Here is a 138,162-nt window from a genome sequence, read left to right as displayed (position 1 = left end):
AACATCTCTGTTAACTTGGAAGGCACACGGCTGGCATCTTCTGGGGTCTTTGGCTTCTTGTTTCAAACACCTCCTCTGGGGGAGTTTTCTTTCTTCATCTCCAATGTCTCTGCCTATGTCAGCTCTGTTGGCTCTGAAACTTTCAAAATGATTCCCTCTTAAAGGACTCCAGTAAGCAACCTCACCTTAAATGGGTGGAGACATATCTCCATAGAAACCACCTAATCAAAGTTCCCACCCACATTTGGGTGGGTCACGTCTCCATGGAAACAACTTAATCAAAAGATCCCACCCAACAATATTGGCCAGCATTAAAGAACATGGCTTTCCTGGGGTAAAGAATAGTCTCAAACTGGCACAAAATCTTACTTGAGCTTTATATAACTTCTGCCCCCTTACCCTAGTATAATGACATGCTAATATTTCTAAATTCTCATCTACCCTGTGTGGCCTCTCATTTAAAGCATCTTTCAACTCCACTTGGCCTACCCACATATCCCTTTCTAACTTAAGTTTTGCTTTCAGGAGACAAACTGCTGTTTTGGCCATCAAGGCCTCTTCCATTGCTTATTGCATGACCTCCAAAAGAGGCCATGCTACAACTGCAAAGGCCTGGTGGCTTTCCTTTTTCTTATGACATTGCAACTCTCCAGCTGGGGAGTCATAAGCATCTCCATATTCCCTCGGTGTTCCCTATTTGTCTAGAAGGATAGCCACCCCTCCCAACATGGACATTGCAGGCCATCCCAGGACTCCCCCCACGATGTTCCCCTTCCCTATACACATGCCTTTTATAGCCAACAGCTATTTGCTCTCCTGGCTGGCTTGCCAGATTTTCTAGCCAGCTCAACCCCAAGACCAAAGAACACACCAGGCAAAAAGTTCGTCATGAGTTTAATTTGGGACTTACTATCAGGAGGAAAATTTTCCAGTGACAGCAATTAGGGACATGAAGGTCAGCACTCCACACAAAAAGGAAAGGGACATGTCAAGAGGACAGCTTATAAAGTTTAACAGCCTCATAAGATTTAGTTACAGTGGGATTTCAGCAGACTCTCATGAGATTTGGTTAGCAACAGTGAGAGGTAGGTAAAGCTTTACATTCCTTAACCCTTAAAGTCTGTCCCCAGTCATGTAGGCAGCTGTGTGCAGTGATTTGTTCTCAAAATGGAGGAGGGGGCGGGTCTCAGAGCCTCAGTCCTTACAGGTCCACACACATTCAGTTTGGACACACCTTATCCAATGACATCTTCAAAGGCCCTATTTATGAATGGGTTCACACATAAAAGGACTAGGGGTTGGGACATGAGCATGACTTTTGTGGAGGACATGATTCAACCCCCAAGAATATGTTAATCCAATAAAAAACCATAAAAGGAAGAAAGAAAGAGAATTGCCTCTAATTTTTTTTTAAGCAAGAAAAAAAGCATTTACTAGGTCAATTACTGCTTACCAGGTGCCAAGGGCCATGTTAATATGTATTAAAATACAATATCTGGGATCACAGCTAAAATTGCAATAATCCACATTCATTATCCAAGACTTACTTTCCTACTACTGAAACAGGTGATTTAAATAGTGATATAGTAGGAATCAACGCCCTTGCATTTTTCAAGTGTTCAATGGCACTATTCTCTGTAATCTGCCTAGGATGTGGGTAGGGGATGGGAGCTAGTTTTCCAGACTTTCACTTGGCTTTTCCTTGCCATAGTAGTTTTTACTTTATAGGTCAGGTAGCCAATGTGGATATTCTGCAACTTAAGTTTGTTTGTTCTAACTAAGCATTCACAGTTTTGGTCTGCTTGCTCACTATATTTACTTATTATGGACCTGGGCTAAGATTTTATCATCTGACCTCCATAATTCCCTGCTCTGACTTATGGACCATGGTAGTGTTTGGAGGTCCTAGAGATTCACATCATTGCAATGATGCACTTTTCTACGAAAACTTCTGCAACTTCCAGCAGCAAATGCAAATACTGCAGTAATTTCAATCACCAGCTACAATTCAATTCAATTCTGACTCTACCTGGAAATAAGCCAGACTCCACAGGTTAAGGGAAAGCCTGAACAAGATTTCTTTTCAGGATCAGTTGCAAGTTTGGGGACCCAGGTTCCCTAACTTCTGACCAAGCTACAAATTCAACCATAATTGAAGCAGGCTAGAATAGGGAGCTGTGAGGGTAGAGAAGTCCTTGAGCAAGGACAGTTAATCAAGGTCAAGAGGGCCCATGTCCCCACAGACACCTGCCTGGGGGGCTACTCACTTACAGGGAAACACCAGTTGGCACCGACCCATCTGGAACCAAAGGACCTGCATCTGAGTGAGTCATCTATGGAGAAGGGTGGAACTAACCAACCCACCCAATTGCACTATCTACCACCAGATAACCCCCTGGAGCGAAAAGAGGGTAGGAGAATAAAAACCCTGAACAGGAAGAGGGAGGGGAACTAAGTAAAGCTAATCTATAAGAGCAAATGGCCCCACATTGCCAGGGCCTCTAGCCATTCACCCCTCTTTTATTGTGAGAGTGCCTACATGTTCTCTCACATGCATATCCAATAAAATTTATCTGCTGACTTTATGCTGTGCTGTGCCCTTAAGTTCTTTCTTGCAGCATGGCCAAGAACCTGGAAGCCAAAATTCTGCAAAACTCCCACTTCCTGGAGTTCAGTAATTCGCTGAAACTACTCAAAAAATTCACTTAAAGTGCTATACTTCTTACTATAGTTTTATTAGAGTAAAAGGATAAAAAGAAGCCAAAAGGGGTGGGCAACAGTGGCTCAGTGGCAGAGTTCTCACCTGCCATGCTAGAGACCCAGGTTTGATTTCTGGTGCCTGCCCATGTAAAAAAAAAAACCCAAAAGAAGAAATGCATAGAGTGAGGACTGGGAAGGTCTCAAAAGAAAGCTTCTATGTCCATTCTAGGTGGAATCAAAATGCATCACCCTCTAGGCACAGCAATGAATCTTATCAATTGTCATAGCACACTGGAGCCAGTGTCCAAATTTACATGAGATTTCATTATGCAGGCATGGCTGGTGGAATCACTGCCCATGTGGTTGAATTCAATCTCCAGCCCCTCTCCCCTCCCAGGCATGATGTGGCTCTGATCCTGAACCTTATCGTCACGTGATTTGTCTTTCTGGTGTGACCAGCCTGTATCTGCACCAAAAAACTTACCGATTTGGTTGGCTGTACCCTATTATCATTATCATATGAATTATCAAGCCTGTTCTGGAGGACTCACCATGACTAACCAAAGATACTCCTGAAATCACAGGAAATTCCAAAGGATTTAGATGTTATCTCCCAGGAGTTGGAACAAAGGTCAGACCTCCTTTTGGAGGCCAAAGTCATTACTATACCATTTAAAAATTTCTGTTCCTCTCCTTTCCACCCCCCTCCCCTTCTCCCCCTCTACCTGCAGCAAAGCATAAGACCGGGACTTGGGTGTAAGTAATATATTGGGAGGTGATCTCAGAAAGCAAAGTGAGGCAGCAGAGATGATGAGAAAGGGAAGGAAGAAGAGCCAGTAAAAAGAATATTGTTGAGCTGGTTACCACTGTGGACAACTGGGGCTTTAATCCACCTGTGCATCCTAATAGAGAATGCTCTTTAGGATCGTCACACTATAGGAAAAGAAGCTAAAACATTCATCCACTGATTCTTACATTCCATTGGTTGAAGTTTGCTGCAGAAGATGTCAACACCATTCCTTTCCCCACTTCTGAGCAGGCTTCTATATGCAGACTAAGTAAATTAAGTTTCTACAGCTTTGACAAAAGCACTGGTGTTACCTACTATCATTGTTCATGGGAACTGTCCACTGTTGCTATGGCTGAAATTAGAGCTGGATCTGGGGGATGTAGCCTATGGCAACAACAGCTCCTCTACCGTCAAGCAGAATGTGGATGTTTTCCTAGCTCTAGTGCACAGTCACCTGGTAAAGGACCACATTCCTCAGAGCCAGTTCTGATCTGGATGCTTGCAAAAAGGTTTATAATGTACAATTGTGACCACATTGCATGGAATTTCCTCAAAGGGCCCCTGATGCCCGTCAAAAAGGGACTGCAGGTCTGTGAGCAGTCTTAGGCCTCGGAATAGGGCAAAGGGATCTTGCAACTCCACTATGTCAATTTAAGCCAGGTTTCTGCCCACCAGACCTAGAAGTTTTTCTTATTAAGGTAACATGTTATTAGGTTTCCCATGTATTTTATTTCAAGGGACCCCATGATTGATTAGCCACCACAGAGATCCCTGTGGGTCAAAACACTTTGATTGCCTCTCTGTCCCTGTGGTCTATCATATAAATTATCAAGTGTGTCTTTGAAGATGAAGTATTCCTCCTCTGGGATCCCATTATTTCAATTCAAAGCAGGGAGTCCAATTCAGTGTGTCATTTTCCTTTCTTCCTCTCTATCCCTGAGAGGACAACCTCCACACAACTTTTCAAGTATGCTTATGTTCTTTTGAACAATGCATTTCTGATCTTTTTTTTACTTTTTTATTATAGAAAATTTTGAACATGTATGAAACCTAAGTGATTAATGTAACAAACTTCCACGTACCTATCATTAATTCAGCTTCAACTCTTATCAACTCATGGCCAATCTTATCTCATCTCTATTCCCATCACTTTATCTCCTGTACCTCATATCCTTGCAGAATTATTTTGAGGCAAATTCCATTATTAGTATATCCATAAGTATTTTGGAATGTATCTCTTAAGATAAGGACTCTTTAAAAAAAATAACTATGCATTATCACACCTAAAATGATTAACACTAATTCCTTAATATCATCAAATATTCTGTCAGTGTTCAAATTTGGCAACTTCCTTTATAGTTAATTTATTGAAATCAGGATCCACACCAGGCCCACATCTTATATTTGGTTGCTATGTCTCAATTCTTTTAAGTCTGCTTTGGGTGAGTAGGTTCTTTAATCCCAGAAGCTTGAGTTTACCCATCTCTACTAAAACAGACTGGACTCCAAATTAGCTTTCAAGTTCAGTTCTCAGGAGCCCTAATGCCTAAAGGATGTGTCACAGGGACAAAGGTGATTTTGAGGAGGATAGAGCCAAAAAAAAAAACACCTCACTTTCAATAAGAGCATCTTGGCTTTTACCTGCTCCACATTGGAGTACAATATAATACACTCCATATATCCAGCTATATTATAATACAATAAAATGTAAAATCTTATTTTCAAAATAACTGTATTTTCCTAGATAATCCTTTGGGTTAGCCATCCCAGATTCAAAATCTACAGTCCCAGAACATGGCCCCATCAGCATCAAGCTTTCACCAACCATGCTAACTGGCAGGAACCTCTGCCCTGTTGATGATTGTGGAGTAGCAATTTTTAGATTACCAATTAGGATAGGATTTTCCTGCAGAACCGAAGACCTAACCATAACCAGAAGGCATAGAAACAGACTCAGCAGACAGTGAAAAAAAAAACACATGCCACAGCAACCAGTGGTTGTTCTTCTGAATTGATTTGAAGAGGAGCAATGGACAAATTAAAACCAGAAGGAAAATAAACATTTGTCAGTGTCATGGATTCCATAGACAATATTTTAAAATTTTGCCCCCACCAAGATTTAGTCCACACACAGGGAAATGGTGGTTAGAACTTTCATCTAGTACTGTATTTCTCAACATGTAACACATGCCTCCTTCTATTAAAAATAAAACTCTCATATCTCCTTCTGTCTTCCAATTTCACCCTGAATATCTGCACCATTTCCCCTTCTCATGAAATGAGTGAATTCCTGACTCTTGAGCCAAAGAAAGAAGTTGGACCTGCAGCTAATGTTCTGGTCTTATCTTTATCTCTTTTAACCTTATTCGGTCTTCTCACTGTATCACTAAGACTCCCAAGACTTGAATCCTAAAAAGTATCATACTGCATGCTTACTGACTTTCTTAGTTTCAGCTCCAAATAATCCCTTTCTCTTATAGCTCTTCCAGAAGGAAACAGGGTATGTGTACATTCTTTGAGGAATATGGACAATGACTAATGCTCATTTTAATAAAAAATGAAATGAAACAATGAGAACTGATCAAGTCCTCATATTCCACCCATGAGACTCGTGAAATTTCTTCAACGTTAAGCTCAGTCATTCAGAAAGAGAATCTATTGATTGGTATAGCTAAGTAAATGCTGCATATAGTTTGAATCTATTCACATATATATATAATCTACAGAAATATACATAAAAACTTTGACAAATTAAATTTTGAGGCATTCAGGTTCAGATTCCTCAAGGTCAAAAGGACTAATATATTTTCCTCTAACACCAGCATTGTAAAAATGCATTTTTCACAGGGAAAACATTTGAGGCTTCCATATTTCCTTTATAATTTGGGGTATTTCATCCAGAAAAACTAATCTATGTAAATGAAAGCGATGGCATTACTATTTAGAACATGGCATCTCAAACTTTAAATTCCAAATGCCTAATGTTCTTTCTACTAGCTTTATATTGAAACTAATTGTAAAAGGAAAGAAATGCCTTGATTCAAGGCCAAAGACATTTTGCGCATAAAATGTGTAGTGTTTGTATAGTCAGGGCTCTCCTAACTTTTAAAAACTTTAATGAAAATATTGTATAGGAATTAATTTTTCTAAAACAACTATTGATGCAATTTCCTTCTCAAGGAAACAGAACTGTATTAGTTTGCAAAGCTGCCAGAATGCAATATACCAGGAATGAATCAGCTTTTATAAACAGGATTTATTCAGTTGCAGTTTTACAGTTCTAAAACCAGAAATATGTCCTAACCAAGGCATCCAGAGAAAAATACCTTGGTTCAAGGAAGGGTGATCTGGGAAGGCACATGGCTGGCATATGCTGGTCCTTGTTCCCAGTTCTGTTGCTTCCAACTTCTGATGGCAGTAGTTTCTTCTCTAAGTGTGTATGGGCATTCACTTAGCTGCTCCAGGATGAAACTCTGGGCTTCATCTCTTAGCTAAGCATCTGCTGGGTCTGAAAATTTCTTCTCTTTAGGTTCTGACTATTTCTGTGAGTCCTTGCTTAGCACCCAGGCTATTTCTGCCTTGATCTCCAAACATCTACATCAGCTCTCTCTGTCAGCTCTGAAATTTCCTCCAAGATGTTTCCTTTTTTAAAGGATTCCAGTAAACTAATCAAGACCCACCTTGAATGGGTGGAGTCACATCTCATCTAATTAAAAGGTCACACCCACAATTGGGCATGCCACTTCTCCGTGGAAATAATCTAATAAAAATTTTCTGCCCTGCAATATTGAATCAGTATTAAAACAAACAGCTGTCCCCACAAGATTGAAACAGAATTAAAACACGGCTTTTCTGGGGTACATAATACTTTCAAACCACCACAAGAACCAACAGGAAATGTATATGTAATATAAATATTACAAGATTTATTATAGGAATTGTCTCATGCAACTGCAGGGATGAGCAGACCACAAGCTGGAAATGAGGAAGATTTTTGATGAATTCTTCAGAAGAAGTTGACTGGCTGAAGTACAGATGGAAATTCTCTCTTTTGACTGCTGAAATCATCAGTTCTTCTTTAAAAGCCTTCACCTGATTGGATGAAACATCTCTGATTGTAGAAGGCAATCTCCTCAGTTGATTGTAGATGTAATAAGCCATAGCTGCAATCAACTTATTGATCCACAAAGTGTCCTCACAGTAACAAACAGGCCGGTGCCTGCTTGACCAAACAACTTGACCAAACACCGTTACCTGGCCAAGTTGGCACATTGACTTAACCATCACAATGTGATTTGGTCAGAAATCAGGGCAAATATATTTGAAAATAACTTTTTAAAACTTTAATGAAAATATTGTATAGAAGTTAATTTTTCTGAAACAACTACTAGTGCAATTTCCTTCTCAGTAATCAAGTTATCTTATTCCCTTTCCACTCTTAAGTCTAGGTCATGTGGTTTATTGCCACTAGGGAATTGGGGCAGGTTAGAACAAGAAATCCCACAGAGTATGAGAGAAAGAGGATAAGACAGAAGAGAAGTTTCCACCAGATGGAAAAATGAAATAAAAGCTATTCTGGTAGGCAGAGAAACGTTTAGGAGGAAAAAGATTAATATGCAAATGCTTCCTGAATCCCTCAGAAACTTAACACCCATCTCCAGAACCTCAACCAAGGGCTGAGATGGAGACTTCAGCAAGACAGACACCTAGATGAATTGATGGAGAAGCTGAAAGTGGAGGCTTTGTTTGGTCCATGTGGAAATACCACACAGTATTGAAACAGAACAGTAAGAATGGCTGGGTAAGGACACTAGACGGTTGGACTAAAAGGAGCTTCAGCCTCACACACACTAGTATGCATTGGAAAAGCATCAGAGCATCCCAAATAAGTGTGGGCATTCTAAGAGAACTTGTGGACTGGAATAAATCTGGTCACAACAACAAGGATTCCACAGAAGATGGAAGGAAGCCTTGTGATTGGAAACTCTAATAGGGAACATGGACTTCAGCAGGAGTTACTGGCACAAGATGCCCAAAGATGATAACAGATTGGTCACGATGGAAAAGAAGCCCCTTTCCCAAAGCATGAGACTATAAGTAAAAAAAAAAAAAGCAACTCCATACATAAAAAAAAAAAGATCCTTCGTATAAGAGGATATCCAAATGGCCAATAACCATATGACACAGTCTTCAACCTCATTAATCACCAAACAAATGTAAATAAAAACCACAATAAGATCCCACTACTCATCCACCAGAAAGACTAAAATGAAAAACATTAACAATACACTGTTGGTGGAAATGTAAAATAGTGCAGCCATTTTGAAAGCTGTTTGGCAGCATCTAACGAAACTGAATATACACATACCCCACAGCCCAGCAATTCCACTGCCAGATATATATACAACAGAAATGCATACATATATTCACCAAATGGCATATAGGGAAATGTTTATAGTAGCACTATTCATAATAATGTGAAACTAAAAACTGCCTAATGCCCATCAGTAGTAACATGGATAAACAAACTGTGGTACATTTACACAATGGAGTACTAACAGCAATAAGGATGAAGGGACTACAATTGCACAACAATAGGGATGAATCTTATAGACATAATTTGGAGCAAAAGAAGCCATACACAAAATGCCACCTAATGTAAGATTCCATTTATATAAATGCAATTACAGGAAAACAATTCTATGATGCTAGAAATCTAGAAAGTTAATTACCTGCTAACTAGGGAACAGGGACTAGAAAAAGGGTGGGCAAGGAGTTTCTGAAATGTTAGTAATGTTCTATTTCTTGCTGGTTACACAGATGCCTTCGCGCGTGTGTGTGTATATTATACTTCATATATATTATGTTTTGTATAATATACATTACACTTTAATCAAAACTTCAAAAATAATAAAAGTAGTTCAGAATCTGCCAATCAAGAATTATCTCTTTCAGATTAATTACCCATACTAGCAAAAACTACATTCAGCAGAATGGGAATTTATCAGTAGAATTTTTATTAATAAAGATATTAATATTTCATCCTCTTAGCAATATCAAATTTAACTCCCCTCAATAGGTTATAATAATAGCTTTTGGAAATCATTTTTCAACTATGGTATGTGAACCAAGAATGCTATTGACTGCAAGTGACAGAATGCCTGATGAGCAGTGATTTAAAAATGAGATCACCTCATATGACAAGAAGACTGAGAATGGGTAGTCTGGGGTTAAAGCAGTAGTTTAGTAATATAAGGGTTCAGTTCTTTCATCCTTTGCAGGTTGGCTTGCCATCTCATGGATGCAAGTTGGCTGCTGCATCTTCAAGCATCACATCCATTCACATAAAAAAAAAAAAGGAGAATAGGGTGAGAAAAGAGGGCAACACGCTGCTTGGCTTTACCTGTACCCTCCTTTTTTAAAATTGGGAATGCAAAGTTTGCCCAGAACCCCTCCTCAGTAGATTTCCTTTGCAAGAATTTTGCAAGAATTCCTTTCCTGGCTATTACATGGCCAGTGGTAGCCACAAAAGTTAAGAGATGTATTTTGCTTTCCGGTCATACAAGTTGAGAAAGGCAAAGACAAAGGGGATTGGGTACGACATTTGAGTGAGCCAACGTACAATGATTGCCACTGTTTGAATGTGTTTTTTCCTGCTCTTCTTTTCTTCATACAACACTATATTATAAATCTTTCTCTCTTTTACTATACCCTACCACATACCATCTTTAAGGCCCTCAAAATGCAAAACTTCAAAAAGTGGTCCTGGCAATCTGAACTCTGGAGACAGCATTCCCAGTTCACAGCTTATCAAAGAAGTATTGCCATTTGAATTTCACAGGCATGGAATCCATCATGTAGATAAGCCAAATGGCATCTTTCCCCAAAACTGAAAATGAAATGTTAAGATTCATAAACTTTACATATGCACTTCCACCCATAGTCTGTGCTCAATAGATAATTATTGTGTCTTTTGCTTAGTAACCAGGAGCAAATGTCTTATTGGAAATCTCCATTGGCTGCTGCTGCTTTTGTCTTCATTGTCTTGGTTTCCCAGCTCTCTGTTCCTAATTAAGCTTTATGTGCTGAAGTCATTTTCTCATCAATCAATGTATTAAGCCTGAGCTTACTGAGTTCAAAATATTCATTATTGCAAACTACAGCAGTTTTTAGAAATTTAAAGCTATTTGCCTGAAACTAGTTTGTGTTACATCACATTATAGTCAGCATCATGGTAGCATCAAAGATTTTTAAAGTAAAATAAAAGTAAAAATAGATCTTTCTGTAAAAAGCATTTATTTTGAGACTCATACTGCCATTATAAGTAAAAATTCTTGTTTTAAGAATTTTCTTTAGATCACAAAACTTCTCCCTTTGAGTGGCCCTTCCCCTTGATATGTAAAACTCCCTTTTAAAAAATTTATTTGAAGCCTTTTATGATTAAATGAATATGTTTATGAAAACCATTTCCTAGTATTTTATTCAGATTTTGTGTGTTCCAGTAGCTTTAATGAGAGACTAAGAATTAAGAGGACTTGGTTCTCGATTTGCCAGATTGCTAAGCAAACTTGTGTGGGTGGGGGCGGGTGGGAGGCAGGGGGTCACATAAGGTGTTATGCCTCAGTGATATCTATAAAGCACCCCTAGTATGCTAAATGGTTAAAAGTTTTAAGAAAAAAATGATTAATCATTCTTACCCTGTGATATAATTAAGGATAGTTGTGCTTCTTTGCATTTTTTTTTCTTCCAAAAATGAAAACGGGGCAGCAGCAGCCTGACTCTTCTATCCCATCTTGTCATCATGGGAGTTACCTGTCCCACTATGACATCCATAGCCTCATTTTAGGAGAGAAGTAGCAATCTTTGGGCCACTTCTTCGTTTATAAACTTTGATTGCATTTCAGCCATCAGACAGTTGTTAGGGCAACCAGATCTCAGTTTGCTAAGTCCTTAACAATTTCCCAGAATGCCAGATTTTCAGGCTAAACCCAGGATAGTTCTGGGCAAACCAGGAATGTTGGTCCCCCTAGAGTTTATGCTCAATAATCATAACCTACACTTCAGGCCATATTTTCCCAACTCTCCCAAGCAAGACAAAAAGAGAGGTTTAGCTGTTGGAGAAGACATGCTAAATTTGGACACCTGGTAAAGTTTAGCTCATGTGGGGCAATGGAAGACAGGTGAATACCGAAGGTGCACAGATGAGGAGACAGGAAGGAAGAAAGCTGAAACTCAGGGGGCATACATAATGATGGGCAAAGAAGTTGACAACCCCAATCTGGGAAAATCCAGAGATATCACACCTGCCACTAAAGAGGCTGTCTTATTTCCACATTTTACTCTGAAAAGTTTTCAAGCCTCCAGAAAAGTTAAAATAATAGAATGAAAATGTATATATTATAACTAGATTCACCAATTGTTAACATTTTGCTACATTGTCTTTTTCTCACCCATGTGTGTCAGAGATATATATACATTCTTCTACACACCCACCCACACAGACACACTTCTCACTTGTCACCAAAGATGTGGTAAGACAGCTGCATTGGCAAGACATTGCAGGATATAGTACATAAATTAAAAATTAGCATAACTGTTGTGCTAATAGCAAATTATGACATGAAAAGGTGCTCAACCTCACCAGCATATAGAGAAATGCAATCTAAACTTTTAAAAATCTTTTTCAGTTTTTTAGTTTAATGGGGAAAAATAGTATAACATTCAAAGCTGATGAAAGTGAGGGGGAAATAGGCTATCTTATACACTGCTGATGGTAATGAAAATTGTTAGTGGAAATATAATTTAATTTAGGGAAGCAGCTAGCAGAATCAGCTAAAATTAAAAAATGTATAATACATTATTCAAAAATCCTTCTTGAAATGCTACCTTACAGAAAAAAAACCACTTGTTATTTTTGCAGTACAAAGGTATTTATTGCAGTGATGTTTGTGGTGGCAAAAAACCTCAAGATATCCCTATTGGAGGACATCCAGGTTCAATTAATTGTGTACAGTCACAATACAGAATATTACTACAACTTTTAAAAAGTTACATATATCTATACTGTCTTGGAGGAGGCCATAATATATGTAAAACAGGTTGTATAATTGCAGTTTTTAAATAAAAGGGGACACAAATCTTTGTGTTTGTGTTTTATATGTCTTTATAAACAGTGAAAAAGGTATAGAAGATATACCAATTTTTTCCCACAAGAGGAAGCCTCAGAAATTTGGGGTGGGATGAGATGGTTTTTGTCCTCCATTGTAGATAGTGAGTAGAGGAAAAAGAAAGGCGGATGCCTGTCTATACAAAAGATGCTGAAAGATTCAAAACCTCTCTTAACCCTATGGCAAAATGAGAAGGTAGGCTTGCAATACAGATTTGAAGAATTAGATGCTCTCTCCAGTAACTTTGAGTCTGGAGGAAAAAGTGCAAGTATGGAATAGTTGGAACTTATTTAGCCCAGTGGTAATGCTCAGATACTGCTAGAATGCTAGCAGAACCTGTCATATAGAACATTTTTCTCACCTATCTGGAGCTGTCTTTATTTCTACGCATTTTCATGCTTGCATCTCTAGACTTCCATTACTTTTATGGGTAGATCCTACTGCAGATATATTACAATAATATCTGGCTCACATCACATTTCCATATTATGAATTGTTCATTGTGATCACTCAGGAATCCAGGCTAATAGGGATCCACCTCAACATGTACCTCTGTGATCATAGAGGCAGGGGTAAGAGAACATGGCAAACCATGCACTGGCTCTTCAAACATATTCTCCAGAAGTGACACACATCAACTACTCTCAGTTTTCATTTGCCAAAGAAAATCAAATGGCTATGCTTGAGTTCAGTAGAGTGGAGATGTCTGATCATTCCACAGGGCAGGACCCCGGATCTGGAGAAACTAATAGAGCCAACCACAATAGGCAACCCATACAGTCTTACCTGACTTGTATAACAACTATGAAATCTTTTCTGGTGAATAATGGCTTATTTTGAGTTAACACAATAGTCATGGTTTCTTGTCTAATTCCCAGATATTAGCGAATTTGCAGGCCCAGGACCCCCTAAATAAAGAAGCAGCTGGGTGTACTAAAAGAAAGACTCCATTTTAATAACACAGAGATGACTGTGACCCCTCCCCCTAGTCTTCCTCCAAAGAAAACTTCGAATATTTATCAGAGTAATTTTGTACTGGAAAACACTTCAGGGGATTGGAGGATACTACTTCTGAGTGAACACTAATTTCTGGGGGCTCTAGGAACCAACAATGGTCCATTAGTCAGAGTCAAGCCATATGGGGTCAGATGATAAGTAGGGTTTAGTACAGAATCTACCTCAAATTAGACCCCATTGGGACCCTCAATCCATTCAATCCTTATTTTTCCAAACCCTGATTGGTTAGTTTGAGAATCCCCATATTAACTCACTGAATAATTGGCTTGAGGCTATTAATTAGGCAGAATCAAAGAACAGGTCTGAAGCACACTTGCTCTATTTAAATAGTAAATTAAAAGTGGTTTTACATCCTTTGGAGAGTCACAGATTTTAGTGTCTTCATCAAAGTCTATTTTCAATAATGCACATACTCATACTTTTATAAGTGAACTTTTAAAGTAAATTTTAACATATCTAAAGAAAAGTACACATCATAAGTGAAATATTTGGTGAATTTCCATGTGACATCACCCAGATCATAAAATATAATATTACCAGCACTCCAGAAATTACCATCACACCCCCTCCCAGTGTCTATACCCCTAAAAGAAACCACCATCATGACTTCTAACAGCAAAGATTAATTTTGTGTCTGACTTCTTCATTTAACATTATGTTTGTGAAATTCATTCATGCTGTTACATATAGCAGCATGTTATATGTTATATGTCACTATTATCATTATATAATATTCTGTGGAACATATTCATACTATCTATTCTATAATTGGTGGACATTTGCATTATTTCCAGAATACTGCTTTATTAAAATTCTTGTACAAGTCTTTTTGTGGAATACATGTACATTTCTGTTGGACATATGACTAGGAGTGGAATTGTTTGGTCATAGGGCATGCATATGTTACACTCCAGTTGTTACTGGCAAATAGTGTATTATTGACACTGTCTCCAGCAGATTATGAGAGTTCCAGTTCCCCCATTGTTCACGAGCACTAGGTATTATGTTTCATTTTAATTTAAGTTAAAGTGGGTATATAGTGTGATGACTTCTGGCTTTAATTTGTATTTTCTTGATGACTAATGGGATTTAGCACCTTTTCCTTTGCTTATTTGACATTTGAAGACTTTCATTTGTGAAATGCCTGCTCAAGTCCTTTTCCATTTTTCTAGAGAGTTGTCTGTCTTTTTCTTATTGATCTTTAGGAGTTCTTTATATATCCTGGATACAAATACTATGCTAATTGTTTGTATTAGAAATATATTCTCCCACTAAGTTACTTGCCTTTTCATTCTCCTAAGCCATTTCTCTTTATAAACAGAAGTTCTTAAATTTAACATAGTCTAAGTTGCCTATCTTTGTTGTCATGGTTAATGATTTTTATGACTTCTTAAGAAATCCTTATCAGGCCTAATATCATGAAGATAACCCCTTATGTTGTATTCTAGGAACTTTATAATTTTAGTTTTAATGTTTAGATCCAGAGTTCACTTGGAATTAACTTTTATTTATGGTGAGAGGTAGAGGTCAAGGCTTGTTGTAGTAGTTAGGTTCAGGTGCCAACTTGGCCAGGTCATGGTGCACAGTTGTTCTGTGGCTGTGGACTTAAATCATCAGCATGTGAAATTCATCCATGACTGATTACATTTGCTGTCAGCTAGGGGGAATGCCTTTTACAATGAGTGACATTTTAATTTGATCAGGTGGAGGCTTAAAAAGAAGAGTCAGAAGAGAGAGAAGGAGTTCAACATAGCCCAGCCCAGCCCAACTCAGAGCTGACACAGACCCAAACATTTGGAGATGCAGAAAGGAATTGCTCTGGGGAAAGCCCTTTGAAACCAGAAGCCAGGAGTAAAGGCCAGCAGATGTTGCCTTGTGGCTTCCCATATGACAGAGGAACCCAGATAAAATGTAGCAAATAAATCCCCTTCATAAAAGCCAACCCATTTCTGGTGTGTTGCATTCCAGCAGCTTTAGCAAACTAAAACACCTGTGTTTTTCCATATTAATATAAAATTGACCTAACGTCATTTATGAAAAGACCGTGCTTTGCCCAATGAGCAACAATGTCATCTTTGTCACAAATCAAGTGACTTTGTGTATTAGTCAATTTTGGGACTCTCTACTTTCCCATTGATTTATTGTCTATCCTTTTGATAATACCACATTGCTTTAATAACTATGACTTCATAATATGTCAGTATCTAATAGTGTTAGCCCTGCAGCATTGTTCTTCTTCAAGATTCTCATGGTTATTTTAACCCCTTGCATTTTCATGTAAATTTTAATATGAGTTAGTCAACTCCCCCTGCCCCCAAAAAATTCTGCTGAAGTTTGTATTGGGAATGAACTGACTCTTGAGACAAATTTGTGGACAATTGACATCTTAACAATAGTGAGTCTTCCAACACGTGTATAGTATATTGTATATATCTAGAGGTCTTTCTTTAGATTTATTTGTATGCATTTAATGTGTTTTTTTTGTTTAATTTCAAGTTATTTACTGCTGTCATATGGATATACAGTAGATGTATTATATGATCTCATATCCAGTGAACTTGAAAAATTCTGTGGGTGTGAGCCCATTGTAAGTAGGACCCTTTGATGAGGTTACCTCAGTTAAGGTGTGACCCACCTCATTCAGGATGGGTCTTAATTCTGCAACTGTAGTCCTTTATAAAGAAAATGAACACACACACACACACACACACACACACACACACACACAGAGAGAGAGAGAGAGAGAGAGAGAGAGAGAAAACCATGGAAGCCAGAAGCTATAATAAAAAAAACTCAGAAGACAAGGGAGAGACCAGCAGATGCTGCCATGTGCCTCACCACGTGCCAAGGATTGCTGGCAGTTGATCTTTGGGAAGAAAGCATTGCTTTGATGAATGCCTTAATTTGGATTTTCTTTTAGCCTCAAAACAGTTAGCTAATAAATTCCCATAATTTAAATAAACCCATTTCGTGGTATTTGTTTTGAGCAGTTTAAGAAACTAAAACATTGCAAATGCAGGTGAGTCATTGGCAAACATTCTTGTTTGTCCACTACTCATCATGTTCCTTGAAGAGCCTCTATTATTTTGTATCAAGTTTCCAAAGATATTTTTGCCTTATTTTTTCCAGTAGACCATCTGCTGCTGCCTTACAGATAACTTGTATAGTCTCCATTTTATAACTCCATCTTTCTATCTGGAATGCAGGGTACTTCTTAGTACCTCCATGCCCTATGATTAAAGTCAATGGAAAACTATAACAACTCAAGACTGGCCAAGGTGCTTGTTGAAGACAAAGTTAAACATGGGTGAGTAGTGGGTAAGCCAGAATTTTTTGCCAATGACAATGAGTATTTTTTTAAATTATTGCATAATATAACATGTATACAAAGCAAAGAAAGAAAAAGCAATACTTTTCAAAGACTCTTCAATAAGTAGCTACAGGAAAGATCCCAGAGTTTGTCATGGGCTACCATACCATCATCTCAGATTTTTTTCTAGCTGCTCTAGAATATTGAAGGTTAGAAGGAGTGTATATATTTTTTATCATCACTTGTTTCTTTTTTGTGTGTGAAAAATAACATATATACAAAAAAGCAATAAATTTCAAAGCACATTGCAACAATTAGTTGTAGGACCGATTTCAGAGTTTTGTATGGGTTACAATTCCACAATTTTAGATTTTACTTGTAGCTGCTCTAAGATAATGGAGACTGTTCTAGTTTGCTAGCTGCCAGAATGCAATATACCAGAAACGGAATGGCTTTTAACAAGGGGAATTTAATGAGTTGCTAGTTTATAGTTCTAAGGCCAAGAAAATGTCCCAATTAAAACAAGTCTAAAGAAATGTCCAATCAGAGGCATCTAGGGAAAGATACCTTGGTTCAAGAAGGCCGATGAAGTTCAGGGTTTCTCTCTCAAGTGAGAAGGCACATGGTGAACACAGTCAGGGCTTCTTTCTCAGCTAGAAGGGCACATGGCGAACACGGCATCATCTGCTAGCTTTCTCTCCTGTCTTCCTATTTCATGAAGCTCCCCGGGAGGTGTCTTCCTTCTTCATCTCCAAAGGTCACTGGCTGGTGGATTCTCTGCTTTGTAGTGTTGCTCTCTCTGAATCTCTCTGAATCTCTCATTCTCCAAAATGTTTCCTCTTTTATAGGACTTCAGAAACTAATCAAGACCCACTCAAATGGGTGGAGACATGTCATCCCCTAATCCAGTTTAACAACCATTCTTAACTAAATCACATCAACCAGGGAGATGATCTCATTACAGTTTCAAATATACAGTATTGAATAGAGATTATTCTACCTTTAAGAAATGGGATTTATATTAAAACATGGCTTTTCTTAGGGGCCATACTTCCTTTCAAACCAGCACAGAGACTAAAAGAAATATCAATATCATGATTCAGCAATCATACTCATTTGTTAAACCCTACATTCTCTGTATAATTCCATCATCACCTTTGATCTTTCTACCACTCTTTGGGGTTATTTGGACTATGACCATTCTAACTTTTTCATGTTGGAAAGGTGTAGGGGTAGGAAGATGGAACTAGCTGATGATCTGCAAAGGTTGGCCCCTCTGTATTTCATGACTTATCTGGTCCAGGGACCCATCTAGACATTGCTACCTTAGTGCATGGAACCTTTGTAGAGTCTTATATATTACCTTAGATGTTCTTAAGGATTGGCAGGGATGATTTTGGTTGGGGTTTGACAGGTTATGATAGATAGCAATGTCTAACTGAAGCATGCATAAGAGTGACTTCCAGAGTAGCCTTTCGACTCTGTTTGAACTCTCTCAGCCACTGATACCTTAGTTGTTCCACTTCTTTTCCCCCTTTTGGTCAGGATGGCATTGTTGATCCTACGGTGCCAGGGCTAGATTCAATACTGAGAGCCATCTCCCATGGGGAATGGCTTTTTAAGACGGAATTTCTTAAGTTGCAATTTACAGTTCTAAGGCCGTGAAAATACTCAAACCAAGGCATCTGGGAAAAGATGCCTTGATTCAAGATAGGCTGAGAGCATGGATTATTAGGTTGGGGATTACTGTAAAAGGTCCTAGATTGTAATCTCTTACAGCAATCACATATGACAATTAGTATCTTGACACAAGTTTTAATTATTATAAACCAAGTGATTATTGCTATATGCAAGGTGAAAATACTTATATCTCCACATTAAATTCTTTTGGTTCAAACCTCCCTTCGGCATGCTTTACTTTACCAGTTAAAACATTTCCAAGTTTCCCAACTTGAGGCTACAGGAAATGAAAAGTAAGAATAATGTTGCATCAGACAAAATAGAGGAGAAGATTAGAAAGAGATGGCAAAAGAAAAATAAGGAAGTATGAAGAAAGGGAGAAAAGGAAACTCTTAATGTTGAAGCTCTTGTGCCTAACAAAGTCTCTCATTTTTATTTGCAGTCATAGATTTTTATTTAGCATTAAGGAGGCTGGAATCAATCATTTGACATATGAAAATATCCAATTCAGGTTATGAACAACTATTCCTAGGATGGATTCCTAGGGAGGACCTCCTAGAATAGCATATTATAGCAAACATTCACTGATGGATGGGTTTCAACTATGCTAATCTCTGAAGAATCGTTATGTAAATGCCACTACTAAAAAAAAAGTATAACTAAAGCTTCTTTCTCAGATTCTAGTGACTGCGTCGTAGATAAATGGAACAAAATATATTCATTACAAAGCCTAAAATAAAATGTAAAAGTTCAATTTTTGTGATGTTACTAGGTACAAAACCTCCTATACATTAGAATTATCTATAGGAATGGAACATAGTCTTCATCAGAATCTATACATTCCTTAGCTTTTTATATGAAAGTTCTCATACCTGCCTCACATAGACCAATAGATGAAATAAATTCTCTTACTGAGAAACATTAGAAATATCCAGAACTCTATTAAATCACATAATCATTGAAATAGACTCAGGCGTCAACATTGGGCAAAGTGTTCTAAAAATAAATTGCTTTGATGCTCAATTTAGTTGCTCTCTGCTTTTCATAGTCTTAGTTTTCTTTCTTTCCACTGGTATCAAGTAGACTCTTTCTACTATATGAAGATGTAAGTATCCTAGAAGCAAGATGAACACCAATATACTAAAAATTCTTGAAGATGGGTTTTTCTTATTGTAAAATTGAAGAAAGTGTCACCAATCAAAACATAACATGTTTCATTCCTATGATCTTCTTTTTTATCTATTTGATATCCCCATTTTTTCCAACTAGTAGCATACTACTATTGTCTTTGTCTGTCTGAGGAGTATGATGTTTTGAAGTGAAGAAAATGAACTGATTCACAACCAAGAATTATTTGTTAATATTAAATTTCAGAGCTTCTATGTAGTTGGGTTTATGACATCTTAGAAAATGTGTCTTCAGAATAGAATGTTCATAAACAAAGAATGACTAATAGACATCCCTTTAGATTCACAGTCCCTAAATTTGTTTTAGGTTTACAGCTCAAGAATACTTATTCACGTTAGAAGAACGAAAAATGATATATTTACTCTTCTAAAGGACCCCATGTCTAATTTGGGACCATTTTCACTTTCTGAATATGTTGTTCTAAAACTGGTAATCACATGTTGTAATTTCTGCTTTTTTGTAATAAAAATGGGTTTTATTAACACCTTTGGAAAATATTCTTAAAATCCCTATATTTATCTTGATAGACACTTAATTATTTTAATTTATTTTGATTAGTGTTATTCTGTTTCTCCACAAGCCTGACTAAACAATAAGAATTCCTATTTGATATACTATGGTATACTACAAATTTCACTAAGACTTTATTCATTTTCACCTGTACTGTGCTAATCAGTCTCAAATTAAACAGCCCCATCAAGTCTCAGCAGCTAGCATTGTACCCCACTGAGTATCACAAACTGAAAAATGATTATATGGGGAGCCTCATAATGATACTAAGATGAAAATCTTGGCAGCCAGGAGATACATATTTTTCAAGATTTGAGAAAAAACTTTAATGAAAATGCCACAGATGTATTACTTAGGATGATAGTTTGCACTTAATATGAGGCCCTTTTCTCCATGGATTTCTAAGTCTTGGCTAATTAATTAGCTCTAATTTCCATGTTTCCTAATGGTCAAGCATCTAGACACACCACCTGAGACCACAGAGTTATCACAGTGAAGTAGGAAGAATGCTGCACTAGGGGTCAAGAGATGTTAGTTAATAAACCTGTTGAACTTTAGTCTTAGTTTCCTCCACTTTTTTAGTTTCTGACATTGGAATGCCCCAACCCAGAGTTGGAAAACAAAGGCCCAGCTAATTCTGGCCCTCTGTCTGTTTTTGTGAATAAAGTTTTATTGGAACACAGACTCACTCATTTGTATACATATTGTCTATAGTAGCTTTCATGCTGCAATGGCAGAGTTGAGTAGTTGCAACTGACACAGCATGTCCCACAGAACCTAAAATATTTTCCTTCTGGCCCTTTCCAGACCCTGATCAAAACTGTCTGAACTTGTTTCCCCATTTGTAAAATAAAATGCAATCGTCAATAATATAGTAACTTCATTAGAAGAGGTAACTCTATAATTTGTATAATGATAACTATCTTTGGTGGTGACTTAAAACTAAGGTGAAAAATCATTTGCAGTGATGTTAATTCATTTAAAATGCTTTCATCCACTCGAACATTCATCCATCATCCACTTGGCATCAAGCACCAGACTCAGGGTTGAGGGGGTGTGTAGTTTGAAGCTGTTATGTACCCTAGAAAAGGCTAAGTTCTTTTAATCCATTCCTATGTGTGCAGATCTATTGCGGATGGGATATTTTGACTATATTATTTCATTTGAGACGTGACCCACCTCATTCAGAGTCTTAATCCTTTTGCTGAAGTCTTTTATTTTTTTAATTTTATTTGAGAATTAAAATTGTATTTTTTTGTAAAAAATGTATCAAGAAGTTTTAGCAGTGCTTGCCTTCTTACCATATAACTTACAATATGGAGCTGCCATCTTTTCTATGGCATGGCAAACTGTCATAATCGTAAATTTGGATGAGCTTCCAAAATTTTATCCTTTGTACTTTCTATGAGGTAAAATGTCTCCAAGAGTTCCTTTAATGTGAAGCTTCTTGCCGGAATCTCTTCCTCTGTGACAGCTTTATCATTTTCATCACAACCACTTTCCTCATTTATGTCCGTAAGTCACCTTCATTAAGTTTCTCTAGCTGCATATCTAAAGTCTCTTGAACAGCAGCAATATCAACATTTCCCCGGTTAGCTATATCTTCTATAACTCTGTTTCCATTCCATTTGAATCCTGCAAGTGGATTTTTGGTACTGTCCTGCAGTACTGTGCAAAACAAGGACTGCCTGTAATTCTTGGAATCTTGGGGTAAACTTCACCATAGTATCTTTATCTGAAACAACAGCTTCACCACATGGCTTAATATTAATCAATTCATGCTGATTTCTGAAATGACAAAACCAGCTCTAACTGACAGTAAAATGTTCTTTTTCAGTCTCCTTGTGATAAATCATTCTCTTTTAATGTAGCAAGTAATTTCAGTGCTTTGACCTGAATGCTAGTTGTTCTAGTTTGCTAGCTGCTGGAATGCAATATACCAAAAATGGAACAGCTTTTAAAAAGGGGAATTTAATAAGTTGCAAATTTACAGTTCTAAAGCTGTGAAAGTGTCCAAATAAAGCAAGGATATAAAAATGTTCAATTTAAGGTACCCAGGGAAAGATATCTTGGTCCAAGAAGGCCGATGACATTCAGGGTTTCTCTCAACTGGCAAGGCGCATGGTAAACACGGCAACATCTGCTAGCTTTCACTACAGGCTACTTGTTTCATGAAGCTCCCCCCACCCCGGGGGCATATTCCTTCTCCATCTCAAAAAATCTGTGGCTGTGTGGGCTCTTATGGTTCTCAAGGCTCTCTGATCATCCTCCCCAATATGTTTTCTCTTTTAAAGGATTCCAATAAATTAATCAAGACTCACCTGGAATGGGTGGAGTCACATCTCCCTTTAATGAAAGGTTAACACCCACAATTGGGCAAGTCACATCCCTATGGAGATAATCTAATCAAGTTCCCAACCTATAGTGCTGGACAGGAATTAAAAGAAACTGCTGCTTCCACAAGATTGGATTAGAATTAAAGCATGGCTTTTCTAGGGTATGTAAATCCTTTCAACCCAACACACTAGTTAAACGATTGGGATTTGTTTTTTACTACAGTCTTCAATCCAAAGTTTAAGTAAATGCTCCATTTCAACCATGAGAGGCTGCCTGTTACTAGTACAATTTATGCTACGAGTTGTTAAAGGTACTTTATCTTGTTTTTTGTATTCATTGGGCTTTTTCAATATGGTTCATACTGTAGCTTCCTGCAAGCCTAGTTCTCTTCCTATCTTGGCTTTGCTGTCACCATTTTCAAATCTTCTAATCACATACAATTTCACTTTCAGCAGTATTTGCATTTCTTCACTGCTCCATCATCTTTGCTGACCAATTCCCTCTTTCTATGATCCATTTTTGTAAAATGTCACGTGGGTTTGTCACTGAGAGATAATGAGGCTATGAGACTACACACTTTGTTGTTTGTACATGAACTGGGTAACCGATGCTTGATGACCAAAGCAGACTTTGAAGGAATTATTGTGATTTGTCAACGATCATGATGCACATTTATTATTTGCCTAGTGATTTATGGACAAAAGAACTAGCAGCAAAGTCTGTACTTTACTTTTTTTTTTTTTAAATACATGGGTAAGCACCAGAAAATAAACCTGGGTCTCCAGCACGGCAGGCGAGAACTCTGTCACTGAGCCACCATCACACTGCCCCAAAGTCTGTACTTTATACAACTATTCATAGCACTGTGGTAGCTGAATTTTTTACTGTGTTTTTGGCAGACTGGTGTTATTTTAACTTAACTGTGGTAACTGATGTTCATGCATATTGGAACAGTGTAAAGCAAGGACTACCTTGTTACATAAATCTTCAAAATCTTGCTCATATAAATCTGACAAATGATGTTTTCTAAGAAAAACACCCTTCAATTTTATTCTTCCTCAGCATATTTCAAGTAATTATCTTCAAGACTAGGGTATCTTTTTCCAACATCTCCAAGAATAAAATTCGTCAGCCCCTCAACTCCATTGTGGCAAGGTGTCTTGCAGAAAAGGTTTCACTGAATTGAGTCGATGTATCTTCATATTAGAAATCTCAAACTCTCTGAAGTTACAAACCTAGTGCCAAACTTACCAAAAGCTCCTCCTTTATCTCTGTGTCAGGGAGCTGGAAAACAGCATACCCCAGGATTCGCCTCAATTTATGTCCTGCCTCTCTGCTTCACATTCTTAGCTTCAGCCTCAGAACAGGGCTGATGGCACCAATTGAGCCAGGGCATGTGAAAGCAAAAGATGAGCTCTTTAAAACAAAGCCAACCAGTTTGAAATTATTATGTACCCCAGGAAAGTCATGTTTTAATCTTGATCCAATCTTATGGGGGTAGCTGTTTCTTTTATTCCCAATTCAATACTATAGGGTGGAAATGTTTGATTAGCTTATCTCCACAGAGGTGTAACACACCTAATTGTGGGTGTGACCTTTTGATTAGGTGATGTGACTCTGCCCATTCCAGGTGCGTCTTGATTAGTTTACTGGAGTCCTTTAAAAGGGGAAACAATCTGAAGAAACCACAGAGCAGATGCTTGGGGAACAGCTGCTTCAAAGCTGACAAAGCCAACATGAGACCCAGATATTTGTAGAGGCAGGGCCCAGCAGATGTCACCATGTACCTTCCCATGAAATGCTAAGCAAGCCAGAACCCAGAACTGTGTTCTGGAGGGGCTAAATGAAGGCCCACAGATGCCAAGTGAGGAAGCCCCACAGGAAACAGAAGCTGAAAGCAATAGAGCCCAGGAACAAGGGACCAGCAGATGTCAGCCACATGTCTTTTCAGCTGGCAGAGATATTCTGGACTCATTGGCTTTCTTGATCCAATATATCATTCCCTGGATGCCTTAGGCATTTTTATAGCCTTAGAACTGTGAACTTGCAAACTAAATAAATTCCCTTTATAAACGCCATTCCATTTCTGGTATATTGCATTCTGGCAGCATTCAGCAAACAAATACACCAGCTGACCACCCTTGAACAAACTGGAAACCTTTATAAGAGAAAAAATACATACAGAAGTTGAGATGAAATTAAGAGAAGCTTATAGAGAAAAACCCTGGAGAAGGTAAGAGATGACTCACAGAAACTCAGAGAGGAAGCCACTGGAACAAAAAGCTGAAAGCAATGAAACCCATGAGTTAAAGCTGGTCATGTGCCTTCCCATGTGACAGAGGCATCCCACATGCCAGCAGCCTGTCTTCAGAGTCCAGGTTTCACCCTATTGATACCTTGAGTAGGGCATTTTCATGCATAATAACTGTAAATTTTAAGTTAATAAATCTTCACTGTAGAAGCCAAGCTTGGGGGTGCAAGGGTAGTTCAGTGGTAGAATTCTCACCTGTCATGTGCGAGACCTGGGTTTGATACCTGGCCCATGCACCTCCCCCGCCCCCCAAAAAAACCCTCAAAAAATGGTACTGCAATAATGGGATATTTATATGGAAAAAGAATGAAATGTGACCCCTGCCATGCTGCATACAAAAAAAAAAAAGGCAACCCCTTTCTGCTATTTGCATTCCGGCAGCTTTAGCAAACCAGAACAAGGGAAATAGATGTTACAGGGAAATAAGACATGTTTTAATAAGGGAGGGGTGAGGGAAGTGGTGAGATGGGGAAGTATTTTGAAGATAAAATCTTTTTGGTATTTTAAGTATACATATTGGGATAAAGGTATGCTTCCATATTTTAGGTTTCCTCCAGCCTGTTTGTACTCCCTGCCCTGAAAACAGTTCATAGAAGCATCACACCAGCCATTCATTACCTCAAACTGAGATGAACTCTGACATTTGTGCTTGGTTGGGTTAGTCATTCTTAATCCATAACAAAGAGCCCCCATCTACATAGTTCATGTATATTTATTTATAATAAATTTAAGGGACCAAAGAAAGCCTCTCAAAGTATCAGAGATGTTGGCCATCGGATATGAAGAAGTAAAGCTTGTGGAGAAGGTGATTTCAGATGGAAGGACCAACATTATGTATAGAACCATGGAGGTGGGAAAGCTCTGGATGTACTTGGAGGAAACTAATAGTCCAGTTTGGTGGGAAGAGAGCAGTATAAAGGGGAGTGGCAGTAGATTAGCCTGGCGTGTTTGGATTCTGGAGTACGAAGGTGGGGGGTATAAAAGAGAATATGAGGAGATAATGGAATTCACTGAACAGCAGCCCAAGGGGATTGAATTTCACTCTGCGAGCAGTGAATAGACACTGAAAATTTGGGGGGCACAGCAATGGTAAAGACTACCTGTCTAGCACTTTTTTTGGATATTGTAGAACTAGTAGTGTTTCTTTGCTGTTATAAGCCAAACAAGTTTAGAGTTACAATTAAAGATATTTTCCAAGTGGAGTCAAAGGAAAGACCAACTTCTACTGTTTCAACTTCAACCTATATATTTTTTTATAGGAATGTGTACTGGATGAATTCTAATTTGTGAGAAATATGGGCTGTGATTGTTTCTTTGTGCACACCCAGGCTGCTCTTCCAAGAAGGAATGTGCATCTTTCTCTTCCTTTTACCCTTCAGAATGCTCTCACGATGCACCTCCTCAAAAAGGCCGTCCCTGGTCATTCCAGTCTCCATAATATTACTCTGCCTTGAATTCCATTTTCCTTTACTTCTTGTGTTGGCACTTAATATGCTGCCTTACAGAATGGAACTTAGCCATTCCATGTACGCTTCTTGGCTGTTAAACAAAGCCTATTAGCAATGCGTTTAAGTGTTCAATAAATATTTGCACAATTACAGCGAATTCCCTATATTTAGACCACTTCATTTTTCTAAGTATGTTAGCCTTGTGTTTAAAGCTGTACCATCACGAGATTCTTCCTGGCTTCCTCCGTAGGCCTGGTTCTCTACTAGGCATGAACACATCAGAGTAGTTTTGGTACTATGGACAAGAGGCAGTAAAGTGACACAGATATATGAGCAACTGTATTCTGTCTTCTGTCCTTCTCTGCCCTACAAGGGACTGATTGATCAAGTCCATGTTAGAAGTTACCCCAAAGTGGGAAAAACATGGAAATTCATTTTGTAGATACAGACTTCTTTTTGTCCTTGAAAAATTTAAACTTTTCTGTATATCACTACATTAAAACACAGTTATCTACAAATTGTTTATACTTATACATGTACAAATGTGAGGTAATGGGGTCTATGTGATTTCCATAGGCCATATAACTATTAAGTTTATATATATATATATATATTTTATTATGGCTTCCCCAAATGTCATCCATTTAGTCCACTGACAAGCCTCAGGAAAAACTGAGTATCTTATTATGCTCTTTATGGGTGATAATTTCAGAAACTATCCTTTTAATTATAAATTGTTTCATATTATTCAATGTTTTATGATTATTTTATTGTCTGTAACTAAGATCATGTGATATGGATATTTCCTATAATATAAAATCCTATGTTCTTCCAGGATATCTTTCAACCTTAAATAAAGGATATACCCATTGAGTTCTAATTTGATAGAAATGATTGAATCTCAACCTGTTTTTTCTTGTATCATCTTTCAAAACAAGTGGGAAATAACCTTTGCATGCATCTGATATCTCACCTAAGATTTCCCTTAATCAGTCAGTGTAAAATTTGGCAATATTCCCTCTTTTCATAAGCTATCCAATTATTGAAAATTAAGTAACTCCCTACAGAAGCGAAATCATTAAATATATAGTAAATAATGAGGTTAATTAATTTAACCCCTTCTAATTAGAAAACTAATTAAATTAGAAAATTAAAATTGACACAAAACATTAAAATCAGGAAGAAGCTCTGAATTTAGATCTAACAATTGTCTTTTCACTTTTAACCAATTCCGTAAAAGGAATACATATCACCTACAAAAATATGAATCAGTGGACTATTTTCAACCTACATAAAGTTAAAATTTAACAATATAAGTATTATTTTTAGAGTTCACTTCTTTTCATTTCTCTTATATATGAAATTAAATTTTTTCTTGTAATTTTTTTGTAAAGAAAGAATTAGACTTAGTCCAATTAGATGAGTCTAAATCAAACTCTGCTAGAACTGCGACCATGAGCAAGTTACTTAAATTCCCTAGGCCTCATCCTTAGTAGATTCTACAAAAGTTATGGTATTGACTTGTATTATGTTGGGGATGGAACGGATTGCAATAGCCCTAAATAGAAGTCACAGGCAAGGAAGCTAAAGTGTGGGGAAAGATGTTAAAATTTCTGTCAGTCTGGATCTAGACTTAGAATCTTTCATTAATTATTTGGTGAGCTGTCTGAGAAATAAATAAGGATATATTTCGGCAAGCAAGCCCAAAACTCTCTAAAATCCTTAACTGCCATGCTTCTCACCATTATTTTTGGATATACATTTCTAACCTTGGGAAAAGTCTCAGAGCAACAACAAAATGGAAAATAATGTGGTGCTTAGTGTCTTTGGAAACAGTTTTTCTAAGCTTAAAAATATCTAAATAGGTATCTTGCTAGGAATTTTAGGGCTCTCAATCTTCTTTGTTTTCACTCAATGTGCAGCTGGCAAGCGTATGGAGCATCATGGTCAAGGTCCTCTTGAGGACTGTACTCTAAGGAGGTGAGCTAAAATGGGTTGCCAAAGTTCATTTCCAATAAGCATTTTGAAAAAGGGGAGATCTTTGCTAGAGGCGTGACCTTACCTAGAGGTAAGGCGTGACCTTACCAAGCCCCGATTTGTAGGGAATCTCTAAAATTTTAGGTCTCTCTATGAATGTATGTACTTCCTATACCCAGCATCTATGAACACTGACAGAAATTAAGTATAGCCAATCTGATCAAGGTGCTAAAGCACTAGTGGGGGCAGATGATGTGGCACAACTTCTCCCTGTAAATATGATTGCTTAGCTCATTTTAATTACTGTGAACAAATATGTTCCACATTCTTTGACAAGTTAATGCTGCTGAGTGCTTTTAATTAAATGAACAATACAATTCATAATGATAATTTTATTTTCACATATTTCAAAGACCATGATGAGGTGAGAGAAGTCTTAAATCACCCTAAAACTGTGGGTTAGCCACCTCTTACTTGGACTACATTCTGATATTTCCTAAGTATTTTATTTACAGCCCTTGAATTTTTCAGTCCTAATGTCAGGTCTAAACATGAAAAGATCTCTTAAGTCTCAATATTTTATAAAGGAACCAATTCACCAATGTGGGAATAAGATAAATGTATGAGTTACCATGCCTGGTTCTCTTCCTGATGGTTCTATAGGAGTTGAACAAGTACAGCTTCTAGACTTGACTTAATAATACCACTAATGCTGTTATTTTTGTAAGGTAAAATACTTAGAAAAACTGATTTACTACAGTCAAAATTTGGATACTGAAGTACAAATAACCTTTAACTTCAAAGAACAATCTGTAGGAGAAAGTAGTTTCTGGGAAAATATTTCAAAAGGAAATTCTTTGCTAGACAAATGAAACAATTTTGAATAATAAAAGTCTATTATGATGCACTAGAACCTATGGTATTATCTTGACTCTTAAAATGCTCTCTGGAGAGTGTGAAGAAAACTATACCTTTGACTACAATGAAAAAAAATTAAAATATCCAAAAACCAAAAATAGTTAAAAAGAAAAAGAAACCAAAGGCACCTATCTACATCATAGACTGTTATGTATTATCAATTAATCATTGCTTTTCTTCTGAAAGGATTTTAGTTCCCCACTCTGTTGACTCTGGGCTTGGCCATGTGACTTGCTTTAGCCAATGGAATGTGCCTCCTCGGTTCACCACTCAAGGTTCTCACTCAGAGTTAGAATCTGAGACAAAGGCTTGTGTACAAATACTTTAATTTGGAAAATGATCCCAGGGAGCCCAAGTGCAGCTCAGAGAAACAGAAACAGGGAGAGAGGGAGTGTATAACCAAAGTGGCCATTCCATGGGGCTTCCATGCTCAATCCCACAAGGACCTTCTGAGGAGCCTTGTAAGATGGGTCTCAGAAGTGAGTTGTTGGGGCAGGGGGAGGGATGGGTGGTTAGGCAGGAAGGAAAAGTTTTCCCCCATGAGTTCTCATCCCCCATTGATCAAGTGACTTCATAGGTTAACTCCCCTGAACTCTGCATTGTACCTGTGTGAGTGGAGAGCAGATTCCTATAGTCCTTTTGTGGCTGTAAACCACTGAGATTAGGGAGTTGCTTGTTGCAGCAACAGAACTGGTTAAACTTGACTGAAAATGAAACTTAACTAACAGAGGAAAAATCCCCAAACCCCAGATAGGGAGCCCTCCCAACACCTACCCAAAGGAATTTCTTTATTGTTATGGACCAGTGACTGTTGTATGCCTCCCATTTTCTCTGCTTCTAAATAGGAACGTTTATTGTAGCTATAATGTCCCAGTTCTACCATTATTTGTTGATGAAATAGGGGCAGTAGATAATAGGTTACTAAATCAAGAGGAACCACATTTGGAGTTGCTGTTACAGTTTCCTCTAGATCCTGGACTTTCAGCCAGATGCTAAGATTGAGTGGCAGCAATCAATTTGAGTTTGAAATAAACTGTGTGGTAAGTCACTGAAGTGAGGGAGTAACAGCTGACTAATAGACCCACCCAGGCTCCAAATGACCACTGGATTTGTTATCTCAGTAAAGAACATGTTTAAGTAAAGTAAGGAATTGAAGTAATTTTATCTTAATGGTATCATCATATAGCTAAAAGTCAGTTCCAAATTCTGGGGTTATTATTTGGCTGTGATTCCCCCCTTCCTCCCCCCAAATGCATTTTTAGCAGGGCATAGTATGCTATTTAGCTTACATCAATTCCAAACATTGTCCAACATTTTAATTTTTAGCTTCACCTTGGTCGTGGAGAGACCTACTATATAGTTCGTTGGGAAGAGAGCTACTATATAGTACATTGTGGGAATATAGTCTCAGGCACAACAGACGCTCCCAGCAAATGACCACTTTATTGCTTGCACAGCAGAAAGGGTCCAAACAGAAGGAAAAAGGATGTACCCTGGACAGTCCCCTGAGGAAGTCAACTGCTTGGGTCAGGATTAGTGGATGGCAACTCTGCATGCTTCTCCTCACATTGGAAATGAGAGTTCAATTGTGGCTGACAGCTCTGCACCCCTCTCTTTGAGTCAGAGATGAGGGACACTGACTGAGCACTGAGCTTTTATACACTCTGGGAGGAGAGGGCTCTGCCAGTAACCTTTGCGCCCTGGAAAGCAGCTGGGGCTAATTAAGATTTGATGGCTTCCCTGACAACCCATGGTCTCTTGTAAAATAGAGACATATCAAACACATGCATGCAAACAAGCACAAATGGAAACAGAATACCTGTACATAAACAAGCAAGAGGGAAAAGGAAGAGGATAGCAAGGGCTGGGAGAGGGCTGCTGACTGTGTCCTTGACTTTCCCAACACAATCCACCACCCCTTAGCACAATGTACTTATACAGGTGTTCTTCATTTTACCCAATTTTTATTATAACAATTGGGAAAATTGAATATTTATAAATGTACACTCTTGAAGCGCAAGTTTTCAACACTAGCTATTTGTCGAGATTGTGTATGTTTTTAAAAATGTATAAGCCTGGTGGCCATCCTTCAGAAATGCTTGAGTAAGCAACTCATTCCAGTAGCCAGACTATCACAATGTACTTAACTTTAATCAATAAGCTATTTCATTTTCTTTATTACCACCTGTCTTGGTTATCCCAGCTGCTATGACAAATACCATAAAATAGGTGGCTTAAACAACAAGACTTTATTTGCTCATGATTTTGAGGCTAGAAGTCCAATATTGAGGGATCAGTAAGGTAATTTTTTCTCCCTAATGCCTGTAACATTCTGCTGCTGGCTTGGTAGCAATTCTTGTGGTCCCTTGACTTGTATCCTTATGTTGGGTCACATGGTAATGTCCTCTTCTCTTCTGGATTGTGTTGATGGTTAGCTTCTGCCTCCTCCCCTGAGCTTTCTCTATGTCTGAATTTCTTCAGTTTAATCTAAGTTAAGGCCCAACCTCTTTCACTTGGGCCACATCTTAAGTAAAATAACATCTTTAAGCGATCCTATTCAATTGGAATTATACCCATAGGAATGTGGCTAGAGACCAAGAATATAATTCAATCTACCACACCAGTTTCAAGATTATCCTGTCTAAAATGTAACCTCCTCTGGCTGGGACTCAAGGATCTTCATATACTGGACATAGAAATATTGATGTATATTTCCCATTTTTACTATATATCAAATCATCAGTTACTGTGATGGTTAGGTTCTAGTGTCAACTTGGCCAAGTGATTGTGCCCAGTTGTCTGGTCAGGCAAGTGCTGGCCTGACAGTTGCTGCAAGGGTATTTCAAGGCTGGTTGATAATCTGGAAGGCTAGTGTATTAAATCATCAGTCAGTTGACTGCATCTGTGACTGATTACAATTGCGATCAACCAAGGCGTGCCTCCCACAATGATATAATCCAATGGGCTGAAGGCTTTTAAGGAAGAAGAGAGACTCTTTCACTGCTTCTTCATCAAGCGAGTGTCTCCTGTAGAGTTCATCCAGACCCTTCATCAGAGCTTCCAGCTTCGCAACCTGCCATACAGCTTTTGGACACTTCCATTCCCATAGTTGCATGAGGCACCTTTATAAATCTCATATTTACAGATATTTCCTGTTTCCTAGAGAACCTGACTTATAGTTACTCAGTATCTAAAATGTGCAACCTTTTATTTAGCAAGCATCAGTATTCTGCCCTCCCCCGCCACATACCACTACCTCACAGCTTTGTGATTTCCTCCCCTCCCTTCAAATCCACTCCTAAAACATTTTCCTCAGCTATCCTGAATCACAGGTGCCTTTTACCTCAATTTCTGCTGTAGTTATCATTAATTCCCTTAGCCTTAGACTTGCGTATCCAAGTACTTGTCAGTTTTTTGAGGCAAGACCCAACCTTTAAAGGAAAAAATTTCTCAATGTCCCTAACAGGTATTCACATCCATTATATCAGGATGCCAACATAGGTAGCATACAAATTAAGATCATCTGAGGTTTCTTTACAAAAGGACTACTTACAAAGGTATAGGCAGGAGGTATGGATAGTGAAGGAACCTGCGACAAGAGGCAGTAAAGCCCTCACCACCCCTGGACCCAGAGAAGGGAAAGGAAGGAAAGGTTACCAGAACCTGGAAGGAGAAAGTCTACAGAACAGGTTACTTTGCCAGTACAAGGCCACTTCACTAAGAACCTGAAAAATAAATACCCTAATCCTATGCACCTCTCTCCCCCCCACCTCAAGTTTCTGCCGGTGATCTCCACTGACCAAATTCAACTAGAAATTTTTCATAGGAAGGTTACATGTCATAATCTATAAACCCAACTAAAGCTATAATCCAATCAGTTCAGCTTCCTGGGACACACAAGTTGGAAGGAGTATGGATCTGAGGATCAGGAGTGAGACAAACAGAAGACATGCAGCATTTCCATTGATAAGTTTTCAGTGAATAACTGATGGCATAAGTATACCTCAAATGTTTGCTTTTTAAAAATAATTTATTTTTAACCCCCAAATTCAACAAATAACTATTGAGCAGCTATGTGCAAACATGGTTTTTTCAAATTATCATTATAAGACTTTTTTGCTTCATGCTATATTAGATCCCCTAACCTTAATTTGTAAAAGAATCTTTTGAAAAGTAAAAATGGCAAAAATTAGCTAGAGTCACCAATCCCATTTCCTTTTCCTGAACACATACGGAGACTACATTTTCCACCCTCCCTTGCAGTTTAGGTTGGGGTAGTGAGACTAGGTTCTGGCCAATGGAAGCAGCTGGAGGTGAAGTATGCTACTTTTAGGATTGGTCATAAAAAAATTCCTGCTAGATATTCCACATACACTCTTCCTGTGTGAACTGCTGGAAGTGAATGGTTTTGAGATAGCAAAGCTACACAACGACAGACACCCCAAGTCACCATTTGGAGGAAAGCCATTCTAGCAAGCCACCCAGGAGTGGTGTGCAAGAAACTTGAAATGTTGCAGTTTATTTCCACAGCATGATCTAAGCCAGGGTTCTCAACAGCAGTCTATTGACATTCCGTGCAGTTTGTTGCAGGAAACATTCCTGTGCTTTGTAGGATGTTTAGCAGCTCCCTTCCTTCTACCCATTAGATGCCTATAGCACTCCCACCCCCAACCCCAGCACAACAACCAAATGTTCCCTAGGGGGCAAAACTGCCCCCTCTCAACTAATATACTCACTGTGTGCTAGGCACCATGTACAGAGCCATGGGAAAGCACTGGACATGGCTTCTGACCTGAGAGCATGGAACAATATATATACTACATTACAGAGATATTCCTACTTTAACAATTGTTTGTAATAGTTAAATCAAAAACAATAAATGCAACAATACAGAATTATAGTACACTCAAACAATGGAGTCTTTCATATCCATTAAATGATATATATTTATCAATATAAAGGCAAATTCTTGACTTTTTAAAAGAAGTGACAACAGAAGAGTACGTATGGTATGGTTTTTTAAAGGAAAAAAATACATTTATGCAGGACAACGTCTAGGAAGATTTCAATAATGGTTGCTTCTGGGTGTAGGATTTGGGGTAATTGACATTTTTCCTTGCATTTATTAGTTTTTCTGCACAGAATAGCTAGGTATCTATTGATGGCCAACTGTTTATTCTCCACGGTTAAGGATATAATTCATCCAATCTTTCTACAATGAAATAATGCCCTCTGGGGTTCCAGTTTCTCCTGAGCTGAATCTCTGGTTTATGCCACTATTTTCTTTTTATCACTTTTCATGGGAAGGTTACATGTCATAATCTATAAACCCAAACTAAAGGTTTACTAATCATTGGCGATATTTAAATTTAAAGGTTATGCCTTGCTAAACTGAACAGAGCATGACAAGAGAACAAGATTAAGACTCTTACATACAATATAAAAAGATGTGATTTTACAAAGTCATTTGAAAATACTTATCTAAGAAAGGTTTACTAATCATTGGCAATATTTAAATTTAAAGGTTATGCCTTGCTAAACTGAACAGAGCATGACAAGAGAACAAGATTAAGACTCTTACATACAATATAAAAAGATGTGATTTTACAAAGTCATTTGAAAATACTTATCTAAGTTAACTACAAAAGTTTCCAGTAAGTACAATTTGAGTTAAATATTTCCAATCCTACTTTTTCTTTTGCATTTAACTTTTATTTTTTCTAGCCTTGGGTTATCTTATTTTGCAAAATAGATAATATATTTACATGCATTACACTATTTAGCAAATTAATATTGGCATTAAGCAGGCTACCTAGTCTCTGAAATTTACTATTGACAAAATGAACACTTAGAATTTTAGAACTTAGTTGGGAGAAATCTAGAGACTGTGTCACATTTGGCTGGCAGCACATACATCAATGTTGTAGGAAAAACTCAGAAAGCTTCTGTTTAATGAACTGATACTGCTATTACCCTAAAAATCTGTCTTCTATGCCACAAAAGTCAACTTCTGCAACAGTTTTCTATCCATGAATAAAACACAGCAGTCTTGATGAGGTATTTTTCCCACAATCTTGCATACAGACATTTTATATTTATGTGAAGATAATTTTTATGTTTTAATTTTCTTTAATTGAATTGCCATCTTCAAACTCTTTTTCAGCTGAATTATTCTTCAAGACTTAAGGATGTCAGTTTCTTTGACTTCCTTAGAATATCCACATTCCAGATGAAGTTAGTTTTCGTCTACAGATTTTTTTCATTACTGAATTTACAGATACTGACTTAAGATTCTTCCTGTTGCTGGTGCTTTATGACTGACATGTATGTATCACGCTGACCTTGCAGGTTCACATGTATTATATGTAATGTAGCATATTTTATTTAATAAAATCCAACAGGTTAATGAGATTTTCAAATATTAAATTAGTCCCACAGTTTGTCTTATTGAATATCAGAAGCCACGGTAGGGTAAATTGGTCTGGATGAGTGTTATGAGTTTCTTTCTTAGCTTACTATAAAAACACTTGGCTGAGGTATGCTTTCATTCTTTCAGCATAAAATTATCTTCTCAGTTTGTGTTTAAACAAAGAAAGAAAAAAGTGAAACAATTTCCCTTATACAGGTCAACAAAAGGGCATGCTAATTTTCATTCTGTATTTGAAACAACAGTTTATTATACTGACATATTTTTAACATGGAACATAAAATGCCATAATGGTTAATATCGAATATATTCTTGGGTACTCAAAGGTTTCCTGACTAAGGAGGGGGTTTCCTGACTAAGGAAGTATGTTATACAAGTCTAAGGACAAACTATAGACTCTTAGTTAATTTATGCAGGGAAGCAACCAGTGTTATCAGCTGTAAAAGAAATTTGTTAGCCTTACATTAGGGATGTTTCAGATTGTTCAAGAGACCAGAAAAAGACAAACAATAGAAAACAAGATAGAATGATAAAACATTAAGTGCACTGAAAAGGTTTAAGGTGTGCCCTATACTTTCTGCCCATACTAAAATTACATACATACTAACTTAAAGATAAAGCCGTATTCACCTAAATCATAACAGCCAATGTACACTAGATCGGATCAATGAGCCAACGATTTAACTTCTGACTTTCAGAACTTCTTTATCACACAAAAAACAAGGAAAAGGCCAATTTAAATAAGCCTTAAACACGAACTAATCTGTTAATATTAGCGTACTATAGGATAATTTTAAAAAGTTTCAATTTCTTTTTACCCATTTTCAGTAACATTTACTTAAAAATGGCCTATCTGCTTAGCGGTGGATAATGACCTCGGACAAACGGAAAAAATCGTGGTCCTAATTTACATTCCTTTAGCAAATCAACTTTCAAAAATTTTAGGACTATGTAACATTCTGGTTATTCACAAGGAATTTCTGGTGTTTCCTTTGTTGTGAAACTGTAGTAACCTGTCAAATGTTATGCTTTATGAACATGTCTTTACAAAGGCAGTTGAAATTATACAAGAACGGTTTGTATTCTAGAATACTTAAGCAGACACCATGTCACAAGAGACAACTCAAACTACGTTCAGGATTCAGAATAAAAAAGAAAGTTATCTCTAAGTTGTAATGCATTCTAAAATATGGCTGGGAATTTAGAATATAAATATGTTTTATTTATTCCGAACAATCAACGTTCTGTGGAAAGGGTAGAATTTTAAGTATCTGAAAGAAATTTGTGCATAAATCCAAGAATCAAGACAATGGAAAATTAAGAGCAACGTGTATGACTGACATGCAAAGTGCATTTTGGGCTAAACGGGAAGAAATGAGCTAAACCCAGGGAAATGAAATTCTTCCTCAGTAAATTGCTGTGTTTTTTCAAGTTCTTTGACATAAATCCAGTTTTTCCAATCACCCACCTTCTCTACTAAAAAACGTTTTTTAAAAAAGTTAGCTTTTCATTATTCCCATCGGTGGAACTGGATCAAAAGTGCCCACCGAGTGACAGTAAGACAGCGTAGGAAAAGGGGCTGTTTAACCAAATCGCGACACACCTGTCCAGCTGGAAAATGGGCTCAGCTGGCACAACCCAGGTGGCGTCAGCCAACTACTGCTCTCCCCAGAGAGCACTCCGGTCACTTCCTGTAGGAAAAAGGCGGAACAGTCGGTGCTATTTTTAATTTGAGGACGAGATGATAGCTTCCTTCGTTTATTTTATTTTATTTTTTCCGGTCGCACAGGGACCCCTTAAATCCAGTAACTGCGAAAAATGGGTCCCAGTACGGGTTTAAATCCCAGGACCACGCGCCTCCTCCGGCCGGAGGGATCCTGTAGCTTTACCTCCGGTCAGCAGGGCCCAAGGTCATCGTTAACAGCCGGCGATAGCTCCCGCCGCACAGCTCTAGCTTTGGGTCGGCGAAATTCTATTCTATTCTGCCTGCGGCAAAGGTGTTCGCAAGCCACGGCCGTCAGCTAAACTGGAGGCCCAGTTTTCACCAACGCTACAAGCCGGAGTCCGCGGAGCACAGATATTGGGGCAGAGCCGGCGCCCCGTCCCGCCCCTTCCGCTCTGCGCACGCGCCGCCCCCACCAAGCGGCAGCGTGTGTTGATGGGAGGGGTTTCCCCGCTCCCTTCTTTCCCCGAGATTTGTTCATTCTCACTCCACCAAGGGGGTGGCGGATTTCCCTGAGTCCTCGGCGCCCCCTTATTAGAGAGAGGAAGCTACAGATCTCCCATCCCCAAAGCAGAAGGTTGTAACAAAGTGCTCCTGGGGTGAATAACTGGAAAAGAGGCGTTGAGCGGCACTGGCCGTTAGATACACATTTTGTCGTTTCCCCCTTGGTGTCGGGAGAGGAATGGTGCGTCCCGCAGGGCGCGCGCTGCTCCCGCGCTTTGGCCGTTCAGAGAGGGAGGGGGGAAAGAGGAGGAGGGAGGGGGGACTGGACCCCAATTCGTAAAGACTCCGCCAGGACCGGACTAGCCGGGCCGCTTTGGGGGGGAAAAGGGAGCGCGCAGCGCGCCGGCCAAAGTGGGCCTCGCTGGGGGGTGGGGGGTGGGTGGGGTTGGGGTGGGTGCCATCGTGGATTCTTCCGGATCTGGGGAAGCCAGCCGAGCAGCCGGGATCATGTCGGACCAGGAGTTGAAAGTTCCTGAGGAAATGTTCAAAGAGGTCAAATATTACGCGGTGGGAGACATCGATCCCAAGGTACCGCAACCGCTTACTCTTTTCTTCTCTCCCTTCGTCTCTCTCGTACTCCTCGCTTCCCGACACAGGCGCACACTCTCTGGGCATATAATGTAGGAGCCCCCTCCTTAACACCTCCTCCACCGCCTTCCCTCCCCCGCCACCGCGCCCCCGTCCCCGCCGCAGCGCCGCCGAGGTGGCCCGCGCCGGCCTGGCTGCGCGGGCAGGGGCAGGGGCGGCTGCGCTCTCGCGGCCTCGCGCCGGCGCAGGGAGCCCGGGCAGCTGACGGAGGAGGCGCGAGGGCCGGGCTCGCGCCTGCTCCGCGCCCGCCGCCGGCCGACCGACCGGGCGGGGGCGCGTGGTCACAGCCGGGCTCCCGCGCCGCCGGACCCCGGGCTGGGGATCGAGGTGGCGCGGGGGGTTCTCCTGGTCACGCCGGCGCCGCGACGGGGAGGGGGCCAGGGGTCGTGGAGGGGGCTTCGTCCCGGTCGACAGCAGGGCGGCTTCTGCGGCACGGCCCCGCTTCTGCCCGCCGTCGCCGCCTTCCCCGGCCAGGGCGCCCCCGCGCGCGTGGACCGTGCGAGCTCGGAACTCGGGCCTAGCGCCGGGAGGGCCGGTTGTCACCATCCTCTCCATTTGGCGTCCTGCTGAATAGCGGGTAAGCCCCGGATACCCGGCACACAGCCGCCGCTGGGCCCGACCCTTGCTTTCTGCTCGTTTTAGGAGCGGATTCGACAGGGACGGCATCCTTGCAGCATGTCCAGCTTCGGGTGTCATCGACGGGATGGCAGGGATAGTGACTGAGAACTCTGGCTAATGTAGCTCACTCAGGGACCCGGGTTTCCAAGCAGCCAAGGAGAAAGTTAGCTATGCTCCTGCTTTGGGCAGCCAAGTGATTTTGAAAGTGTCTGCAGGTTTAGCTCCAGTAATTTATGCTGGTTGAGAAGGGCTTGCCGCACCACCAGTGTTTGTCCATGGGTTTGGGCGGTTGACTTTGTATTCCCTTATTAATTAGGTAAATTATACAATAAATGTGGAAAGTACCCTGCTAATGCCATCACGTTGAACATTTAATTTTTTGTAGTTTAGGCTCATGTCCAAGGATATTGTACGTTTTCCTAAGAATGGTTCCTATGTTTACTCATCAGAATGTTATAAATGAATCTTTTTATTTTATTTTTATTAGGGAAGTTTTAGGTTTACAGGAAAATCATGCATAAAATACAGGGTTCCCATATACAACCCAATTAACACCTTGCATTGGTGTGGTACATCTGTTAGAGTTGATGAAAGCACATTTTTATAGTTGTATCATTAACTATAGTCCATAGTTTAACTTAGGATTCACTGTGTTGTGCAGTTCCATGGGTTTTTTTCCTTTTAAAATTTTTATTCTAGTAGCATATACACACAATCTAAAATTTCCCCTTTTAGCCACATTCAAATGTATAATTAACTGCTATTAATTACGTTTATAATTTTGTAAAACCATCCCCACCATCTGTTACCAAAACTTTTCCATTTTCCCCAATAGAAACTCTATGTTTTTTTAAAACGTTTTTTATTGTAAAATATACAAAGAAAAGAAAGAAGCAATAATTTTCCAAGTGCACATTAATAAGTATACAGAACAAGTCAATGCATTTTAAGCCTTAGCACTGTTCCCTACCCTCACTCAGATCCCTGGCCCTATTCAAGATTCTGACTCATTAAGTTTGCTTATTTTGATTATTTCACATCATACAATATTTGTCCTTTTGTCTCTGGCTTGTATCACTTAACATGTCTTCAAGGTTCATGTTGCATATATTGGGACTTCATTCCTTTTTATGACTGAATAATATTCCATTGTATGTCTGAACCACATTTTATTTATCCATTTATCTGTTGATGGGCACTTGGATTGTTTCCATCTTTTGGCAGTTGTAAATAGTGCTGTTATGGACATTGGTGTACAAATATCTATTCAAGTCCCTGTTTTTAATTTTTAGGGGTATATACCTAGAAGTGGGATTGGGAAATGCACCTTGGTTGAATATCTGCTTCCTGTTAATCTTCAAAACATTTATTTTTCTAAGGTATAGCTATACAATTATATTCCTTTGAGTATCACATCAGTAGTACTAAGCTTGGAGGACAAGGAATGATCAGAATTTAGGCCTCTAAGAGTAGAGATTAATACTTAACAAAATAACTTGATGTTATAAAAGGAATTGTGAAAAGCTAATTAATCTTGGCATTCTAGAGCCTTGTAGGTCATTATCTTAGGAACTTAACTCTTTTGGGTGACCCTCAAAGGTGGGTCCTTTTCCCACTGCAACTTTAGGATGAAAAGACTTTTGGTTTTGAATTTAAAGATAGTTGACGGGTACTGAACCTAGAGTGATAAAAATGAGTGCCTGTAACAGTAGTAGCTTTCTCTAGTATTGATAACTTCTCTTTCTCTCACTGTCCACCATTCTCCTCTTTCATTTTATGATTTTGGCTTTTATAAGGAACTTGAGGCAAATGTTACCGAAAACCTAGAACGAGTTGAACTGGAACCGTATTTGCTTAACTATTACTCAAGTCTAAGTGCTTAAAAATGTCCTTGGCAAACCACTTTGATCTGAAACAGTATACTTTCTAAAAAGTTTAGAGCCAGAACATCAGATTCTCTGAATCTGAAGGTTAATATGTATTTCAAACATCTAATATGTGTCAGGCATTGGATAGGTTACTGTGAATAATATCCAGATGAACAAGACATGGTACCTATTCTTGAGGACCTCATCATGTTGGTGGGGGTGGGAGCACATCAGAGCATATCACAATACAAAGTGATGGGTACTTTAAGAGGACAACTTCTCCTCTGGGGTACATAGAAGACAGCACTGAATGTTACTATTTCAGGTGGGGTGTAAGATAAGCAGAAATTAAGAGGATGAAAAGTTACTTCCTTCACATTGAATGCTAAATGAATGGAGGCATTGACATATTTGGGATACATCAGGGAGATCAGAATACCTGAAGCAGAGGAAAGAATGAAAGGAGATGAATCTGGTAAGATACAGGTTCAGTAGTATGGAGATTGAAAAGAAGCTATTGCTTTTAAGATCCTCAAAGTCAGTGAAAACTGAATGTTTACTTTCAATAGTGTGTTTAGTAGAAGAGGCTGGAGTTGGAATGAGTTGAATAGTGAAGAAGTGAGAAAGTGAAGATATTTGTCATTAAAAAGAAATGGAATGGGAGTGCTGAGAAAGAAATGGCTGGGAGCATAGATATGTGTGTTTGCATGCATGTTCATGTTGTGTAAAGATGTGGGAGACTTTTTTTTTTTTACTTGGGCAGGCACTGGGAATCAAACCCGGGTCCTCTGGCATTGCAGGCAAGCATTCTTGCCTGCTGAGCCACCGTGGCCTGCCTGAGATTTTATTCTTTATATGCTAAGGGAACATGGGTGTGAAGGGGGAGAGATTGAAATCTGAAGACTCAAAAAAGAGAAAATAGAATTGGAAACAGAAGGGAGGATAGAATGGATGTAGGAAGCTTAAGATGCTTGGAAGTCAAGGGAAAGTTGAGTTGGTTCATATCTAATGGTCATTTGTTTTCATTTATCAAATAAATAATTTGCTTCTGCTGAAGTTCTTATTCATCGATGACCAGTAAAATATTTTTAAAAGGTTCCCCAACATGTGGGTAAAATTCACTTTGTGAATACCCTATCACTTTTATACTTGCTGGGCTACTTATGCTACTTAGCTTCTCTGATGCATTTGACTCTGTTAACCTTTGCTTGACCCTCACCTACCGTGGGTTCTGTTTACAATACTGTTCCCTGATATTGCTCTTACCTCTTTCTGTCCCAGAAATATTCTTTATTGCCAGAGTTTAATCTACAGATTACTTCCCACTGTGTACACTCTGGGGAAGTGTAGGTAGCTTTAGCCATCTGTGTATATGCCACCAGGTGAGAACCAAATCTCTTTCTAGATATTGCATATGGTATCCAAAGAGCAGTCTGTCCCAAACTAAAATAGTTTCTTCTTGCTTCCCCTGCTCAATTCTTCTAATATATTCCCCCATGAATGGCACTGCTACCCCCCCACCCCCAGTATTTCATTCTTGTATTTTCTCTTAGGCTTATACGCCTTCCATTCACAAAGTCTTGCTCATCTTCACATCTTTTTTCTTTCTATCCTCAACGACATTCCTTTGTTACCTGTCTCTTTAACCTGAATTATTGCAGTTACTTCTTAACTAGTTTCTTATCTCCTTACTGCTGACAGTAATCTTTCTATAACTAAAATTTGATCATGCCACTTCCCTTCTTAAAATTCTTTATTGGCTCTCCAAATACCTCAGGATAACATACAAAGCTTTTTGCATAGTGTATAAGAAAGACTGTTTATGGTTTAGTCACTATTTACCTGCCCAGTGCCTTGAATACTGCCCCCTTCCCTCAATACATATATTTTTTGTTAATTAACTTCTGTCTCTCCACTTCTAGAAACTTTCCCTAATTGTGGTACCTCCCATCCCCAAGCCTTTCCAATAGCATCGTGTGCATTTCCAGTTTTATAACACTCACCAAAAAAGTTTTAGCTCTTTACTGAACTACAGAGATAATACTAGTACCTGACTTAGAATAGCATCTATTACTGACCTGTTTAATGAATGAAGATTTGCTGCATTTTACTGTCCCCAAATGTTTCATTGACATACTATTCAAAGTAAGAGGCAATTGATTTTGTGTGAATATGGTGTATTTTTATTAAAAATTTTCATTGTTCACAATAAGTATTAGTCTAAATCAAGGATGAAATGTAGTAGTTTCCATTTTAATTTTTTTTTTCTTTAGGTCATTCAGCTTCTAAAAGCTGGAAAAGCTAAGGAAGTCTCCTATAATGCCCTAGCCTCACACATAATTTCAGAAGATGGGGATAATCCAGAGGTTGGAGAAGCTCGGGAAGTCTTTGATTTACCTGTTGTAAAGGTCAGTAGTAAACTTCAATTAATTATATATATTTTCACCATGTATCTTGAAAGCAGATACGTTTTTAGAGTTTTAATGTAACTCTTCTCAGGGTCTTTACTGAAGTACTGATTTATGTGGAAAGTTGCCAGATTAATAAAAGCCCTTTTAGCATCTCGGTAACCTACCTTAGCATAAGTCCCTTAAAGTTAAATCACGAAGCTGCAAGGTTTCTGAGTATTTTAAGTAACTCTAGATCATCTTATACATCTGCTTCCCGGCATTTTTTTCACTGCCTGGAAGCTCTCCAAGCCAAAGAAACATGTCATGGGAAGTGGATCTATTATCTTGAATCAACTGGGCATTGGTGAATTTGCTCATAAGAACATATTTGATTCCAAAAGTAGGGTAAATCCTATCAAGAGGTAACTCCTGGAACAAGGTTACTTTCCACTGTGATTGTGTGGCCCTAATTTCCAGCTAGAATAGCCAAGGGAGTCCTCCCCCACCTCTACTAAACTACTCTCTGACAAGGTTTACAATGACCATTTGTAACACTGCCCACCTGATGGATAATGCTATCCAACTTGACCTTGGGGGATTTTATTGTAGAACACGGGGGCCTTGCTGGTGAGTTAATTTTTCAGCTTTTATTGATCTACTTACAGTGTTATTTTATTGTGGTCAGTAATTGAGTTGACTGCCATTAAATAATATTTTTAAAATCTGTTAATTTTGATCCTTCAATTTTTACTTCTAGTTGTCTCTATTATAAATTTGTTTTAATATAGTTCTGTACCATTATGTTTTTTTTTTTCCTTAAATATCAGCATAAATGTTGTGACTTAATAGCAATAGAGGTAGAAATTCAGGAAAGAGATGTCATTATCAGGCTGGTGGTAGATAAACTAAGCTGTCTGGCTTCTGGAAGTGCTGAATCTCACTAATATTCAGGATCTTAACTCTGCTTTGCAGGCTTTGAAACTTGATTTTTGGAAAGAGACCTGAAAGTAGATCTGTCTCAAGAGGATTCTCATTAATCAAACTCTCAAAGAGACTGATATATGTCAGAATGATTATTAATTTGCAGCAATAAATGTAATTATCACATTTATGCACTAGAATACTTGATTCATATAACCAGCTCATTGTAATTATGTACACATATCCATTTCTGAAAAGTTATTATTAGTAGTTTTCTTGCTGAGTCAACCTAATGCCATTTTGTAAGGCTGTGAGCTAGGGCATCCTCCCTTGGACCATGTTTTTTGTCTCTGGTTTGCTTCATTCTTCCTTAGCTGTAAGGATAGTATCTCAGTTCCTTCCCTTTCTTACATGCTTTCTTTCTTTCATCCAGGAGCTATTGTCTCTCAAAGTGACTTTGCATATGTTGTGTAGTTTCCGTAGTGAACTTTAAAAAGGCAGCCCTGTTAACAATATTTGGAGCCTAAGTCATTGTTGCCAGGCCACCTAGCTAAAGCAGTGGTGCCTAAGCCTGTGACCCAAAGCCCTCTTTTTGTGATGAATATTTTGTAATATCCCCTTTATCTTGCAGTGAAATTCATCCTTAAGATAGCTGATCACATAACTTACATTTATATATGTATATTGGTATGTAATGGAAAAATAAAAGGAAAGTAAACAGTAATAAGTATTATTTCAGTGTGTAAATATTGGGCACAACTACAGTAGCTGACATAATGAGGTAATCAAATTCTGCTTTATATAGAAGCACTGTCAGTGTGACTGCTACAAATGCCAGTTGATCCTCATATCCCATAAGTGGAGTTGCCAGCTATGAGTTGACATTTCAGAATGGTGAACAATCCTTGGTAAAGTTCTGAGCTAAACAGCTTATTCATCTTTCATTTTATACAATTGTTATATTCCTGAAAAAGTCAATGTATAATAAAGCTATTACAAATACCTCTTTGCTTCTATAGTTGTCATCATTATACCAGTCTAGCTTCATATATCCCCATCCTACTTTTCTCTTCCTTTGGATATAATATATATTTTTAAATCTCTGGCACATTATTATTCATATGTAAATATTTCCGCATTGCATCCTGCTTAAAATTTGTGGCAGTACCTGAATTGTCCAAGGCTTATTGTGTTACACTATAGGGCTATATAATATTTAAGGGCTGATCCAACAAGTTTGTGTTCACTTCAAAATAGTTCTGGTAGACCCTAATATTCTTAGGCTGAACCTAATAGGCTCATCTTATTTTGGCTCCTTCTGTTAATAGTTCATTCTGAATTAGAGTAACTTAAGGGTGAGGGTCCCTACGGGTGTATCTCTTGGACTTTGCCCTGATATTAAACTTAACAGATGTATTTTTTGGGGGGAGGGGGTTATATTTTTATTGAGAAATATCCACACACGTAACAGTCCAATCATATTATACAATCAGTGGCTAACAATATCATCATATAGTTGTATATTCTTCACCATGATCATTTTTAGAACATGACAGATGCATTTTTTTTTTTTTTAACATGGGCAGTCACCGGGAATCAAACCCGGATCTCCGGCACAGCAGGCAAGAACTCTGCCACTGAGCCACTGTTTCCTGCCCTGACAGATGCATTTTTAAAATAAGGCAACCATATGCAGGTGACAATTTATCTGTCATTTATAGAAAATGAGGGATTTTACATATCTGAATTTTACAGATGTTTAAAACTTGTTTTTCTAGGCACTAAATTTTTTTTAACTTTTTTTATTGTGTAGTTTTAATATATATACAAAGTAAATAAATAAAAGAAGCAATTTTCCAAAGCACTCTTCAACAAGTGGTTACAGGACAGATCCCAGAGTTTGTCATGGGCTATCATACAATTTTTTCATATTTTTCCTTCTAGCTGCTCCAGAATGTAGGAGGCTAGAGGCTTAAATACTTTAACATCACAATGGACGTTTTTTCCTTCTCTTTTTGTGAACAATATCATATATACAAAAAATAACATATATACAAAAAAAGCTATAAATTTCAAAGCATAGCACCACAATTAGTTGTAGAACATATTTCAGACTTTGGCATGGGTTACAGTTTTAGGATTTTTTTTCTGGCTGTTCTAAAATACTGGAGACTAAGAGAGATACCAATTTAATGATTCAGTATTCACATTCATTTGTTAAGTCCTATCTTCTGCGTATAGTTCCACCATCACCTTTGATCTTTCCGTAGCTCTCATTGGGGTTGTTTGGGCTATGGCAATTCTAAATTTTTGATATTGGAAGGGTGTCACTAATATGAAATAGGGAGATGGAACTATCTGATGTTCTGGAGAGGCTGGGCTAGGTTTCAGGACTTATCTGGATCAGGCACCTATTTGGAGGCTGTAGGTTTCTGGAAAGTTACTCTAGTGCTTGGAACCCTTGTGGAATCTTATAAATTGCCCTAGGTGTTCTTTAGGATTGGCTGGAATGGTCCTGGTTTAGGTTTGGCAGATTATGATAGGTAGCAAGATCTACCTGAAGTTTGCTTAAGAGCAACCTCCTGAGTAGCTTCTCAACTCTATTTGAACTCTCTCTGCCACTGATATTTTATTAATTATACTTTCCCCCCTTTTGGGCAGGATGGAATTGTTGATCCCACAGTGCCAGGTCTGGATTCATCCCTGGGAGTCATTTCCCACATCTCCAGGTAGACTTTTCACCTCTGGATGTCATGTCCCACGAAGGGGAAAGGGCAGTGCTTTCACTTGCAGACTTGGGCTTAGAGAGACTGAGGCCTTATCTGAGCAACAACAAAGGTCCTCCAGAAGTAACTCTTTAGGCATGCCTGTAGGTAGTCTATGCTCTATGCTAGTTATATAAGCTTCACAAAAGTAAGCCTCATGATCGAGGGCATGGTATATTGATTTGGGTGTCCCTAAAGTTTGACACAGTATCGGGGATTCCTTGTTGGTAAGGTTTAATAGTTCCATAGTCTTTCTCCCCTCCCTCAGGGGACTTTGCCAATACTTTTTGATTATCTGCTTAATATACTCTGGGATGTTTCCAGGCATTACAATAATCTATACAGGATTAAAGGACCTCTTTCTTACTCTGTACTTCCTGTGTTTCAGTTGTTCAAATGAGTTATACAGATAAATTGAATTAGATTATGCATTACAGAAAATTTCAGTTCCAGATCAAATAAACCTTTCTTCCATTGGCCTCAAAGAGTATGTGTGGTTCTAAAATATAGACACTGTCTTCCTTACCCCTATATTCTGGATTACTTTAACCCTAACATGTTCAGCTTCGTTCTTATCTCTAAGTATCAGGTTACATTTATAAAACAACCTCTCAAAATCCAGAAATAACCACCACTACAGACTTAATGTGTCTGTTTTAAAAGCTTATAATAGGCCCCTGTTTTCTTATGAGCATTTTGTAAAGGTGACCATACCATTCTTGTTCTTTTGTTTCTGGCTTATTTTGTCTCACCAGATGTCCACCATGTTCATTCACATCATTGCATACCTCACGACATTATTCCTTTTTGTGGCAGCACAACCTTCGTTCATAAGTATACACCATCATTCACCAATCTACTTCTCTGTCAGTGTATGCTTCAGCCTCCTGCATTCATCGGATATAATGTAGAGGGCCCAAAGTCCATAGTCCATCAACATTCTTAATTTTAAATGATACCATTGTTCCCAAGAGACAGAAAACCAATAACCACACCTTCACCAAATAGGAAATCTAAACCTCCTCTTATCTCTTGTCCCTCACCCGATTATTTACCTCTGCTGTTGCTGTGGTAGTGCTGATGATTTCCTTTTGAACATAGCTCATAGCATGCAATAGCAGTTGTCCCCCTGTACCCTGACTTAAGCTCTCTTTATACAAGAATCATATTTTTGAAGTAATTCCTATGAGAATTCATTCATGTTTCTAGTGTGAGTCAGTGGGACACATAGGTCTATACAACCCCTTTCAATCTTGTTCATCTTCAATGTGGTAATATTACTTCTAGATCCACTAAAGATTCACCTTCACTCCTATCTGTTCTTTTACATTGGAGTTTAATGTCATTAGCTAACGGTTCACCCACCTCTAGCTTCTGTGTATCTCTAAGTCCCCTATATTCTGTAATATAAGCCTCTGATTATACCTTAATGCTGGTTATAAAAGTGAAATCATACGGTATCTATCCTTTTGTGCCTGGCTAATTTCTCTCAGCATTATGTCCTCAAGGCTCATCCGTCTTGTCATGTGCTTTAGGACGTCATTTTGTCTTACTGCTGTGTAATGTTCCATCATATGTATATACCACATTTTGTTGGTCCACTAGTCTGTTAATGGGTATTTGTTTTGTTCCATCTTTTCGCAATTGTGAATAATGCTGCTGTGAACATCAGTATGCAAATGTCTGTGTGTGTCGTTGCTTTTGGCTCTTCTGGGTATATACCAAGTAGTGCTATTGCTGGGTCGTAGGGCAACTGGATATTTAGTTTCCTAAGGAACCACCAAACATTCTTCCATACTGGCTGCACCATTATATATTCCCACCAGTAGTACATAAGTGTCCCAGTTTCTCTACATCCTCTCCAACATTTATAGTTTCCTTAATAGCAACCATTCTTACAGGTGTGAGGTGGTATATCTCATTGTAGTCTTGATCTGCATTTCCTTTATAGCCAGTGAAAATGAGCAACTCTTCATGTGCTTTTGACCGTCTGTATTTGCTCTTCAGAAAAATGCCTATTCATATCTTTTGCCCATTTTATAATTGGATTGTTTGTTTTTTTGTTGTTGAGTTGTATGATTTTTTTTGTATATACAGAAAATCAAACCTTTGTCTGATAATGTGATTTCCAAATATTTTCTCACATTGAGTTGGCTGTCTGTTCACCTTTTTGACAGAGTCTTTTGAGGTACAGAAGCATTTGATTTTGAGGAGTTCCCATTTATCTATTTTTTTCTTTTGTTGCTTGTGCTTTGGGTATAAAGTTTAGGAAGCTACCTCCTATTACTAGGTCTTGAGGATGTTTCCCTAAATTTTCTTCTAGAAGCTTAATGGTGCTAGTTCTTATATTTAGGTGTTTGATCGACTTTGAGTTAATTTTTGTTTAGGGTATAGAGTTAATTTTTGTTTAGGGTATAAGATAGGGGTCCCTTTCATTCCCTTGGCTATTGATATCCAGTTCTTCCATGCCCAATTATTGAAAAGACTATTTTCTCTCAGTTCAGAGAATTTGGGGGCCTTGTCAAAAATCAGTTGACCGTAGACTTGGTAGTCTATTTCTACACGCTCAGTTAGATTCCATTGGTCAGTGCTTCTGCCTTTGTGCTAGTACCATGCTGGTTTGTTTTCTTTTTTGCATGGACAGGCACCAGAAACTGAACCCGGGTCTCCAACATAGCACGCGAGAACTCTGCCTGTTGAGCCACCATGGCCCACCCAATATCATGCTGTTTTGACCACTGTGGCTTTATAATAGGTTTTAAAGTCAGGGAGTGTTAATCCTTCCACTTCTTTCTTCTTTTTTAGGATATATTTAGCTATTCAGGTCTCTTTCCCTTCCAGATGAATTTGGTAGCTAGCTTTTCCAAATCTTCAAAGTAGGTTGTTGGATTTTGATTGGTACTGTGTTGGATCTGTAGATCAATTTGGGGAGAATTGACATCTTAACTATATTTATCCTTCCTATCCATGAACAGGGAATGTCTTTCCATCTATTTAGATCTCCTTTGATTTCATTTAGCAATGTTATGTAGTTTTCGACTTATGTCCCTAGTTAAGTTCCTTCCTAAGTATTTGATTCTTTTAGTTGCTATTTTGAATGGAATTTTTTCCTTAACAACTTCTCAGCTAGGTCATTGCTTGTATACAGAAATGTCACTGATTTTCGCACATTAATTTTATATCCTGCCACCTTGCTGCATTTCTTTATTAGCTCAAGTAACTTTGCTGTAGATTTTTCAGGATCTTCCAAGTATAGTATCATATCATCTGTAAAGAAGGAGACCTTTACTTCTTCCTTTCCAATTTGGATGCCTTTTATTTCTTTGTCCTGCCTGATTGCTCTAGCTAGAACTTCTAGCACAATGTTGAATAATAGTGATAACAGTGGACATCCTTGTCTTGTACCTTTAGGGGGAAGGTTTTTAGTCTTTCTCCATTGAGTTAGATGCTGGCTATTGGTTTTTCATATATTCCCTTTATCACATTGAGGTAGTTACCTTTGATTCCTATCTTTTGGAGTGTTTTTATCAGAAAAGGATGCTGAATTTTGTCTAATGCTTTTTCAGCATCAATTGAGATGATCATGTGATTTTTCCCTTTTGATTTGTTAATGTGCTATATTACATTAATTGATTTTCTTGTGTTGAACCATCCTTGCATTCCTGGTATAAACCCTGCTTGGTTGTGGTGTATAATTCTTTAAATATGCTGTTGGATTTGATTTGCTAATATTTAATTGAGAATTTTTGCATCTGTGTGCATTAGGGAGATTGGTCTGTAGTTTTCCTTTCTTTTAGCATCTTTACCCGTTTTTGGTATTAAAATGATAATAGCTTCATAAAATGAATTAGGTATTGTTCCTTTTTCCTTGGTTTTTTGGGAAAGTTTGAGCAGGATTGGTGTTAGTTCTTTCTGGAATGTTTGATAAAATTCCTCTGTGAAGCCATCGGGCCCTGAGCTTTTCTTTGTAGGAAAATATTTGATGAGTGATTGAATCTCTTTACTTGTGATTAGTTTGTTGAGATCTTCTATTTCTTCCTGAGTCAGTGTAGTTTGTTTGTGGTCTCCAGGAATTTGTCCATTTCATCTAAGTTGTCTAGTTTGTTGGCATATAGTTCATAGTATCCTCTTATGATTTCTTTTATTTCTTCAGGGTCTGTGGTAATGCACCCCTTCTCATTTCTGATTTTGTGTATTTGCATCCTCTGTCTTCTTTTCTTTGTTAGTCTTGCTAGTAGTGCATCAATTTTATTGATTATCTCAAAGAACCAACTTTTGGTTTTATTGTTTCTTTCTGTTGTTCTTTTGTTCTCCCATTCATTTATCTCTGCTTTAATCTTTGTTATTTCTCTTCTTCTATTTGCTTTGGGGTTAGTTTGCTGTTCTTTCTGAAGTTCCTCCAGGTTTGCTGTTAAGTCCTCAATTTTTGCTTTTTCTTCTTTTTTAATATAGGCATTTAAGGCAATAAATTTCCCTCTAAGCACAGCCTTTGCTGCATCCCATAAGTTCTGATAAGTTGTATTCTCATTTCCATTCATTTCCAGATAGCTACTGATTTCTCTAGCAATTTCTTCTTTGACCCACTGGTTGTTTAAGAGTGTGTTATTTAATCTCCATATATTTGTGAATGTTCTCATTCTTTGGTGATTATTGAGATCCAGCTTCATCCCATTGTGATCAGAGAAAGTGCTTTGAATAATTTCAGTATTTTTAAATTTATAAAGATCTGTTTTGTGCCCCAGCATATGATCTATCCTGGAGAATGTTCTGTGAGCACAAGAGAATGTATAACCTTGTGCTTTGAGGTGCAATGACCTATATATATCTGTTAGGTCTAACTCATTTATCAAGTTAGTTAACTTCTTTGTTTCCTTGCTGATCTTCTGTCTTGTTGTTCTATCTGTAGAGGAGAATGGTGTATGGAAGTCTCCTACTATTATTGTTGAGACATCTATCATTCCCTTCAGTTTTGCCAATGTCTCTCTCGTGTACTTTGGAGCTCCTTGATTGGGAGCATAAACGTTTATGATTATTATATCTTCTTGGTGAATTAACCCTTTAATTAGTATATAGTGTCCTTCTTTGTCTCTTATGATGTCTTTACATTTAAAACCTATTTTGTCCGATATTAGTTATAGCTATTCCTACTTTCTTTTGGTTTCAACTTGCATGGAAAATCTTCCATCCTTTTATTTTCGGTCTGTTTTTATCCTTGTGTCTAAGATGAGTCTCTTGTAAGCAGCATATAGCTGGATTGTGTCTCTTAATCCATTCTTCCAATCTGTATCTTTAATTCGTAAATTTAGTCTGTTAACATTCAAAGTTATCACTGAAAAAGTGTTTCTTGATTCCCCATGTTATTTTTTATATTTTATTTGTCAGATCTATATATTCTTTTCCCTCTTTCTCTTTGTGTTCTTTAAATTAGCCTTAGTGGTACTTTTGAATTCTGTGCCCTCCTCCAGACCTGCCTCTCCTGTCTTTTTTTTCCAGCTGGCAGAACTCCTTTTAGTATTTCTTATAGGACCAGTCTCTTGTTGACAAATTCTTTCGGACTTCTTTGTCTGTGAAGACTTTAATCTCTCCCTCAGTTTTGAAGGACAGTTTGGCTGGGTACAGAATTCTTGGCTGAAGAAATTGTCCTTCAAAATTGAAGGGCTTTCTCTTTCAGGATCTTGAATATATCATACCACTGCCTTCTCACCTCCAGGGTGCTAGTTGAGTAGTCTGAACTCAGTCTTACTTGATTTCCCTTGTATGTAGCAGATTGTTTTTCTCTTGCCACTTTCAGGATTTTCTGCTTCTCTTCAACATTTGACAGACTGATTAGTATGTGCCTTGGGGAAGGCCTATTTGGATTTATTCTGTTTAGAGTTCTTTGGGTTTCTTTGACTTGTATATTTATGTCATTTGTGAGGGTGGGAAGTTTTCCCCCATTATATCCTCAACTACTCTTCGTAGCCCTTTAGCCTCTCTTCTCCTTCTGGGACACCAGTGATTCTTATATTTGTGTGCTTTGTTTTGTCTATCATTTCCCTGAGTTCGCGTTGAAATTTTTCCATCTTTTTTGCCATTTGCTGTTTTAATCTCCTTTATGTCATTTGCTATCCCACTTATTTCATTAAGTAGAGTTGTATGGACATCTTTGATCAGTTGTTCCAACGTCTGTGTCTCTTCTGGTATTTTAATTTGGTCATTAGGTAGGGCTATATCTGTCTGCATTGTGATATGTTTAGTGATCTTCTGTTGTCTTCATCACATGTAAATATCTTGATTGATTTACTTTGGAAATTGTTTTCTTTCAGTAGTCTAAGGCCTTGTGTTTGCGAGATGGTTGTACAGCAGGTAGCAGGGCATGGGGTGGAGCACTGAGTACGATGATTTGTTTCAGGGCAGGTATTGGCGCAGGCTAGGGGTGTAACGCTCATGCTTCACACTGTGGGCGCCCAGCGACCATGGAGGATGTAGCTGTGTGGTGCAACAGCTGGGAGGTTTAACCCTGGTGTGTGGTCTAAGGCATGGGGCCCTTTGTAGGCACTAAATTTTTATGTATTGTTATTTCCCTTGGAATAAATATGTCCTTTTACTCTGTTTTTATAGTTCTTCATTTCTGTGTTATTAGAGTGTCTTTATTTAATTTTATTTGTTCAGCTTTTCATTATTTACAAAAAAGTTACAAAAGTAGTTTAGCTTCGTTCTAACTCCCCAAATACTGACATCTTATATAACCAGCATAATTTTCAAGAACAGGAAGTTAGTATTGATACAGTACTATTATCTAATCAATTCTAATTTTGTCAGTTGTCCCTCTAATGTCCTTTTTATTCTGGCCTGTGATATATCTGGGATCGCACACTGCGTTTGATAGTCATGTCTCCTTACTCCCATTTAATCCGGAACAGTTGCTCAGTCTTTCTTTTTCTTTTTTTTTTTTTTTCGAGAAGTTTTAGGTTTGCAGAAAATACTGAGTTTCCATGTACTCCCCCCACTTCACATAGTTTTCCCTATTATTATTAACACTTTGCATTAGTGTGGTTCCTTTGTTACAATTGACGAAACAATATTATTATAATTACAGTATTAACAATAGATTGGATTACATCAAGGTTCACTGTATTATCAGTTCTGTGTATTTCTTTTTAAATTTTTATTATAACTTATACAACCTAGCATTTCCCCTTTGAACCACATTTAAATATATAACTCAGTGCTGCTAATTACAATGTAGTGCTGCCGTCACCACCCTCTATTACCAAAACTTTTCTGTCACCCCTGTGTTTTGCTTCTTACTTTGCATTATTATATCAACTTACCTGAATTAGGACTTCAAGGTGACTACTCTCCTTAGACTTTATTATAGTTAGACTAACAGTCTTTATACTGGGATGCCCATACTCTCCCTATCCTCCTTCCCCAGCCTTTCAGAAAAAAGTCTTTCTAAGGTATCCCTTCATGGATAGTTTTAAGGGGATACATTTCCTTATGTTGTCTTTCCTAACACTGACAATATACCTGTAGTTACAATAGCCCTACTCCCACTTAACACAAGAAAAGTCATAGTATTACCCATTTTAGTTGTATTATAGTTCATTGCTCTAGTCTGTGAAAATCCCCTTGGACTACATCAAACACAGGGATAATTTTTCAAATACTATGTTCAGAAAGCTTTCTGTTAAGGGTATAGCTTGCTGCATGTGGAGATGTTTCAAATTCAGAAGAATCAACACCCGTATAGGTTACTGATGCTGGCCAATTCTCTTACATGTAACTGAAATTTTCCCAGGTTTATCCCAAAAATGTTAAGTTGTGTTAGATAAAATGTATCGATAGAAACCAGTGCTTTCTTTCAGATTTGGTATACTTTATTCAATAAGTTAGTTAAAACCTCTGGTAAAATTATCAGGTTGTCTTGAAATAGTTATCCCTAGCACAGCCAATCTTTATTTTATTTTATAAAATACTTAATATTTCTATCCTATATTAGCAGACAATAGCTTATTTAAACTTATTGAAATGCTGTAACACCTAAAAATGATGGAGCACTTCATTTTCCAATATCCTTTTGATGTCTACATGAGCAAAAATAATTTGAAGTTCACTTGCTTGAAATTGTTCATTGTTAAATCCCTAGTGCCTTGTACCACCTATGACATAAAATAGGTTCTTAATAAATATTTAGTGTATGGATTTATGGATGAGTAATGATAATGTATGTATGTAGTATGTATGTTCAGTTGGCTGAGTTTCTGGAAGTAACTAGCATTACTATGTTTTTACATAGTAATTTTGTGAAGCAGAGCTATCTGGATAATGATTAGTATAATGTTAAAAATTAAATGGAGAAATGTAACATGAGATCATTTTTCCAAAAATATATTACCTGAAAGATAGTGATAATTCTGACGTTTTATAATTGATCTGAATTTTAGAACTCTTAAGACTGCCAGGCAGTTAAAAATAATTTTTATGGTTTGCAAACATTTTATCTACTTGTGTAGCTTCACTGAAATCAAAGCTCATGAATTTAGACATCTTTGAATTCAGGACTTAAGAAGAGGACGTATGAGGGACTGACTTTATAGCATGACTGGAGTGATATGAGATAGGATGGGTGGCAATTCCCCTATCTAGTTTTGAAGATAGAGTTTCATGCAAACTTAGAGGCTTTAAGTGGTACTAGGTAAGAAACCTGAAATTTAAATGGCTACAAAGAGTAATTCTTTAAAAATCTGGTAGTGCTTCGTTCTACAATTGGATTTTTCACCTTGGGCATTAATAGTTAATCTTTCACTATGATATTTCTACTACTTAAATCATCATAATGTAATTTGGATATTTTATAATTGATTATAGCAGAGCCTTTTAAGTTTTAGAAGCAACACTGCTAAGATAGTGTCATTTTTTCTGTATTTCAGCACTAAAAAGGATAAATTGTAATATATATATCTATATATAATGTGTATATATAAAATAGTCACTTTGATTCTGAAATGAACATACCTTTTGACTGAGTTAATGTTTTCTTTTTCAGCCTTCTTGGGTGATCTTATCTGTTCAGTGTGGAGCTCTTCTGCCGTATCCTTTTTTTGTGGAAGGAGAGGAGGAAGAGGATGATACCGGATTTAAGATAGAAATGATAGTTACAGAAAGATGGACTTTTTAATAAGGATGAATTGTGTTGTCTTCATTCTCTATCCCTACTATTTCCCATCCTGTATCAAATCTTATGTAATCGATCCTTGTTATCAATTAACAAAGGGAGGTCCAGCTATGTAGAAATAGCACTAGGCTAAGATCATGGAACCACAAGTTCTAGTTCTTTTATTCAGTAATAGTACTAGTACTTTTATTACTTAAAACGTTAGTTGATCTGCTTTTCTGAACCTTGGTTCTCTTGTCTCTGAAACGTAACTTTTGGGGTGTCTACCTAGTCTGTATATTTCAGAAATTCTAATGAACCAAGTCATATATTATTTGAGGTGTTGATTGAGGAAGAGAACATCAGAGAGCAATTTTTAGTTTTTTAGTTTTATAACTAAATTTTTAGTTTTATAAATCCCCAAATCTTTGGGATTTAAAGGCAGTTCCTTTAAATACACTGATAATTATTCTTTTTAATTACACTGGATAGAAGGTTTATTAATTCAGGAAATATGTTGAACACCTGTAATGAACTGAGATACTAAAAATAGAGTGTTGAACAAAATGTAATTTCTGTTCTCAAGGAGCATGTATTTATGCATTCAACATTTCTTGGGTGTGACTGAACCAAGCACTATTCTAGGGGTTAGAAATGAGCCACACTACGGTCTTCCATTTACCATTTAAGGCTTGTTAGTTCCTATTTTACAGTGAAAGTATGAATCTTCATTGTCTAGAGATTCACTCTGAGCTTAACCCGATTTTGGAAATCACTTCTTTTAAGAGTACCTGATACCATACAATTATGATAAAATTTTAGACTTGAGTAAGAGCTTACCTGTTTCATCCTATTTTATTTTATTTTTTTTTTTTTATTTTTTTTATTTTTTTAAAGGAAAGACAGAGAGAAGGAAGGAAGGAAGGAAGGAAGAAAGGGAAACATTTTTAAACATTTTCTTGTTTTTATTGTATTCTGTTTCTCCGTTTTTGTTACATGGGCTGGGGCCGGGAATCGAACCGAGGTCCTCCGGCATAGCAGGCAAGCACTTTGCCCGCTGAGCCACCGCGGCCCGCCCTCATCCTATTTTATTTTGCAGCTATGCCAGGCAGTTCCTTTAAATACACTGATAACCTATTGAATGCAAATGAGAGGAATCTTATTGTAATTAAGTATTTATAGTGGACCTCAGATAAACAGAAAACCTTCCTTTAGAAAAGCAGTTCTTGGAGGATGTGCAAAGTTTTAGCAACTCTGACTAAAAAATTCTAAAGATTTATAAAAAAGTCTAGAAATGGGATGATGGGTATTTTTGAGGATAAGTGGCTAGTTCTTCCTATTCTGGATCATAGTTCTCCACACAAGAATTCCTTAAGAAGCATCATATCTTTTGGGCTTTTATTTGCTTATCCTAAAGAAGGTAAAGGAACCAGAAAAGGAAACCCCTAAGACTCTTGGGAGACAACATACTCTGAGATTTGTCTTTGTTAATGTTTCGCCAAATCTTTGGAAATAGAAAATCCCTGTCCTAATTATAGGAAGAGGGAAACTGATCTTGGGATAATAGGACTGGAAGCATCATGTTTGAGTCTACAGAGTATTACAGTCAAGGAATGTTTAAATCTTTATGAGATCAGACTGTATATCTGCATGGGGGACTTCAAAACTCCAGTGGAATGTTCTGTCTGATGTGTTTTTCTAATTCACCTTTCTCAATATGTATACTTTTCTCCTATAGGGAAAGAGAAACAATACTTTAACCTATTTGAATTCTAGATACTCCAAATACGTTGTGTTTCTTTTGAATAGACAGGCACATAGAGACCACGTCTGCCTTAATTTTAGCCATATTCTCAGTATTGGCACATGGTAAGCTCTCAGTAATCATGTTGAAAAGATTTCAGAAATCAAAACTTTAGAACCTGGGAGGATCTTTGGGAATTACATATTCCAACTCATGATTTAACAGGAAACTGAAGCTCGGTTATTTTGCCCAAGTTGATAAAGTTAGTGGTGATAATAAAACTAGAACCGAAGTTCTTTCATGAAGGATTCATTCTACTATACAACAGAAGTTATCACATTAATGTTTCATTTGAAAGTAAACTTAAAAATTTTTATTTGTTTTTAAAATAATTGCTAAACTATATATGAGTGTGTGTGCATATGTGTATGTTTATATGTTAGCTAGCTTTTCCCATTTTGTTGATGACATAACTGGAGAGATTGGATTTTGATGTACATTATAGAAATCTCTTAGTTGTTTTTGTGCCTGCCCAGTTCTCTTTATTCCAGTCTGCTCTGTGCTCTTCTGTGGTTTACTTAAGTCTGTCTCTTTCCTAAATGGATTTAGGGAGAAAGTAGGTAGGGTAGTAGTTAATGTGCAAATTGGAAAATAGAGATATATCTATTAGTTAAAATAGGTTGCACTAAATCTCATTTCATTGTAATCTTAATAATTATAAAACAGAGTAAATGGTTTTTCTCCAGAGTCATGTCAAATTTTTTTTGGAGTCACTGCCTGCCTTTCTCAGGTAAGCATGATTATAATTAGCCTTGTGTTATTTTTGTATAATAATGCTGAGTTTTTATGTGATTGGACTTATGATGTATTTGTTAACCACTTTTAGAGAAGCTGTTTACTAAATTGACTGCATATTCAATATGAACATTTTATACATAATTATTTAAATATCATACTTATTTTTAAATTTGAAGTTTTAAGTGAGTAAAAATGGTCTTTCTAAAAAATTGCAAAGATTTAAAAATGAATATGGAAAAATTAAATATGAAATTAAAAAATAAGAAAATTCAGTCCAAATTATAGACACAGAATTAATTTTCTTAATAAAGGACCTAAAAAAATTGTTGGGAAAAGATAATGAGGACCTTAGCAGATAAGGTAAAAAAAAATGAACTTATAGCTCTTAAAGAATTACAAATAAAGTTAAGAATAACAAAACATTTGATATACGTTAAAATCAAAGACATATAAATTATAAAAGCAGTGAGATAAAAATTTTACTTATTAAATTTGTAACACTATACCCAATGCTGGTGCAGATGCCTAAGACAAAAACTCCTACTCATTGAGGATAGGAGTGTAAATAATAGTAACAGTTTTCTAGAAAAGTTTAGCAGTATCAAGAGCCTTAAAGTACTAATTCTATTTCCATTGTAGTTCTTTTATGTTTAGAAATTTAAGTTAATAGAGATAAGGAGAGATTGATGCATGTGCATATTCAGAATAGTATTATTTATAAGAGGATAAAATTGAAAACAGATTATCCATGTTTAGAAATTGTCAAGAAAACTATTATATGTTCTTATATGTGCTAGTCTAGCCATGTAGTCATTTTTTAATTATTTTTATGCAGATATTTAAAAAATGTTTTTGTGGGAAAAAAAGAAGCACATAAAATAGATATGTGCAATATTACATCAACCAAATAGAACATATAGAAAATGTCTGAACGTAGGGACCAAAATTGTAATAGTGATTAGTTCTTAGTAGTAAGATTAAGCGAATATTTACTTTTTCTTAATTGTAGCCTGTCCTCCCAACCCCCACAGTTTAAAAAAAGTCTTAAACCATAAAAATTACTTTAAGAAATCAAAGTGATGTTTAAGCACATTTTAAATTTATATAGAGTAGTTTGTTTAAAATTAGTGGGCGTTGGACAGGAAAAAACACAATTTAGAATGCTACTATTTTGTTTGAACTGATAGGCATAGTCCTAATCTGTAATTTTTATATTTTCAAGAAAATGTTTTTGAGTCTTCCATCTCCTCTGTGAAAGTCTTGAAAAAGGAAATATCAAGAGTATTAGGAGAGATAAAAAGGGATTTGATTATAGTCTTGCTTTTTTGTTATGCCTTTGTAATAGAGTTTTACAGAACCAGGTAATATTAATTTAACATTGTTAGATTATTGGTCAGACTTAGTTTTTAATACAAATGATACTACCAATCTGAATATGATCCCTTCTTTGCCTAAGCAATAAGTAAGTTTAACTATGGTTACTTTTTATTTTTCCCCACTTATAAATCCTGGAAGTTCTTTAAAATAATTGAATCCTTATTCTCTCTCTCTCTTTTTATATATATATATTCTTAAAGAAGCAAAATTGGCAATTTTTTGGTCATAGGGACAAGAATCTTGTTGATATTTGTATTTTTCTTTGTTTTTCATATATGTGTTATAAATGTACATTTACGTGGTGAGCTGTAAAGTTAAAGTAAAAGTGAAAACCTTTTAACATTAGGTGCTATGGTTATATGTAAATTTTATTGCTTTCCATATACTTCTCTGTATGTTCCAAATTTGCAATTAATATATCAGCAAAGTTTTAAAAATGAAAACTTATTATTATTACTTATGCATAAACACAATGAATGGGCTTTAGCTAAAATATGAATTTTGCATTTAATTATATTTTGATTTGATTGGATTTCTGGATTTCAGTTTCGGAAATATACTATCCAGAGAGGGATCATATTGAATGAAAAGAAAGAGTAAGGTGGGGCTCACTGAGTAGGCTTGAGGGGAAGTCTTGGGGATATTTTTCAGGTAGCTAGGTCATAGTGACTTGGGATTTAGTAGACTTGATAAGGGAAATAAATGAGAAATCAAACATTTGTAAATATAAGAATGATTACCAGGTTTTAAATTAAGTAATCAGATAAAAAAATATTAACTCTGAGTTTAGTATTAGGGAATACTTTTAGTAATAGAAAAAAATAATAGTTGTATTTAACAAAGGTTATATAATAGATTACTATATAATGTAATACATATATAGCATAATATACATAATACATATTATATAATGCTAAATCAAGTAGCTTAGGTATTAATATCTGACTTCAAAAAAGGAAGGCATCAATTTCAACTGGAAAGGCTAGGAAAGACTTCAAAGAGCATGTGAGATTTAAATTGGACTTAAACGAATGGGAAGAACTGGAGTAAAAATTGGAATGGAGGGTAGGCCTTCCCTATAGAGTAAAATTGAAGAAGAGATCAGGAAAGCACAAGTAGCTAGGCATCAGGGGAATGGTGTCAAAACTATGGTTATATATTTGGATGTAGAGGGAAATAAAGGTTGAGTAGGTAGATAGGTAGATGACATGTAAAACCTTTTAAATCTCAGTATATGTGTTTGGACTTGATAAAGTAGGCAATAGGATTCTTGTTTGTTGGTTTTTTCCCCCTTATTTAATTTTGGATTACAAATGTTTACATCAAAAATGTGGAGAATGCACAATAAAGCAGACAAAATTAAAATCACCTTTGATCATTATAGGTAAAATTGGGAGCTCTGAGTATGATATACTAGAGCAGAGTAGAGATCAGATTTTTCACAAGATGGAAACTTGCAATCTTTTAGACTTGAGATAAAGATTTAGGTTAGGTTTAGCACAGTGCAAGTAAAGATACAAAATGGAAACTCAAAGCAGATGGAAATCAAGTCATGGTGATTTGAGAATGATATAGTACAAAGAAAGAGAAGCTAACACTCACTGTGCTCCTCCCAAGTGCCAGCTCCTATAATTGATGCTTTTACATTGAAATCATGAGTCAAAGATAATTTCATTGTTTCACATTAGTAGCACTGGATAGGGAAGTAGGCGGGAACCTAATTTGTGAAGGAAGGTGATGAAGTTGAAACACATGGAGTTGGAGTATTGATTAGAAATTTGGAGATACAGTAGCATGAAGGTGTTGAGAATTACTAAAATTTCTACAGTGGATAGAATAGCAGATAACCAGGAATAGAGCCTTAAGTAATATGCATAGCTAAGGCGATTTGAAAAGGAAAGGAATTTGAAAATATAAATAATATTGGAGGAGTAGGATATTATTTTTAGAAGTCAAGGATGATGTCAAATCAAATCATTTTTATTTTATTTTAGAGCATTAATTTGTAATAGATAGTTGGATATAGTTCCATGTATACAGTTCCTCAGTCCTGTTTTGTAACCCAGTTGTAGAAAGAAAAAAGGTAATGGAAAGTGACATTGACCCCTTATAGAGCCTTAGATGTCTGAACAAATGTTGAGATCCAGGCTGAGAAGACAACAGTAGTCAGCAATGGGGAGAGAATGGAGATCCCATGAAGAAAATGTGTTGGGTGAGGAAGCTGTGATTAGAGAACATAAATACCTAGATTTATAGAAGTGGAATAGTGTCATTTGATTATGCAGTCTGGGAAGCTACCCTCCTCGTGACAAACTGGACTTTCAATTGGAGTGTAGGGTTCAGTCTCCAGTGGGTGAGATGATTAATTTAGCAAGACCTTTGACAGTCTTATATCCTTTTCACGGGTATAAAAAACAATCCAATTCATATTGGCTCACTTATACCTATTAATTATAATTCATCACCTATGATGAATTGAAACCCCCAGTGTGTAATTTAACAGGGCAGAATAAGTGCAGAAAGATTGTTCTAATAAGGATGTGCAAGACCTTATTTGATAGTAGTTTATATCACGAATCCCTGGAAATTTTAGTTTAGGAGTTTATATTTTGTGGTTGCTAAAAAATGTTAATTCAGTTTTAATATATTTAACAAATATATGTATAGTGTGCAGCTGAGGGACTTTGGTTCAACAGATATTTGATGAATAATTCCTTTGTGTCAGGAACGATGCCAGGTATTAGAATTACAAATAAATTAAGATATGCTTTCTCCCCTTGATAAACCTACAGTCTAAAAGGGGAGACAGATATATGAACAAATACTATACATTGTAATGTGTAAATATAAAAGTGGTATGAGGTATAGAAGTAATACAGAAGAGGGTCCAATGAGATGATTGATCAATGCAATGTTCTCTGCACTGATTAGAGATTATCTGAGTATTTGTGTCTTTTTCTGAACACTAGGACACCAGTGCGCGCATATGCATACATACATACACCAGGCAGGACTCTACCTTTAAAAAAGGAATGTTTGCTTGGTGGTTCTCAGTGACCCTTCTGTCTTTTCCCCTGTCAGGGTGTTGATACAAGCTGGAGCTCTTTGTTTGGAGTCTTCCAGAGATCTCCCAGGGAGAGGTAGGGAAGGGAGATTGTGCCAGCAGAAGTTGGGAAGCACAAAGATCATCTGCCTTCTTCTGACCCGGTATTGATGCAGGCTGAGGCCCTCTGTTGTAATGTGCTGGGTAGGTTTTGGGGAATAGGTCAAAAGTCTAATGGAGAGCCTGGCCAGGGTCATAATTTAAACCTAGAAGACTAAAAATAAAAGTCCTTTCCATTTCTTTATCTCAATCAACAAGTATTTCTTGACTGCCTACCCATGTGCCTTGCACTGTACTAGGTACTATGAAAAATACCAACAAAGACAAATAAGACATAATTTTTATTTGACATTAATCTTTTAATAAGTAACATTATAGTTCATAATCAAGACCGGGCAAAGAGAGATTCATGTAAGCTAGAATCAAGTAGTGTATTATTATAAGTGGTGAAACCTAAAGAAGAGAGGACATTCCTAACTGGGACAAAGGAAAGCATTTATTCCATAAGGGAACAGAGATGAAATGCTAGGTCTAGGCTCTTAGTTGCTTAGGATATAGTTGGGTAGGTTGGTGGGTGGGTGGGGGGAGATAAATAAGTTTACAGATTTACTCTGATAAGTATTTAGATTTTGGTACAGCTTACTGTGGGTGTAGAGTGGCAGTAAGCCTTAGAATAGAAGTTAAAGGGGTGGATAAGACATGGTGACAAAACACAGCATGTTTGAGAAATGTCATGTAAATATGTCTGGTTTAAGGCATATCAGTGAGAGTAGTATTTATGAACAGAGGAGGTGATCAAGAGCCAGACAGATCAGGAAGGGCCTTAAATGCCATTTTGAAGTTTTGGATTTTAGCTTTAAGGCATTGAGGAACAGAGCTTTATTAGCTGAAGTGATTAGATTTGTATTTTGGAAACATTGTGTTAAGCAAAAGAAAAGAAAGTACTTCTCCCCAGTTATAAAATTAATGATTTTGAAAATTTGGAAAATACAGAAAAGTATAAAAATGAAAATAAAAACCTCCTCATGATCCTATCAATACTAGTTAATTATTGTTAACATTTGTTGTGGAAAGAGCATTTTTAATTATTAATTATGCTGATACAGGTTCATTTAACAAGCTGGAATGGATATTAGAGGTCACTTAATCCAAATATATATAAATGAAGAATTTGTTTCATGGGATATTTCCAAATTCAGATATGCTAGTTATTGGAGGGACTGTATAACATTTCAGGTCTCCTTCCCTCCTCCATGTCTGACGTTCTTTCCACAGCAACTTACAGCACCCTGTTGAGATCTACACCCATGGTATAGATTATATATGATTCAGGACTATATTTACTGCAGTCAGTAAAATAAAAATATTTAACTAACATACTGCCGAATCTTGGTAATAAGGGCATCTCCACATTATGTTTTTTAATTTCATTTTTAATAAACATTTTTAAATGATTCATTAGATTAATTGACATCATCATATAATTAAATCTCAACTGTCCAAATGCTGCAGGATAGAATTGTTTTTGTGAAAGCTCTAATAAAGTAATAACCTTGTCCAATCTTCTGAAATGTAATGTTGACTTACTAAATTAAAATTAAAAAGATACAAAAGAATGATTTTTAAAAGGTGAGTTTATAAAGCTAGTGTGTTCTTAGTATTCATAGAATAGTACAGAATATATTATTGAAATATTTGTAAAATGAATGAGAGTAGGTGTAGAATGGTAGATTTTGACACACTGAATGATGGCATTTAAGAAATTAACATGTCATTTAATCTGTACTTTTAAAAACATTAACTTGAGACAAAGTGCAAGATTTTTCAACACTTGTAATCCTCAATTTTTAATACATATATCCAGAAAAAATTTACTTGATTATCTTAGAATTAGGAGTCACACCTTTATTTTTCTTAAATGCTTCTTTTGCCTTTCAGACTCTAAAACTTTATATTTTAGACATTATTATTAGCTTTTGTAGAGAAAGAAAAACTTCCTTAGAGAAGCAGTATACATCAATGAATGATGCATTTTGGTATTAAACCTGGGTTTAGACAAACCTGGGTTTAAAAGCCATCTTTTCCAATTATTAGCTGAAACTTTGAGTAAATTACTTAATCCCTCTGATTTTGTTTCCTTATCTTTAAAATGAAACTAATGTTTCCTATTTCTTGTAGTTGTAAGAATTAGGAATATATGTAAGGCACTTAGCACAGTTCCTGGCACATAGTAGGCAGGCAATAAATGGTAGCTGTTTTAATTATAATGAAAGTCTGTTTAACAAAATAAATTGTTTTATCTGTAGTCTTTATTTCATTACTATGCAAGCATAAAAATTATTCCTTTTATGCTTGTCTTATTTCTTTTTTTGTGTTAAATGATACTTACATTTCTCCCTTATCTTTCTTTTGATTTTGTCCATTTCATAGTTATATTTGTTCTCCATTAGTGATTAAGGAATTCTTTAAATATGATTTTGATACTGCTATTGTATTTAAACATTTTCAGAAATGACACATGGAAGCTGGAATGCTGTACTGGTTTTTTCTGCCTTTTTTTCTCTAATCATTTATTATAGACTGAAATAAATCTCCAGGCTTTGGAATATGAAAATAAGTAATTATTATTAATTTGGTGACAAAGCAATAAAATGATTTATAGCTATGAAACTCTGATAGGGATAAAGTTTTTCTTGTAATAAGTAAATAACTAAAAACTTATCTATTTTTCCCACCGAATACTCAGGTTAATTTCATTTAATAAGAGAAAAAGTAGATAAAGCACAGTAATGTCACTATGTATTCTAGTAATAAAGTAAAAAAAAGTACCAACATATCTAGATTAAAATGTATGATAAAAATTCTGTTTCTAATGTTCTTTTAGGTGTCATCTGAAGACCGAAGCACTCTGTGGGCTTTGGTTACATTTTATGGAGGTGATTGCCAGCTGAACCTCAATAAGAAGTGCACACATTTGATTGTTCCAGAACCAAAGGGTGTAAGTATTTCATATACATTCTCCTTTTTTATGTCATTTAAACATTTCCAGTAATCAGATGTCCTTTCTGAGCTTCTTTTTTTCTTTAACATTTTTTTGTTGTGAAATATAATACATATACAAAAAAGCAATACATTTCAAAGTATATTTTAACAAGTAGCTATAGGACAGATTTCAAAGTTTGGTATGGGTTACAGTTCCACAATTTTAGGTTTGTCCTTCTAGCTGCTCTAAGACTAAAAAGAAATACCAGTATAATCATCAGTGGTCATACTCATTTGTTAAATCCTAACTTCTCTATTCTAATTCCTTCTCCTTTGATCCTTCTTTGATGGATTATGCCCATTCTAACTTCTTTCATATTGAAAGGGAAGGTCGACAGTGGTGAGATAGGGGATGGAATTGGTTGATATTCATGGAGAGACTGGCACCTCTGGGTTTCAGGACTTATCTGGCCTAGGAACTCTGAAGGTTTTAGGTTTCTGAAAAGTAAGTTTCATAGGATCTCATCTAGACCCTTGGGTGTTGTTGGCTGGAGTTTGGCAAACACTGGCAGTTAGCAGTATCTAGCTGAAGCTTGCATAACAGTAGCCTCAGAGTAGCCTCTCAACTCTGTTTAGTCACTGATACTTTCTTTTCTCCCGTTTGGTCAGGAAGGCATTGTTGATCCCACAGTTCCAGGGCCAGCCTTCATCCCTGGAGTCATGGCCACGTTACCAGGGAGACTCATACCCTTGGATGACATGTCCCATGTAGTGGGGTGGAGAGGGGCGGGGGGCGGGTAATGATTTTACTTGGCTCAGAGAGAGAGAGAAGACGCATGTGAGCAGCAAAAGAGGTTCTCTGGAAGTAATTCTTGTATAATTATAGGTAGTCTTAGCCTCTCTGCTGCAGAAATAAGTTTCATAAGAGCAAGCCTCAGTAGGGCTTCACCTGCTAACTTGGGAATTCCTTTTCCCAGGTAGGAAAGTTTAATAGTTCCATATTTTTTTTCCAGTCCCACAAGGGACTTTGTCAATACATTTTATTTATCTGCCCACCATACTCTGGGATGTATCCAAATATTACATTAAGCTATACTGAATTAGAAGCCCTTGTTCCCATTCTGGCCTCCATGTGTTTGGGTTGTTTGAATGAACTATCCAGACAGATTGAGTTAGATTATGTGCTACAGAAAGTACAGGTTTTGGACAAAATAAAATTCTCCTCCTTTGGTCTCATTTAGTAAGTGAAGTTCTAAAACACAGACACTGTCATCCTTTACCCAGTATTCTGATTTACCTTAGTCCCAAACAGATCGGCTTTGTTCTTATCTCTAATTGGAGCCTGATCTCTTTTTTGGTTTCTTTAACAGTTGTTGTATATAGCAATACTGACTTTCAGAGCTGCAGAACACCAGCTTTGGGTCTTAGGTTTCACACAAAATATACAAAGTTCCAGGGAAATACCACTTTATACACATATAGCACAGCATTTGCTCTACTCTTAAATTAATTAGTAGTTTCCATTTGGAAAATCTGATTATGTTAACTATATTATTCATAGCCATCTTCATTCCATGAAGGATGTGAGATGTACGTTAATGATATTTGAGCCTAAAGTGACTTCAGATACAAAGAAATTTGGCTGTTTCTTGTGGGGAAAATGGGAACATCTTTGAAATCTTTAAAATCTAGTGAAACATCATTTTCATTTGTAAAAAAATGTATTTTTAGTCTCCTCAACTTTTTTAAAGGACCTTGTGCCTGGGTATAATTATTAACTTGCATTTGGTGAAGTTTTCAGTACATTTCATTCTTAATAATATCAGAACTAAATTTGTCTTGGTAAGAGCAGGATTCTTATGCTAAGCACTAGTGCAGCCATCCAGATTTTTTTTAAGTGTGGTCTCTGGATCATAACATCAGCATCATCAGACTTGTTAGAAAAGCAGATTGTCCAGCCCCACTCCAGATTTACTAAATCAGAACCTTGAAACCCAGCAATTTGATTTATCAAGGCCTCTAGGTGATCCTGATGCATACTGAAGTTCAAGAACCCCTGTTCTATGGAAATCTAATTTTTTTCTCCTGTGAGTACTTATTTGTGAAAATTAATTTACAACAGTATAATATATTTAAAATATAAGGTCTTAACTCATTCATTTTCCCACATATCAATTACTGCATTTCATTTAAAAAATTTTTCGATCTGAATCAACATTGTCATCATTTTATTTCATCTGAGTGCATTGAATCTTCAGAGTAGATGAAAACGTTTACTGTATATGGCAAAGGTAAAAGATTGAGTGTGGAAGGCTAATCCAAATCTTACCCATCTAATATCATTTCCATTTTATAAACACTTTCAAGCTAAGCAAAAGCAAGCCATAAATGTCAAATTGTGGTCTTATTCATCCTGCAATTTAATCTATGCAGTTCACCAAGCTAGTTTTCTGATAATAAAATAAATTTTGAGCCATTTGAGTTGGATTGCAACTTAACATGCAGCCACGCAAATCCAGAAAGAAACCTTTTCTGTAAAAGTTTATGATATGATTTTGCTTTTTTTATTTTTTAATTAAAAAAAAAAAAATAAAAACAAACACAAACATTCTTAACATATGATCATTCTGTTCTACATATATAGTTAGTAATTCACAATATCATCACATAGTTGGATATTCATCATCATCATCATTTCTTAGAACATTTACATCAATTCAGAAACAGGAATAAAAAGGCAACAGAAAAAAATTCATACGTACCATACCCCTTACCCCTTCCTTTCATTGATCACTAGCATTTCAATCTACTAAATTTATTTTAACATTTTTCCCCCTATTATTTTTCATGCTGTATATTTTACCTGTCTGTTGATAAGGTAGATAAAAGGAGCATTAAACACAAGGTTTTCACAATCACACTCACATTGTGAAAGCTGTATCATTATACAGTCATCTTCAAGAAGCATGGCTACTGGAACACACCTCTACATTTTCAGGCGTTGCCCTCCAGCCTCTCCATTTTTCTTTATTATTAATTTTTAAATTTTTAAAAAATACGTAACAACAAACAAATGCAAACATTCTTAACTTATGATCATTACATTCTACATATATAATCAGTAATTCACAATATCATCACATAGTTGCATATCATCATCATGATCATTTCTTAGAACATTTGCATGAATTCAAAAAAAAAATAAAAAGACAACAGAAAAAAATTTATACATACCATACCCCTTACCCCTCCCTTTCATGGATCACTAGCGTTTCAGTCTAAATTTATTTTAACATTTGTTCCCCCTATTATTTATTTTTATCTCATATGTTTTACTTGTCTGTTGATAAGGTAGATAAAAGGAGATTCAGACACAAGGTTTTCACAATCACACAGTCACACTGTGAAAGCTATATCATTATACAATCATCTTCAAGAAACATGGCTCCTGGAACACAGCTCTACATTTTCAGGCAGTTCCCTCCAGCCTCTCCATTACATCTTGACTAACAAGGTGATATTTATTTAATGCATAAGAATAACCTCCAGGATAACCTCTCAGCTCTGTTTGGAATCTCTCAGCCATTGACACTTTGTCTCATTTCCCTCTTCCCCCTTTTGGTCGAGAAGGTTTTCTCAGTCCCTTGATGCTAAGTCTCAGTTCATTCTAGGGTTTTTCTCAATCCCGTAATGCTGAGTCTCCGTTCATTCCAAGATCTCTGTCCCACATTGCCAGGAGGTCCACACCGCTGGGAGTCATGTCGCACATAGAGAGGGGTAGGGTGGTGAGACTGCTCATTGTGTTGGCTGGAGAGAGGGGCCACATCTGAGCAACAAAAGAGGCTCTCTTGGGGGTGACTCTTAGGCCTAAATTTTAAGTAGACTTGACCTATCCTTTGTGGGGTTAAGTTTCATATGAACAAACCCCAAGACTGGGGGCTCTGCCTATAGCTTTGGTTGTCTACACTGCTTGTGAGAATATCAAGAATTCAACTTGGGGAAGTTGAATTTCTCCCTGTTCTCACCACTCCCCGAAGGGGGCTTTGCAGATACTTTTCCACTCACTGATCGAATCACTGTGGGATTGATCGGGGCATCACTCTGGACAAACCAGCAAAATCTCATGTCCTACCTGAGATTCCAAGTGGCAAATGGCATTGAATCAAACTATCTACATAAGTTATATTAGGAAATGCACTTGTCAAAATATTAATTTTATAACAGATAAACATTTTTTGCTTTAGCCTCACACAGAAGGTGACATTTGAAAATATTAATTACCATCTATTTTCAACACCCTGCAATAATGACGTTTCTTTGTTCTTCCTCATGCAAAACCATTTTTAAAATTCTACCTTGTACATTTCACTGTTATTATACACTCTAGGCATTCCTAGATTATACCATCTCAATCTTTAACATCTCTCTTTCTTTCTGATTTCATTTATGTCTCCAGCCCTCCTCCCTCTATCATTCTCACATGAAGCTTCATTTAGGGTTTTAACATAATTATATTACAGTTAGGTAGTATTGTGCTGTCCATTTCTGAGTTTTTATATCCAGTCCTGTTGCACAGTCTGTATCCCTTCAGCTCCAATTACCCAATATCTTACCCTGTTTCTATCTCCTAATGGTCTCTGTTACAAACAAAATATTCCAAGTTTATTCACTAATGTCAGTTCATATCAATGAGACCATATAGTATTTGTCCTTTAGTTTTTGGCTGGACTCACTCAGCATAATGTTCTCAAGGTCCATCCATGTTGTTACATACTTCATAAGTTTATTCTGTCTTAAAGCTGCATAATATTCCATCGTATGTATACACCACAGTTTGTTTAGCCACACTTCTGTTGATGGACATTTTGGCTGTTTCCATCTCCTTGCAATTGAAATAATGCTGCTATAAACATTGGTGTGCAAATGTCCGTTTGTGTCTTTGCCCTTATGTCCTCTGACTAGATACCTAGCAATGGTATTGCTGGGTCATATGGCACTTCGATATTCAGCTTTTTTTTTTTTTTTTCTTTTTTTACATTTCAAAAAACAGACAACACATTTTTTGTATTAATTAAAAAAAATTAACTAACACAACATTCAGAAATCATTTCATTCTACATATGCAATCAGTAATTCTTAGTATCATCACATAGATGTATGATCATCATTTCTTAGTACATTTGCATCGATTTAGAAAAAGAAATAGCAAGACAACAGAAAAAGAAATAAAATGATAATATAGAGAAAAAAATTAAAATAAAAAATACAAAAAATATATGTAAAAACAAACAAAAAAAAACTATAGCTCAGATGCAGCTTCATTCAGTGTTTTAACATAATTACATTACAATTAGGTAGTATTGTGCTGTCCGTTTTTGAGTTTTTGTATCTAGTCCTGTTGCACAGTCTGTATCCCTTCAGCTCCAATTACCTATTCTCTTACCCTGTTTCTAACTTCTGATGGTCTCTGTTATCAATGACATATTCCAAGTTCATTCTCTAATGTCGGTTCACATCAGTGGGACCATACAGTATTTGTCCTTTAGTTTTTGGCTAGTCTCACTCAGCGTAATGTTCTCTAGGTCCATCCATGTTATTACATGCTTCATAAGTTTATTCTGTCTTAAAGCTGCATAATATTCCATCATATGTATATAACACAGTTTGTTTAGCCGCTCGTCTGTTGATGGACATTTTGGCTGTTTTCATCTCTTTGCAATTGTAAATAATGCTGCTATAAACATTGGTGTGCAAATGTCTGTTTGTGTCTTTGCCCTTAAGTCCTTTGAGTAGATACCTAGCAATGATATTGCTGGGTCGTATGGCAATTCTATATTCAGTTTTTTGAGGAACCGCCAAACTGCCTTCCACAGTGGTTGCACCATTTGACATTCCCACCAACAGTGGATAAGTGTGCCTCTTTCTCCGCATCCTCTCCAGCACTTGTCATTTTCTGTTTTGTTGGTAATGGCCATTCTGGTGGGTGTGAGATGATATCTCATTGTGGTTTTGATTTGCATTTCTCTAATGGCCAGGGATGTTGAGCATCTCTTCACGTGCCTTTTGGCCATTTGTATTTCCTTTTCTGAGAGTCGTCTTTTCAAGTCTTTTTCCCATTTTGTAATTGGATTGGCTGTCTTTTTGTTGTTGAGTTGAACAATCTCTTTATAAATTCTGGATACTAGACCTTTATCTGATATGTCATTTCCAAATATTGTCTCCCATTGTGTAGGCTGTCTTTTTACTTTCTTGATGAAGTTCTTTGATGCACAAAAGTGTTTAATTTTGAGGAGTTCCCATTTCTTTCTTTCTTTCTTCAGTGCTCTTGCTTTAGGTGTAAGGTCCATAAAACCACCTCCAATTGTAAGATTTATAAGATATTTCCCTACATTTTCCTCTGTTTTATGGTCTTAGACCTGATGTTTAGATCTTTGATCCATTTTGAGTTAACTTTTGTATAGGGTGTGAGATATGGGTCCTCTTTCATTCTTTTGCATATGGATATACAGTTCTCTAGGCACCATTTATTGAAGAGACTGTTCTGTCCCAGGTGAGTTGGCTTGACTGCCTTATCAAAGATCAAATGTCCATAGATGAGAGGGTCTATATCTGAATACTCTATTCGATTCCATTGGTCAATATATCTATCTTTATGCCAGTACCATGCTGTTTTGACCACTGTAACTTCATAATATGCCTTAAAGTCACACAGCGTTTGACCTCCAGCTTCATTTTTTTTCCTCAAGATACTTTTAGCAATTCGGGGCACCCTGCCCTTCCAGATAAGTTTGCTTATTGGTTTTTCTATTTCTGCAAAGTAAGTTGTTGGGATTTTGATTGGTATTGCGTTGAATCTGTAAATCAATTTAGGTAGAATTGACATCTTAACTATATTTAGTCTTGCAATCCATGAACACAGTATGCCCTTCCATCTATTTAGGTCTTCTCTGATTTCTTGTAACAGTTTCTTGTAGTTTTCTTTGTATAGGTCTTTTGTCTCTTTAGTTAAATTTATTCCTAAGTATTTTATTCTTTTAGTTGCAATTGTAAATGGAATTTGTTTCTTGATTTCCCCCTCAGATTGCTCATTGCTAGTGTATAGAAACACTATAGATTTTTGAATGTTGGTCTTGTACCCTCCCACTTTACTGTACTCATTTATTAGCTCTAGTAGTTTTGCTGTGGATTTTTCAGGGTTTTTGACATATAGTATCATATCATCTGCAAACAGTGATAGTTTTACTTCTTCCTTTCCAATTTTGATGCCTTGTATTTCTTTTTCTTGTCTAATTGCGCTGGCTAGAACTTCCAACACAATGTTGAATAACAGTGGTGATAGTGGACATCCTTGTCTTGTTCCTGATCTTAGGGGGAAAGTTTTCAGTTTTTCCCCATTAAGGACGATATTAGCTGTGGGTTTTTCACATATTCCCTTTATCATTTTAAGGAATTTCCCTTGTATTCCTATCCTTTGAAGTGTTTTCAATAGGAAAGGTTGTTGAATTTTGTCAAATGCCTTCTCTGCATCAATCGAGATGATCATGTGATTTTTCTGCTTTGATTTGTTGATATGATGTATTACATTAATTGATTTTCTTAGGTTGGACCATCCTTGCATACCTGGGATGAATCCTACTTGGTCATGATGTATAATTCTTTTAATGTGTTGCTGGATTCGATTTGCTAGAATTTTGTTGAGGAGTTTTGCATCTATATTCATTAGAGAGATTGGTGTGTAGTTTTCTTTTTTAGTAATATCTTTGCCTGGTTTTGGTATGAGGGTGATGTTGGCTTCATAGAATGAATTAGGTAGCTTTCCCTCCTTTTCAATTTTTTTGAAGAGTTTGAGCAGGATTGGTATTAATTCTTTCTTGAATGTTTGTAGAATTCACATGTGATGCCATCTGGTCCTGGGCTTTTCTTTTTGGGGAGCTTCTCAATGACTGATTCAGTTTCTTGACTTGTTATTGATTTGTTGACGTCGTTTGTTTGTTCTCGAGTTAAAGTTGGTTTTTCATGCCTTTCTAGAAAGTTGTCCATTTCATCTACATTGTTGAGTTGATCAGCATAAAGTTGTTCTTAGTATCCTCTCATTGCTTCCTTTATTTCTGTGGGGTCAGTGGTTATGTCTTCTCTTTCATTTCTGATTTTATTTATTTGCATCCTCTCTTCTTTTTGTCAGTATTGCTAAGGGTCCATCAATCTTACTGATTTTCTCATAGAACCAACTTCTGATTTTGTTGGTTTTTTCAATTGTTTTCATGTTCTCAATTTCATTTATTTCTGCTCTAATCTTCATTATTTCTTTTCTTTTGTTTGTTTTGTGGTTAGTTTGCTGTACTTTCTCTAGTTTTTCCAAGTGGACAGTTAATTCCTCGAATTTTGCCCATTTTTTTTTTAATTTTTTATTAATTAGATACAAGTTACCGGAAAGAAACACATTCTTAGTGTATGCTCCTTCCGTTCGACATATATAATCAGTAATTCACAGTATCATCACATAGTTGCATATTCATCATCATGATCATTTCTTAGAACATTTGCATCAATTCAGAAAAAGAAATAAAAAGACAACAGAAAAGTAAAACCAAAACAGAAAAAAACCAAGATTTTACATACCATACCCCTTACCTCTCCCTTTCATAGATCACTAACATTTCAAACTAAATTTATTTTAACATTTGTTCCCCAGGTATTATTTATCTTTATTCAATATGTTCTACTCGTCTGTTGACAAGGTAGATAAAAGGAGCATCAGACACAAGGTTTTCACAATCACACAGTCACATTGTGAAAGCTATATCATTATACAATCATCATCAAAAAACATGGATACTGGAACACAGCTCTACTTTTTCAGGCAGTTCCCTCCAGCCTCTCCATTACATCTTGACTAACAAGGTGATATCTACTTAATACGTAAGAATAACCTCCAGGATAACCTCTCGACTCTGTATGGAATCTCTCAGCCAATGACACTGTCTATTTCACTCTTCCCCCTTTTGGTCGAGAAGGTTTTCTCAGTCCCTTGATGCTAGGTCTCAGCTCATTCTAGAGTTTTTCTCAATCCCTTGATGCTGAGTCTCAGCTCATTCTGGGATTTCTGTCCCACGTTGCCAGGAAGGTCCACACCCCTGGGAGTCATGTCCCACATAGACGGGGGAGGGTGGTGAGTTTGCTTGTTGTGTTGGCTGGAGAGAAAGGCCATATCTGAGCAACAAAAGAGGTTCTCTTGGGGTGACTCTTAGGCCTAATTTTAAGTAGGCTTGACCTATCCTTTGTGAGGCTAAGTTCCATATGAACAAACCCCAAGACTGGGGGCTCAGCCTAAAGCTTTGGTTGTCCACACTGCTTGTGAGAATATCAAGAATTCAACTTGGGGAGGTTGAATTTTCCCCCATTTCACCATTCCCCGAAGGGGACTTTGTAAATACTTTTCCACTCACTGATCAAATCACTCTGGGATTCATTGGGTCATCACTCTGGACAAACCAACAATATCTCATACCCTACGCAAGGTTCCATATACTTATGTTTTTCAACCAACTATCTGCATGTTATATTAGGAAATGCACTAGTCAGAATATAAATTTTGTACCAAATAAACATTTTTTGCTTTAGTCTCACATATAGGTTGAAAATTAAAATATTAATTGCCATCTATTTTCAGCACCCTGAAGTAATGACATTCCTTTATTCTTCCTCATGTAAAAACATTTTTTAAATTTGTACATTTAGTCACCATCATTATACACTCCACACATTCCTAGATTATACCATCTCAGTTTTTATCATCTGTCTTTCTTTGTGATTACATTTATGCCCCCAACCCTCCTCCCTCTATCATTCTCACACGCAGCTTCATTTAGGGTTTTAACATAGTTGTATGCAGTTAGGTCGTATTGTGCTGTCCATTTCTGAGTTTTTATATTCAGTCCTGTTGCACAGTCTGTATCCCTTCAGCTCCAATTAACCAATATCTTACCCTGTTTCTTTCTCCTGATGGTCTCTGTTACCAATGAAATATTCCAAGTTCATTCACTAATGTCAGTTCATATCAGTGAGACCATACAGTATTTGCCCTTTTGTTTTTGGCTAATCACACTCAACATAATGTCCTTAAGGTCCATCCATGTTGTTACATACTTCATAGCTTCATTCTGTTTTACAGCTGCATAATATTCCATCATATGTATATGCCACAGTTTGTTTAGCCACTCTTCTGTTGATGGACATTTTGGCTATTTCCATCTCTTGGTAATTATAAATAATGGTGCTATAAACATTGTTGTCTAAATGTCCATTTGTGTCCTTGCCCTCATGTCCTTTGAGTAGAGTCAGCATATAGATGGGTCCTGTTTTTAAATCTATTCTGCCAGTGTATATCTTTTGATTGGGGAGTTTAATCTGTTAACATTTAGTGTTTTACTGCATGGGTAGTACTTTCTTCTACTATTTTGCCTTCTGCATTTTATATGCCATATCTAATTTTCCATCTTTTTACCTTTACTCATAGTCTTCCTTTCTACACTCTTCTCCACACATCTCTTTTCTGCCTTTTTGTATCTGTCTGTAGTGTTCACTTTAGTAATTTCTTGCAGAACTGGTCTCTTGGTCACAGCTTCTCTCAGTGAATTTTTGTCTGAAAATGTTTTAATTTCTCCCTCATTTTTGAAGGACAGTTTTGCTGGATATAGAATTCTTGGTTGACAGTTTTTCTCTTTTAATAATTTAAATATATCATCCCACTGTCTTCTCGCCTCCATGGTTTCTGCTGAGAGATCTATGCATAGTCTTATTGGCTGTCCCTTGTATGTGATGGGTTGCTTCTCTCTTGCTGCTTTCAAGATTCTCTCTTTCTCTTTGACATCTGACACTCTGATTAGTAAGTGTCTTGGAGTATGTCTATTTGGATTTATTCTGTTTGGGGTATGCTGTCCTTCTTGGATCTGTAATTTTAACTCTTTCATAAGAGTTGGGAAATTTTCAATGATAATTTCCTCCATTAGTTTTTCTCCTCCTTTTCCCTTCTCTTCTCCTTCTGGGACACCCACAACACGTATATTTGCACGCTTCATATTGTCTTTCAATTCCCTGAGTCCCTGTTCATATTCTCCATTTTTTTCCTTATATTTCCTTTTCCTTGCTGGATTTCAGATGTTCCGTACTCCAGTTCACTAATCCTATGTTCTGCCTCTCAAAATCTACCATTGTAAGTTTCCATTGTTTTTTTCATCTCTTCTGCTGTTCCTTTTATTTCCGTAAGTTCCGTGATTTGTTTTTTTTAGACTTTTCGATTTCTTCTTTTTTGTTCGTTCCTTGCCTTCTTTATATCCTCCCTCAATTCACTGATTTGGTTTTTGATGAGGTTTTCCATGTCTGTTCATATATGCTGTATTAATTGTTTCAACTCCTGTATCTCATTTGAATTGTTGGTTTGTTCCTTTGACTGGGCCATATCTTCAATTTTCCTAGTGTGATTTGTTAATTTTTGCTGGTGTCTAGGCATTTAATTACTTTAATTAGTTTATTCTGGAGATTGCTTGTACTTCTTTTACCTAGGGTTTTCTTGCTAGATGAATTTGTTGTCTATCTGTTCTTTGACATTCAGTACAGTTTTATCTGGACCTCTAGCTTAAGTTTTGTTTAATAGAGTAGATTTTTCAGTTCTTGTTTTCTTGTTTATTGCCCTGCTTGTATGGTGCCTTTTCCCCCCACACTGCCGAGGGTCTACTTAGGTATTATAGACCCCAGCCGGATTTTCCCAGACCAAACCTGCCTCCTGTCAGGAGGAAGAAGTCACCTGCATCCGTTTTCCCTGTGGGTGAGACCCAGCAGGTTGAAAGACTTTCCTGTGAAGTCTCTGGGCTCTGTTTTTCTTATCCTACCCAGTGTGTGGCATTTGTCTGCCTGCAGGTCCCACCATCATAAGATGATGCGGCACCTTTAACTCTTGCAGACTTTCCCTGCTGGGTGTGTGGTGGAGATAGAGGAAAGGTTTTAGGCTTGCTTTAATGGCTTCAAATTACCAAACCCTGGTGTCTGAATTCCTTGAGGGAGGAATTCCACCTGAGTTGAGCCTCACCTGGGGAAACCACAGGCTCCAGACACTAGCCTTAGTTGAGCTTGTTTCTGTCTATGCCTGGGGCAGTTCCAGCCTGGTAAGCTCTGCTGCTGTATCCAGAGGCAGTGAAGCCTTTTTAGAAATATAACCAGAAAAACCTCTGTTTCCTTCTTTTTTCTTTTTCCGTCAGCCCTGCCCCCTTGGCGCCGGGGCAAAAATGAGCGACCTCTGCCTTGACCAGGTTCACCTAAGCTGGGGGCCTATTTTTAGTAGTCAGAATTTGTTAATTAATTCCACAATTGGTGTTTGGTTGGGCTCAGCCCCTGCTGCTGGTAAAGCCTCTTTCCTTTCCCCTCTTGGAAGCAGCTTGTGGGGGAGGGGTGCCTGTCGCCTCTTGGGGAACTCACGGTTCTGGGGGTGCTCACAGCTGGTCCAGCTGATCCAGACTGGGGTATGCTGTGTGTCTGGTCACTGACGTGGCCCCAGGAGCTGTTCTGTACTGTTTCTGGTTAATTAGTAGTTGTTCTGGAGGACGAGCTAAAATGCGCCCATTGTTGAGCTGCCATCTTGGCCCCTTAATCCACCATCTTCCTGCCTTTTCTTTTTCGATATAGGCATTTAGGACAGTAAATTTCCCTCTTATCACTGCCTTTGCTGCATCCCATAAATTGTGATATGTTGTGTTTTCATTTTCATTTACCCCGAGATATTTACTGATTTCTCTTATAATTTCTTCCTTGACCCACTGGTTGTTTAAGAGTGTCTTGTTGAGCCTCCATATGTGTGTGAATTTTCTGGCACTCTGCCTATTGATTTCCAACTTCATTCCTTTATAATCTGAGAAAGTGTTTTGTATGATTTCAATCTTTTAAAATTTATTGGGACTTGCTTTGTGACCCAGAATATTGTCTGTCCTTGAGAATGATCCATAAGCACTTGAGAAAAAGGTATATCCTGCTCTTGTGGTGTGTAATGTTCTATAAATATCTGTTAAGTCAAGTCATTTATTGTATTATTCAACTTCTCTGTTTCTTTGTTGATCCTCTGTCTGGATGTTCTGTCCATTGATGCGAGTGGGGAATTGAAGTCTCCAACTATTATGGTAGATGTGTCTATTTCTCTTTTCAGTGTTTGCCTCGTGTATTTTGGGGCATTCTGGCTTGGTGCATAAATATTTATGATTGCTATGTGTTCTTGTTGAATTATTCCTTTTATTAATACATAGTGTCCTTCTTAGTCTCTTTTAACTGTTTTACATTTGAAGTCTAATTTGTTGGATATTAGTACAGCTACTCCTGCTCTTTTCTGATTGTTATTTGCATGAAATATCTTTCCCAACCTTTCATTTTATCCTTGGGTCTAAGATGTGTTTCCTGTAGACAGCATATAGATGGGTCCTGCTTTTTAATCCATTCTGCCAGTCTTTGTCTCTTGAATGGGGAGTTTAATTCATTAATATTTGGTGTTATTACTATATGGGTAGTACCTTCTACCATTTTGCCTTTGGGTTTTATATGTCATATCTAATTTTTTTTTCTCTTTGTATCTTTACTGATAGTCTTCATTTCTACAGTATTCTCCACATCCCTTCCTCCTGTCTTTTTGCATGTGCCTCTAGTGTTCCCTTTAGTATTTCTTGCAGAGCCAGTCTCTTCGTCACAAATTCTCAGTGATTTTTTGTCTGAAAATATTTTAATTTCCCCCTCATTTATGAAAGGCAGTTTTGCTGGATATAGAATCCTTGGTTGGCAGTTGTTTTTTTTAGTAATTTAAATATATCATCCCACTGTCTTCTTGTCTCCATGTTTTCTGCTCAGAAATCTATGCATAGTCTTATTGGGCTTCCCTTGTATGTGATGGATTGCTTTTCTCTTGCTTCTTTCAAGAATCCCTTTCTTTGACCTCTGGCATTCTGATTAGTAAGTGTCTTCAAGTACATCTATTTGGATCTTTTCTCTTTGGGGTATGCTACACTTATTGAATCTGTCATTTTAAGTCGTTCCTAAGAGTTGGGAAATTTTCAGTGATAATTTCCTCCATTAGTTTTTCTCCTCCTTTTCCCTTCTCTTCTTTTAGGACACCCACAACACGTATATTTGTGCACTTCATGTTGTCATTCAGTTCCCTGAGTCCCTGCTCATATTTTTCCATTCTTTTCCCTATATTTTCTCTTGTGATTTCAGATATTCCATCCTCCAGTTCACTAATCCTATCTTCTGTCTCTTGAAATCTGACATTGTAGGTTTCCATTGTTTTTTTCGTCTCTTCTACTGTGTCTTTCATTCCAAGTTCTGTGATTTGTTTTTTCAGACTTTTGATTACTTCTTTTCGGTCAGTCCTTAACTTCTTTATATCCTCCCTCAGTTCATTGATTTGATTTTTGATGAGGTTTTCCATGTCTGTTCGAATATTCTGAATTAATTGTTTCAATTCCTGTATCTCATTTTAATTGTTGGTTTGTTCCTTCGACTGGGCCATATCTTCAATTTTCCTAGTGTGAGTTGTTATTTTTTGCTGGTATCTAGGCATTTAATTACCTTAAGTAGTTTATTCTGGAGCTTGTTTTCACTTCTTTTATGTAGAATTTTCTTGCTGGATGACTTTGTTATCCATCTATTCTTTGACATTCAGTTCAACTTATTCTGGACCACTTAGCTCAGGTTTTGTTTAACAGAGCAGAATGTTCAGTTCTTGTTTTTTTTGTTTCTTGCCATGCCTGTATGTGCCTTTTCCCCCCCACCCTTAGAAGCATCTCCTTAGGTATTATAGACCTCAGCCAGATTTTCCAAGACTAAACTGGCCTCCTGTCAGAATGAAAGAGTCACCTGCGTCAGTTTTCCCTGAGGGTGAGACCCAGCAGGTTGAAAGACTTTACTTTGACTTCTCTGGACTCTGTTTCTCATATCCTGCACAGTATGTGGTACTAGTCTGCCTGCGGGTCCCACCAGCATAAGGTGATATGGTACCTTTAACTTCAGCAGGCTCTCCCTGATGGTGGCATGGTGGAGACAGAGGAGAGGTTGTAGGCTGGTTTTAATGGCTTCAAATTACCAAGCCCTGGTGTCTGAATTCCTTGAGGGAGGCAATCCAACTGAGCTGGGCCCCACCCCTCTGCTGGGGAAGGCACAGCCTCCAGATAAGTTCTCAGACAAGCTTGTTTCTACCTATGCCTGGGGCAGTTGCAGCCTGAGAAGCCCTGCCGCTGTATCCAAAAAGGCAGTTAAGCCTTTGTAGAAACACAGCCACAAAAACGAAAGAGAAAAATCCTTCTCCGAGCAGGAACCCTGTTCCTTAGGTTTGCCAATCAAGATCATAAGTTGGTATGTTGCTTTGTGTGCCTTCAGATCCTATATGCTGTCTTCTTTCCTTCAGGACCCAGACCCTTTCAAGCATTATGTGCTATCTGGTCCAAAAAATCTCTGTTTCCTTCTTTTTTTTCTTTTCTTTTTTCTTTTTACGTCAGCCCTGCCCCCTTGGCACCAAAGCAAAAATCAGCAACCTCCGCTTTGACAAGGTTCAGCCAAGCTGGCAGCCTGTTTTTAGTAGTCACGATTTGTGAATTAATTCCACAATTGGAGCTCAGTTGTGCTCAGCCCCTGCTGCTGGTCAAGTCCCTTTCCTTTCCCCTCTGGGAAGCAACCTGTGGGGGAGGGGCGCCAGCTGCTACAGTTTGTTGCACTCATGGTTCTGGGGAGTTCGCAACCAGTGTCAGCTGGTCCAAACTGGGTACGCTGTGTCCGGTCACTGATGTCCCCCAGAAGTTGTTCTGTGCTGTTCCTGGCTATTTAGTAGCTGTTCTGGAGAAAGAACTAAATCCCACACCTTGCTAAGCCACCATCTTGGCCAAGCCTGGCTCTATGATATGATTTTTAAGTAAAAGTTTGCATTTTGCAGTACATTTTTGCAAAACAGTGTAAAAGATGAATAGTATGCTTTGGTTAAATTAGTGTAAAGGTTCTTTTTTATATCAATATTGATTTTATGACTAAAAAGTAAATCCTTTGATTTAGGTAGGTAGTTAGAAGAATAATTGAAATCTTTGTAACTTTCGTAACTGAATGAATTATTTTAAAGAGTCAGAATTATAATTGAGGCAATATATGAATAGAGTGGGCTTGCTAAACTGTTCTGACTTTTTAATTCTGAAGCCTTAATTTTAAGGTTTTTTTTCCCTCCTCAAAATGTTTTGTTTGTAAATCCTTTTAACTCTTAGGATTTCAGGATATAATATGTGTTTTAAAACTTTTACTGACTTTAGATTAAACTTTTGAATCTGTAGTTAAAAATGGAATATTTTTTAAAGTTTTATTTGGAGTAAAACTATCTCCAAGTCAATAATACATATGTGTATTTATGTGTGTATACAGTATTTAAATGGTTAAGAATATATAATGAACTAGTATGATATTTACCTATGTAAAATATATTTAATAAAACCATCATAAAATATAATATATATAAACATGTGTTTATATATTAGAATCATCATGAATATTGATAGCTGATTTAAAGACTATATTTTTGTAATGATGGCATAAAGATTATAAATGGTATTTGCCCTCAGTGACATGATTTTCCAAACAACTAAAAATCAAGTAAATTTTTGAGCAAAGCAAAAATATCTCTTTTTGGGCAGCTCCTTTTTGGGCACTTCCTTCCCTGGAAAATTGGTGTATATACCACCAGATATTTATCTACATAAATTTATATCTAGTGGTACATTGGGATGTTATATATGGGATAATTCTTCAATTGTGTAGGATTGTGTGGGACATTCTAGTACTTTGCATTCCTGGCATCCCCTCACCCATCAGTTTTTGTGACAAATGAAACAAAAACAATGTCTTTACAAAAGTCTAAAACGCTTATAGGTAGTGATGATAGCCTCAGTTTAGAATCACTAAGTTAAATAATTTTGAACAAGATCACTGAACTAAAACAATAGAGTTGTAATTTGTACCCAGTTCTGTCTGCCATCTGCATCTAAGATGATATTGTCACGTTACTTTTGAGATATTTTATAAGTAGGTCATTATAGTCCATATAGCCTCCTTGAGTTCAGTTTCTAGATTGGGAACTATCTGATCTGGCATAGTCATTGATAAAAATGAAATGTTCTTAAATTAATGTAGATTATGTTTATTCATTGTGTTCTTGATTTACAGTTATATCTTTGGGTTATATAATTAAGTAATCACAATATTTGAGATTAAAGCCCTTTTAAGAGTTTGATGTTTAGTCAGTCCTTCATGTTGTTATATTTCAGAGCTACTTAAGTCTATTCAGCATAAAATTTTAAATCTAATAATGAATTTAAAGAGTTTTCAATTGATAAATTTTGTTAGCACTAAAAAAATACTAGCTGACTACACACAAAAATAAATGGCATCTCTTTAAAATAAATTCATGTTTTTGCATTTTTTTTGTGAGTGGATAGTGAAAATATATAAATATCACAATGAAGCCATCTTTTACAGTCTTGAATATGCATAAAAACTTAATTTAAATTGTAAAGAATGGAGGAACGTATACCTTAAAACCAACAGAAACAATATATAATTTTTTCTTATTGGAAATGTGGGCTGATGTAGCATTTGTAGATTTCTGAATGTGGCTGATTTCAAGCTGCCAACTGATGTCATTGTATGTCCCTAGAAATTGGAAAGAGATGCCACAGTCAGGCATTTCCAGCTCACTCTGGTTATGGCCCTGACCTTCTAAGGGGTTACATGTAGATTTTACTTACCTTTGTTGACTTTAAGGTCCATGACATTTATTGTGAGGATTCAAGAATTATATTTAGGGGGTAAATTAGCTCAAACAGAATCATTTAAAAGTTGCTTTGCTCTTAAGTCAGCTTTGTTTAAAGCATTTTGTGAAAAGTGAGAGAAAACTTGAGTGAAATATGAGAAGGCAGTTTGCTTAATTTCATTTAGATTTGCAATAGGCTATCTTCAACTCATTCCTGAAATGGAAATGCCATCACCCTAAACAAATATTAGGAACTCAAGAGTCTATAACAGTGGATCCCAATATCTTTAAATATGAAATCCTTTTTATAATATCAGAAATATTCAGCATCTCTTCTTCATGGCAGTAGTTTTAGTTTTGGTATTTGTTGAGAGAATTAAAAAAACATATTTTATGATTTCAGCAAACACCTTCCTAACCTTGGAAAAATATATATAAATATTATATTGTATATAATATGTGTTATTTGGGCATATTGTATATTTAGATTATATATTTAGTTTATAAATATTCTTGTTGTATACCTGGAGTTCATGTTTTCTGAAAATAACTCTGCTTTCCCAGAAAAGTAGGATGGGTGTTTTGGAAATTGAAAATCAACTGTTTGCTATAGAAATTTATCTTCTGTTTTTATTGTAGAGGGATGTATTTAGCATTTTATACTTAAATATTTAAGAACAATGTGATTTTTAGGATAAGGAATGAAAAATTTTATTATTCAGTATAAGTAAACTGACATACTCCTCCATAGCTGGTGGAAGGTTAAATTGTCATAGTATTTTGGGGGGAAGTGCAGTTATAGATATAAAGCCTTAAATCTGTATTAATTTCCAACCCGCAGTTCAAAACAGGAACTTATCATATAAAAACTAATTTATAAATATATATAAAGATTTAAGTATAGTTTTTTATAGTAGCAAAATTTTAGAAATGTCAGTGGCCAACATTAGAGGACTGATCAAATTATATAATTGTACAACAGAATAGCATCCTTATGTTTAAAAATATTGTACATGACTATAAAAATACTTTTGAAGTGATTGAGGAAATTTGATTGTAATCTGGATATTAGATATTTTAAAATTTTTAAAGGTTTTTTTAAAAAATCCTCAAAAATGACAGAGGAAAAAAACAAAAACAATATAACAGAAAGCTAAATCATTTAGCCTTATGTAGACCATACTCTTTCTCAAGAAATGTCTCCCAGCTTTATAATGCTTTGCATTCTCAGCACCAAATTATCTACAAAGAGTAAAACAAAGCAGTAATTTTATATTCTACTATTTCCTGTACAGCCCTATTAAGTATAGTACTTGCCCTGGCCATAAACACGAGAGGCTGCTTTTGGTCTCTATAACAGGAAATGAATTTTAGTTTAGGATCTTAATTATGCATTTGACAGGAAATTGCTGTTATGTACAAACCTTTAGAATCATATGGGTGAAATTCTACTAACTAAAAAAAAAACTTATATTTTAAAGCCACTTTAGCATATTATTCTTGTTTAAAAATATATATTTATTTCCTTTTTCTTTTGGTATTCATTTCACTGTGGCTTCCATATTACATATCCTATCAGTAGGAGATTTCTCTACCCGTAAGTACTCTACCCATTAGTACTCCTTATATATGTATATATTTTTTCCATTATGTAAAATTTTCTGCTTTCCTTTCTCTGCTATGCAAATTATCAACATTAATAGCCCAACCAAATGTCATCGTTCAAGGAGGCTTTACCTGATTACTCCAACCCATGTTATAATCCTTTTGAAATCTTAATACCATGTCATTTAAGACTTGGTTTTATATTGTGTTTTCATTGCTTCATTGCATATTTAATTCCTCTTCAGATTTAAATTGTGAACCTTGTTAGGTCAGAGACTTGTTGCATACTTTGTGTCTCTGAAACCCTGGTATTGATTGGCAGTATAGAGGGAGCTCAATAAATACTAGATAATTGATTAAGAAAACCGTACTCTTATGACTATCCATGATATATTGAGGATACTCTACCACACAGTTACCTTACTTAAACCATATGTATGGGAAACCAGCTTTGTAAAAATTATCGGTGAACAAACAATTTAAATTAGATAACAGTCAGTTATTTTGTAAGAGAATTTTCCATAGGATTCCTAATTCTATTTTGTATTGAAAATCTAATTTGTAAAAGCTAGTTTTAAACAGACTTTTCTAGGACAATTGCAGGCATAAGATGTTTCCTATAACCATTGATATGTGAGTCGTTTTAACTTTTTTTGCTCAGTGTCTTCTGTTTCTAAGGAGATTAAGCTTTTCCTATATATATATATATGTAATGGCAGTAACAGTTGCTGAATTTTTCAGCTGCATCCCACTTCCAAAGTTTTTTTTTAATGCAGAATTCTAGGAAATTTGATAAAATTTACAGCTTTGTTGTTTTGTTTGCTTTGTTTTTGTCTTTGTGTTTGTGCTTTACTCATAGGAAAAATATGAATGTGCTTTTAAACGAGCAAGTATAAAAATTGTGACACCTGACTGGGTCCTGGATTCCATATCTGATAAAACTAAAAAGGATGAAGCGTTTTATCATCCTCGTCTAATTATTTATGAAGAGGAAGAAGAAGAGGAGGAAGAGGTAGAAAATGAGGAACAAGATTCTCAAAATGAGGGTAGTACAGAAGAAAAATCAAGCCCTGCCAGTTCTCAAGAAGGATCTCCTCCAGGTGACCAACAGTTTTCTCCCAAATCAAACACTGAAAAATCGAAAGGGGAATTAATGTTTGATGATTCTTCAGATTCATCACCTGAAAAACAAGAGAGAAATTTAAACTGGACCCCAGCTGAAGTCCCACAGTTAGCTGCGGCAAAGCGCAGACTACCTCAGGGAAAGGAGCCTGGATTGATTAATTTATGTGCCAATGTCCCACCGGTCCCAGGTAACATTTTGCCTCCTGATGTCCGGGGTAATTTAGTGGCTTCGGGACAAAATCTCCAAAGTTCTGAAAGATCAGAAATGATAACTACTTGGAGTCCAGCTGTACGGACGCTGAGAAATATTACTAATAATGCTGACATTCAGCAGATTAATCGACCATCAAATGTAGCACATGTAAGTCTAAACTCTTTAAGAAACAAGCATTTAAATATTGGATTTTAGAATTGGGTTTTACAGTCTGTTTCATTTTTTTGATTTATTTTTTAATGTTTTCTGCTTATTCAGGCTCAGAAAGTATAAGTAGTATTTATTTGTATCAGTGAAGCAGAGATAGATATCTTTTGGTGGGTCATAAATCTTATTTTACAAAAAGTAAACAGCATGCCTTTATGTTGAAGACTTAATACAACTGAGGAGAACCAGGATACCAGTGAAATGAAGTGTTGTCTCAAAGAAATTCAATTCTTGCTTAGTTTAAAATTAGCAGTGTCAGCAAAAGACGTTAACCAGCTGTTTATTTGTTTATGATGAACTTCATGGTACATTAATAACAAATTCATGCATTTATTGAAAAAGTCTTAATCTCGTTTATATAGTTTATGACATGGAATTTGTTGTTACAAAATGGATCCTAAAAATTTAGGTAGATATTTTTCATTTTAAGACAGAAATAAGGGTAATGGAGGTAGTATATTTGTCATGATTTACCAGGCACATTTTTTGGCACTGGAGATAAAATGGTAAATCAAAAAAGTTCCTGTTTTCATTTTAGGTGGAGAAGACAGACAATAAGCAGACAGACATGAACAAATTAACTTCAGGTGTTTGTGGGTGGTTTTGTTTTTAATTTTTGTTTTATTTATTTGTGGGTGTTTCGAACAGAATAATTAAAAATCATGTAATAGCATTTGGGGAAAAAGAGTCTCTTTTAAATTGGGTGGTCAGAGTAGGCCTCATAAAGGAAGTGACTTAAATCAGGGTTGAAGGAAAAGGAGGTCATGTGAAGAACTGAAGGGAGAGAGTTCTAGGCAAAAGGAACAATAACTGTAAAGATTCAAAAATGAAATGCATTTACTGTATTCTAAGAAAAGAAAGTTAATGAGGTGAGTGAATGCTTGGAAAGATTAAAAGGGGGCCTTACTACGTTCGGCCCTTGAAGTCGGTGCTAGAGTATGGATTTCAAAACCCCATTGGGGTGTTTTGAGGGTGGTTGAGGTGAAATGTGACAGGTATGTCTGAAGAATGGATTGTTAGAGTGGCAAGACTAGAAACAAAGAGACCAATTAAGATACTGTTAGATATGGAGTTAGAAAGAGAAGGGAATTTAAGATAGGACCCAGCTTTCTGGCTTGAGCAGCTGAATAATGGTGATGGTACCATTTCAGAGAAAAAGGAACATTTGGAAGACCTATACGTTTTGAGAACATAAGTTCGTTTTTAAATGTGTGCTGTGGTGGAGGTATCTGATAGAGCCAAGTGAAGATATCTATGAAGTAGCTGGTTATATGTATTTGGCTCTCATATTAAAGGTGTTGACTGGTCTGGTTCCTTTTGAACCTATGAAAATGAATGAGATTGCATACGGAAGAGGACAAAGGTAGAAAGGAGTTTAGGGCCGAGTGCTGATGAACCTCAGCATTTGAGAGTCAGTTAGATTAGTCCTTGTAACTCTTTAGGCCAATGTAGTGATTCATCTTGTTCTGGCATACTTTTATTTCATAATTTTATTTTTTGAATAATAGTATATAGTCCCACAAAAACAGTTTTACAGAGCGTAGAAACATTTTTAAGCAGTTATCCCACTTTCAGTGGAAGGACTTAATGTTTATAAAAGTGTCATCATAGAAACACATTTGTAATATAGATATGTATGATATCTGAATCTGAGTGCACACATCTTAAAGCTCATCTATATGAACATTGTAAAGGAGTTTGTTGGAGTATGTATCCCTATACAGTATAAGGTTAATCCACAGTCAACGAACTGGAAAATGGTGACATTAAAAAATGTTGTTATAATTTAAAAGCAGGAAAGCAGTGACCAATTCAAAACTGAGTTGAGAAACCTGCATGAATTCTGTTATCTGCTCCTATACCTTCCCATTGTTAAACATTGCATATTTGCACGAATTGTAGATAGAATACTGAATTGTTGATAAATTTGGTAGAAAATCTGAGTTAAAATAATTAACTCAATTACTCAATAGATTATCTATAAGTTACTCCTGTTTACACAAAATAATTAAAGTCTATAAAACTTTTAGCCATTCTCTTATTGGAATTAAAAGAAGAACTTGCGGTTTAGGGATCAGTTTGCTGTCTATCAGAAGAGTAGACCATAGATCATATTTTGAGAATCTCTGCTTAGGGAAACTACTAGTAAGTACTCTTACATGTTGAAAATTTTAAAAAGATAAGAAAATTGAAGAAATAGAGTTATTCAATAAATGAATCTTGGAAGAAGGAGCCAGGGAGTTCAGAAGAAAGCAAGGATTGTTTATCATCACAGCAGCCCAGGGATGAGAGTTTTTCTGGAAAGACAAAGGAACAAATGTGTTGAATACTGCTGATGAATTAAATGGAGATGTGAAACTGAAAGTATATTTAACGATATGAAAGTCTTTGATCTTGGTATGAGGATTTTGTTAAGGCAGTGAAGGTTGAAGTTAAATTGAAAAGTAGGGGATGAAATGGATCTAGCAAATTTAGACAGTTCCCAAGAAGTTCACCTGTAAAAGGCAAGAGGAAGATTGTATTATAGAAGCCAGAGAGGAAGGTAGTAAGTCAGGGTCCATCCTTCTTTCCTTTCTTCCCTCCCACCCTCCCTCCATCCCTCCCTTTCTTCATTTCTTTTTCTTTGTCTTTTGATTCTCTCTCTTCATATTTAATGTGAGAGAGAAAGGATTCAGAGTAAGATAGAAGTAAAATGCCTTTAGCTATTAGAAGAAAGAAGATTAAGAAGGTTTGAGGCACAGTGGAAAGAGTGTAGGGAAAGAGAGAGAAGGAATTTGAGAAGAATGGAAGATTTTGAAACAATTGATGTAGAGATAAGTAGATAGTATTACTGGGCATGGTTAGGACCCAGTTTAGGTTGGTGACCATGGCCATTTGGCTAGGATATTGGCAAGAGTGAATGAAGTAGGCATTATACCAAGTAAAATAGAATGGTGGGGGTGCAAGAGTAGTTCAATGGTAGAATTCTTGCCTGCCATGTGGAAGACCCAGGTTCGGTTCCTGTCCATGCACTTACCCCCCAAAAATGAACAAAAATTTAACAAATGGTACTGCAATAAGGGGATACTCACATGGAAAAATAATGAAACGTGACCCTGCCATACAGCATAAAAAACAACAACAGGGTGATTTACCTGTATATATTAGTATACTGACAAATTTACCCCATTCAGAGTATCCTAGTATCTGTAGAGTTCGAGTTCAAATTCAGCACCTGATTATAGCCAAGTAGTTGTATGCATAACCTACCTTTCTCAAAACCATTTAGGCACAGAGGGCAGGTAGGTAGTTGGCAGTGTATAGATGCTACAAACAAGTAAGCTCTTTGTTCATTAATTTCTTTCCCCATATGATGGATTTTAAATCAATATACACCTATTTTTTTCTTAATTAGAAGTGATACTTCAACTGATCTGCTGTTTCCTTACATGCACTTCTATATATACTCAGTTGTGTTTAGAAGAAACTGGTGAGAGTGCCTTCCTACATAAGCAGTTGCAGTATTCTGCAGGCAAAAGTTTAAAAAATTAAATTGTCCTGATTCTATTTTATAAATGGAGATATAATCATATCTTTCTAAGCAGTAATTTAAGGAGACTAGTGTTTTGTGCATTTTGTTATATATGCGTTCGTTTTTTCCACAATGTAATACTTTTGACACAATTGGATTTCTCATGTTATCCCAGTTGAAGTATATCTGGATGCTAGATAATACTGTGTTTAAGTTTTGTGTTGGAAGAACAAATGGAATAAATTTGAATTGTACTACCAAAAAAAAAGTAAAAGTGAATACAATGGAATCTAAACAGGGAGAAAGTGGTAGGATGAGGGCCTTGAAGTCTTAGTGAAGACGAGAAAGTCATAGAGGCAATAGTTACAACTGGCAACCCAGAAGATGAAAAGCACTTTTGGTCAGAGATTGGATAGTTGAATTAGCAATTTTGGGGATGTGTGCTATCGGTGATGAAAGACTGAAGAGCAAAGATGTAGGGTGCAAGCCAGAAGCCTTTAGGTCATATTATGCCTATGCACATATTTAATTTAAGCTAGATAAATTTTTTAAACTTGAAATATTTGCCAAAATCATGAAATTTTCCATGAAAATTGGATTTCTGGCTTGTTTTGAGAAGTAAACAAAATAATAAAACATTAAGCTTGTATTCCTAAAGTCCTGAATGGTAACATTGGAGCTGAGAAACTGTTGGCCCTTTTTAAATGTTAGGTTCTTTTCAGTTCCCACTACTCCCAGTTTAGTACTTCTGTCCCATCATACTTTATGTTACTTGCCTGGTTCCTATAGATAAATTTTAGTTTGTGACTGACTGCAAGTCTCAGGTGTGAATGGAAATGAATGGCTGTGGTAAAATGTGGAAGGTCATTGGGACAAAGTAGCCAAAGAACTGAAAGGCTAGGGGTAGTGGAGTTGCCCATATGAGTACTAAGCTAAGAGTCGAAGATGGAATGCAAAGAAAGACCAGTTTCCAACATCTTTCAGTTCTTGAGCATGTTGTCCATCTGGTCTTAGAGGAACTGAAGATTTTAGAAGAAGATAGAGATGTAATGGTCAGAAAATAGTATAGGAAAATGAAAAGAATGTAGTGATAAATGGGAAATAAAGGCTATAAAGAATATTAGGCTAGAGACAAAGATTTCTAAGATATTGACCAGAGAAATCAGAAGGGTAGTGATAACTCTGACTACAGTGGGAAAAGTTAGAAAGAGCTAGTTGTGGAGAGAAGACGTAGAACATCCGGTTAGACCTGTCCATTTCACTTCTAATATATGGTCCTTTGTGTGTAGGTATTTGCTCAGGAGTTGGTGGCTGTGAATATGGAAGGAGCATGTGGCAAACAATTGGTTTGGTCCTGTTAATTGTGGCACACAGGTGCTTAGATTCATATTACCCATAAAATGTACTTGGGTCGTTTACTTCTGGGGGTGAAAAAATAATATATACAAAAAATAAATAATTCAAATCATACTGTTCTTAGTTTCCTGCTTGCTAAAACAGATGCTAACAAAATTTGTTGGCTCACTGTTTTGAGGCTAAGAAAAGTCCAAAATCAAGTTGTCATTAAACCAATGCTTGCTTCTTGAAATGCTTTGTCATTCTGGGGCTGGCTGCCAGCGATCATTTGTCCATGACAATGCACATGGCAACATCATCTTTCTCCTCCGGGTCTCCTTGACTTCTGGCTTCTTCCTATGGCTATCTCTTTCTATGTCTGAATTTCATTCTGCTTATAAAGAACTCCAGTAATCCAGATTGAAGTCCACCCTGATTCAATTGTCCGTATCTTAACAGAAGTCACATCTTGAAGAGATCCTATTTATGTAGAGTTCACACTAACTAGAATTGGACCATGACCAAACTGGGTAACACAATCAGTCCACCCCTGTACCAAAAGGCATAAAGCAGAAAATTATATTCCTTTCCACCCCTAATTCCCATGTACCCCCTCAGGAGGCAACCATGGTTACTAATTTCTGGGTCTTGGTTCATAGCTGATCTGTGTACAAGTGGGTATACCCCTCCTCACCCCACTCCTACCTTCTCACACTGTCTTATACAAATGTAAGCATACCAAATACCGTTCTTCTGTTTGGTAGTGGTATGTAATGGAGATAATTGTCCCTTCTTTACTGGGAATTTAAAAAATATTTTTAAGTACAGAAAAGAAACAGTTACCCTCTCATTTACAAGTTTATTTGAAAAACAGTTTTTGGTTTAATTAGGGTCCAACTGAGAGGCTTCAAAATACTGAAAGAATCTATATAGATGTCTCATCTATAAGGTGATTTCAAAGACAGAAATGTGCCCAAGCACTTTTGTTTGACTTATTTCTACTTGAGACTCAATTATTTCATCACTAAATCCAAAATATATTATCCTTGCAGATTATATAACAGTTGTATTTTGCCATCTACTTAAGTGTAAGATATATATTAAAAACAATTTGAGATTTTGGTACAGTTTTGATAATGTTCGATTTGAATTTTTAGAGATTTGTTTAAATACGCTTTTAGTAAAGTTAAGTTGTAATGATTGAGTTTTAGCAAAATCAATCTGATTGTTATTGGTTTCTATGACCAAAAGAAGTTGGTTTCCAATTTTCATTATTAGAGCATGTTGAACAAAATTCATTGTATAACATCTTCTGGTGTTTCCTTTGTTTTATTCAGTGCTGTATAGGATAATTAACTTGGAATTTGGTACTCTGCCTCTAGGGCATTTCCTAATGTATATCCCTTCTCCTCCCAATCCCTCAACATATAGCTTCCTCTCCGTTGTTGTGGTTTAGAATGAACAAGAAGGGACAGAGCAGACTGACTTGTATGATTTTCTCTAGCTTGAAACATTTTTGTTAAATTTATATGTATATGTGTGTATGTATATATATTTTTTTAGTTGGAGCATTTACTTTATTGTTAACTAACTGAAATTTATTGGCACTAAGGTGCTGAAATACTGAGGTGCTAGTCAGGAACCTTGTTAGTATGTCTCAGCTACTGGCTAATACATACAAAAATTTTATCTTTTGCCATTTTGCCCAAGTCCGTGATGATAACTTTTAGTAGTTAGGTACCAGGCATGTGAGTATAGCGGGAGATCCAGCCCCTTGGTCTGTTGTAGTCATATATAAAAAAGTTTGGAGAGCCGATTAAGGCATTTCACTAGTTAAACCCTAAAACCACTGAAACTAAGTCTTTGTCAAGGTTCCTGCTTGACACCTGTTCCTCAAAAGATGTTATGTCTTTCAACAAATACAAAGCTAAGAAAGGCATATATTTAAGAAAAGGAGCATCACCTTCACAGTATATCAGCTTTTTGACATGAGAGAGAATAAGCAGAATTCTTTCATTTGGGAATTGGATCTCCTCTTCATATACTCTGCCAAAAGATATAGTCTGGACAAAAGATGTAACAGTCTTGATAATTTGTTCATCTTTAAACCTTGTTAACAAAGATGAATAAATGCCCATCACATGGACATCAACTACTATAATCAGATGGACCAGATTTTATATCTAAACTGAGTCACTGTAGACCTTTTCCAGAAATCTAGATCTCTGTTAATACTTCTAGGGCTTGATATCATTGCAAAGGCACAGTGCAATTTAAGAAATGAATTGTTTCACCCACAATGGCTAACATAGTACTTATTCATGTCATTAGGGGCCTTTTCTTTTTAGTTAGTTTATATTCCTAGGAATTTCCTTTTACTTCTACAGGTGCTTACTAGGAAACATGAGGCAGGTCCAGTAAGAAAGTTCTAGTCAATTTAAAAGACTTTAAATCAGAAGCCATTTTATGCTCTCATTGAATGAGCAAGTGAGGGATTAATGCAGAAAGTAGACATCCAAGATACTTTTCCTAGTAAGCTGAACCTAAAAACCAGCCCCACTGTCCTACTGCTCAAGAATCCTACAGAGGGGATAAAATAAAAAATGTTATAGTCTTGTCCCACTATCCAAAATTCTCTCAGAAGCTTAAACCAGATATAAACTATTAAAAAGATCAATAACGTAGCTTCTGTCAAATAACTACCAGTCAGTTTTCCCTATAATTTGTGCACAGTATTTTATATGAGGATTTATACTTTCTGAATGTAGAAATCTAAATTAAGAAAACACTGTGTTAAATCCCTTAATGTTTTTGTTCCTACATTGTACATTTTCGTTTCAAAATAAGAACATTGCCCATGCTTCCTTTATCCTTCTATATGGTAATATTAATAAAAATATAAAGCTATTAAAACATTTAAGTCTACCAGCATTTATAAATATAATTTTATTAAACAAGTTAAGTATTTTCTTTAGAAGACATTTACATAAATGACATTAACAAAACCCTTTTACTGTTTCTGATAATGTATCATTAAAATTAAAGAAAGATAAAATTTTAAATCAGTTTTAAGGAAGGATAATTTACCAGTTGTATTGATTTTTCAGTTGGGAAAGTTTATCATTTAAACAAACCTATTGTTGGTATCTTTTGTGTGTGTATCTTTTAATAGCATGGCAATACACAGACCAGATGACAGTAGTTGGGATGTTGGCAACTGTGATGTCTGCTGTGTTAGTTACTGTCGAGCTGCAGCTAGTTTTGTAACTCCTGCCTGAGGGGGTCTGAGTTTGCAAGTTATCCTTGTTTCACTTTCACCAGGGAACATTCTTTATTGAACTTTTTGGTGGCCATCAGTTTGGAGAAGATTAAAAATGGCAGCCATAAATAGATTTGGGGGTTAGACTGAATCTGTAGCTGCTAAATGGTTTCACTACTTGTCATTCACCTAGAGTATTCCCTAGTTAAGAGTAGGTCTGTGAAGCTTATGGAAGATACGTGTATGTAATAGCACACTTCAAGGGAGTACCATAGACACAGATTCCCAAAGGTCTTAGAACTAAGTAGGGCAGTGTACTTCTAATTTTTTTTTGGCTACCTCATCACTGTGTTCTGTGAAATGAATGAGCTCTATGTTTTTTTTTTTATTCATTAGTTTATTCCATCCTATTCATGTAGTTTAAAATTTTGGTGGTTTCAAAATAGGAATTTAGTTGCTTGATTAAGGGTGGTGAGGCCTAATAAATATAATAGAAAATATAGTATTGTTTTTTGATGTTTCCAATAATTTGAAATTTCCCTTTTAGTTAGATATAGAACATGTTGAATACGCTGTTATTCTCTTAAGATAATTTAAGTGCATTTCAGAAACTGTTGGTAATGACTTTGCCTCATTTTTGTTTTCTAGATCTTACAATCTCTTTCGGCACCTACAAAAAATTTAGAACAGCAGGTGAATCATAGTCAACAGGGACATGCAAATGCAAATGCAGTGCTGTTTAGCCAAGTGAAAGTAACTCCAGAGACACATATGTTGCAACAGCAGCATCAAGCCCAACAGCAGCAGCAGCAGCAGCAGCAACAGCAGCAGCACCACCCAGTTTTACACCTTCAAACCCAGCAGCTTATGCAGCTCCAGCAGCAACAGCACCAACAGCAGCAACAGATTTCTCAACAGCCTTACCCCCAGCAACAATCACATCAGTTTTCACAGCAGCAGCAGCAAGTCCATCAACATCAGTTTACACAGCAACAGCTACAGTTTCCACAGCAACAGTTGCATCCTCAACAGCAGCTGCACCGCCCTCAACAGCTACAGCCATTCCAGCAACAGCATGCCCTTCAGCAACAGTTACATCAGCTGCAGCAACAGCATCTACAACAGCAACAGTTAGCACAGTTACAGCAGCAACAACAGAATCTATTACAGCATCAGCAACAGCAGCAACAAATTCAGCAGCATCAATTACAACAGCAGCAATTACAGCGCCTACACCAACAGCATCAGCAACAACAAATGCAAAATCAAACAGCGCAACACTTGAGTCAAACATCCCAGGTACTACAGCATCAGGTTCCACCTCAGCAGCCTGATCAGCACCAGCAGCACCAGCAGCAGCAGCAGCAGCAGCAGCAGCAGCAGTCACAGTTACAGCACCATCAGCTTTTTGGACATGATCCAGCAGTGGAGAGTTAGTAATGTGGATTTTTGTTTTCCTCTCTCCTAAAAGTCTCATACTTATATAAATGCTTTGAGAATGTTTGAGGGTGGGTGAGGATTCATATCAAAATAATTATTACAAAATGGAGAATATGAATCCTATGCCTAACAAAGAATGTAGTTATAATGGAATAATTATATCATTTTAAGTACTTTGGGGCATGATAAAGTAAAATGAATATTGGTGTTACATAGGCCATCAAGACTGGTACAATGGCTAACTCAGATTATTTAATGGCCAGGAGTAAATTATGTACTTTTTTTTTTTAAGACAAACATAACAATCAAACTAGTGTATATGTAGCAACATTCCACAGAAACTTAAATCACTGGAGGATACATCATGGTCAAGTTAGATTAACTTCATAAGTTCAAATGTAACTCAATAAAATGCATTTAAAAATTTTTGTGCATGCATATTCATGAGGTTGTAATTTTCATTATCTTGTACAATCCTATTCTAGTTCCAGAAGAAGGCTTCTTGTTGGGATGTGTATTTGCAATTGCGGATTACCCAGAGCAGATGTCTGATAAACAGCTGCTGGCTACCTGGAAACGGGTAAGATAATGCCTAGAAGAAATAAAACTTTGTATTTGAGCATTTTTTTAATGATTATAGACTTAACTATATTTACATGACTCCAGTCACTAAGATAGCATTTATGTGTATTCCCAATGTTTTATGGGCTTTTTTATTTACATTTTCTTTGACCTTGGACAGATTACTTTTCTGAACTTCAGGTTTTTTAGCTGTAAGGTTAGGATGTTAGGCTTTATTATTCTTAAGTTTCCTTTCAGCTCTGGAATTTTCAAAGTTCCTAATTACTTGTCTATGTATAGGGTGTGAAAATAAGCTTTTTGGTAGAAATCAGGTGTTTGGTAACCTGGAACAATAGCCATCAACTTGTATAAGTCTTAGTCATTTCCATTTCTCCAAAGATTAGTGTTAGAAAATTCTCGACTCTTCAGATTGGAAGGGACTCTAAGGTCTGCTAGTCCATTGTGGAACTGTAGTCTGTCTGTCTATTCTTTCTAATCTATCATTTCACTGTGGCCTTTAAAAAATCAATGAAGCGATGCAGATGTTCTAAGAAATGATGAATATGCAACTATGTGATGATATTAAGAATTACTGATTATATATGTAGACTGGAATGATATCTTATTGTTTTGTTTGTTGTTAATTTTTTTAATTAATAAAAAAATCAATGAACACTATCTTGTGATGCCACATATCAAATTTTTTAAAACTGAGATTAAGTATGTTTCAAATATATCTTGAATGTGCTTCACCATAAACATTCAAAATGTAGTATTTTTTTTAGAGATGTTGTAAGTTCATGCATAAAATACAGATTTCCCATTTTACCCCCCCAAACACACCTTGAATTAGTGGGGTATATTTGTTACAGTTGAAGAACATTACTATAATTGTACTATTAAGTATAGTCCATGGTTTACATTAGGGCTCACTGTGTTATATGGTCCTACAATTTTTGCTTTTTTTTTTTAGATTTTCTAATAACATATGTACAACTTCCGATTTCCCCTTTTAACCACATTCACTTATATATTTCAGTGTTGATTTTTAAGTTCACAATCTTGTACTACCATCACTACCATCCATTATCAAACTTTTACATAAATTCTTGATTAAACTGAGGAAATTCATTCACTCAGCTGGTGTCTGAGTTCCTGCCATGTGCCAAGCATGCTGAAAAAGCTAAGAAATGCATGGCAAATAAACAGACTGACAAGTAGATGAAAGAAACACCTAGTCAGGTGAAGTGTGGTAATTGGGACAGAGATGGGCATATGATATTATAAGAGTCTTGAGAAAAAGTATTAATCAGTAGAGTTAGGGGGTAGTGTGTTAACAAAAGTCTCTTGGGGAAGGGCCACAGTGTCTTAGCAGGCAGCGTTCTCGCCTGCCATGCCAGAGAAAGTGTTAAAGTATAAGCTCCTCAGTAGTAAATATGACACAGAAGAGGCATGGGATAAATAAAGGCAGAGGCTATATATGTGAAGAACTTATTTATATGTTATGTTATAGAATTTGTATTTTTGTAGTCTTATAACAGTAGAAATTAAACCAAAAAAAAAAAAAAATGAAAGGAGTGTTAGAAGGTAACATTTAGAAATTGTCCTTAAAAGTAGACCAAAAGCCAATGATATGAAAGATAGTAGAGAAAAAGTTTTGTTTTGTTTTGTTTTGCTTTTAAAGTAAAGGATTAGTCCGAGACATTTAACAATTCAATAATAGGAATTTTGGAGCACAGAAAAATGGAGGCTAAAACATTATTAAATGAAATAGCTTACAACAGAAAGACATGAATCTCCAGATTAAAAGGGCATAAAAAGAGAGCAGCATTAAGGTAGTCATGAAAGTTCTGAGCACTTGAGAGAAGATAAAATTTTAAAAGCTCACTAGAAGAGGAGGTTAAAAGATCCTAGTATCAGGATAATATCAGTCCCAACTTGGAAGCTAGAAGACAGTCAAACAATTTCTTCAAAATTCTGAAGTGACTTTTCCAATCCAAAATAATATACCTAGCCTGTCAATCAATGGAGCTGTAGAATAAAGATATTTTCAGATTTCCAAGGTCAATAACTTTACCTCCCACATACCCTTCTCTCAGGAAGCTATTGTACCAGCAAAGAGAAAGACATGATATCTGTTCTAGTTTGCGGGCTGCTGGAATGCAATATACCAGAAATGGAATGGCTTTTAAAAAGGGAAATTTAATAAGTTGCTAGTTCACAGTTTTAAGGCCGAGATAATTCCCAATTAAAGCAAGTCTATAGAAATGTCCAGCCAAAGGCATCCATGGAAAGATACCTTGGTTCAAGAAGGCCACTGAAGTTCAGGGTCTCTCTCTCAAGTAAGAAGGCACATGACGAACAGAGTAAGGGTTTCTCTCTCTACTTGAAAGGCATGTAGCAAACATGGCATCATTTGCTAGCTTTCTATTCTGGCTTCCTTTCATGAAGCTCCCTGAGGCATTTTCCTTCTTCATTTCCAAAGGTCGCTGTCTGATGGGCTCTCTGCTTCACATGGCTATGTCGTTCTGCTTTCTGAGAATCTCTCGTATTCTCCAAAATGTTTCCTCTATTATAGGATTCCAGTAAACGAATCAAGACCCATTCAAATGGGTGGAAGCACGTCTCCACCTGATCTAGTTTAACAACCGCTCTTGATTGAGTCACATCTCCGGGGAGATGATTTAATTACAGTTTCAAATATACAGTACTGAATAGGGATTAGAAAAAACAGCTGCCTTTAGAAAATGGGATTAGGATTAAAACCAGCATGGTATCCAAAAAATCGGGCCTCTGACAGAGAGAGATGCGAAGGGAAGTCCTGGGATGAATGTGAAGAAAAATCCCAAATAGAATATAAGGCTAGAGATTTAATTTGGAGCATGAAGTAAAGACTGATGCTTATAGATTACTGGTTTTGTTTTAACATATTGAGAAGAGAAAAACTATGTTAGTTATCTATTGCTGTATAACAAATTGCCATAAAATTTAGTGGCTTAAAACAACAAACATTTATTACCTCACAATTTTTGCATGGGTGTGAAATCCTGGAGTGGCTTAGCATGGTTGTAACTCAGGATCCCTGGTGAGGTTGCAGTTAAGATGTCAGTCAGGGCTGCTTCATCTGAAGACTTGCGGGAGCTAGGTGATCCCCTTCTAAGAAGACACACTCATATGGCTGTTGTCAGGAGGCTTCAATTCCTCACCACATCACAGGGCTGTTTGAGGGCTTCTACAACATGGCAGCTGGCTTCCTCCAGAGTAAGTGATCTAAGGTGTTCTATGACCGAGAGAAGAAGCCACAGTGTCTCTCATAGTTTAACCTTGGAATTCACACACTGTCACTGCCACCATATTCCATTCAGTAAAAGTGAGTGATTGTTTCTGGCAAATGGAAAACAAGGATGGCATAGGAAACTGCTGTTTTCTCATATGTGCCTTATTATATACTATGTTTTTGAAGAACTAATGAGGCAGTTCAATTTTAAAAGTAAATGAGGTAGGGTTGATTTCATGAGCAAGGATCTTTTTCTTTTTCTTTTTTTTTCAGTTTATTGCGATATATTCACACACCCCACAAATCATCCAAGGTATGCAGTCACTGGTTCACAGTATCATAACAGAGTTTTGTATATATCCCCATAATCAATTTTAGAACATTTTCATTATTCCAGAATAGAAGAGTAAAAAATAAAACCCAGATCTCCCATACTTCCCCCCCTATTGATGACCCACGGTATTGGGTGGTAAATTTGTTATTGTTGATGAGAGAATATTAAAATATTAGTGTTGGGCGGCCATTTGTGGCTCAGCCAGCAGAGATCAGGCAGAGATCTCGCCTGCCATGCCGGCGAGATTTGATTTGATTCCCAGTGCCTGCCCATGCAGAAAATATATATATATTATTTAAAAATATAATATATATTATTATATTATATAAATAAATAAATAATATATAAATACATACTATATATAAATATATAGTATGTATTTATATTACTGTTAACTACTGTCTGTAGTTTGCAGTAGCTTTGTTTTTTCCCATACCCCTCTATTATTATTTTTTTACATTTATAGTATTTTCATGCAAGAGCTTATTAATATACATGACTTCAGACAACCCCTTTTGATCAAATTTACCTACAATACATCACTATTACTTATAATCCCAAGACCAAGCTACCATCACTTTTATCCATTCCCAAACATTTAAGCTCAACCTTGTTAACAGTTCTGTACATATTAGGTAACTGCTCTACCTACTCTGGCTTCTATCTAGGTACCCTCTATTCTACATTTTAAGACTGAGTTTACATGTTCTAGTTAGTTCATATTAGTTATATCATTCAATATCTGTCCTTTTGTGTCTGACTTATTTTACTTAGCATTATGTCCTCAAGGTTCAACCTTGTTGTCCTATGCTTCAGGACCTCATTTCTTCTTCCTGTTGCATAATATTCTATTGTATATATTTATATACCACATTTTATTTATCCACTCATCTGTTGATGAACTCTTGGATTCTTTCCATCTCTTGGCAGTTGTGAATAATGCGCTGTGAACATCAGTGTGCAAATGTTTGTTTGTGTCCCAGCTTTCACATCTTCAGGATATATATTGAGTAGTAGAATTGCTGGGTAGTAGGGCAACTCAGTATTTACTTTCCTCAAGAGTTGCCAAACTGTCTTCCGCAGTGGCTGTAGCATTTTATATGCCCACCAGCAGTGCATAAGTGTTCCTGTTTCTCCACATCCCCTCCAACATTTGTAGTTTCCTATTTAATAGCACCCATTTTTATAGTTGTGAGATATCTCATTGTTGTTTTGATTTGCATTTCTCTAATAGCAATGAGGATGAACATCTTTTCATGTGCTTTTTAGCCATTTATATTTCCTCTTTGGAAAAATGTCTATTCAGATCTTTCGCCCATTTTGTAATTGTTGTCTGTCCTTTTATTATTGAGTTGTAGGTTTTCTTTATATATACTTGATATCAAACCCTTACCAGATATGTGGTTACCAGATATTCTCTCCCATTGAGTTGGCTTCCTCTTCACCTTTTTAACAAAATCGTTTGAAGCACAGAAGTGTTCAGTCTTGAGGAGTTCCTGTTTATATATTTTTTTCTCTTTTGTTCCTTTTGCTTTGGTACAAGGTCTTAGAAGCTAGGGAGAGTCTTTTTTAACTTTTTTTAACTTTAGTAAAGTTAAAAAAAAGTTAAAAAAAAGTCTCCCTTTTTATGATATAATTTTTTGGATTTTGAAAATGCATAGTGCCATATAACACCAAAATCAGGTTGCAAAATTAGATCCCCATCCCCTCCCCCCAAAAAACTGAATAAATGTTTTTAAAAAGATATCTATGATTTTCTCTTACTTCTTTCAGATATAGATTTTTTGTTTGTTTTCCTTCTAGAATAGTGGTTATTACAAGGTCAGTTTTCCTCCCCCAGGTACTACTGGCAATGTCTGAAGATATTTTTACTTGTCAGAAGTAGGGTGCTACTGGCATCTAGTGGGTAAAAGTCAGGGATTCTTCCAAACACCCTATGATGTGTAGGCAACCCCCACAACATAGAATTATCTGATCCAAAACCTTCTTTTAGAAGAAAAGTATTCCATTTTTCTTCTCTTCCTGTAAATTCAGTTAAATGAGGACTGGAGTTCATTGTCATTTTGTAGTGCTGGGCAGAATAGTGCATAAATATAGCTGATATGTATCTTTTGCGCTTTGGGGGAATATACTATGTATATATGTTGTGAATTTTTTAATACCTGTCTTATTTGAAATTATTCTTTTACTCTATTCTCCTGAATGATCAAAATTGATTATGACTTTCTATATGTAGATAATTCAAGCACATGGTGGCACTGTGGACCCTACATTCACTAGTAGATGTACACACCTTCTGTGTGAAAGTCAAGTCAGTAGTATGTATGCACAGGTAAGTAAAATAATCTAAACTATGACTGTGAACAAAGTCATTTTATGACGTTTTAATATACAGTCTTAAGATTCTAGTAATTGTTTTTGGAAAAGACTTTTATCTGCCTCAAAGAATTGGAGAGTTGTTTATTATTAATTTTCATTGATTCCTTGGTAGGATAGATAACCTAATAGAGCGCAATCTTTATGTCTTTGAGAAATGGAGAAAGAAGGAACATTCCCAGGTGATACTAATAAAAAAGGTAGACATTTCTTCCAGTTCATATCAAAGCAACACTGATAAATAATGGGTAGAAGTAGGATTTTTATCATTGTAAGACTACAAGCAAGGCCTTGAAAGTATAGAATACTCTACAGAGCTTCTCTAATACTAGTGGGACATAAGCCTTCTCAATAGCACCTTCCTTTCTTTTCAGGGGTTGTATGTCTTCTCTTTTTTTAAAGATGTTCTTATTTGTAGCCAAACTGATGTTATTGGGGTATGTGATAAATGACCTTCCAGAAGCCTCTCTTAAAGAGTAACCATTTTATTGTATCCACTTTTCAACTAAAAATGTAGAAATATTTGCAGATTTCTTCCTGTGGTTACTTTTAGGTGGACAATTATATATTTTTTGACTGGTGATATGCAGAGCCTTCTGTGTTCTTATGGGGGAATTTTAATTTTGATGATCATAAATGTTAGCTCATTCTATGATTAAAGTTGCTTTTAAAATTGTTGTAAAACTGTTTACTCCCCACCCACCTGCCCCTCCCCCATTCCCCTTTGTATATAGATAGTAACGTTTTTCAGATTTTGTTAAAATTAACTAATTATACTGTTTTAATTTGTCACATTAATAGATTAAATGCTAAACTTCATGGAATTCTCATATTTGTGGGACTTCCAATGAAGATGGAATTGCAGTTATACAATTTTACAGTTTTGTACTTGATTCTACAGCAAAGATTCAAAAACAACAAACCTATATTTTGTGATTGATAGGCAATAAGAGAAAGGAAGAGATGCATCACCGCACATTGGTTAAATGCAGTCTTAAAAAAGAAGAAAATGGTACCACCTCATCGAGCCCTTCATTTTCCTGTGGCATTTCCACCAGGAGGAAAACCATGCTCACAGCATGTAAGGAAAATTATGTTGTTTTGTCTTTTAATAGTTCTCTTTCTTTGGCTTATAATCTTGTACTGACTTGATGTCTCTTGTGTTGACTTTTGAATTAGTATTTTTATGTGTACTTTGGCCTTTATGGTTGAACATTATAAATTTGTCTTACTTACTTTTATTTCTTTCACATAGTAGGTATTTGATTTTCCAAGGTCTTTACACTGTTTAAAATTCTAAAATAAATCAAATGTTTTACACCAGAGGACACTGCTATAGGAATCAGCTTTATAGTTGTGGATAATTTTAGATGCTCTAAAATTTATGATCAGTACGGAGAGTGAAGAACTAACGAGTATATACTTAATAAAATAACATCATTAAAATTATCTGAGCAATGTCATATTAATATGACATTTATTGCTAATAAATTATTTATTAATACAAATATTTATTAATAATGTCATATTAATGCATAAAAGGTTTTCCCATATTTAGTATTGTGTATTCCTTTGTTTTTTTCCCCTCTCCCCTTAATATAGTTCTGGCTTTGAAATTCTTAGAAATATTACCGATGACTGCTGTTATATAAAAAAATGGATGAATATGCTGTATGTGTTTATGTATGTGTGTGTGTTTATGTAACAATTAAAAAAGTGAAAGAAATAGGACTTGGGTTTGAATTTGTCTTTTTTTTAACCTTATTTTTCTTTTTTTCTCCTAAGATTATTTCCGTGACTGGATTTGTTGACAGTGACAGAGATGACCTCAAGTTAATGGCTTACTTGGCAGGTGCCAAATATACAGGTTATCTATGCCGCAGCAACACAGTCCTCATCTGTAAAGAGTAAGCAAAATGGTGAAATAAATTACATAATCTTAAATTTATGTACAATGTAATGGCTATTTCAACAATTTTATATTTCTTACCTTGTCATGGCTTTTTGGTGAAAATTTGTATGTGAAAATAAAATCTATTAAAAGAATAGCAATGATTTTAATGATACTGTTAGCAGAAATATCTATAAAACATTTGAATTCATGAAATTAGGTGAATTAAGAACAGTTACTAAATACAATGAAATTGAAGATGATAAAATAAATGTAGAACTAAGAGAAATTATATTTGCAGTTTGTCTTATAATCCAGTAGGAACCTTGAAATATACGTTTAATTACCAGCCAATGATTATTGTTAACTTTACTAAGATAAACCTGCCATTTCTATTATGAAAAAAGTGGTTTTTTATTGGCTACTGTTGAAAGTAAACATAAATTCAAACAGTAGACAACTCTGATATCTAACATTTAATAACTGTGCTCTTTCCTCAAAAAAAAAAAAAAGACCAACTGGTTTAAAGTATGAAAAAGCCAAAGAGTGGAGGATACCATGCGTAAATGCCCAGTGGCTTGGTGACATTCTTCTTGGAAACTTTGAAGCTCTGAGGCAAATTCAGTATAGTCGTTATACAGCATTCAGTCTACAGGATCCATTTGCCCCTACTCAGCATTTAATTTTAAATCTTTTAGGTAAGTGGAATTTCACATGCTAAAACTTTATTTAAGTAAACAAATTTTTCCGATATTCTTGAGTAAGTTTTGTTTCAGCACTTTTTTTTTTATTAATTAAAGAAAAAAAAGAAATTTAACACAACATTTAGAAATCTTTCCATTCTACATATGCAATCAGTAATTCTTAACATCATCACATAGATAGATGCATGATCATTTCTTAGTACATTTGCATTGATTTAGGAAAAGAACTAGCAAAACAACAGAAAAAGATATAGAATGTTAATATAGAGAAAAAAATAAAAATAATAATAATAATAAAAAGAAAAGGAAAAAGAAAAAAAAACAAAAGACACAAACAAGCAAACAAAAACTATAGCTCAGATGCAGTTTCATTCAGTGTTTTAACATAATTACAATTAGGTATTATTGTGCCGTTGCAGCACTATTGAGGTAAAATTTGATTAAACTTCTGCCAGAAATATAAAAGACCCTTTTTCATTTCTTCTTCTACAAGTATTAGAAATGCTTCCACCACCTTTATACTAACCAACAAGCTTGGCCTTAGCTTTCTAATCTGTTTTTAATTTCCTTTTCATACTGTTTCTTCTTCTTCTCCGATTCTACCCCAGAAATTTTGTTGGTTTGGCATTTTTGTTTGCTTTAATAGACCATTAGAGATGGAAGGAACATTTGGAAGCCTTTTTAGACTTGTCTTTCTAGTCTTTTTGGTCTTGTCTCTCAAGCATTATCCTTACAAAATGCTCTTTGCTATGACACGTTCCCTGCTTTCTTTCTCTTTCAAGCTAAAATTGATGTCTCTTCCTTGTCATTGTAATACCTGGATTGCATTGATGTTGTATTTGTAATACCTGCGTTGAATTGCTGTTGTGTTGTGGACATCATATGCATTGTAAGATAGGTGGTAGTATGCATGCCTTCTGCTCCCTATTTCAGTTCTCAAAATCGACATAAGTGATTATTATCCCCACTGTATATGTTACCACACTTAATTTAAATTTTTCATTTACTAAATTGAGCATTATTCAAAAATGATCGTTTGTCCTCTATTTTAACTTTTTTTTAAGGAAGCCCATTCCATTAATGGATAGCTTTAATCATGAGAAAGATCTTCATTTTGAGTTTTAATCTGCTGTTGGTTTTACTTCAACTTGGAAATTATTATAAAAACTACTAGTTCTTTCACAGATATCTGGCTTTAAGTATTTAAACATCATCATGATGTCTGTTCTATCCCACAAGGGTAAATGTGCTGGTCCTTTCACCCACCCCTTATTTGATGAGGTTTCTCTGCCTGCGTTTCGTGTTAGCTACCTCTGGTCATAACAAATTTTTTAGAGACCACGTTGATACCCAGAAATGGATGCAGTATTCTAGAAGTGGTCTAACTAGATAGCATGCAGCGTGATGATGGATACTGTTGATTTGGACACATCATTTGCTTTGTTGTTTTTCTTAGTGTTGCTTCACATAAATAATGTGCAGTAAACTAAATTCATTTGAGAGCTTTTGCAGGACAATTTGCTATTTCTGATCTTATATTGGAAAAGTTTTAAGTATAGTACTTACATTTATCCCTATTAAGTGTTATCAGCTTTGTCACCTGTTTGTTACCAGCCCCAGAAAAGGCTTTTACTAAAAGCCTTTTCTTTTTAAGCAGTATGTCATTGTAAAAATAACATATTTCTCTCTTTAGATGCTTGGAGAGTTCCATTAAAAGTGTCAGCAGAGTTGTTGATGGTATGTTAAGTTAATAACCTTACTTTGGATATTACTTTATTATAAATAAGCAGGAAGAATGTTGATTTTTAAATTTAAACTTCTTTTAGGAATTTGTCAACATGATAAATGGAGGCTATATCGTCTTCTTCTACCACAAAATGTTTAGTATAGTGTTTTTAAATCTTAATTATTGATGATGTTATTGTCAGTTATTCATATATATACAAACACGTGAGGAGGATTACTTGGGGGAAGTTGGATGTTATTTTAAAGTCCCTATCTGATTTCTCTCCTATTAGTAATTATATTCCCTAGGGAACATCAAAGAACTGTATGATTGCTTAAAGAATAGCAGAACAGTATAAAATCATAAGGCTACTTTGTGTTTTCCATAGGGTTAGAAAGACTAGAACTTTGAGAACAGTCATTAAAAGCTAAAGATTGCTCTATGTGGCCTATTACATAGGCCACAGATTAGAACTAAAGGAGTCTTATATCTCATTGTAATAAAGATATATGTTTTCCTGGTATTCCTAGGTTTGATATCACATCACATTTGTTGTGGTCTCTGATCTGCTTTTCAAGATAGTCTATTCTAGAAGTCTGAATGCCATTGGTTTTTAGTTAAAAAACTTAACAAGGAAGGGCTGTCTTTTAAGTTGGGGGTGGGATGGGTGGGTGGGTACATTCTCAACTGTACCATATGAGTAGAACATTGTTTTTTCTGAGCAACTGTTTTTCCTCATTAGTATCTCTTAAGTTACAAGACCATTTCAATAATTTTTCTCTTAATTTTTCTACTGTTAATTGGCACCATTTAACTGCATGCCAGCATTGTGAGAATATTTTCATTGTTTGCTTGGTAGTAATGTAATTTAAAGGTTTTATGTTTACATACATGTTGTATATATATTTATATATATTGACCTGTATTGTTTTTTAAATAATATACTTTCATCTTCATTTATTCATTGATTTTTCATAATATCTCCATCGTATAAAGAGAAAGGTAGTTTAAAGTTTGTACTCACTTTAAACAAGTGAGAAGGTTATTATCAGGATTACCAACTAACAGTTAGCCTATTTTCTGATTATTGACCTACTTCCTTACTCATTTTCCAAGTCTAATCTTTAAACTGATGATAATCATTTAGAGTCTTTCAGGCAGCCTGTAGGCTGGTGTCTTGTTTCCTTAATGCTACTGAGATCGTATATGTATTTTTTCTTAGCATAAACCAATATTATGATTTTAGTAAACCATGACCAGCTCTGATACATCAACAAAAGCAAATATTCTCCTACTTCATTTGGGTGAAAGAAATTTTATGGTGGCTGGCTTTCAGATCAAGTTGAGAGAATAGTCACTGGTGTTCGTCTGCTCTCAGACATGTGGCTTGTATTTTGAAATTGTGTTAAGTCCTCCAGATGTTGCTTTTTTCTGTGGCTTTGTATCAGTAATTAAAAGCTCAAAATCTAAGCGACTAGGAGGCCAGTTTACCTTACTTGTATATCCCACCATGTGTTTCTGTTAAAGTTATTTGGAGCCCTAAATATGATAGCTCATATTTCTCAAGAAAGAAGTCTTGTAGTGATGTGGAAGAGCCAAATCTAACAGAAGTGTTGTTTTCTTATAAAGGTGATAGTAAGAAAAAATGTGAACCTTCTCTCAAGTTTTTGTAAAGCTTGATTCTCCTGTAGATTTCAAAGGGGTAATTGAATTCACATATTTTATGTGGACAAGCTTATATTTATTTTTGGTTTTCTAGATATGGTTAGAAAATGTAAATGGTAGTTAAGGTAAATTAATATGATTGAGAGGTAGTTGTTTTAAGTAGTAAAACATACAAAAATGAAATATCTTTTTAAAAGAACCTCTGAGTTTTCAAATTGAAAACAAGATGAATAAGAGAAGTTAACTGTGGTAGAGATCACAGAAGGAAGAACTGTCTTCTTCCTTCTCTCTTTCTCTTGCTTGGCATGACTTTCTTCTCCAAGGTCAGAAACTCATTCTTGTTTGTAGTGAATGTGGGTTCTTCTTCTGAGACACAGGGCATGAATTTCAGTACCTTGTTTTGTTCTTAGTAGTAGTATCAATCTGATGGTCATTTAATACCTTTTGTGCCACTTGATAGGTAAAATTTCTGTTTTAAGAATGGTCTTTATTTTTATAGAAGAATGTGATTGCAATGATTATGTTTTCCAAATTCCATAGTGGAACATAGAATGATATATTTGAAATACAAACTGTCTTGGAAAGTTTGAAGTTGAGGTCTATCTACATATGTAACATGAGGTTAGGAAAAGAAGGGATGAAAGTATTTTAAAGGGCTGATAGAATTTGGTGAATTAAGAAGAAAAACTAAAAATGATACTGAGGTCCTCTTTGGAATAATTAACTTCTAATCCTGGCTTGCCTTATTCAAGTATCTTTTTAGGCAAATAATAGTTTTGTTTAGGTGAAGAGTTTGATTCTCATATGTGATTAGTTTGATTTTTTTTTGCCTAAATCTTTTGAAGCTAACTTGGGAGATTATTGATTTTAAAGTAAATAATATTTTAATTGCAGGGTTTAAGAGTACCTCCCAAACTGAAACAGAATGAAGTTACTAATATCCAGCCTTCTTCTAAAAGAGCCAGGTATGAATAATCAGCTTACTTTTTTATGGTTGTTTATTTTTCACATGTGTATTGTAGAAAATTGGCAACAATTGGGGAAAGTTGTCACTGTAATTAGGATTTCAAAGGATTTGATTTTTGCTTAAAAATTTATTGTGGCTATGTCTCATTTTATTGCTGGGGATAGATAGTGAATAATTATATAGAACAGTATATTTCTTTTTAAAAATATTGAATCTTTTTCTTTAAACAAATTCTTACCAGAAACCCCTAATATGTAAAACATAAGCTGAAGTGGTTGAAATTGGGGTGTGAGGTCTAGAACTGGAGGCTCTGAGACACCTAATAGAACCTGTTAAAGACATGATCTGCCGATACTGGTTAGTTAATGAAATCTTGCTAATAACTTAATTAGCAAGGCATAGCAGATGGAGGAGCATAACAAAGAAGCTTTGTTCTCTATCCTTGCTTTTTAAAAACTCCTCTATTTCCAACCTGTATTTGGTGAAGTACAGATTAGCTTCTAAATAGCAGTTAACGAGTTTCTTTATCTTTTTTCTCTTCCCCGTTCCTCATCTTTCTCTGTATCCAGAGCGTCCAAACAGAATTGCTGAATTTTTTGTAAAATCCTGGTTTTCCTTTTTTAAGTCTGTGATCAAAATTCTACAAATAAACTTAAAAAAAAATTTACCTGGACTGTCTCATTTAAATATAAGTTGAAAAATAGGTTTTAAAAACTTCAAGGGAGATGTAAAAGACTTGAAAGGTTTCATTTAAAATACGTGCTTACATAAAACAGTTTTACATCTTCTGCTATAAAGCAGCAGAGGGTGGTAGAAGGCAAAGAGCTAGAATTGGTAAAAGATACTCGAAGGACTAGGGACACTTCTTGGCATGTGTGAACATGAAAAAAAGGAGTGGCCTATGTCATAAAAGACTATTTTAAAAACTGTATATATAAAAAATGAATAGCCACTCATAATAGTTAAGCTAACAAAATCAGTGAAATGTAAAAGAATGGCTATGATGTCTTCCTTCTTTTTAAAGCCATAGGAGGAAATTGATGAGGAAAATATTGATTTGAACATAGGTATTTAAATGGTTGCTTCCCTTGGAGGTTTCAGATATTGTCTTTTCTGGGGGTGACTGTGTAAATGCTGCTAAATCACACAGGATGGGCAACTTGTATTTTTTTCTCTTAAGGGAAAAAAAACATAGAAGCTATTAAATTATTTTGTTTTCTAAATAAAATATTTACGTAAATGATAAGATCACTGTATTTTGTATTTATTCTATAGAATTGAAGATATACCACCTCCCACTAAAAAATTAACACCAGAATTGACCCCCTTTGTGCTTTTCACTGGATTTGAGCCTGTCCAAGTTCAACAGTATATTAAGGTGAAATTTTATTCTACTTTAAGTCATATTTCTTTCTGTCTTTTTTTTTGACATGGGCAGGCACCAGGAATCGAACCTGGATTTCTGGCATGGCAGGCAAAGAACTCTAACACTGTGCTACGATTGCCCGCCCCTTTCTCTATATTTTGCTTTGGGTTAGCTGTTTATTAAACATTTAATCTAGAGTATTTTTTTTGTAGTGTTATAAAGTATAAAGTATTTGTAATAGTATTTATGGTAATTAGTTACTTGGTTATTAGTGACTTGTTCTATAGAATTATTTTGTACTTAGATACTTCCTTTCTTATTAGTAGGAAAATACTATCAGATGAGTAGACTTTTTAAATATAAATAGAACTACTTTTATAGATATGTAAACATTTGCAAGACTACTCAAATATCGTTTTTCTCCGTTCTACCCATTTTCATCTGCACAATTCAGGGATGATAACTACGTTAACAGTATTATCAGATATCATCATCACCATCTACTACCAAAACTTTTTCTTCACCCCAGGCAGAATCTTTGTGTCTATTGGAAACAATAACTCTCCAATTTTTTCTCCCCTGGCCTCTGATAATCTGTATTCTACTTTCTATCTGAATTTGCATATTCTAAGTTTCTCTTATAATGAGATCATATCATATTTGTCCTTGCGTCTGACTTATTTCACTCAATATGATGTCTTCAAGTTTCATCTACTTTTCACTTATATCAATACTTCATTGTTTTTTATTGCTGAGTAAGATTCTGCTATATATATAAACCACATTTTTTTTTTCCATTCATCTGTTGATGAAAACTGGGTTGCTTTTACCTTTAGCTGTTGTGAATATTGCATCTATGAACATTGGTATTCAAATTTTTTTTGAGTCTCTGTTTTCTGTTCTTTTAGGTATATACCTAGAAGCAGGATTGGTGGGTCAGATGGCAGTTCTGTGTTTAACTTTTTCAGGAACTACCAAACTATTTCTGTAGCAACTGTACCATTTTACATTCCCACCAATGATGCGCTAAGGTTCCATTTCTCCATTCTCAGCATTAATTTTCTAATTTTTGAATTACAGCCATTCTAGTGGCTGTAAAGTTACGTCTTATGGTTCTGACTTGTATTTCCCTAATGGCTAATGTTACATTTTTTTCATATGTTTTTCAGATGTTTGTATATCTTTGGAGAGATGTCTACTCAAGTCCTTCGCCCATTTTTTTTTTAATTAAAAAAAATTTTTTTAGGCAAGTTGTGGGTTTACAGAACAAACATGCATAAAATATAGGATTCCCATACACTCCTCCCCCCCCAAACAACACTTGCATTGGTGTGGAAAATTTGTTACAGTTGATAGCACTTTTTTGTAATTCTGCTAATTTTTAAAAAATATTTTTTATTATATAATATGTATACAAAGCAAAGAAATAAAAAAGCAGTAGTTTTCAAAGCACTCTTCAACAAGTAGTTACAGGACAGATCCAAGAGTTTGTCATGAGCTACTGTACCATCATCTCAGATTTTTCCTTCTAGCTGTTGCAGAATATAGGAGACCAGAAGGAATAAATATTTTTTATCATCACAATCGACTTTTTTCTTTTTTGTGAAAAATAACATGTATACAAAAAAAGCAATAAATTTAAAAGCATTGTACCACAATTAGTTGTAGAACAGATATCAATTTGGTATGAGTTACAATTCTACAATTTTAGGTTTTTACTTCAGCTGCTCTAAGATACTAGAGACTAAAAGCGATACCAGTTTAATAGTTCAGCAATCATATTCGTTTGTTAAACCCTACCTTCTTTGTATAACTCCACCATCACCTTTGATCTTTCTATCCCACTCTTTTGGGGTATTTGGGCTATGGCCAGTCTAACTTGTATATATTGAAAGGGGCTGTCATGTCAGTAATACAGGGTAGGGAGATGGAACTACCTGATATTCTATAGAGGCTGGGTCCTCCAGGTTTCAGAATTTATCTGGTCCAGGGATTCATCTGGAGGTTGTAGGTTTCTGGAAAGTTACCCTAGTACATGAAACCTTTGTAGAATCTTATATATTACCCTAGGTGTTCTTTAGGATTGGCTAGAATGGTTTTGGTTGGAGTTTGGCAAGTTGTGATAGGTTTCAATGTCTAAATGCAGCTGGCGTAAGAGTGACCTCCAGAGCAGCCTCTTGACTCTGTTTGAACTCTCTCAGCTGCTGATATTTTATTAGTTATACTTCTTTCCCCTCTTGGTCAGGATGGAATTGTTGGTCCTACAATGTCAGGGCTGGATTCATCCCTGGAAGTCATCTCCCATGCCACCTGGGAGACTTTCATCCCTGGATGTCATGTCCCACGTAGAGGGTGGACAATGATTTCAGTTACAGAGTTCGGCTTAGAGAGAGTGAGGCCTCATTTGAGCAACAAAAGAGGTCCTCCAGAGATGACTCTTAGGCATACCTGTAGATAGTCTAAGCTTCTCTGCTTCTCTGCAATCTACATAAGTTTCACAAGAGTAAGCCTCAAGATCAAGGACTTGGCCTATTGATTTGGGTGTCCCTAATGTTTGACACAGTATCGGGTATTCCCTGACAGTAAAATTTAATAGTTCTATATTTTGTCTCTTATCCTTTGAGGGACTTTGCTAATTCTTTTTGATTATCCGCTTAATATGTTCTAGGATATATCCAGGCATTACATTAAGCTATACAGAATTAAAGGCCCACATTCTTATTCTGCTCTCCCTGTGTTTCAATTATTTCTATTTTTTTTTTGACAGAAGTTACATTTGGGACAATTTATGAAGGATTATTAAAGTAGTACTATTAACTGTTGTCCCTAGTTTACATAGAAGTATTTTTCTCCCTATTCCCAACATGCAGTTTTTTCATGCATGCCTTTATTTTATTACTCATTTACCCATACACCGTATAAAGGGGGTGTCAGTCACAAAGTTTATACAATTACGTGGTCACAAGATAAAAACTACATAGTTACACAGTCATTGTCAAAGATTAAGGCTAGTGAATTACAGTTAACAATTTCAGGTATTTCCTTCTGGCTATTCTAATACACTAGGAGCTAAAAAGAATATTTATATAACAAGTTAGTAGTCATAATCATTTATTAAATCCTAACTTCTCAGTTACAACTCCTCCCTCTCATTTAATCATTCTCTAAATCCTCAGGGATATCTGAGCAATGACCATTCTAACTTCTTCATGTTGAAAAGGGGTTTCAACAATACAAGATAGGGATGGAACTGGTTGATGGTCTTAAAGAGACTGGCACCGCTGGGTTTAAGGGCTCATCTGGCATTGGAGCTATCTGGAAGCTTTAAATTTCTGAAAAAGATAAACTTAATAAGTAATACTTTATTATAGGGTCTTAAGTAGAGCCCAGGAATTCTTAAGGCTTTTCAGGGTTTTTAGGTTAGAGCTTGGCATACTGTGGTAATTCGCAATATCTGGCTGAAGCTTGCATAAGAGTAACCTCCAGAATGATCTCTTGACTCTGTTTGAAATTTCTTAGCCCTGAAAATGTTTTTTTTTGGTTATTGTTTTAATTAATTTTTTAAAGCTAGAACAACAGACACAAACATTCTTAACATATAATCATTCCGTTCTACATATATAACCAGTAATTAACAATATCATCACATAGTTATATATTCATCATCATGATCATTTCTTAGAACATTTGCATCAACTCAGAAAAAGAAATAAAAAGAAAACAGAAAAAAATTCATATATAACATGCCCCTTACCCCTCCCTTTCATCAATCACTACCATTTCAATATACTAAATTTATTTTAACATTTGTTCCCCCTATTATTTATTTTTATTCCATATGTTTTACTCATCTGTCGATGAGGTAGATAAGAGGAGTATCAGACACAAGGTTTTCACAATCACACAGTCACATTGTGAAAGCTATATCATTATACAGTCATCTTGAAGAAACATGGCTACTGGAACACAGCTTTACATTTTCAGGCGGATCCCTCCAGCCTCTCCATTATATCTTAACTAACAAGGCAATATCTATTTAATGCGTAAGAATAACCTCCAGGATAACCTCCCAACTTTGTTTGGAACCTCTCAGCCATTGGCACTTTATTTTGTCTCATTTCACTCTTACCCCTTTATGGTGTAGAAAATTTTCTCAATCCCTTGCTGCTGAGTCCCAGCTTATTTTGGGATTTCTGTTCCATGTTGCAGGAAGGTCCACAACTCTGGGAGTCATGTCCCATGTAAGAGAGGGGGAGGCGGTGAGTTGACTGGGAGAGAGAAGCCACATCTGAGCAACAAAAGAAGTTCTCTTTGGGGTGACTCTTACGCCTAATTTTAAGTAGGCTTAACCTATCCTCTGTGGGGTTAAGTTTCATATGAACAAACCCCAGGATTGGAGGTTCAGCCTATTGCTTTGGTTGTCCCCACTGCTTGTAAGAATATCAAGAATTCTGCACTTGGGGAAGTGGAATTTCCCCCCTTTCTCACCATTCCCCAAGGAAACTTTGCAAATACTATTTTATTCACTGTTCAAATCACTCTCGAAACTGTATTTTGTTTCATTTTTTCCTCCCTTTGAGTTAAGAAGGTGTTGTCAATCCCATGATACCAAGGCTAGGCTATCCCTGGAGTTCTTGTCCCATGTTGTCAGGGAGATTCGCACTCCTGGACATCATGTCCCATGTAGAGGAGGAGGGTGGGTGAATTTATTCACAGAGTTTGGCTTACAGAGAGAGACCATATCTGAGCAACAAAAAAGTACTTAGGTTATTTAAATAAACTGACCAAACAGATTAAATTAGATAGTGTGCTACAGAAAATTTAAATTTTGTACAAAATAAACATCACTTCCTTTTGTCTCACACAGAAGGTGAAGTTTTAAAATACGATAGCATCCTTTACCCTGTATTCTTATCTTTGCCCATTTTTTAATTGGGTTGTTTGTCTTTTTGTTATCAATTTGTAATCATTCTTTTTTTTATTTATTTTTTTTTTATTAACGGAAAGAAAAAAAAAAATTAACACAACATTTAGAAATCATACCATTCTACATATGCACTCAGTAATTCTTAACATCATCATATAGATGCATGATCATTGTTTCTTAGTACATTTGCATCAGTTTAGAGGAACTAGCAACACAACAGAAAAAGATATAAAATGTTAATATAAAGAAAAGAAATAAAAGTAGTAATAATAGTAAAAAACAACAACAACAAACAAACCAACAAGCAAACAAAAACAAAAAAAACCCTATAGCTCAGATGCAGCTTCATTCAGTATTTTAACATGATTACTTTACAATTAGGTATTATTGTGCTGTCCATTTTTGAGTTTTTGTATCTAGTCCTGTTGCACAGTCTGTATCCCTTCAGCTTCAATTACCCATTGTCTTACCCTGTTTCTAACTCCTGCTGAACTCTGTTACCAATGACATATTTCAAGTTTATTCTCGAATGTCCGTTCACATCAGTGGGACCATACAGTATTTGTCCTTTAGTTTTTGGCTGGATTCACTCAGCATAATATTCTCTAGGTCCATCCATGTTATTACATGGTTCATAAGTTTATCTTGTCTTAAAGCTGCATAATATTCCATCGTATGTATATACCACAGTTTGTTTAGCCACTCTTCTGTTGATGGAGATTTTGGCTGTTTCCATCTCTTTGCAATTGTAAATAACGCTGCTATAAACATTGGTGTGCAAATGTCCGTTTGTGTCTTTGCCCTTAAGTCCTTTGAGTAGATACCTAGCAATGGTATTGCTGGGTCGTATGGCAATTCTATATTCAGCTTTTTGAGGAACCGCCAAACTGCCTTCCACAGTGGTTGCACCATTTGACATTCCCACCAACAGTGGATAAGTGTGCCTCTTTCTCCGCATCCTCTCCAGCACTTGTCATTTTCCGTTTTATTGATAATGGCCATTCTGGTGGGTGTGAGATGATATCTCATTGTGGTTTTGATTTGCATTTCTCTAATGGCCAGGGACATTGAGCATCTCTTCATGTGCCTCTTGGCCATCCGTATTTCTTCTTCTGGTAGGTGTCTGTTTAAGTCTTTTTCCCATTTTGTAATTGGGTTGGCTGTCTTTTTGTTGTTGAGTTGAACAATCTCTTTATAAATTCTGGATACTAGACCTTTATCTGATATGTCGTTTCCAAATATTGTCTCCCAATTTGTAATCATTCTTTATATGTTGTGGTTTCCAAATATTTTCATCCATTCTGTTGGTTTTCTGTTACCTTTCTTGACAGTGTTCTTTGATGCATAAATATCAAATGCCTTTTTTTTTAATATTTTTATTTTTAAAATATACAACCCATCCAAAGTATACAATCAGTGACTCACAATATCATCACATAGTTGTGTATTCATGACCATAATCATTTAAAGAACATTTGCATCACACCAGAAAAAGAAATAAAGAGAAAAAGGAAAAACCCAATTATCCCATACCCCTTATCCCTCCCCCCTATTATTGACCTCTAATCAATAATATTATTGATCATTGAGCAATAGTATTGCAATCTGCTCAACTTTTTTTTTACCACTTAACCCCCACCCCCCCATTGTTTACTTATTTATTGTCCTTATTTTTTAACTCTTCTGTCCATATCTTGGGTAAAGGAAGCATCACTCCAACATTTCACAGTCACACGGTCACTTTGTAAAAGCTATATGGTTATATAATCATCTTCAAGGATCAAACCTACATGAATACAGTTCACCAGTTTCAGGTACTTCCTCTAGCCACTCCAATATACCACAGAATAAAAAGGGATATCTATATAATGCATAAGAATAACCTCCAGTATAACCTCGCAACTCTGAAATCTCTCAGCCCCTGAAAGTGTATTTTGTCTCATTTCTGTCTTCACCTTTTCAGTCAAGCTTTCTCAATCCCATGATTCTGGTCCTGTCTCATCCCAAGGCGTCATGTCCCATGTTGACAGGGAGATTTACACATCTGGGAGTCATAGTCCACATAGTGGGGCGGGCCGTGAGTTCATCTGCAAAGTTGGCTTGTAAAGAGAGGCCACATCTGAGCAACAAAAGTGCTTCTTTGGGGGTGACTCTTAGGCATAATTATAAGTAGGCTTAACTTCTCCTTTGCAAGAGTAAGTTTCAGTGGAGTGAGCCCTAAGATCAAGGGCTCTGCTTGTTGAATTCATTGTCCCCACTGCTTGTGAGAATATCAGGAATTCCCCAAATAGATTAAAATGTCATTTTAATAAAGGCATCTAATCTAAAGGAATGACTGTTCTTTCTTCTATGGTTGAAACAGTAGATTAGTTTTCTTGAGTGGGGTTAAGCTAAAGGGTGGTTTGTTGATGTGTTTAGATAATGAATAGGAGCAAAATTTTAAATACGCCTTTTGAAATAACAGCCTAAGGGATTGTGGAATTTTGGTTTTGTTTTTTTTCTTGGGGGTAGGGGTTGTTGAGAGTGTATATTTAATTGGTTGTCAAGAGTAAGATATATAGCACATTGGATATTGATTGGATATCCTAATTTTCAAAGGAAAAACCCAATTATAAGCATTACTATTATATGCTTAATACAATTTGATATATTTCCTTTTAAAATGTGACTATAGTTATTAGATCATTTAATAAAATATGTTCATGTGTCTTCATTTAATTTCTATGCCATTATTTTTAAAAATAGAGATAATTTGTTAGCGTCCCTCATTAATACCAGCTTTAACTATAACCTGTGGGCATATTTACTCTTTACAGTGAAATGAGGTGTATTATCCTTGAGTTATTTTATTTATTTGTATTCCTATTTGATGGTGAATTTTAATCTTGATTCATATAGACTTGACAGTTGACATGTAAATATTAAATTTTCATTTTTATTTTTTCCTTAAGTTTTTTAGTTTGTTTTTTCTGTCATACTGTTTTCCATGGATGACAATTATATTCATAAATCTTGTCTTCAGATAACTATTCATCTGTATTTCACTCTATTATTGTGGCTTTATAGATTTTTAACTTTTTCATTTCTGACTTGTGTTTATAACTTTTAGAAACTCTATATTCTTGGCGGTGAGGTAGCTGAGTCTGCACAGAAATGTACACATCTTATTGCCAGCAAAGTGACCCGCACTGTAAAGTTCCTGACAGCAATTTCTGTAGTAAAGCACATAATAACTCCAGAATGGTTAGAAGAATGTTTTAAATGTCAGAAATTTATTGGTAAGTAGTAGCACCAGTAGTTTTATTTTTAATGCCATATAAGTGTGTTAATTTTTTTCTTAAATTTAACTCCATCTTCATCCCAAAAATGTCTGTTGTTTATTTGATAGTCATCCACTGAAATGTATACATTTATTTCATGCCCCAGTTGATAGTTTTGCTTTTGACCATGGAAATATAAAGGTCTTGGTAATTTATGGCATTAAGAGAAAAAATAAGGTTTGTTTCCAATCCCTTCTTTGTTGTTTTCTAATTAATATATTTTGTTTGAAAATTTGGCTATATAATGATTGTTGCAATATGGTAATATGTAATTTTTCTCTTTGCTTGGAAAGAAAACATTTACTTAAATGTCCTAGCACAATTTGGATATCACTTTATTTGGGAGGGAAAATTGTCTGCCTCCTCTTGCCCATCCCTTGCTCAGATCACCAAAAGTGAATTCTTTTTACTAACACAAAAAAGTGGAAATCCTAATTATAGTCACAATGTATACATTATGTTCTCTGTAATAATACAAATTATGTTCTAAGTGTAAAGATTATGTTTTTCCCTAGATTAATAAATAGGCCTAAATGTTTTTGGAGCCTTGTTAAATGTTATGAGAATATAAAATCCAATTTTTTTTCTCCATGGAAGCTGTATAGCCCAAACAAATTTTATCTTTATTATTAGAAGTAATCGTAACAGTATCTTTTTTGTACATAATAGTAGTATTATCTTATAGATGCAGAGTTGGTGTTTCTACTCTATTATCTAGTAAAAGAGGAATCTAGAACTTTTCCAAAAGTGCTTAGTGCTCTCCAAAGCTTTTTCAAAAGTGCTTCCAGGGTGGGCCATGGTGGCTCAGCAGGTAGAGTTCTTGCCTGCCATGTTGGAGACCAGGTTTGATTCCCGATGCCTGCCCATGCAAAAAAAAACAGTGCTTCTAAAATGTTTACTTAGTTATCATCTGGCCACTTGTTCTCGTGGGAAAAGGTGGAAGAGGTATATTGTCCTGGTGTCAAGTTCATCACTTTCTCATTTTTGTTTTTCAGTTGATTTCTAAGCTTCATCCACAGTGGCACTAAAACTTAACTCCTTTACTACTCCTACCATGTATGATATTGATTGGCAACCTCTGATTTAGGGTGTACACACCACGTTTATGTTTTTCTGCCGGTAGTTTGCCTGGCTTTACCCTATTGTACTCACTCTTTCTTATGTGTATCTTATCCCTCCCCTCCCCCACCCCCCATTCCCTAGCCTTTAAGCATTAGAATAGTGCTGCTGCCAGAAGCTAAGGGCAAGGTGTGTGGACATGGAGCAGGAAAAGCCAGTGGGTACACTACAGGTCCTTGTTGGCACCATGTTCTTCTGATTGATGAAACTGACCTCATTGATTATTTAGTGGATGGATGTCATTGTTAAATCAGTATTTATTATAAAAGTATTTGAAGATCCATGTCATTTTCTTAACTGTAGTTTAAATATAATTTCATCTTTAGTTTAAGTAAATAAAATGCCTATTTATTTTTAAAGTTCTGGTGTTCCAAATTTACAGTTGAGAAATTAAGATCCAGAAAAATATAGGTCTTAAGCTTGCAATTTATAGCAAAGCTAGAACTAAACTTAAAATTCCATGATTCTGTATCCAAAATAATAAAACATAGGAAAGACTACATTAATGTAGTAGAAAAACACTAAATCCTCATTATAATACATTGAGTAGTACTTAGAAGTTTTCAGTCAAAATATTAGAAATTTTTTGTCCTTACATTTTAAAAAGCTGATAAAATATAAAAGATAGCAATGAAGACAGAAGAAAAAAATTGGAGAAATAATTACCACAAGCATATTTTTAGCTCTTAATTTTGTATCATGAAGAATTATAGAATTTAGAATGAAATAGCCTGTTCTTTAATTGAAATAAGTATTTTTTTTTTTTTTAGGTTTTAAGGAGTAAAATGTACATGAACTTTGTGTAAAATATTCTTGCAGTTTTAGAAAACAGGTCTTGTAGTTTTCTAGTAGCTCTAGGTTCCATTCGTTAAGTACCCTTGCTTTAGAGTTTTTCATGATTACTTTCTGAATTTGCTTTTCTTTTCCCTTTTCTAACCAGAAGCATATCAATTTGGTGAAAATCAGTTTGTCAAATGACCAATTTAAACTTACAGGATAATTGCACAAATAACACAAAGTCCATACAGAAAACTCTAAGGGAATTTTCCCTTTATCCTAAACAGAAACCCTGTACCCATTATTTATAACTCCCCATTTCCCTCTTTCCCCAACTCTTGGTAACCTGTACTCTATTTTTTGTCTCTGAGAATATATTCAAGCTATTTCACATAAGTGGAATCATACATCTATCCACAATGCCTGACTTAAGTTCATTCAACATAATGTCTTCAGGGTTCATCCATTTTGTAGCACATATCAGAACTTCAGTCCTTTCAAAGGCTGAATAATAGTCTTTTGTATGTTTATACCACATTTTGTTTGTCTTTTCATCACTGTTGGATATGTGGGTTGCTTCCACCATTTGACTGTTGTAAATAATGCTCTATAAATAGCTTTTTGAGTCTCTGTTTTCAATTCTTTTAAGTATATACTTAAGGTCATACGGTAGTTCTATGCTTAACTTTCTGAGGAACCAACAAACTGTTTTCCACAATGGCTGCTCCATTTTACATTCCCAAGAATATACTGAGGTTGTAATTTCTCCGCATTCTTGGCAGTGTTTTGTTATGTTAAATTATAGCTATTCTAGTGACTTTCAGGTGGGCTCTCTTTGTGGTTTGATTTGCATTTCACTAATGGCTAATAGTGTTGCATCTTTTCATATATTTGTTACCTTTTTGATATCTATTCAGGTCCTTTGTCCATTTTTTAATTGGGTTGTTTGTCTTTTTATTGTTGAGTTGTGGTCATTCTTTACATATTGTGGATATTGAACCCTTATCCAGATATCTGGTTTACAAATATTTCAGCCCAGTCTATTTCTTTCTCCTTTCTTAAAAATGCCCTTTGATGCACAAAAGTTTTAAATTCTGATTAAGTACAGCTTATCTGCTTTTTCTTTTGTTGCTTGTGATGTTAATTCTCAGAATCTATTGTCTAATACAGGGTCTTAAACATTTCCCTATGTTTTCCTCTAAGGGTTTTACAGTTAGCTCTTATATTCAGGTCAATGATTCAGGTCATTTTGAGTTAGTTGGGTAGGCATCCACTTTCATTCTTTTGCATGTGGATATAATTTTCCCAGCACTATCTGTTAAAGAGACTATTCTTTCCCCATTGAGTGGATTTGACACCCTTGTCAAAAATCAGTTTGGCAATAGATGCGTGGACTCATTTCTCTGCTTTCGTTTCTATTCCATTGGTATATGTCTTTCCTTGTGCCAGTACACACTGTTTCAAGTACTTTGAAATCAGCTTAAGTACTCCACATTTGTGTTCTTTTTCAAGATGGTGTTGGCTATTAAGAGTCCCTTTTACTTTCTGTAAAGAAGACTGTTAGAATATTGGTTGGGATTTTGCTTATGTAGCAGCCTTACTTATTTATCTGTTGTTTAATTGATTGATTTTGTATTTCTAGCAATTAGTAAATAAATTTTAAGTATTGTTTTAAAAGAAATTGAAGAATATGCAACAGAGATAGTCTGTGACTTACAAATCCTAAAATACATGTTATATAAGACTGATGTCAATTTGCTGATCCCTGCTAATTTTCTGTTTTCATGCTTTCCTGCCAATTTTATTTTGATAGCTATCTCTATTGTATTATTTGGTTATTGTTATGAAATGAGGATGATGAAGAAGATGAAGAAATGCTTTTCTGAACATAAAATATATTCATAAAAAATTAAGCCACTTTGTGATCTTTAACTTTTGACAAATGGGGCATTTCTTAGAATGCTGCTGTGAAAACTACCCAATTAAAAATTCGCAGAAGTCTCTAAAAGCTGGTAAAACTATCCTTTCAGATATAAAAATTGCTATATACTTTTATGTACTTAAAAAGATTAACTTTTGATAAATCTATTAAGTTTGTTAAATTTACCTTATTGATTATAGGTAATTGACTCTAGTGCCCCTCAAATTATTGTTTGTAGAAGTAGATATTATTTAATGAGAGTTTTAAGGTTGTTACTCAAGGACTGGAGTTTTAACCTGGGGTCTGTGGGCTTTTAGAGTATTTGCAAACTCCCTAAAAGAATGTGTGAAATTATGTTTGAGGGATACAGAGGGGAGATGCAGCTATGAAAGAGGGTTTCATAGTTTTCAATAAAATTTTTGATAGGAATTTTTGACCCAATAATGTTAAGAACCATTGATATAGAAGAATACAAAGAATATCTACCTGTATAGATCTGGTTATTTTCAGGGAGGAAGTAAATCTAATATGATGGATGAGACTTAAATACTCAAGGATTTAGTTGGTAAATGTGAGCCATGAATAATATGTACATGAACTGCTGGGAAAGTTATGTGAATAGATTGCATATGGCACATTTCATGTGTCTTTGAGATTTTCAGACTATGTGGTATTTTGTTCTCCAGATGAGCAAAACTATATTCTCCGAGATGCTGAGGCTGAAGTGCTTTTCTCTTTCAGTTTGGAAGAGTCCTTAAAAAGGGCACATGTTTCTCCACTCTTTAAGGTACAATTTAAAGGAAAAAATGAAATAAGTCCAAGTAAATGTTAAAGATCATACAGCTGAAGTTGACAGATAATTTAGTGGACAACATATATCTAGAGTTGGGCTTACCTGGGCTTCCCATTTCATGATTTGTTTTTCTTTTATGTAATTATTGGTGGTCATCTTCCAGTGAAATATAGTACACCTCTAAAGTACTTTTCATGACTATAATTAGAATTGGTATAAAAATTAAGTAAATCTATTTGAAATACAATTTTTAATATCTAGGTATTCAAAGATATTTATGACTGATTTAATTGGTAAGAGTAAATTCACTTTTCTGCTTTTAACAAATCTTTGGAAGACATTATACTTAATATTGTTCTCATTAAATGTGTATTCAGGAGGAGATATAGGAGGAACATATTTAATTAAAAAATTGGTTCTTTAAATGTCTTAAGGAACAAACTTAGGAAAGAGAAGTGATTTGCAATACTGAGTTAAGCTGTATTTTTCCAAAAATAGTCTGATTTTCCTAAATATTTCAATTTTTGTTTTTTGAGCAGCTTAAAACAAAATAGTATATTGTGGTATTCTTAAAGGCTGAGTTGTTATGGAGTCAAATCTTAGCCTTCAGTATCATTTCCTACTCTATTCAAATCCGAATAATACATAGATAATAAAGAAAAGTAGTATAGGCCAGACATTGTGTTTTATTAGTCTATTGCTTGACAGTTAATGTGGTTAAATATAATGCTAACTTATAGTTTTAAAGAAAGTGTGGTAAATGTTGATAATATCACAAAGTGCTTCATTTCTTTTAGAATCTTAAATTATAATTACTTTTATAATCATAGTTCATACCTACATGTGAAAGATGCATAATTGGAAATATATTTTTTCAAATTTATGTACCTCAGTTCCTCTATGCCCACTTAAGGTCTGGCAACTGATTGGGGGCTAGTACGTTCTTAATGATAGTCTTTTTGTTGAACTCTCAGGATAGAATTTATGAAAAACTATGTACTCTAAAAATTAAAAGCGTTTTTAAACATTATACATATATTTCCACTTTATTTTTAGGCAAAATATTTTTATATCACACCTGGAATCTGTCCAAGTCTTTCAACTATGAAAGCTATTGTGGAATGTGCAGGAGGAAAAGTATTATCTAAGCAACCATCATTCCGGAAACTCATGGAGCATAAGCAAAATAAGGTGGATAGAAGAGAATTACACTGATGAGTATATCATCATATATAAGATTTATTGTTCAGTAACTGTTAACCTTATTTTCTTTTCCTTAGAGTTTGTCAGAAATAATTTTAATATCCTGTGAAAATGACCTTCACTTGTGTCGAGAATATTTTGCCAGAGGAATAGGTATGGTTTATTGCTCTTGCTGTATATTAGAGTATGTGTATTTATGCAAACGCAACAGTGCACTTATTTAATTAATTTTTATTTTCATTCCTTTTAGATGTCCATAATGCAGAGTTTGTTCTAACTGGAGTACTTACACAAACACTGGACTATGAATCATATCCTTTTAGAAAAAGAATAAAAAGTGGATGTGTTGAATATGAAAATGGATTTCCAAGAATGATAAAACAATGGCTTTATTGTTTTTGCAAGCTTTCTTTCCTTTATTTATCATTAGGATTTTATGAAGTTAGCAATTCTTTCTCTTCAGAATATTCATTTGAGTTTCAAATAAAACAGTCTCTTAACTACTCTGAAAGTTCAATTTCATTAGATGACTTATTAATCAGAAAGGCTCTGTAGTATCTAGAGTATGTAGGTATTTAAGTAATTGACAGACGATTCGATAAAATAGAAAATAATTGCAAATGTATCTGCTTATCTATATGTCCTTCTTTTTATCAGATGATTTTTGTGCTTATAGTATTCAAAGTGAAATTTAGATTGTGTGGCCCCTGTCATCGCTTTGTGATATGGAAATAAAAACATAGTTTAATAGAAGTATCATAATGAATTTATTAACATGCTGCTAATAGGTAAAATACTAAAGTTTTAGAATGCATTTTGACACACTTCAGCTTTTTTATGATTTAGGCTTTGCAGGGCAAGCTCATCTTCTATTATTTATGGTTCTTATTCAGAATCTCTAAATTATTATGTTAGCTAGAAAATGGCCCACCAATGAAGCAGAATGGGCCTCGCAAATCATGAAGAAAATATGTATTTTAACACCATTTTCCTACTAAAGGGCTGGCTCTCAGATAATATTTCTTGGAACTTATCCCTTGGGCTTGTTGCAGTTAGGCTGAAGGATATGCCTACACATAGACAGAAGTCTTTCTATTTTATTCTTCTTACTACCCCCCCCCCCCCAGCTTTCTAACTTGAAATACTTGCAAACTTACAGGACAGTTACAAAAAGAATATAAACTCCATACAGAGAACTCCAGCGTATGCTAATCCCCCACAGTTATGCCAATTTTAGCATTTTTCCACATTGGCCATATGATTCTGTCCATCTGTATATCAATACATTTTCTCAACACTTGAGTGTAAGTTGTATACATCATGCTCCTTGAATACGGAATACTGCCATATACATTCCCTGAGAACAAAGTAACCATTGTAAGTACAGTTATCAAGTTTAAGAAATGTACCATTAATATAAAACTTACAGTCTGTGTTCCAACTTTTTCATATATCCTAGTAATGTCCCTTTGAGCCTTTTGTCCTTTCTGGAACCCATCCATGATTATATATTGCATTTAATTGTCATTGTCTTTTTAGTGGCTCTTTGTTTTTTTTCTTTTTTTTTAATTGCAGGAATATTTATAGAGCATAAACTTTCCTATTTCACTCACTTCCAAGCATACCATGTGATTATGACAGTTGTAGTATTACAGTACTCTCACCACCTTCGATTACTAGAATTTTCCCATCTCCCCAAACAGGAATCCTATACCCATTATGCATTAACTCCTTATTCTCCCTGCTATCCAACTCTGCCAACATACACTCTAATTTAATTTCTGTCACTATGAGTTTGCATATTCCCCAGAATTTTCTTTGGAGTTACCATGGGGCTTAAATTTAACATCCTAAATGAATAACAATCTTGTTTGCATTGATAACACTTAATATCAATAATAGACACCAAAGTATACCCAAACTATATATACATAAACTATGTTCCTACTATAGATCTCTATCCTTCCCACCTTTATTGCAGTGCATTTGCCTTTTAATTCCAAGAGGAAATTAAAAAATGGAGTTTTATACCAAAAATACAGTATTATGTTTACCCATGTCACTACCCTCACTATAGGTCTATATTTCTTTATGCAGCTTTGATATATTGTATATTGTTGTTTCCTTTCAACCTGTAGACTATCTCTTGTAGGGCCAATCTAGTGGTTATGACCTCCCTCAGCTTTTGTTTATTTGAGAATATCTTAATTTCTCCTTCATTTTTTTTTAAATTCTCATGATTTGTTAATATTCGGATTGAAAAAGGAGCCTTAAAGCTGCAAGTTATGCCACTTGGCACATTTGCTTTATTTATTTGTTTTTAAAACAAACTGAGCTTTTAATTTTTTTTTTCCTTTTTGTTCATTCTATCACATTGAAAAGGAGAAAAAGAGAAGTGGTTTTGAATTCACTGATATTTTGGACTCCTCAGATGAATGGAACATTGCACACATACTTGGAACAGAGAGATAGAAAGGAAAGTAGACTCCTGCAGGGCCACACGCACCAGATCAAACAACTTGGATACAGTGCAAGAATTCCCAAAATGATCGGATTGTCATTACCAAAAACTCTCCATAACACCAAGAAACAGAAAATGTTCAAGCCACACTGTTTGACTTGGGATCTTTCCTTCTGCTTTTTTTTTTTTTTTTTAATGTTTGCCACACAGAGAGAAAGAGGGTTAGTGGGAGGGAGGGGACAGACTCACAGATGGTAGCTGGACAGGAAGGGAAACTTCACAGTGGAGTCGGATAAGGGGTGGGGAGAGACAGATCAGAAGAGGGGAAATTTCAGGGATGTGGAGAGCCGTTTCTTGAAGTTCAGGCATGCTCTTGGTCTACCTCATGTTCTCCTTTACCCTCATCCTGCCGGCCACTTTCCTTAGGTTTGGTTTCATCTACAGCTCTGTCTTCTCTTTGACTTGGCTGTTCTCCGCAGTCTCTGTTGGAGTGGCTTGATAGCAGCATCCTCTGCAGCAGGGGTAGTGGCAGCAGCAGGCATGTTGGCTTGTTTAGACTCCTCCTTGGCTGGTGCATCTTCCACCTTAGAGGATGATGAGTTATCACTGCAAGCTTTAGTGGCCCTTTCTGTCTCAGCAGACCCTGCCTTCTCTTCCAAGGGGGCAGTAACCTGTGGAGCTGCCAGCTCTGTGGCAGCATCAGGGGTGCCTGTCCCCCTTCTCCTTGGAAGGAGTTTCTCCTGCTTTGCCGGTATCCTCAGGCTTGAAATAAGGGGCTTCATCCTTCTTATTTGCTTCAGCTTCAGCAGTTTGGACAACCCCTTCTTCTCTCCTTTGAGTTTTTTTCCTTGATATGTGTCCCCAGAAGTTAGCCTGAATTTTGGTGGCAGCCTCATGAGCTTTTTCTTCTGGTTTGATGCCATCTTGTTCAATTTTGGTCCTCGTCATTTTTTTCATCCTATTTAGCTCTTTTCATACAGCACAGCATGATTGTCTTGTCCCTTGCCTTCTTCCTGCCTTTTCTCCTTTCTTCCTTTTTCTTATCCTTTATTTGTGAAAGATGATTTTTTCTGATATAGAATTCTTGCTTGGCAGTTTTTTTTTCTTTTGACTATGTCTTCCTAACACCTTCTTTTCTCCATAGTTTCCAGTGAGAAATTGGCACTTAATCTTATTGAGGCTCCCTTGTATATGACACATCGATTCTTTCTTGCAGCTTTCAGAATTCTCTTTGTCTTTGGCATTTGACCTTTTGTTTATATGTCATGTCATCCAAACCTAAGTGTGGATCTACTTAGGTTTATCCTGCTTGGAGTTCACTAAGCATCTTACATGTGTATACTTGTATCTTTTGTTAAATTTGGGAAGTTTTCTGCCATCATTTCTTAGAATATTCTCTCTGCCCCTTTTTCTTCTTCTAGGACTCCCACAGTGCATATATTGTTATACTTAATGATATTCCACAGAGCACTCAGGCTCTGTTCCATTTCTTCACTCTTTCTTCTTTCTCAGCCTGTGAATGATTTCACTTGTTTTATCTTCAAGTTCTCTGATTCTTTTTTCTGTGAGCCCCAATCTCTGTTGAACCCCTCCAGGGAATTTTTAATTTCTGTGACTATGGTCTTCAGCTCTGTTTGGTTCCGTTTCTTAATTTTTATCTCTGTTGGTATTCTGTTTGTATTCATACATTGTTTTCCTGATTTGCCTTAGTAGTTTGTTCATATTTTCCTTTAGCTCATTGAGCATATTTAGGACCATTTTTTAAGGTTTGGTTCTCCATGTTGATGATTTATAATACTTTAAATTTGTTGTTTGCCTGTGCTACCACTTCCTGTTTCTCTGTATGTTTTATGACCTTTTGTTGAAAGTTCAACATCTGAAATGTTAAAGAGTTATCACTGAAGTTTAGGCTCTGAAGCATCTGTTCCTTAAGTTTGTATCCAGTTAGTATTATGACAGAACTTTGTTTGATTGCCAGGAGCTAACAAAAAAGAAGGAAAAAAAGAAAAGACCTTTCCCAGTCTTTGCAGATTATGCAGGTGCTTTCCTTGAGACTAATCCATATAATTAGTTAGAGAATAACTCCAGGCCAAAGTTTAGGGGGATTCCCTGGTCCTTTGTGTGAATCAATCTTTATGTGTATGTGTGGCCCTAGGAATTCCCCCCATTTACACAATTCTGAATATTCTCTTCCCTAGGAAAGTTTCTCACAATCCCGGTGCTGTACTTTCTGTCCTACAGCCAGCAATCCCTTGCCCAAAGATCATGACTTGACTGCTGTCTCACAGCATTCTGTAGGAAGCTCTGTGAGCCAACTTCTACATGCAGGGCAAGCTCTGGAACAGCAATTGGACCAGACATACATGCTCCCAGTATGTTCACGGGGGTTACTCTGGTCTCTTTATAACCAGAGCCACAAATCTATACTAGGAGCAAAGGCCAACTTGATACCAAGCCAGAGAGAGGGGAGAGGAGCCAGGTAGGGTCCCCAGGAGATCTTATCACTTTTAAGTAGGCTTGATCTTGATTTGGCATGCCCTTTCACTGCATTTAACATTAAGTTTTCTAGAACTTTGAAAAAAAATGTTTCTGCCAGTTCTTGCTGGTTGGTCAAATCTTCCGTTGGGGAACAAAGCTGTGAAGCATCACACTATGCAATTTTAAACAGATTGGAACCTCCAGACTCCTTAAATGGAATTCTATCAACATTCTTCTGACTAATGCCAACATTAGCTAGATTATCCCTTAAATGAAGGAATTTTATGATGTGTGTGGATAGGAGTACTTTAGTTTTTATTCCATAACCAAGTCATACAGGTTAGACTGTTCATCCTTGATCAGTTCTTTTTTCCCTCTTTTATATCTGTTTCAGCTACTTATATTTATCAGACACTTTCCTCTTAACCTAAAGACTTTATGTTTACAATGTTATGCAGAAGACCTAAATATCATGGAAGTAAAATACTTTATAAGAAGAAAAATTTGCCTTAGTTCCATAAGCAAATGTTTTGTTTAATAGTAAATAGTATACCTAGGTTGAATGATGTTTAGTACAGAGCTTTTCTTACTATCAGAGCTTTTTATATCCCACCATATATTGCAGGAGTACAAGTGATAAAACATCTGTCAAATTTTTGCAGATATCATGCTTTATACAACTTATTTTTCCAGACTTTTTTTCCTACTATTCATATTTATATTTGAGTAAGCTTTATCCAGTCTTACTTTTACTTTCAGGAAGAAGAATTGCTGTAAAAAACTCTGGGTATTACTTTGTATTTTCACATCTATAGTCTGAAATAAGCCTATTTTTTAAAAAACTTTATTATATAGTATATATACAAAGCAAAGAAATAAAAAACAATAGTTTTCAAAGAACTCTTCAACAAGTAATTACAGGATATATCCCAGAGTTTGTTATGGGCTACCATATGATCCGCTCATGTTTTTCCTTCTAGCTGCTCCAGAATATAGGAGGGTAGAAGGCTTAAACATTTTTTGTCATTACAGTCGACTTTTTTTCCTTCTTTTTTTTGTGAAAAATAACATATATACAAAAAAGCAATAAATGTCAAAGCACAGCACCACAATTAGTTGTAGAACATATTTCAGAGTTTGACATGGTTACATTTCCATAATTTTAGGTTTTTACTTCTAGGCTGTTCTAAGATACTAGAGACGCTAAGAGATATCAGTTTAATGATTCAGCATTCATATTCATTTGTTAAATCCTATCTTCTCTATATAACTCCACCATCACCTTTGAGCTTTCCATCCCTCTCTTTAGGTGTTTGGGCTATGGCCATTCTAAATTTTCCATATTGGAAGGGTCTGTCACTAATATGCGGTAGGGAGATGAAACTATCTGATGTTCTGGAGAGACCGGTCCCTCCAGGTTTCAGGACTTATGTGGACCAGGGACCCATCTGGAGGTTGTAGATTTCTGGAAAGTTACCCTAGTGCATGGAATCCTTGTGGAATCCTATATATTGCCCTAGGTATTCTTTAGGATTGGCTGGAATGGTCCTGGTTGGGGTTTGGCAGGTTGTGATAGGTAGCAAGTTCTAACTGAGCCTCTCAACTGTATTTGAACTCTCTCTGCCACTGGTACTTTATTAGTTATACTTCTTTTCCCCCTTTTGGTCTGTATGGAATTGTTGATCCCATGGTACCAGGGCCACATTCATCCCTGGGAGTCATCTCCCACGTTTTCGGGGAGACTTTAACCCCTAGATGCCTTGTCCCACATGGCATCTAATCTAACATAGTGGGGAGGACAATGATTTCACTTGCAGAATTGGGCTTAGAGTGAGGCTACATCTGAACAACAAAAGGGGTCCTCTAGAAGTAACTCTTAGGCATGCCTGTAGGTAGGTAGTCTAAGCTTCTCCGCTACCTATATAAGCATCACATAAGTAAGCCTCAGGATCGAGGGCCTGGCCTATTGGTTTGGGTGTCCCTAAAGTTTTGACACGGTATCAGGGGATTCCCTGATGGTAAGGTTTAATAGTTCCATACTCTTTCTCCCATCCTTCAAGGGACTTTGCCAATACTTTTTGAACCTGACTAAATTTTATCTCACATAAGTGGTTTAGAATTGGTGGGACTTTTGTGATATCAACCTATCAGAGTTGCATATTGTAAATGTTAGTTTTAAGGAGAATCCAATTCATTGAATCTCAGCCTTGGTTGTGCACTGGAATCACTTGGTAGTTAGTCCTGATGCCTGGGTCCATTCCCCAGAGATTGAGTTACTTAACCTGAGTGAGACCTGTGCATCAGGACTTTTTTAAAGTTTCCTATGATTTGGATATATAGCAAGACTGACTGCTTTAAAAAGATGTAAATACTGTTGCATTCATAGTAACACCTGAAACAAGTTAACTAAAGTTAGAATTCTTTTGTATTGTAATTTTGCATTGTGTTTGAACGTTGTTTTCCTCAACAAGCCTACATATAAATTTAATTGATGACATCTAATTTCCTGTATGATTCTGGATTCTTGGAGCACAAGACCTGGGTGTTTTAACTGTTGGATAAAGCAGCCAGTGCTTCCTGCAGATACTCTTGTTTTCCAGCTGCTTTCTTAGGGGACAAGCATTTTAAAGCAGGAAAACTAATATAATAAACTGCATCTTATTAAGATGTGTAATTTTATTCTGAGGAAACATAAATTATGTTTTGTATTATATATAACTTTAAGAGCCCACATTAGGTTTTATGATTCATTTGCCAGGTTTTTAAATGTTTTCACAAAACTGTTCAGAACTAAGCTACAAATAAAATGGTGTAAATAAAGACCTTGCTATCTAAATTATGGATGTTAAAGATTTGAACTGTTTTGTACTTTAATTATTTTTATTTCTTATACTCTTTTCTTTTATATTGATATCTTGCCCACATTTTAAATAAATGTACTTTTGTACTTAGAATTGAGTGATCCTTTATTATTCCATATTTTTTGCATAATTTAGACGATTTACACCAAAGTGGATCACATTTTAATTTTAAGGCAAAATATTTTCTAGTCAATTTTCTCCTAAATAAATAATTTCTGGAAGGCTGCATTATCTATCAATGTAATAAATAAACTCCAAGGCAGTGGTATATTGAAAATATTTAGGAATCACTATAGCACAGGCACCAGCCGTTCAGAGCCAAGGTGCCACAAAAAGCCCCTATCAGTCCTGCTTCTCTTCCACATTTTAATTGTACTATAGTTCTTATTGGATTATAGGTACCATGCAGTGATTGGAGACCATCATTTAATCAATATAATTAAGGATTAAGCTACTAATATATTTAAGATCATATGGATTGATACTGTCATAAATGTGCAGTTACTCTTACATCACAACTCATTACATGTATTCCTGAAAAACTGAAGTTGCTATCATACTTGAGAGTTTATTCTTTAATTGCACAATCCAATTCTGAGAAAACAACAGAAGGAGCATATGTATTAAAATTTTTAATGCAAAATGAATTACATTTAATTGAAATTTTCAGTATTCATGTAGGGCTTAATGATTGTTACACCTTGAAGAAGATACCTTAGGTATCTCTCCTAACTCTGGTAGGGTAGGGCCATGTGAAGTTCTGTCTACAAATAGAAAGGAGATGGCTTTATATAGACACCACCACCACACAGTTTTAAACTGTAAATAAAAATCAATATCTCCAACTTTATTATTTACCTGTCTAATCCTTGACCTTCTGTGGTCATCTCAGTGATCTGTTTATCATGTGGGCACACATTCAGGTCTTATTAAATATGATTGTTGTATATGTTTATTGTCTACTAGAAATATTTATCCCTTGAGTTATTAAAAATGTATCCTAACAGCAGTTTTCTTTTTTCAGATTTATTACATGCTGGCGCTTGTATTTTTAACAAATTTTGTGCCTTGAAATGTGTATACTCTTTTTTTTTTTTTATATACGTGGTCAGGCACCTGGAATCGAACCCAGGTCTCTGGCATGGCAGGTGAGGACTCTGCCACTGAGCCACTGTAGCCCATATGTATACTTTTAAGCTGGTATTTTTATACCTAAGCAGATATTTATCTGTAGAACTGACCATTTCCTTCATATACCATAGGTAGAGTTTGTGATGCTATGAAATTAAATTCTGTAGAATCCTGGAAGTGCAAAGAGTTTTCATGAAATTTTCATTTCCAAAGTAGTCAAAATACTGTCATACTACCTAGCACCTTGAAGAAAAATTAGGATAATTATGGAGTAAACAGGACTTCTGGGTAGAGCATAATGCAACTGTCTAATCATCGGTGGAAACGGTGTTTATTTAGCAGCCATCCAAGTTATGACTGGTTTGATTAAGCAGCCAATTAATCAATTAGTGGTTTAATCAATTAGTGGTTTTAAAAAGCTGCCAAGAGAGACTCCTTAAAAATTCCAGGGGCTTCAAAAGCCACCTGGCTTACACAACTGTTAAGCATTGATTTTGCTTGCTAAGAAGGAGTTCTTTTGCTAGGAAGGAGTTATATATGAACATATAAGCGTAAGAATTTCAAGTATAAATGCCTTATTCTTAAAAAATTAAGTCAAAATCATTTCTTATTAAAAAAAAGAATAATTTTCTTTCATTTAGTCCTGTCTTTACAGTCTAGTTCAATATCATGTAGTAGAAGTATAATGCAAGCCACATAGATAATTTTTTAAATTTCCAATAGCTATGATAAAAAGTAAAACATTTTTTTAATTGACAAACCAAAACAACACACAAACACGAACATTCTTAACATACAAACATTCCATACATGGTATACAATCAATGGCTCACAATATCATCACATAGTAGTATATTCATCACCATGATAATCTTTTAGAACATTTGCATCACTCCAGAAAAAAAATAGAAAAAGCTCATACATACCATATTCCTTACCCACCCTTTCATTGACCACTAGTCTTCCTATACCCAATATATGTTAACCTTTGTTCCCCCTATTTTTTTTTCTATACCCCTTACCACTCCCTTTCATTGATCACTAGTATTTCAGTCTACTCAATTTATTTTAACATTTGTTCCCCCTACTATTTAATTTTTAATCCATATTTTTTATTCATCTGTCCATACCATAATTAAAGGAGCATTAGATCCAAGGTTTTCACAATCACGTTCCTTAAGTTATATCTTCAAGAAACATGGCTACTGGAACACAGCTCTACAGTTTCAAGCACTTCCCTCTAGCCTCTCTAATACACCTTAAACTAAAAAGGGGATATCTAAATAATGCGTAAGAATGACCTCCAGGATAACCACTTGGCTCTGAAATCTCCCAGCCACAATCTCTTGATGCTGAATTCCAGCCCATTCTAGGATTTCTGTCCCATGTTGCCAGGGAGGTTTACACCCCTGGGAGTCATGTCACATAGAGGGGGGAGGGCAGTGAGTTTGTTTGCCATGTTGGTTGAGAGAGAGATAGGCCACATCTGACCAACTGAAGAGGTTCTCTGGGCATAACTCTTAGGCCTAATTTTAAGTTTCCTATGAAAAAAACCCAAGATTGAGGGCTTGGCCTATTGATTTGCTTGTCCCCACTGCTTGCAAGAATATCAAGAATTCTCCAAATGGGGAAGTTGAGTTTTTCCCCTTTCTTGCCATTCCCCCAAGGGAACTTTGCAAATACTTCTTTATTCACTGTTCAAATCACTCTGGGATTTATCAGGGCATCACCCTGGATGAACTCTACAAAATCTCATGCCCTATTCAAGGTTTCATGTACTTAGGGTGTTCAATTAACCTGCCCATATAAATTATATTAGGAAATGCAGTAGTCAGAATATAAATTTTGTACCAAATAAACATTTTTTTGCTTTAGTCTCAAGCAGAAATTGAACTCTTAGAACACGAATGACCATCTATTTTCAACACCCTGTAATATTGACATTTCTTTGTTTTTCCTCATGCAAAAACATTTTTTAATTTGCACATTTAGTCACTATTATTGAAACTAGACATTCCTACATTATACCATCTCAGTCTTTATCATTATCATTCTTTCTGGTTTCATATATGTCCCCAGCCCTCCTCCTGCTATCATGCTCACATTCATCTTCATTCAGTGTACTTACATTATTCTACAAGCAGGTAGGGAGCTACCCATTTCTGAATTTTTACAATCAGACCTGTTACATAATCTGTATCCCTTCAGTTCCAATTACGTGATATCTACCCTATTTCTATCTCCTGATGACCTCTGTTCTTAACTGAAATTCTCCAAGTTCATACATTAATGGTAGTTCATATCAATGAGACCATACAGTATTTGTCCTTTTGTTTCTGGCTAATCTCCCTCAGCATTATGTCTTCACGGTCCATCCATGTTGTTACATGACTTTATTCATGTAACAATGAACAAAGCTTCATGACTTTATTCTGCCTTACAGCTGCGTAGTATTCCATCATAGGTATATACAGCTTGTTCAGCCACTCGTATGTTGATGGACATTTGGGTTGTTTCCACCTCTTCACAATTGTAAATAATGCTACTATAAATACTGATGTACAAATGTTCGTCTGTGTCCTTGCCTTCATGTCCTCTTAATAGATACCTAGCAATGGTATTGCCGGATCATATGGCAATTCTATACTTAGCTTCCTGTGGAACTGCAAAACTGCCTTCCACAGCAATTGTACCACTTTACATTCCCACTAACAGTGGAGAAGTGTGCCTCTTTCTCCACATCCTCTCCAGCAATTGTCATTTTCTGTTTTATTGATAATGGCCATTCTGGTGGGTGTGAAATGATATCTCATTGTGGTTTTGATTTACATTTCCCTAATAGCCAGGGAAGTTGAACATCTTTTCATGTGCCTTTTAGCCATTTGTATTTCCTCTTCTAAGAAGTATCTGTTCATGTCTTTTGCACATTTTGTAATTGGATTGTTTGTCTTTTTGTTGTTGAGTTGAACATTCATTTTATATATTCTGGATACTAGACCTTTATCTGATATATCATTTCCAAATATTGTCTCCCATTGTGTAGGCTGTCTTTTTACTTTCTTGACAAAGTTCATTGATGCACAAAAGTGTTTAGTTTTGAGGATTTCCCATCTATTTCTTTCTTTCTTTACTGCTTGTGCTTTGGGTGCAAGATCTAGGAAACTGCCTCCTATTGTAAGATTTATAAGATATCTCCCTATATTTGCTTCTAATGGTTTTATGGTCTTAGATCTAATGTTTAGGTCTTTCTACCATTTTGAGTTAATTTTTCTATAGAGTGTGAGATATGGATCCTCTTTCATTCTTTTGCATATGGATATCATGTTCTCTAGGCACCATTTATTGAAGAGACTGTTCTGTCCCGGGTGAGTTGGCTTGACTGCCTTATCAAAGATCAATTGTCCATAGATGAGAGAGTCTATATCCAACACTCTATTCTATTCCATTGGTCAGTATATCTATCTCTATGACAGTACCGTGCTGTTTTTACCAC

General features: G+C 36.0%; 1 protein-coding gene and 1 pseudogene across 4 annotated transcripts; one reads left to right on the top strand and one right to left on the bottom strand.

Annotated features, from left to right (window-relative positions):
• The first annotated feature begins 38,380 nt into the window (after positions 1–38,380).
• On the top strand, positions 38,381–133,513 carry PAXIP1 (PAX interacting protein 1). 4 transcript variants are annotated; one of them, XM_077150934.1, is made up of 21 exons: positions 38,381–38,535; positions 43,355–43,489; positions 56,189–56,232; positions 58,767–58,830; positions 66,203–66,316; positions 86,580–87,206; positions 96,020–96,803; positions 97,297–97,391; positions 103,220–103,315; positions 104,303–104,440; positions 105,145–105,266; positions 105,764–105,948; positions 107,648–107,691; positions 110,240–110,310; positions 111,588–111,690; positions 119,715–119,883; positions 124,429–124,529; positions 125,592–125,726; positions 125,816–125,891; positions 125,989–126,053; positions 133,158–133,513. In XM_077150934.1, the coding sequence occupies exons 1-21, from the start codon at positions 38,455–38,457 to the stop codon at positions 133,167–133,169; spliced, it is 3,261 nt and encodes a 1,086-aa protein (XP_077007049.1). In that variant the 5' UTR covers positions 38,381–38,454; the 3' UTR covers positions 133,170–133,513. The 4 variants fall into 4 exon arrangements, with proteins under 4 accessions (XP_077007049.1, XP_077007075.1, XP_077007056.1 ...); XM_077150941.1 differs by lacking the exon at positions 38,381–38,535 and adding an exon at positions 41,139–41,556; XM_077150950.1 differs by lacking the exons at positions 38,381–38,535; positions 43,355–43,489 and adding exons at positions 46,206–47,121; positions 63,297–63,462.
• LOC143674791 (neuromodulin pseudogene) lies at positions 128,561–129,187 on the bottom strand (annotated as a pseudogene).
• Positions 133,514–138,162: the final 4,649 nt, after the last annotated feature.

The sequence above is a fragment of the Tamandua tetradactyla genome, chromosome 1 (assembly GCF_023851605.1).
Source record: "Tamandua tetradactyla isolate mTamTet1 chromosome 1, mTamTet1.pri, whole genome shotgun sequence".
Lineage (NCBI taxonomy): Eukaryota > Metazoa > Chordata > Mammalia > Pilosa > Myrmecophagidae > Tamandua > Tamandua tetradactyla.
This window is presented reverse-complemented; position numbering and strand designations above follow the sequence as displayed.

Bases quoted from the DNA above. Each gene is read 5' to 3' on its own strand.
- PAXIP1 (XM_077150934.1), top strand. From the start codon at position 38,455: ATGTCGGACCAGGAGTTGAAAGTTCCTGAGGAAATGTTCAAAGAGGTC. The intron at 104,441-105,144 runs GTAAGGAAAATT...TTTTCTCCTAAG, and splicing joins GAAAACCATGCTCACAGCAT to ATTATTTCCGTGACTGGATT. The intron at 119,884-124,428 runs GTAAGTAGTAGC...TTTGTTCTCCAG, and splicing joins TAAATGTCAGAAATTTATTG to ATGAGCAAAACTATATTCTC.